The following is a 144,179-nucleotide window of genomic DNA, read 5'->3' as shown; positions in this document are numbered from 1 at the left end:
TAATTTCCTATTTGTCTTTTAGAATTTTTGGTTTTTCTTTTTTATCCTTATGTCTCTGTCTATTGTGAAGTGTAAAGTGAAATGTAAAGCCATATTTTTATAATGCAAACAGTATAGCACAGATTTTTTGCTTTATACAAGAATCCCACTCGATTGAACAAGATTTGTCTCTCTGGAGGTCGCAGTGGGCAGGTGATTTGTGGATGTCCCATGGTTCAGAGCGCTCTGCAGGTGTTTGTATTTTGAAAAATAGATTTAATGGTAAAGTTTTGATTTCTGACTGTGACAAAGATGGTCATTACATTTTTCTGGTACTTGAGGTTGCGCACTCTGTTTATATATTAGTCAATGTGTATGGATTTAACTCTCAAACATAGAATAATCTCTGTATTGACAAATATCCCAACTCTTCTATAATCCTTGGGGGGAGACTTTAATATTGTGTTAGATAATTGCATGGATGGGTGGCCCTCTAGGGGCTCAGACACATCTAACTTAAATGTCAGGCAGTTTGTGCAAAGATTTGATTTAACTGATTCGTGGAGAGACGCTCACCCAGCTCAGAGATCATATCCATGGTGCAACAAGATGCAAACCACTCATTCCCATATTGATTATTGGCTTATTTCAAAAGATTTGAAAGAAGTTAAAACAGACATTTATCCTATGCCGCTTTCAGATCACAGAAAAATTCACTTAACTGTTCCTTTATCCTCCTCCTCTGGTGCTAAAGCATCTTATTGGAAGCTTAACGGTACTTTCCTCGAACATGAAGATGTGATTGCTGAAGTTGACATATTGATAAAGTTTTATTTGAGTAAAGCTCTTGCTGAAAATATGTTTTGCAGCAACTGGGAATTTTTGAAATATGAACTTGGCAAATTCTTTCAAAAGTACAGCATAAATTTAGCACAGAGAAGAAGGGCTGAGGAGAATGAAGCAATACCTAAGATAGCATTTTTGACTTCCAAACCAGTATAAGCTCTTGTTGAGTCAGATAAGGCAGAATTAATAGACTTGCAGCCTAGTTTGGGTGAGATTTCTAAGTGCAAAGCTGAAGGTGCTTTTGTCAGATCGTGCAGAAAGTGGCTTGAAGAAGGAGAGCAGAACTCTGCTTATTTTTTTTAGATTAGAGAAACATCAATCCAACACTAACTCAATTCTACAACTAAATATTAATGGGATAGTTTTAATGATAAAAACACCATTGCTAAATACTGTGCTATCTTTTACTGTAAACTCTATTCCTCCAAATATTGCCCTCAAGCTGCCTCTGATTTTTTCAGTTCTATAGATAATATCACTCAGCTGAATGAGGCAGATAGTGAGTTTTGTGAAAGGCCAATTTCTCTGAATGAGGTCACAGATGCTATTAAACATCCATCCATCCATTTTCTATGCCGCTTATCCCTTTCGGGGTTGCGGGGGGGGCCGGAGCCTATCTTGGCTGCCAATGGGCGGGAGGTGGGGTACACCCTGGACCGGTCGCCAGCTGATCGCAGGGCACATACACACAACCATTCACACTTACACTCACACCTAGGGGCAATTTAGAGTCACCAATCAACCTAATGAGCATGTTTTTGGTCTGTGGGAGAACCCACGCATGCACGGGAAGAACAACTTCACACAGAAAGGCCCGACCCGGGAATTGAACCGGCGACCTTCTTGCTGTGAGGCACGCGCACTAGCTGCTGGTTTTGACTCCTTAGAACATGATTTTATCATTACTGCCCTCAGGAAATTTTGTTTTGGTCAATTTTTTTGCAATGCAGTTCATACCTTATATGCCGATAGTAATAGTTCTATAAAACTTGCTATTGGTACTTTTTTAGATTTTCTCTAAAACGTGGAGTGAGGCAGGGGTCCCCGTCATCTCCTCCCAGCTGGACATGCCTGGAACACCTCCCTGGGGAGGCGCCCTATCTCTAAGGGAGACGCCAGCCACCCTCCTGAGGAAGCCCATTTTGGCCACTTGTACCTACGATCTAGTTCTTTCGGTCATGATCCAGCCCTCATGACCATAGGTGAGGGTCGGAATGAAGATTGACCGGTAGATTGAGAGCTTTGCCTTCTGGCTCAGCTCTCTTTTCGTCACAACAGGGCAGTAGAGCAAACGCAATACCAACCCCGCTGCTCCGATTCTCCGATCAATCTCACGTTCAATTGTCTCCTCACTCATGAACAAGACCCCGAGGTACTTGAACTCCTTCACTTGGGGCAAGGACTCATTCAGTAGTGTGATACCCCTATAACTGGCACGCACTCTCTGGTCCCCTTTTTTAAACAAGGGGACCACCACCCCAATTTGCCACTCCTTAGGCACTGTCCCAGACTTCCATGCAATGTTGAAGAGACGTGTCATCCAAGACAGCCCCTCAACACCCAGAGCCTTTTGCATTTCTGGGCGGATCTCATCTATCCCTGGGGCTTTGCCACTGTGGAGTTGTCTAACTTCCTCAGTGACTTCCACCAGGGTAATTGATGATGATCCCCCATCAGCTTCCAGATCTGCCTCTACAATAGAGGGCGTATTGGTCTGATGCAGGAGTTCCTCAAAGTGCTCCTTCCACCGCCCGACCACCTCCTCCGTTGAGGTCAACAATATCCCATCCTTACTGTACACAGCTTGGATGGTTCCCCGTCTCCCCTTCCTGAGGCTCCGGACGGTTTTCCAGAAACACCTTGGTGCTGACTGAAAGTCCTTCTCCACAGCTGCTCCGAACTCCTCCCACACTCGCTGCCTTGCCTCCCCTACGACGGAAGCTGCTGCCCGTTGGGCCTGTCGATATCTTGCAACTGCCTCTGGAGACCTCCGAGATAACATATCCCGGAAAAACTTCTTCTTCAGTCAGGCAGCTTCCCTGACCACCGGTGTCCACCACGGTGTTCGAGGGTTACCGCCCTTTGAGGCACCTAAGACCTTTAGACCACAGCTCTCCGGCGCAGCTTCAGCAATGGAAGCTTTGAACAACGCCCACTCAGGCTCGATGCCCCCAACCTCCACAGGGATGCCAGAAAAGCTTAGCCGGAGGTTTGAGTTGAGGATCTCTCGGACATGGGCCTCCCCCAGACATTCCCACTTCACCCGCACCACCGCTTGGGTTTACCAGGTCTGTCTAAAGTCTTCCCCCACCCTGGGACCCAACTCACCACCAGATGGTGATCAGTTGACAGCTCCGCCCCTCTCTTCACCCGAGTGTCCAAAACATGTGGCCTCAGGTCAGATGATACGATAATGAAATGGATCATCGACCTTCAACCTAGGGCACTCAGGTACCATGTACACTTATGAACATCCTTATGTTCAAACATGGTGTTCATTATGGACAATCCATGACTAGCACAGAGGTCCAATAACAAACAACCACTCGGGTTCAGATCAGATCTGTTAAATAACTTCTTATGGAAAAACAAAACCCACTACTTAATTCAATTAAATTCAATTCAGTTTTATTTGTATAGCGCCAAATCACAACAGAAGTTGTCTCAGGACACTTTCCATATAGAGCTGGTACAGACCAAGCTCTTTTATCTACAGAGAACCAACAATTCTCCCATGAGCAAGCACTTGGCGACAGTGGCAAGGAAAAGCCTCCTTTTAACAGGCAGAAACCTCGGGCAGAACCAGACTCTGGGTGGGCGGCCATCTGCCTCGACCGGTTGGTTGAGAGAGGGAGAGCAAGAGAGGGAGAGTGAGACAGACACAGACAGACAGACAGACAGACAGACAGACAGACAGACAGACAGAGAGAGACAGACAGACAGACAGAAATGCAGTCAGAGAGAGAGACATAGAGAGAGAGACAGAGAGACAGACATGCAATCACAGTAACAGTGACTGTGGATGTAATAATAGCAGTAGCAGTTGCAGTGGATGTCAAGCAGGGCCAAGGCAGGAGACGCAGCTGTAATCCACAATCCAGATTCAGCCACTGTGTAACCTGCAAGACGACCAAGCACAGAGATTCCGGGGAAGGAGCTGTTAGTAACACGCCGTGGTAGGACATGAAAGCATCCAAATGGAGAGGGACAGAAGGACAGAGGAGCTCGGTGTATCTTTGGAGGTCCCCCAGCAGTCTAATCCTATAGCAGCATAACTAGGGGTTGGTCCAGGACATGCCTGAGCCAGCCCTAACTTTAAGCTTTATCAAAAAGGAAAGTTTTAAGCCTACTCTTAAATGTAGAGACAGTGTCTGCCTCCCGGACAAAGACTGGAAGATGGTTCCACGGGAGAGGAGCTTGATAGCGACTCCTGTTCTGCTTTTTGAGACTTTAGGAACCATAAGTAGACCTGCATTCTGGGAACGCAGTGTTCGAGTGGGGCAATAAGGTACTATGAGCTCTTTAAGATAAGAAGGTGCCTGGCCAAACTTTACAGGGAGCCAGTGCAGAGTGGCTAGTATTGGAGAAATATGATCTCTCTTCCTCATTTTGTCAGAACACGTGCTGCAGCGTTCTGGAGCAACTGGAGAATATTCAGCAACAAATTTGGGCTGCCTGATAGTAAGGAATTGCAATAATCCAGCCTGGAAGTTATGAATGCATGGACTACTTGTTCTGCATCATTTTGAGACAAAATATGCCTGATTTTTGCGATATTACGTAGGTGAAAAAAGGCAGTCCTTGAAATTTTTTTTTACATGGGAGTGAAAGGACATGTCTTGGTCAAAGATGTCTCCCAGATTCATTACAGTGGTGCTGGAGGCCAGCGCAATGCCATCCATAGCTGCTATGTCATCAGAAAGTGGCTTTCTAAGATGTTTAGGGCCTACTACTATAACTTCAGTTTTGTCTGATTTTAGCATCAGAAAATTGCAGGTCATCCAGGTCTTTATGTCATGAAGACATGCTTGTAGTCTAGTTGACTGACTGGTTTCTTCCGGCTTCATTGATAAATATAGCTGGGTATCATCTGCATAGCAATGAAAATTTATTGAGTGCTTCCTGATAATCTTACCTAAAGGAAGCATATATAAGGTGAATAGAATTAGTCCAAGCACAGAACCCTGCGGAACTCCATAGCTGACTTTAGTGAGCACAGAGGAGTTGTCATTAACGCGTACAAACTGAGAGCGATCTGACAAGTAGGATTTAAACCAGCTTAGCGCAGTTGCCTTAATGCCAATGAAATGTTCCAGTGTCTGCAATAGGATGCCATGGTCAATGGTGTCAAATGCAGCACTAAGATCCAATAAGACTAGTACAGAGACAAATCCTTTATCAGATGCAATTAGAGGGTAATTTGTAACTTTAACCAGTGCTGTCTCTGTGCTATGATGTACTCTAAATCCTGACTGGAAATCCTCAAATAAACTATTATTGTTTAGAAAGTCGCACAGCTGCTTGGCAACTGCTTTCTCAAGAGTTTTTGAGAGAAAGGGAAGGTTGGATATCGGTCTATAGTTGGCTAAAACCCCTGGATCAAGAGTAGGCTTTTTAAGTCGCGGTTTTATCACAGCTACTTTAAAGGACTGTGGTACATAGCCTGTTGATAAAGACAGATTGATCATGTGTAACCAATCTCAGCCCTAGCTCAAGGTGGTAGACACTGGGTGGTTCAGAAACGGTATCACTATATTACTTCACTATCACATGGACCAGTTATCAGGTTCTAGGTTCATTACGGGAGGAGGGAGCATTTAGTAATGTGCATGAAGTAGCAAGAGTAAGAGTCACAAACAGGTAAGTTTATAAAAGCACGTGTAACTGTATTAATTATCTGTATAAAGAGGAAGAAAAAAAAATAAAACTTTGTCACACACTCAATGAGTTTTTGGTTTTTTTACAATGTACCTTTTTTAAATTTAAATGAATTTATCAACACACCCTTTAAAGTGCTCATCAAACACCAGTAGAAGTCAAGTATCAATTCCCAAACAACTTCAAAAAACAAATCAAATACAAAGTCAATACCATACATTTACAGAATGCACCTTTAAAGCATGAACAGTTCCTCTTTTAGTGTCTCTAGTGTCCTTTAACAATGAAGTCTGCAAAACGAAATCCTTCAGTGTTATGGCAAAGATCAGTCCTACCAGAATGATGATGGAAACACAGTTCAGATATCTCAGGATCGTCTCATCAGTTAGCTTGGCTCGCCACAACTGCTGAAGTCTACCACCACTATTGCAGCACAGAGGGCAGCAGGAGAAGTCCACTTCAATAAATTTCAACAGGAACAAAGAAAGACCCGGCCTGCAATAGGCCAAAAGTAATCAGGCATTTACTCTTTCAAACTCTGACACACACATTTAGAGTCTTAAATTGCTTAAACTGTGACATTTCTTACTCTGCTTCATTTAATCAACTATATACATGACAACTAATCTGACCCTAATCAGAAATAATCATTTAAACATTTTTCTGACAACACTTCAGTATGATTTAGTTGCTCCGACCACACGTTGCTCTCACTATTTTACTCATCGCCACCGCGAATAAAAAAAAACACAGCGGGGGGGGTGGGTGGGTATAATAAATAGTATAATAAATACTATCGGGTCGGTACCAACTAATTCACTCACAAAATTAACAATTAAATTCACTCACCAGAAAAAGTTCAGTCATATGCGCACACTCCAACTCGTTAAGGAGCACGGCTCACAAACTCCAGGTTTCTGTCCACTTTGCAGAGACAGGTGACATGAGGACAGAGTAAATAGCGTTTTTAGATATCTACTTCACAAGGCAATAGCTCATGCTCGACTTTAGACGGCTAATATAACTGCTGTTAGCAAACATGGCGACGACAATGTTAGCCAACACTCACGTTTTTCCTCAGCTCGACAGCGACACGATATCCCAACTTAATTCGACGAACTGCCAAAAAGGGAAACGTTCTCCACTCAACCTCTTGTATCTTCATCAGAAAAAAACCTCAAATATCAATTTCTCCAATACAAGTTCCAGCGTAATCCTCAGAGCAATCGAAGGTGCGTCTGTGTCCGATCCCGTTTTTTGCGGAAGAGAGAGAGATTCGGAAATGCGAGTGAACTTAATCGACACGGAGCAAGCTGGGCTCTGATTGGCTGATAAAGGATATCAACCCTGTATCATGCGCATGTCACCTGAACTCGCCGAGTTCAGCGCTATCCTCCTCCCATGTCACCTGAATCTTTACAAATGTCATGAACTAAGCACATTAAGCACTTTCACCTCCAATGAAATGAAATTAAACATTTTTAGATCAAAGATTTTAACCCTTTTTTTCAAAATGAATGAATTTATTAATGCACTCATTTGTCTTTTTAAATCACCTTCTAATTTATTTCTGCATGGAAAATATGAATTTTACCATCATCATTTTTAACTCACATCTCTGGATTACAGTGTGATATTTAATGTCTAATAACTTGGGTTACACGTGTCTAATACTGAAGAGTCAATTAGAGGTAATATTTCTTTAAACAGCTTAGTCGGGATAGGATCTAAAATACAGGTTGATGATTTTGATGATGAAATTATTGAAATTAGTTGGTGAAGGTCAACAGGAGTAAAACAGTCTAAAACTGCGACAGTTTCTACGGTTTTTGTGTTTGAAGACAAAACAGTACCTGTTGACGGCAGGAGCCGATGAATTCTGTCTCTAATAGTTAGAATTTTATCATTAAAGAAGCTCATGAAGTCATTACTGTTCAGAGCTAAAGGAATACATGGTTCAATAGAATTATGGCTCTCTGTCAGCGTGGCTACAGTACTGAAGAGAAACCTGGGATTGTTCTTATTTTCCTCTATTAGTGCAGAGTAATAGGCTGCCCTGGCACTACGGAGGGCTTTCCTGTATATTTTAAGACTGTCTTGCCAGGTGGACTGAAATTCTTCCAAATTGGTAGAACGCCATTTCCTTTCTATTTTCCGTGAAGTTTTCTTTAATTTGCGGGTTTGAGGAGTATACCATGGAGCTAACCTCCTCTGTTTAATTTTCTTCTTTTTTAGGGGAGCAACAGAGTCAAGTGTCATACGCAATGAACCTGTAGCACGATCAACCAGGTAGTCAATCTAGGAGGGACTAACGTTAGCATAGGAATCCTTTGTTGTAGTGAAATATAGCATTGAATTAAATACTGATGGGATCATATCCTACAGCACTATCAGACAGGAGTCTGGTATAAGAATTTTTGCCTACTGGCTGGTAGTCTGGTAATATGAATTCGAAAGTTATTAAATGATGGTCTGATAAAAGAGGATTCTGTGAGGAGACTATTAAGTCTTCGATTTCAAAGCCATATGTCAGAACAAGGTCGAGGGTGTGGTTAAAACGGTGAGTCGGTTCATGTACATTCTGACGGAAACCAACTGAGTCTAATACTGAGATAAACACAGTGCTAAGGCTGTCATTATCAACGTCGACATGTACATTAAAGTCACCTACAATAATTACTTTATCTGCTTTAAGGACTAAACCTGATAGAAACTTCGAGAACTCAGCAATAAATTCGGAGTAAGGACCACGAGAGCGGTATACAATAACAAATAAAACTTACGATAATCTGTCTGTGGAAAATCCCCCAAGCCCTGTCTCTCTCTACCTGTTTCCTTCTAACAAAGGAGCATGTGGATGCCTCAGCCTTCCTTTGAGCTGTTTGACTGGGTACATGATATGTGCGTTGCTTCAATTTGAACGCATTTAAATTACCTTAGTTGATTATACTTCAGTTTTCTGTGATGTTTATTTCTTTATTAGGTTTATGGTGTTTATATTTGATGTTAAATGACCTTTTGTATTAATTGTGTAAATTAATTATGCAATTAGAAATTATGCCGAGTTACTATTCTTTATCCCATTCCTTTGTTGTCAGATGAAACCAGATCAAACAACCTCATAATAAAAGATTCAAGTGGAACTTCCTGTATTTGCTCATCTGTCCTAACCGACATCCCATTGAGTTGAATTAAGTCCGGAAACCAGAGCATACCAGTCCTAAATATTCGACAAATATTCTACACTGTCTGTTTGAATACCTATGACAAAGGTGTTTTGAATTTTATTGATTTTGGCTCACTTAATAATAGCTTCAAGATAAATTGGATCAAAAACTATTTTAAAAACCCCACTTCCATCTGGAACTTCATCTCAGATCATGTGTTATTAGGCGGCCTTAATTTCGTGTTGCTCTGTAATTATAGCATCCCAAAATTACCACTGAAACTTTCTCACTTTCATCAGCAGATTCTCTTGGCCTGGATTTTGATTTACAAACACAATTTCTCTCTGCAGAAATGCTTCATCTGGAACAATTGTAATATTGTTTATAAAAACAATTGGTGGCATGGTGGGACAAGTGGTAACACTGTCACCTCGCAGCTAGAAGGTCCTGGTTATAATGTACCAATAACACCTAAAGAATTTTCAGTGCTATTTGATGCTATTCCTTCTGGTTTGTAACTGCTCTCCTCCTTTATCAGCCAATCCTCCTGACGTGTCAAACTCTCCTCTTGGTACCATTTGTTTCTCTTCTGTTAAGCATCTGAACCCCATAATAAGAGCCATGTTTCACGATAGCCTGGTCTCCTTTCCATCTGCAACTACTTGTTGGACTAAATTTGTGAATGATATTGATTGGAAGAAGGTTTGGTCCTTACCGCAAAAATTTATTTTAACAAACAAGGTCAAAGAGATCTCATTTAAAGTGATTCACAGATTTTATCCTGCAAAACAATATCTGTCAAAATAAAATTAAAAAAAAAAAAAAAATTCTTTTATTGAGTTTAAGTGTGGCTGCACGGTGGCGCAGCAGGTAGTGCGCGTGCCTCACAACAAGAAGGTTGCCAGTTCGATCCCCGGGTCAGGCGGGGCCTTTCTGTGTCTGCATGTTCTTCCCGTGCATGCGTGGGTTCTCTCTGGGTACTCCAGCTTCCTCCCACAGACCAAAAACATGCTCATTAGGTTAATTGATGACTCTAAATTGTCCGTAGGTGTGAGTATGAGCGTGAATGGTTGTGTGTATGTGCCCTGCGATCAGCTGGCGACCGGTTCAGGGTGTACCCCGCCTCTCGCCCATTGTAGCTGGGATAGGCTCCAGCCCCCCGCAACCCCGAAAGGGATAGGCGGTATAGATAATGGATGGATGGATGGAGTTTAAGTGCTAGGTTTTATACTGTGATTTTAGTATATATATATAATTTCTATTTTAATATATTCTTAATTCATTTTACATTTTACCAGAGATTGTAGCCTGTTTTAGGGTTGTGAGGCTTGTTTTTGTATAACTACATTTTGAAATTCGCTGATTCATACAGAGGTGGCCTAGTGCTTTACTGTTTAAAAGGTGGCTGTGTGATTTTACTTATATATTAGTGCTGTCAATCGATTAAAATATTTAATCGCGATTAATCTCATGGGTGTCATAGTTAACTCGGGATTAATCGCAAATTAATTGCACATTTTTATCTATTCTAAATGTCCCATTAATTATCATTTTATTACTCTTATCAACATGGAAAAGTGGATAGGCTTGCTTTGTATAAATGTTTTTTATTGACAACAACAACAACGTGTATTATTTATACGTGTAGTATTTCACACTAACATTCTCACTTTGAGCAGTCATTCACATTTGAAGCAAAATCACACACAATTTAACACTGTCAATAAACAGATGACAGAAAAATAAATAAATACTTGGTCACAAAAAAGCTCCTTCAACAACCCTTTCTAAAGGATCAAAACAGGGTGATACAAAATGAAGTTACAAAGTGCACATCATTGTAAACTAGGACTCAGCCTTTTGTGCAGTTAAACCATGGCTTAAACTTTCCTTTCTTAAGTTTCCTTTGAACATACAAGCAGTCAGACTGTACTGCTCTTCTTTTTATTCACCAGAGGCTTATCAACCCAGCATCTTATTTCTCTCCAGAAACAATGAACATTACTTGGCTATGGCTGCAGTAAGCTTGTTTTTAGTTGCGATATCCATATGCCTCTGTTGAAAGCCATCCATTGTCACTTGGTTTTGACAAGGAGGCGGCGGAGAATTCGCATTCACCGTGTGTTTGACCATCAAGTGGTATTTCAGACTGGATGTGCTGCGGTGATAACTCCGTTCACACCAACAATACACACAGATAACTTTGGTCTTGTCAATCAACCCATCTGGCAACTTTTTGAAACTAAACTTGCCATTCAGAATCTTGGAGAAGGAAGGAGAAAAATGAAGAAAAGAAGGTCAGTGGTTCAATCTGGCCTCGGCAGTCCACAAGCCTTAGTATCTTTAGATAAGATACTGAACGCCACCAGTGTGCCATATGCTGTGTGAGTGGATATTGCTCGTAACGAGCAGGTAGCTTAGCTGCCATATGGATGTGTGCATGAACGGGTGAATGCAGACTTGAGTTATAAAAGTGTTTTGAACGGTCTTCAGACTAGAAAAGCACTATACAAATACAGTCCTGGTTTTAAGATAGCATGGATAGCAGCTGACTCCCCAACGGATCCGCCTCCAAACTGGCAGATCCGCGTAACAGGTGCATCCTTGTTACTGCCGCGACACGACACCTTTCGGGGCTCAGGTGTCCGGAAGCGGGAATTGTGGTGGGTGGCAGTCTGTCAGCGGAATGCAGCTGGATACGGCACGGAACCAGAGGGACGAACTCGCGATATTTCTCTCTCTGTTTTTTTCCCTTAATGGAAGCAAAAGCAAACGTCTCTGACTGAAGGAGAGGGGAAAAGGAGTTCCACATTTCTTCTTAAAGGTACGTCACATAATGTGATAATTAACGTTATTTGTGCTAAAGCTCTTAAAATGTTTGAACTTAGCTTCAGGACATTCAATCGATCGCAACTGGACTTTGTCAGTTTGTCTTGGAAAACGTTTCGCCTCTCATCCGAGCAGGCTTCATCAGTTCATGCGCACCAGAGTAGATAGGACAGCTCTAGTCTAATGAAATGGTGCTAGGTTCAAGTATTTATCCTCTGAGTGAGGCCAACCCCCAAAACCAAGGATGGTATTACTCTATTGTGAGGCAAACGATCCCCCATTAAGGCGGGGTAGGGTGCGACCCTTGGGTGTCAACGACAGTCGTCTGCCTCGTTAGTGTCTCATTCTTGTCATTGGGAGGCTCCTTGAGCCATGTGTGAATGGCTTGTTTTTTATTTTCAGAGGCTATATTTTTGAATCTCTTTGGAAGAGATGAAAGGACAGCATTGTATGTGGGAGATAGGTGGTGTCTCAGACCTCCCCCTCTGTTCAGAGATGGTTTTTCAACCTTGACATAGATGGCCTCTCTCACTCCTCTTTCAAACCATCTGTCTTCTCTGTCCAGAATATGCACATTTTTATCCTCAAAGGAGTGTGCTTCCTCCTTGAGGTGCAGGTAAACAGCTGAGTCTGGACCTGAAGAGTTAGCTCTTCTGTGTTGTGCCATCTGCTCAGTGGCTGTTTTGTTTCCCCAATATATAAGTCTGTGCATTCCTCACTGCACTGGACTGCATACACCAGATTGTTCTTCTGAGTATGAGGTATCCGGTCTTTGGGGTGCACCAGCCTTTGTCTGAGAGTGTTCCCAGGTTTGAAATGTACTGGAATGTTGTGTTTGTTAAAGATTTGCCTGAGTTTCTCTGATAGACCAGACACATATGGAATGACAATGTTATGCTGTCTGTCTCTCTTTTCTTCCTCTGTCACCCTGTTCTTTCTGGAAGCGGCTGAACTTTTCACAAAAGACCAGCTGGGATAACCACAAGTTTTGAGAGCATCCCTCAGGTGTTTGTGTTCCTTGTCTCTGGCCTGTTGGCTGGTTGGAACATTATCAGCTCTGTGCTGGAGAGTTCTGATAACACCTAGTTTGTGTTCCAGTGGGTGATGTAAGTCAAAAAGGAGGTACTGGTCTGTGTGAGTAGGTTTTCTGTAAGCCATGTTTGAACTTAGTTATGGTGCTTTTTTTTCTTGCCTGTAACTGCATTGGTAAGGCAAATGACAACTCGTAGCTAGCAAGTGTTAGCTAGCAGGTGAATAGCTGCAGTTATGAGTGAAATTATGAATTTTCGCATATTCATTCTTACTGTTAACATTAACGTTATGTGCTACAATATTAATGCGCTAATGTCAAACCAGCTGTTCCTCAGAGGTCTATTTTAAAAAAGTCATTTGCCATTCCCTGTTTAGAATCACATTTTGGTGAACTAACGTTACAGCGACAGTATTCAAGGCATGTGTCTGTGCAAAATGAGAATATTTAAAAATATATAAGACTATAATTTTCATGAACCCTTCTATAATATTGTCCAACACAACCCAGTGTATCCTCTAAAGCAGGCATTTCTTCTGTCACATACACTGGTATATTTCACGGCTTTTCAGTTTCTTATATTTCTTTGGTCACCAAAATGTTTTACAGGGCAACTGACAGTGGTCTTTTTCATACATTTAAGTGTTTTCTATTTTCAACAAATATCTGTATTCAGTCAGCACTAATTTTTTTTTTTTGTCACAATATCTTTTAGAGAGATGATGAAAAGGAACAAACCTCCAAACAAGCTCTGGTGTCAGACGGAGGGCTCGCATTGCCCTACAGAAATGCCTGCGTCAAATTGCAGAAGACTGTCTGACACAACAAACAAACAAACCTGACCTATGTCCCACCACCAGTGGCAAAGAAAGCATCCATGACTCAAGGCTATCTCAGATAGATGACAATTTTGATGCCCCTTGTCACTCTTCTGATATTTTCTGTGCAGACAGACAAACCATTTCTGACTTTGACTCTGAATCAGAGTTTGTTGACAAGCCAGTGAGCCTTGTTGAAAGTTTAGTCAACTGGGCTGTACAGTTCAGTGTCCCTTTAGTAGCCCTCACAGCCCTCCTTAGTTAGTTGAGAATGTAACACCCAGACCTGCCCAAGGATGCTAGAACAATCCTTCAAACAAATACGGAATATAAAGTCCAAAAAAAATGTGGTGGTTTGTATCACTATAGAGGTATCCTATGGAGTTAGATCAGTCTCATAATTAATAAATGCACGCAGAAGGATTCACAAACGTATATTGGGATTTATATATAAATGTCTCTCAACGTACAAATATTTTTCAATGCACACACAAATATTTCTCATTCTATATAAATGTAAAAATAATCCACATATAAATTAATAAAGTTCACAAATGTATTTTTGATGCACACACAAATATAACTTGTTTTAAATATATATCACGGAAATCCACAAATATCTTTATCTAAAAACATTTGCAATTTTCATCTAAATCATATATGTATATTGTGACATTTATTCACGAACTGTCGAATCTGCATTTGCGAACCGCTCTCCATTTGTGAACTTCGCTGCATTTGTGTGTGAATGTTTTTGAGACTCCCCTGCCGTCTCTCGATCCACAAATGCATTTTTTTTAACAGGGAAGTATCTGTAGCCAATCAGATGTCGCCCTCTTTTCAGCCAATCACAAGAACGTGCCCCACGTGGGGGTGGGATGTACTTTTCAGCCAATCATATGAACGCGTCCGCACAGCACTATAAATGCCTGCCACAGCCAAGGGCAGGTCGTCGTTGACCATGAACATGGCGTCCGGCAGTGGTAAAGAAAGTTGTATGAAATATATAGTTACGTGGTTTAAGTGTGTATCTAGTTTCATGAGCTAGCGAGCTATTTAACCCTTTGTGAGATGCCAACCCTGTTTTGTTCAATGTTCAAGCCTCTGATTGTAAATGAAACATTGTTTAATAATAAAAAAAAAAAAAAGAGCTAGCGAGCTATAATAGCATCAGCTAGCAGCGTATGCTAGCGGGCTATGCTAGCGTTCCTGCATGCTAAAAAGGTTAACATCTTGCAATTAAATTGAAGTTATAGTAAATATAATGACTGTTTGACAGGGTCTGTCGCCTCAAGCCGAGGTAGCAGCCCAGACTTTTGTCCAGTTATTGGCCCGGGAGCTGTCTGCCCCAACCACATCTTCACAGAGCAGCACATCAGTCAGGGCTGGAGGCAGTGCTACAGGGCCTGTAAATTATGGTAGGGTGAGACAGGCCATGACAAGGTGATTAATTGTATTTATGCTGCTATAAGAACTTACGGTGTCCCATACTCTTGTTAGCATTTAGTATTGGTCTCTGTAACACTGCAGTCATTGTGGTTATATCTGTAATGAATAATTTTGGTATATTGTATGCTTCTCGAATCATTTATATTTAAAATGAAGTAAACAATACAATAACAAAAACTTGCTGGTTTCCATTACAAATGTTTGTGTCATTCCCATATCAGGCAGTTTCCCAGTATGTTCGCCAATGACCAGCCAAGAGGGAAAAGAAGGTTCTTGACCCCCCCACCTTGCATCATGAAAACGACAGACTTTCAAATGTATGTCCTTCCAGAACCCAATCAGTTAACACCAAAAGGCTCAGAAGAGCTGCAACTTGCTCATGCTGGCCTCGGGAAGAGGTTGTTAACTCTCCCAGACAACCTGAAACACAACGAGGTATGCATATAGTGTACAATATTGTACAAGGCATACCTATAAAAAAAAAAAAAAAAGGTGTCAGACACTTGCTGAATGCTAATTTTTATTTATTTCATAAAACTAAATTCTGATGGCAAACAAACTGTAACCCTTCTAGGTCAAGAGGCTGCATCTCCAAGATGTGTAGCAGTCGGTTGTGCAATCTCTGAAGGATGTCATGCTTCAGTGATTCCTAGGGGAAATAATAAATAAGTAACTGACTCATAGCAAATAAGGATTGCACAATGACTTTTTGTTAGCTGCCAGCTAAGAAGGCAATTTTAATTACTAATTAATGCTAAGTTTTCAGCTACTAATGTGACATAAGTATATTGGCCAGGTAAGTTGCTATGTTTACTTACTGAAGCGCTAACCTCTAACCTCTCTATATCGTACTTTTGTGTGTATAGTTTTACTGGTGCAAGGAAATAAAAATAACAACAGTCTGTCTTATTTCCGCCTAAATTCATGTATTCTTATCATGTTTGTCTCATAAAGCACTTAACGAGTGTATATGTTTTCAATACCATTTACATAAAACCAACATATGATTTATGAATCATGGTAAAAATGATGAACAACATTCATTTTGGCTATCTCATCATTTATAGATACAGGCTATTGGGAAACTCTTCACAATGATTTGCCATTTTTAAAAGGTGGGTCCCCAGAAAAATAATTTGGGTAATACTGGTCTAATGTTACTTGGATCATATAATGGCTGATGTTAGGCAGTTAATAATTCTTGGTTGTCTGTAAGCATTGTATAGCTTACTTGTTAGCTAGCCATGATGTCACATCTATAATGTCCCAAGTACTCATAACTAAAACATACTTAATCATGCAGCTGGACAAATGTCCGGGCTGCTGCCTGACAGACCCTGTCAAACAGTCATTATATTTACTATAACTTCAGTTTAATTGCAAGATGTTAACTTCACCTTTTTAGCATGCGGGAACGCTAGCATAGCCCGCTAGCATAGCCCGCTAGCATACGCTGCTAGCTGATGCTACGATAGCTCGCTAGCTCATGAAACTAGATACACACTTAAACCACGTAACTATATATTTCATACAATTTTCTAACTATGAGGAAACCTCACAACTTAGGAAAACTAAGTAAACCTGTATAATGTTTCACTTACACTTTCCGCATTACCACTGCCGGACGGCATGTTCATGGTCAACGACGGCCTGCCCTTGGCTGTGGCAGGCATTTATAGTGCTGTGCGGACGCGTTCATATGATTGGCTGAAAAGTACATCCCACCCCCACGTGGGGCACGTTCTTGTGATTGGCTGAAAAGAGGGCGACATCTGATTGGCTACAGATACTTCCCTGTTAAAAAAAATGCATTTGTGGATCGAGAGACGGCAGGGGAGTCTCAAAAACATTCACACACAAATGCAGCGAAGTTCACAAATGGAGAGCGGTTCGCAAATGCAGATTCGACAGTTCGTGAATAAATGTCACAATATACATATATGATTTAGATGAAAATTGCAAATGTTTTTAGATAAAGATATTTGTGGATTTCCGTGATATATATTTAAAACAAGTTATATTTGTGTGTGCATCAAAAATACATTTGTGAACTTTATTAATTTATATGTGGATTATTTTTACATTTATATAGAATGAGAAATATTTGTGTGTGCATTGAAAAATATTTGTGTGTTGAGAGACATTTATATATAAATCCCAATATACATTTGTGAATCCTTCTGCGTGCATTTATTAATTATGAGACTGATCTAACTCCATAGATTCTGTTATTTGTGATACCCCAGCTAGAGCTTTTGTAAAATAATACAAAAGCTCACAATGCATATCACGAATGTGATAAGTGTTGCCAGGCCGGTGTTTATGCTAACAATAGAATGACGTACCCCATTAATGATTAGTCTTACGGAGTGATTTGTCCTTTTTAAACCGAACTGATGAGTCTCATCACCATGAGGGAGCACATGGATTTACTGGTGTAGATGTGGGCATGGTATCCAGATTCCCTCTGAATTACATGCACCTTGCATGTTTAGGTGTCATGCGTAAATTGTTGAATGTGTGACTGAGGGGCCCATTGAAATTTCGTGTGTCCTCTAACGTAGTTGACAGAATTTCTGAAAGTTTGATTAAGATGCGTGCAAATATACCTGCTGAGTTTGCAAGAAAGCCAAGGTCTCTGAGAGAGTTGGCTGCTGGAAAGCTATCGAACTAAGGCAGTTTCTGTTGTATACTGGTTCAGTTGCTCTTGCACCATATTTAGATAGTGATTTATATAACAACTTCATGTTATTTTATACAGGTATGTGTATCTTTGTCAGTCCTCAGTTGTGTTCTTTTTCTTTGTATAGTAATTATGCAAATACACTGCTCACAACATTTGTTAGTCATTTTCGTGAGCTTTATGGCAAAGATGCTTTAGTGTACAATGTGCATGCCTTAGTCCATCTGTCAGCAGATGCACAGCTTTATGGTTGTTTGGACTCTATGTCAGCCTTTCCCTATGAAAATTATCTCCATAAACTGAAGCGGTTGGTAAGAAAGCCAGAATTTCCCCTCTCACAGATCATACGAAGATTGTCAGAAGTTGAAAAAATCAGTACCATTGAGGTGCCCCGTAAGGATTTAAGAATGCAGCACTATGTTGGGCCTGTCCCTGATGGCATTCAAGCAATAGCTCAATACAGGGAACTTAGGACTGAAGGGTGGACCATGAAAGTTTCCACAGGCGATAATGTTTTTTCTATAGATGGAGAGATTTGTGTAACATACAATATCATTAAGTCTGTGGAGGTTACACATCTTGTCTATAAAGTTTTTACACAACTGGAAAATTTCTTTGACTATCCAATGAGTTCAAATTTTCTGAGAGTATTTGTGGTGTTACAGCCAACAGGGCCATTTAGGGTGGCCAAACCATCCCAAATCTCTCATAGGTGTGTGCTCCTGCCTTACAAAGACAAATTTGTTGTCATGCCCCTTTTACATATTGGCCGTAGTGGTGCTCAGACCTTTTAGGTTCTATTACAAACGTTTTAATTTTGACTGTATATTGACTTGACTGACTAAATACTTCCAATACTTGAAGGGGAGCAACTTAACCCCAAGGTGTCTGAAATACATGAAATGACTATTGAAGGAAAATGTTGCTTTTTGTAATAATTAACAATAAAACAATTTCTTTTTCAGATGTTTTTAGTTGTTGAGTTCACCACTTCCAAAACGACTAACATAATACCAGAGACATGGTTTGCGGACGGTTCCACTTGGTGGCCAAACTATAAAAGTGATGAACGAATAAACCGAGCTGTTCAAAAATGTGAGGACCCAGGAACAGACTGGAGACAGTATGATGTCCGTATCCTCTCCAGGTAGTAAGGATCCATTTTGGAGTTAAAATTCAATTTCTTGCATGTAAAGTGGACTTATAATTATTATTATTTTTTAATTCTGATCAGGTGATTATCTAAAGGCAAGAGAGAAATTGAAGGCCTCACTGACGTGTAACACATCAGAGTTACAAACAGATGACGAGGAAGAAGTGATTAGAAAAAGAAAAGTTAAGCCAAGGTTTGATGTGCAAAGATATACAACACACATTCAACATTCAGGCAGAAATGTTTAGCTGTATGTAAGAATCTATGTTAAGTAATCATCATCACTGAATATGTCACCAGTGACACAGGAATTATGTTTATTTTAAATATAACAGTGCAGCCGGGCTGCACGGTGGCGCAGCAGGTAGTGCGTGTGCCTCACAGCAAGAAGGTTGCCGGTTCGATCCCCGGGTCAGACGGGGCCTTTCTGTGTGAAGTTTGCATGTTCTTCCCGTGCATGCGTGGGTTCTCTCCGGGTACTCCGGCTTCCTCCCACAGACCAAAAACATGCTCATTAGGTTAATTGATGACTCTAAAATTGTCTGTAGGTGTGAGTGTGAGTGTGAATCGGCTGGCGACCGGTTCAGGGTGTACCCCGCCTCTCGCCCATTGTAGCTGGGATAGGCTCCAGCCCCCCGCAACCCCGAAAGGGATAGGCGGTATAGATAATGGTGACTCTAAAAAATTGTCCGTAGGTGTGAGTGTGAGTGTGAATGTTTGTCTGTCTTTGCATGTGGCCCTGCAATCGGCTGGCGACCGGTTCAGGGTGTACCCCGCCTCTCGCCCATTGTAGCTGGGATAGGCTCCAGCCCCCCGCAACCCCGAAAGGGATAGGCGGTATAGATAATGGATGGATGGATGGATAACAGTGCAGCCAGAGAATATTGGCATCGAAATATTTTTTTTTACAGCTCACAAATTATGTTTATTTTTTGATTTTGAGAACAAAACTGCGACTGTAAAAACACTCAGCTTCTCACGACGTTTATTCTGTGGTAACACGTTTCATATGTTTGTTCATCTACGGACTGAAGAAAATGCACTAGGCTCCTGTAGATGCAGGGTTACAGTGTGTGTGTTTGTGTGGCAGTGCTACACACACACACACACACACACACACACACACACACACACAGTGTAGCATCAGAGCAGTGACATGAAACACAACCTGCGGATCACCTGAGTGATGTGAACTGTGAGTCAGAGCAATAAAACATTCAAAGTAAAAAGCTAAATATTCATCAACAATTTGCTTAACCTTCAGAAACATGAACATGTAGGTGATATTTTACAATGATAACATATGTAGATATACTGCTGCTTCGTCATCTCACTGCAAGTTATAACTAATGCAGTCTAACAGTAAGTGTGTCTCAGTGTACCATAGCCACAAAGCTGGAGCAGAGCGGAGGTTACCGTGTGGTTATATGGCAACCTCAAGTCTGGGAGCGAGGGCAGGGGAACACCGTGCTGCAGTATTTTGAATTTGACTGCAATAACAGTTTTGGCCACAATCCTACTGTACATAACTCTGAGTGAATCCAAGGAAAAAACTGGAGCACGAATCACTTGATGCCATTTAATTAGGGGCAGAAGACGTCACGTTTGACTCAGTCCTCTGCAACTGATTAAATGGCACCAAGTGATTCGTGCTCCAGTTTTTTCCTTGGATTCATTCAGATCCAGTGAATTTCCATCGTATGTTGCTGGTCCTCTCTGTGAGCACTGACCTCTACCTGTGGAGTGGCTGAAGTGCAAGAGACTCTTCATTTGTACATATAGCTCCTTTAAGACAAGTTCACATACAACGTATTTGGAAACCTGTACATTTTGCTTTTTTTAAAGTCAAATGACTCAGTGATCCCTATTATAGATTCATATTGAAGACTATTTGAATCTTTAGAGTATCTGTTTGAAGGAATTCTTACTCATTTTGAAGTTGTTCATTGATGCAGTTTTGCCCATTACAAAAGTTAAACTAGCCTTGGTTGTGAATTATTTTGTTTATTAGGGTCATCTTTGGGGATATGGACTCAGAGTCTGATGACCGGGAGCCAAAGGGGGCCAAAAAGAGGAGAAACACAAGTTTCTCAATTACTCCATTGCCTCCCATTCCCCCACCTACTCCCAATGTAACCAACAGTGAGCAGAGGCATGATGCGTCATCTTGGTTTGCAGGTATGTTATTGTATCTCACTTGAGTTATTGTGTAAGCATTGCTTTTGTTCATATCCGCTGCAGCTTACTTCTGAGATTGGACTGACACAGGTTAAGTAACCCATGTTACTTGCCAGATGTGAATCGTAAATGTGTTTGATTTGCTGGTATCATAAGAAATAATTCTATATTGGTATTTTTTTTCTTCAAATATTCACTTAAAAGTAAACAAAGACTATTGATCATTTGGGGCGTCTAGTTGAAGCTGATTCGTCAGATTTTGCCCAAAGTCGACTAATCGTTTTTTTCCCTCATTGATTCATGATCTCATTTGCGTCTTTTTGATTCTGGAGTAAAGAGTTACAACACCTTAATAAACATTTTTTTCAGTTGGCATTAGAGAACATGATATTGTCCGTCTTTTGTTTTTCCCTGATCTTGTTCTTTTTCTTCTTTTTTTGTTCCTGATCTCACTCATTAGGCTGCATGCACAACACTGTCTCTCTTTCAGCAAAGATCCAGTGACGGCTGTGTGCTGTGAATTAACAAGTGTGTGTGGCGAATGAAAACAAGAAGTCCCATTATAGTGTGGCCATGATATGTACATGGGTAGACAGTTCAGGGGTCAAGTGTCACAGCACCAGCGCTGTTTTTTGTTGTTTAAATAAAAAATCAAGCCCCAATTTAGAGAGAGAGAGAGACGGTACACTGATGCTCGAGCACTTGCGGTGAGGTATCAAAACAGTCTCACCATTATAAGAAAACAAAGAAATTCTGTGTAAAACCAGGTGTTCAGCGGCAGGTATCACCCCTATATAATCAGAATGGTATGATCCTTTATTCTTCAACAAATTTTGCGACAATTCAACGAAGAGCTTCATAGTCAAATCAGACCTCTCCAAATTGAATCGTCAAATTGTCAACTATGAGGTTACTCCTAATAATCATATTGCCATATTCATTTTCCATAGATGCCCCCCTGGCCCCCATGACTTCTGGGCCTCCCTGTCATATTTTCCTATGATTCTTTATAAATTTGTTCAGTTTGTGATCACTTTTGGGTTAAAACAATGTGTTCAACTTATCTCTCCCTAGCTCCAGTGGCTCCAGTGACTCCACTCAAGAATCGTTCATTTTCTGATAAAAGTGTGAAATTTAATATACTGTATATGTTGGTGGATGTGTGTTGTACAAACCTGGATACTAGGCCATCAAAAAAGCACCCCCTATAACCAATTGATTTACTTCCTGATTGTGAAAGGCTTCATTGAAAACAAATGCATACGACGGGAAAGAGGCTCAGAAAAACAGCAGGGTGAAGTGACCCCCAATGGCAGCTACAGTACTGGCTGGTACGATGTAAATAGGGAGTCGTTGTCGAACCTGTCAAAATTTCTTAAATATTTAATTAATTCAGACTAAATTTTTTTATGGAAAAACAATCCTTCCATTCTCAATATTCAATGTTAAAAATAATAGATATTAAAAAGTTGTATTTAACACTATGATCTTAGTGACAGCTTAATGAAAATGAAACGTTACAATCCTAAAACAAAAGTTTTATTAGGTTTCCCTACTCTTTTTGTAGCTGCACATCCTCACATTGCTTGAACATGTGAGGGAACAGCAGTTGCAGCTAGCCGCTGCAGTGAACAACCTGGCGGCAAGAGTGGGGACTGAATCTTCTGTGGCTGAAATGCCTCCGGATATCAATCTCCCTCTGTCTACCAGCTCTGAGGTTGAGGATCTGGAGCAGTGGCTTAATGACTCAGCTAATGCACACGCTAAACAAAACATGGTGACTATGATTTTTATTTTACCCATCATCATCTGAAGCTACTTTATCTTGGCTCTACAAATCTGATCGATGCTTATATTGTGTTGGTTCTCTGCATATTCACTGCTTTAATCAATAATTGTGTCAAAAGAGTATCACAAATGTATAAATTTTCACTCCGAGAGGTCCCATGGTGGTCCAGCGGAAGGGGTTTTATCTGGTTAGATAAAGGTTAAAGAAAAGGAGACTATATTTAAACATAACGTGTTGGAATAAAAAAAACAAAAAACAAATAGTGCATCTGAGAATTTAGAGCTGCAGTGTCTCTAGGAAAGAGTTTTTAGATTGTTTATTAGCATACTTTTATATGAAATACTTTTGTCTTTGCAGATTTCTGCTTTGGGTGCAATAGGAGGTGAGACAACAAAAAAAATTGGGTGAACAGGAAGAGGGCATTTAAAGATATGCAAATAAGAACTCTGCTGATCATTAAGTATTATGTAATACACTGACTTCTTGCAGGGCTTTTCACTAATCCTTCAGTTGAGAGAGTACAAAAGCAGACTGCTGTGTAATCTCTGATTTGTTTGTTTAATTATCCGCACATGTGCTAATCAAATATACTACATACATATAAAACAACAATAACAAATTCAGATATTGCCAAAGAACAACACTTAACAGTTAAGACAATAAACTAAATCTTTACAAAGTAACGTAAGTATGTGTAGTGGAGAGAACTCTGTTCTGTCTGGAAGGGGCTGGCTCAGTGTTTTATCGCCAGGTTCACACCAGGAGTGCCGGCCAGAGCACTACTTAAGACTGTTCAGAGCATGTAGAATAAAAAACTGAGAGGCGGTAGTGACAATCTCTTCTTCTTTTACTGTTCTTGTAACTTCACAGTGTGTGTGTGTGGTCTTTCTACAAAAAGAATAACAAATATAACTTAGAGAAGGATAAATAAACATATCTATGAATTAACTCAACATAACATAGCATCAGTCTAATATGAACAGAAAACAAACAAATACAGTAGATAATAAACAAACATTTCAACACAGCACACAAATTTCACGTGCCAGATGAAGCCCCGATTCGAGGCTTGTATCGTTCTTGTGGAAATCATGTGACCGATGACAAACGAGGCCTCGGTTTGTGTGGGTTACGTCACTGTCTCATTCCGAGTATCACTTCCGTATAAAGCTGGTTTGAAATTTGCGCTTCTTTGTGGGTGTGTCTGCGTTTAAGGTGGCGTAGAGTGCAGTGTTTCAGTGTCTGTAGCGAGTTGGTAGAGAGTTCAGTAAATTATATAAGTAGATTATTAGCGAGCTCAATATACTATAGATAGATAGATAGATAGATAGATAGATAGATAGATAGATAGATAGATAGATAGATAGATAGATAGATAGATAGATAGATAGAGATCAGTACTAGCACCATTATCACAATTATTAGTATTAGCTTCTATTAGTTAGGGTACAATTATTATGCTGTCCCGCATCTTCTGTGCCATGTGAGAGGGTATTTTCAAAGGCTGGAGAGATCGTTTCCAAGAAGAGGAACCGTCTGAGTCCCAACACTGTGAAAACACTTTTGTTTTTAAATAAAAACCAATGACCATTCTCATCCACTACTCAGATGAAACAGTGTTTGCTGTGTCCCCCTTGCACTAAGCACAAAAACAAAGTGTGTGTGTGTGTGTGTCTGTCTGTCTGTCTGTCTGTCTGTCTGTCTGTCTGTGTTTGTGTGTCTGTCTGTCTGTCTGTCTGTCTGTCTGTCTGTCTGTCTGTCTGTCTGTCTGTCTCTGTGTGTGTTAGGATAAGCAATACAGCGGGGAGAATAAGTATTGAACGCATCAATATTTTTCTCAGAAAACATATTTCTAATGGAGCTATTGACATGAAATTCACCAGATGTTGGCAACAACCTGAGTAACGCACTCATAAAAAGAAATCCAAACATTTCTGTCCATAAAGTAAGTAATGTGTAATATTGTGAAATTACATGGGGAATAAGCATTGAACGCAGGAAGGAAAGGAGGTGCAAAAAGGTTTGGAAAGCCAAGAGAGCAGCTGGAGTCCGTCAATATTTAGAAAGTCATCCTGTCCCCTGTCAGTGCAAAGTAATATCAGCTGATTCAGTCCAAACTGACTCCTATGAAAAGGTTTCTCATCACCAAGGTGTCACACCAGAGGCATCTCATGATGGGTCAAAGCTAAGAGCTTCTCCAGACCTTCAGAAACTGATTTTACAGAACAAACTGATGCATCGGTTACAGACGTGTCTGAATGCACCGCTTTATCCGTGATTGCCGTTATCCAGAACTGAAAAGATCATTATTTCACCATAAACCGGCCACAACTAGGTGCTCCCCGCAAGATTTCTGACACAGTCCAAAGACTGACACAGTCTTCCACTGGAAGCTGCCCTCGTCAGCTCCTATTGACTATTTCATGTTCATATGTTGTTGTGAACTGTTTTTTTTGTCTATAAACGACATCCCTTTCACGTCTGCTCATCCTGGGTGAGGGATCCCTCCTCTGTTGCTCACTCTGAGGTTTCTCCAATTTTTCCCTGTTAAAAGGGTTTCCCAGAGTTTTTCCTCAGTTGATGTGAGGGGTCTAAGGGTAGAGGATGTTGTTATTTTGCTATGTAAAGCCCTTTGTGACAAACTGTAAAAATGGCCTATACAAATAAACTTGCCTTGACATAGAAAACTAAGAAGCGTTGTCCAAGAGCCGAAGACCATTGACCAAGACATTTACAGACACCTGCAACTAGCAGGTACAGTTGTAGAAAAAAAAACAATGAGTAATGCACTCAACCTCCATGGCCTATATGCATGGGAAGCATTCAATACTTATTTTCCCCGCTGTATATAGATGGATGTTGGAGATGCTTATGAGATATGGCACATTTTATTTCAACAGGAGCTGTGAGGAAGAATGCTGCTGCGACCAGCGCAGCAGACACAGAATTGTTGGTTTCTTTGTAGATAAAAGAGCTTGGTCTGTACCAGCTCTATATGGAAAGTGTCCTGAGACAACTTCTGTTGTGATTTGGCGCTATACAAATAAAATTGAATTGAATTGAATTGAAATAAATGCCCACGCAATTATGTGGTTCAACCTGGCCACTGACCGTGGGGGTGGCCAAAGAGACCGGGAACAGCGGGCCAGAGAAACGCTGAGGTAAATTTGAGTGTTTTAAGTTTTAATTTTAAGTGTTTTTGCGGTTTGTGTTTTTGCTTTAATGGAGCTGTGTGGGCAGCTGTGGCTCAGAAGGCAGAGCGGGTCGTCCACTAACCGAAAGGTAGGCAGTTCGATCCCCAGCTCCTTCAAGCAGCATGCCGAAGTGTCCTTGGGCAAGACACTGAACCAACACTTGCCTCTCGATGTGCCCATTAGGAGTGTGAGTGTGTGAATCGTTAGTTAGCGTGTGTGAAAGGGTGAATGTGACAAACAGTGTAAAGCGCTTTGATCTTGGGTCTTGAGTGACTAGAAAAGTGCTATATAAGTCCATTTACCATTTATGAAAGAACATGGCAAAAACTGTTGACAGAGTCAAATTCGAAACACAGCAGCCAGTTGTTCCCCTCCCCTGCCCTCCCCAGACTCGAGGTTGCTGGCCACACACTAACCTCTGCTCTGCTCACTCACACAGTCAATTTCAAAAGAAAGATGATCACGCCTCTCTATGTTAGACGGAATTAGTTAGTCAACATAGCCTTTTGGCACAAAACTCACTGAACCAAGCTGAATCTGTCGACGCTTCCCCCTACTGCATCACCACACCCATTTTTGCGCACCTCAGTCTGCCAAACTACAAAACTGACCGTGCGACATGTTGCACTGCTCGAAACTAGCTCTGCACAGGGTTTGCCACCCTGTGCTACCTTAAGTCAAGTCTGGTGTGCTGCTGCTTGGGTGGAACAAACACCTGCAGTCATACAGGCTTTTCTGGAGTAATTTGTCCATGCCTGATCCTAAGAGACTCCCATGGTTTAAAAGATGAATATGGAAATATGAAAATGAAATCACAAGGTTTAAAATATGTCTTACATGTAACTTAAAAAAAATGTTATACCTGCAGAAACCCTATTTTTTTGCATCCTTATTGATTTAGTAGCCTAATACTGACAAATTACTTAATGGACAAAAGGATAGATTTTGTTGTTGTTTAATTTTTGCGTTACTTTCTCTACTTTGGCGTTACTGACAAATTTTCTCTTGTTCTTTTGTATGCAGGTACCTCCTGGGAATTAAATTGATGTTTTTCTTGTTGATGGTTTTGTTTGTTTTTGTTGCTATTTTTTAGTTAGTTAGTTTTTTTTTTTTTTTTTAAATGTTGTTAAAAGAACAGAAGGGCTAGTTTTAGCCTGATAAAAGAACTTAATTGTGGAAAAAAAAAATAAATGGTTATACCAAAAAGAACTTTATTGTGGAAAAAAATTATTCCAAACAAACAATTCTGAGTTATTTATTTACTGCCATAATCAGACTGATAAAGCATGGATGACTTCATGATAACCAGTAGAAAGTCTCTCACTTTTCCTTCCAGGCTGAATACTGTAGATAATTTATCTCAGATACAGGTGAACAGTCAATATTTTGGCAGCTTTCATGAATTTGGTTCTGATTACTCAAACATTCAGAGAGCCCAGGCATAAGGGAAACCCAGAATAGCAAAATTCAGTCCAGCTCTATCAGTCCTGCCAGAACAAGATGATTCATCACTTTCTTAATTTACAAAGGAGCATGTACCATCCAGAATTACATACATAATGTCTTGTGTAGGTTGCCAAAGGCAGGGAATTCAACATGCTCCTTTGAATGATGTCATATGTTCATATGTTGTTCTCATGCTGTTACAAAGCATCTGCCATTCTATTTCATCAGTCTGTTTCATATGCCTCCCCAAGGTCCTTTTAGTAAATGCATCCTCATAGAAATGTGCCTGCATGCCCTCAAAAGAACACCCGTAACCTCTGCAGGTATGATAAGATGTTTAGGGGTTTTTTGGGTTTTCTTTTTTTTTTGTAAAATCAACAGGAATTTTTTTCTCATAAAAAAATGTTTGGGATTCTACATATTCTTGCATCATTCTCAGAAGGAATAAGTGATAAAATGTGCAATATTATTTTAATGTAACATGACAGTAACCTGCTAGCCACAGAGTTATGGTATTTTCACTTGCACTTAAAAGGTTAATTACAGTAAAGTAGAAATACCCACAAAATGAGCTGGGGATATGGACACCAGCCCAAGTACATTTGAAAGCTGGCTCAGCTGCAGCCCAGATGAAAAAACGGATCCGCAGCAGTATTGCCAGAAGACACCGGCCCAAGTCCATTTGGGAGCTGGCCCAGTTGCGGCCCAGATGAAAAAAACGATCTGCACCAGTACTGGCCTGGTATGCCAAAAGACAGTGGCCCAAGTCCGGTTAGGTGCCAGCCCAGCTGTGGCCCAAATGAAAAAAAAAAAAAAAAAACGTATCCGCACCAGTTTCACCAGAAGAAACTGGTCCAAGTCCGTTTTGGAGCTGGCCCAGCTGTGGCCCAGATGAAAAAATGGATCTGCACCAGTACTGGCCCAGTTGTGCCAAAAGACACTGGCCCAAGTCCGGTTAGGAGCTGGCCCAGATCCGGCCCAGATGAAAAAACGGATCTGAAACGGTATTGGCCCATTGTGCTAAAGGACATTGGTCCGAGTCCGTTATGTGGATCCAGCCCAGAGCTTATGGAGGGTCTGGGCCAGATCCGGGCCAAATAATTTTTGCTATCCAGTCGACTGACTGGTGGCTGTGGCTCTGGCCAGTCTGCCTGGTCATTGGGCACAACTGCAGTTGCCATCTTCCCTGGTCTGCTCTCAAAACAAATTGCACCTTGCTGCCATCTAAATCAGCGTGGTGGCAGCCCAGCCTGTGGATACCCAACATGTCTGCTCTGCCCAGCCCAGAGACACAGCTGTGATAACCGAAGAGGTCAGTTTGTGAACAGCAGAAATGATAGTTTACAATCTGGCTGTTCATTTTAAAAACCAACCGTAAGAAAAACAGAGACACAACCAGTGAGTTGAGTGAGTATACAGCCTCTGTACTCGACTCAAACTATGAACTCATAGTCCTTCAGAATTTACGTTTCTCATTATTCATCACTGATAAACAGTAATGTTGAATTCATCAAATAAACCATGCTTCCTATAATGGCTCCAGGAAGGAGGAGCAACCCATGTGAGTTTCAATGAGGCACCTAGCTGTTAAGGCACTCGTCATATGGAACTAGGCCTGATTTATCTAAAATGGACTGGAAATGTGATAGACACCTCCCAGCACCTGGATCCCTACTGATGTGGCACCCCTGCTGAAAGTCTTTATCTGCTGTCCATCAGCTCACCAACCTGGCAGTACTTGAACCCCAGCTCTACTTCACTCTTTGCCAGATCAACAGATTACTACCCCAGTATGCATTCTTGCATTCCATGCTTTTCCTTCATTTCCTCTGCCCATGCCTGCTCCTCACATTTCCAACTCAATTTCCCTGTTTCTCTTTAATAAATCTTCTTTAACTCACCAGAAGCCTGTGTGTGTCTTGCATTTGAGTCCATTTTGCAAACATGTAACAAAATTATTTTAATCAACCATTTATTGCTGCTACGTCTTGTAACTATGATGACCAACTATGACCATGCATAATCAACTTATTAAAACTGCAGAAGTAGGCACACAGTACTCCCAACCTGTCCAGGTGAACAGTGCAAGTCTTTGGCATTTTTTCTCGACGGGGAGATTTTGTAATCAAGGGGTGATGCCCTGAACAGCAGGAAGACAAATCCCCCCATGGAGTCCAGACACAGTTGGTTTTTGCTGGTGGCTCTGACCAATCAGCTGATGAGGATGATGAAAAGATAAAGCTGAAGATCTGCAAAGACTGGGCCGTGGCGGGAAGGTACAGGGGTACATATAAGAGCATCATGAAAGAACTAAGGCTGAGAGAGAATCACATTTAAAAAGACAGCAGCTCGATGACAGGCTAATGGTAAAAGTGTGTCACTCTGCTACTGGATATATATGACTAGCTAATGAGAACAGCTGATATCTTAATTGACAGGCCCAGACAATGACTGTAAAGAAATTATGAATGAGTATGCTTGCAAGGAGTGAATGCAGGATGGTATGAGAAATAAGGTACAGGCTTAAGCACGCAAAAGAATAGCCTTCCTGAATGAACTTGCTAGAGCTTCATGACCCCAAAGCAATGGAGCTTGTGAATTTATTGGACAGCTCTGAGCTCACCCCGTATCCTGTAGCCACTCATCAGAATGGTAACATTCTGGATTTGTTAATAACAACAGAGTAAATCATTGATAAGGTTTTAATTTTGAATGGCCTATTTCTGACCATCACTGCGTGTTTTTGATGCCAGCCTAATCTAAATTGACTTGGTTCAAAAGAGATTCAGAAATGGCAAGGCTTAATCTTTCTTTCTTATCTTAAAGAGCTCATAGTACCTTATTGCCCCACTCGAACACTGCGTTCCCAGAATGCAGGTCTACTTATGGTTCCTAAAGTCTCAAAAAGCAGAGCAGGAGTAAGAGCATTTAGCTATCAAGCTCCTCTCCTGTGGAACCATCTTCCAGTCTTTGGAGGCAGACACTGTCTCTACATTTAAGAGTAGGCTTAAAGCTTTCCTTTTTGATAAAGCTTAGTTAGGGCTGGCTCAGGCTTGTCCTGGACCAGCCCCTAGTTATGCTGCTATAGGATTAGACTGTCGGGGGACCTCCAAAGATACACTGAGCTCCTCTGTCCTTTGGTCCCTCTCCGTCTGCATGCTTTCATGTCCTACCACGGCGTGTTACTAACTTAGCTCCTTCCCCGGAGTCTCTGTGCTTTGTCGTCTTGCAGGTTCCACAGTGGCTGAATCTGGATTGTGGATTGCAGCTGCGTCTCCCACCTTGGCCCTGCCTGACATCCACTGCAACTGCTACTGCTATTATTACATCCACTGTCACTGTTACTGTGATTGCATGTCTGTCTGTCTGTCTGTCTGTCTGTCTGTCTGTCTGTCTGTCTGTCTGTCTGTCTGTCTGTCTGTCTGTCTCTGATTGCATTTCTGTCTGTCTGTCTGTCTGTCTGTCTGTCTGTCTGTCTGTGTCTGTCTCACTCTCCCTCTCTTGCTCTCCCTCTCTCACCCAACCGGTCGAGGCAGATGGCCGCCCACCCAGAGTCTGGTTCTGCCCGAGGTTTCTGCCTGTTAAAAGGAAGTTTTTCCTTGCCACTGTCGCCTAGCGCTTGCTCATGGGGGAATTGTTGGTTTTCTGTAGATAAAAGAGCTTGGTTTGTACCAGCTCTATATGGAAAGTGTCTTGAGACAACTTCTGTTGTGATTTGGCGCTATACAAATAAAATTGAATTGAATTGAATTGAATTGAATTGAATTGAATTGAATTGAATTGGTCCCCAGACTTTTCCTCTTTTTTTGCCACAAGGCAGTGAGTTTTCAGCTATATGGCTTTCACTGTAATATCTCAACTATTGGATGGATTGTCATGAAATTCAATCCACTGCCATCATCAGGTCAACATTTTAATGTGTGCAATACTTTGGTTGATGACCAAATACCTGTAGAACTAATGCCATTCCCATCAAGCTGTACTTTGTGTTTAATGCTAATTTGCAAATGTTAGCATGCTCACATTGAAGATGTCAATCTTGTTAACATTATATGTGCTAAACATTGGCATATTAGCATGCTTTCCCTACCATTTAGCACCACTGTGCCTTAGTACAATCTCACAAAGTCATAAAGTAGCTGGCAGTAGGCTCCTCCTCCTCCTCTGGTGGCTGGTTTCTGTCTGGGCTCATGATTTCCCATCTTATTTTCTGTATTTGTTTTCATTTTCCTTAAACTTGAAAGTTTTAATTTTTGGCTGAATTGGACACATTTAAAAGTTGTGGATGACCCTTGCGACCTCTGATATTTCACGGATACACTCTGCACTGGCCTACTAACAGAAAAAGCCTGCTTCGGCCGACCAACAGAAAAAGCCTGCTGGCAGCTAAAGCTAATTAGCACCAAGATGCCTCCTTTCTCCACAGATGACCTCTACAAACTTCTGCAGCAGGTTGCACTGTTGGAAACTAAAGTCCAGCATCTGGAAATAAATGCAAAAGTGAACAGACTTTGTGGAAATGACAGCGCTTTGCCACTGACTCAAAACAGCGGACTGGAGAATGCTAACATTCAGGTAATTAGCTCTGATACAGCTCCCTCGAAACTAAAGGGCTGTGTACCGGGCAATAAATCTGCCAGTATTAGTCCTCCCTGGAATGCTCTCGGGGCAAAGTCCAAGAGTAAATCAGCTGATATGGGGAGACGTCCAACAGGTAGAACCCAGCGCCCAGAGATCTGTGATGCGACAGGCTGGCCTGCGTTATCATCCTCCTCACCTGTGCACCTGTGCAGAGTAAGACACAGCCGTGGATAAAAGCTAAAGGGAAGATGAGCAACAAAGCTCCCAAACCAGCTAGTGTGCAGTTATAAAATCGGTTTGCCCCACTACTGTAGGACCCTGGATCTCCAACTGAAAACCTGGATAACTTCTCGGACTCACAGAGAAGGGTAAGGCCTGACAGGAAGTCAGAAGCTAGAAAGCTACACGGAAAGCTACTGACTGCTCCTGAGACTCTGGTTGTTGGTGATTCTGCTAAAGATGTGGGAAGAATGTACAGCAGAAACACAAAAGTGTTGCGCTTTCCTGATGATACAGTCTCCAACATGACCGACAAAATCCTCAGTATTGCTGCAGAAATTCCAACTCTGAAATACCTTGTACTGCACACAGGTGCAAATGATGTTGCGAAATGACAATCTGAAGTGCTCAAACGAGATTTAGGTAAACTGCTAAATGCAGTGAACTCTCTGAATGCTGAAGTCTTCTTCAGTGGGCCTTTACCACCAGTAAGAGGAGGAGGAGAGAGATTCAGCAGATTGTTGGCAGTAAACAGATGGCTTTCAACTGCATGTGATGTCCACTCAGTGCGTTTTATTGACAATTTCAACTTTTTCTGGGTGTAGAGACAGAAGTACAGTTCATGGTTATAAATGCAGTTCATATGATTAAAATGTGTTAAGAAAATGCATAATTCAATAATATAAGTACAGAGGGGTTTAATAATTCAGAATCCAGCCACTTCCTGTGATTTTGTGGAAATAAACCTGGAGATTTTTTATATTTTTTCTTCACAACAAAATGTTTCCTGAGTGGATTTTGTGGAACTGCACAGCTGAGCTACAGACACTGCCTGTGGAATGCAACTTCTTGCTAGCAATAGACTGATGAGTAAGCCACTGCAAAATCTCAAGCTAATCAACCTCTACATTAGTAAGAAAACCTGCTTGACATTGGACAAGGAACCTGTGGAGAGGTTGTGGATTGATGTTTTCATGATTCAACGAGGGACCTGGAAAAACGTTCTCATTTAGCCTAATGTGGCTGCAAGTGACTCGTGAGTAATGAGCTAATGTGCTAGCTAGCAAGAGGCTCGTATTTGCTGCTTTGTGACTGTTGGTTAGCAAATGGGACCTGTGTAATTACTGGAAGTGCCGACTTCAAAGCAATCATGGCAGGGACAGAAACAGAGAACTCAGTAGGACTAACTGAGGAAAAAGAAAAGAGAGTTGTTAAACCAACACTTAGAGCATTGGAACATAATCTGCAAATGAAAATATCCTCAAGAAGAGCTATATTGGGCCAACTTACACAGAAAAAGAACGAACTGTATGCTTTAATGGATGATGATGTGAATGCAGAAAACACTGAAAAAGAACTGTTGACCAAATATGAAGAACTGCTAAAGGATTTCAGTGAAATAAATGAGCAGGTTAAAGACTTATTTTGCCAGTTAGGATGTGAAGAGAATATGAACACAGATCAAAGGGACTGGTTCGAGCCAAAAAACAGTGAGCACACAGACTTTGTACAAGAAGTGAATTCATGGTCACAAGCGGCGAAGCTATGCCAACTGGAAGCTAACAGGCTTAATGATGAGATAAAACCTGAAAATAGTGTGTCCTTCACATCCAAGAAATCTAAAAGAGCCAAGTCTGTCAGTGCTGCTTCAGTAATATCGTCAGCTCATTCAGAACGCTTAAAGTTGGAGCTAGAAAGAGCTGCTCTGTTAGCCAAGTCAGCTACATTGAAAAAGAGACAGGCTTTAGAACAACAAGCTTTAGAGCTCAAGGCTGAAAAAGAAGAGTTAGATCTACAAGCCGGGCTTGCCACAGCTGATGCTCAACTGGCCGTGTTAAAAAAATATGAAGGCTCAGAAGCGTCTGGCAGAACCAAAGGAAGTAAAGTGAATATTCTTACCTCTACTCCAGCAAAGTGTGATGTCAACTACAGTAAAAGTGGTAACAGTGACGGTCAGCATAGCCACACAACAAGAAGAGATGCATGTGACCATGTCATACAAGCTCCTGTATACCCAGTGGACAATTCTGTGAGTACAGATAATCTGGTTACTGTCATGTAATGCCAAAACGACATCACTGAAAGCCTAATAAAGCAACAGAAGCTCTCTACATTGCCACCACAGAATATTCCTGTTTTCAAGGGAGATCCAATAGAATATCGTCTCTTCATGAGTGCATTTGAACATAGCATAGAGAGTAAGACTGAAAATAGCAAAGATTGTCTTTACTATTTAGAACAACACATCATTGGACAGCCTAATGACTTAGTGCGCAGTTGCTTTCACATGGACCCAGAAAAGGGCTATCCTGAAGCCAAGAGACTTTTGAAAGAACGCTTTGGGGATAAATGCAAGATATCCATGGCTTATCTAGACAAAGCTTTAAACTGGCCCTTCATAAAAACAGATGACAGCAAGGCACTCGAGTCATACGCCCTCTTTCTCACAAGCTGCAGTAATGCAATGGCAGACCTTGAGTACTTAGATGAGATGGAAAATGCTGCCAACATGCGCACAATCATTGCAAAACTCCCCTACAGACTGAGAGAGAGATTCAGGAGTGTTGCCATCGACATTCAGAAAAGACAAGGTCGACGGACAAGGTTCGAAGATGTGGTAGTGTTCATCAACACGCAAGCAGAAATGGCATTACACCCCGTGTTTGGTGAAATTCCAGGACAAACAAAACACCAGACAGAGAGTAAGACTGGAAGGACAGGTGGAAAGAAAAACATCACAACACTGGCCACCCAGGTAAAACCACAGAAAACTGAGAAAAATGTTGGAGATGGAAACAATAAAACACAGGAGAAAGGAACACGTGTGGATAAAGCCTTTAATAAACCTTGTATTTTCTGTCTGGGAGATCATACAATGGAACAATGCAAAAAACTTCAAAAAATGTTGCACAAGGAAAAATTGGAGTTCCTCAAAGGCAAAGGACTCCACTTCAGTTGTCTTACAGCAGGCCACATGAGTAAGGCCTGTGAAGAAAAGAAAAGCTGTCAGATATGTTCAGCAACACACCCTACACTCCTACACATAAAACAGAAACCCAAAGACTCACCAAGGGAAGAGGTTTGGAACATGGAGCATAAAGACGATTCTCCTAAAATGGTCAACGGATTTGTGGATGCAGGGGACACAGGCCCCCAGACTGGGGCCGGGGGTGCTGACAGCATCCTCTCCATCGTTCCTGTGAAAGTAAAGACAAAGAAGGGAAACAAAATGCTGACTTGTTATGCATTCCTGAACCCAGGAAGTAATGCTTCCTTCTGCACTAACAAGCTGGCAAATGACCTTCACCAGCAAGGAAAAAATGTGAACATCCTACTCACCACCATGGGAGAACAAAAGGTAGTCTCCTGCAAAGCTGTACCAGACCTGGAGGTGAGCAGCCTTGAAGGCGACGACTTCATTGAGCTCACAGAAGTTTTTGCACAAAAGGTTATCCCCGTGAGTGAAGAGAACATTCCAACGCAAGAAGATGTGGATAAATGGCCACATCTGCAGGGTGTATGAATTCCTTCAATCAACGCAGATGTTGGTCTTCTGATTGGGACTAATGTGGCGAAAGCCCTTGAACCAGAGGAAGTAATCCGCAGCGTCAAAGATGGACCGTACGCAGTACGTACAGCACTAGGATGGACTATAAACGGACCGCTGCGTGAGAACATCAGAAGTCGGACAAAACATGGATGCCCACAGATCAAGACAAATCGCATCTCAGTGGCTCGACTGGAAGAATTATGGGCTCAGCAATTCAAGTGTGATTTTCCTGAGAACACTCAGAGCATTTGGAAATGTCCAAGGAAGATCAACGGTTTATGGATCGAGTCAACCAAGCTGGTCAATGGCCACTACTCAATTGGGTTGCCGTTGAAAAACAAAGATGTGAAAATGCCCAATAATTGAGCAATTGCAGAGCAACGAGCGCTCAACAAGAAGCTTCAGAGAAACCAGATGTTCAAAGATGACTACGTCAGCTTCATGAACGACATGATCAACAAGGGCTACGCTGTAAAAGTACCAAATGAAGACCTAAAACGGAGTGATGGAAAGATGTGGTTTATCCCGCATCACGTTGTTTACCACCCTAAGAAGCAGAAAATACGTGTGGTATTCAACTGTGGCGCTTCTTACCAAGGAACCACAATCAACGAACAACTACTTCAAGGGCCTGACATGACAAGCAGTCTCATCGGCGTCTTAACAAGGTTCCGTCAAGACCAAGTCGCAGTAATGGCAGATGTGGAATCAATGTTCCATCAAGTTAAAGTACCACCAGAAGACGCTGACTTTCTCAGGTTCCTGTGGTGGCCGGACGACGATGTCTCACAAGAGCTGCAAGAATACAGAATGGAGGTCCACTTGTTTGGCGCTACCTCTTCACCAAGCTGCGCGTGTTATGCTTTGAGAAAATGCGCTGAAGACAACATGAGCAGTTTTGATCCAGCAGTTGTGAATACAGTTTTGTGTAACTTCTATGTCGACGACTGTTTGACATCAGTTGCATCCGAACAAGAAGCAGTCAAATTATATCAAGACCTGAAAGCCATCTGTCAAACAGGAGGATTCAAACTAACAAAATGGATGACCAACAACCGGAATGTGTTGTCAAGCTTTTTACAAGAGGACCGGGCAACAGAAGTCAAAACCCTTGACTTTGACCAGAAATCACTTACCATCAAGAGAGCTTTAGGTGTACTGTGGTGTATCCGGTCAGATCAGTTTAAGTTCCATGTCAACATCCAGCAGAGGCCTCTCACCCGAAGGGGAATCTTGGCAATGATGAGTTCAGTCTACGACCCACTTGGGATATTGTCTCCAGTCGTACTGCCTGCCAAAAACATCCTCCAGGAACTGTGCAGACTGAGAACAGGATGGGATGATGCTGTGCCAGATCATCTCGCACAACAATGGTCAAGGTGGATGGAAGAGCTTCAGCAGCTCACCAACTTTGGAATGGACCGGTGCTTCAAACCACCAGAGTTTGGAGAAACAGTGGAGGCTCAACTACATCATTTCAGTGACGCGAGCAAAACAGGCTACGGTGTTGTCACTTACCTGGTCCAGAAGAACAGCAGCAACCAGATACACTGCTCATTCATCTTAGGGAAGGCAAGGGTTGCCCCTCTTAAACCCACAACTATCCCGCGGCTGGAGCTGACAGCAGCTACCCTAGCTGTTAAGGTGGACACCACACTGAAGAAAGAACTGCAGATTCCACTGTCAGATTCCAAGTTCTGGACAGACAGCACCGCCGTACTCAAGTACATAGCGAATGAGAAGAACAGATTTAAGACATTTGTGGTGAACAGGGTCGCTACAATCTTACAAGCATCAAGAGTGGAGCAATGGAGCTACATCAACTCACGGTTTAATCCAGCTGATTACGCTTCCAGGGGTCAAAGGGTGAGTGTGTTCACACAGAACGAAGTATGGATCTCAGGGCCTGCCTTCCTCAGCAAGCCAGAATCAGAATGGCCAGACCAGTGTGTTCACTTGGAGGAGCTTACAGTGGCAGATCCTGAGGTCAAGAAAGGCATACTCGGTAACGCTACTGCAGTGGAAGAAAACACTGATGTAATGCAACATCTAACAGAACACTTCTCTTCCTGGATGCGGCTAAAAAAGGCGGTGGCATGGCTCACTCGAGTCAAAGGAACACTGGTGAACCTGTCAAAGAAGAGAAAAGAAATGAATGAATCATACAAAAACCAAGAACAAGTGAACAAAGAAATGACAAGCTACAAGAGGAGTCTCAAACAGACTTACCTGACTCTGGACGATCTGCGACAAGCTGAGCTGGATATCATCCGCCATTGTCAGCAAAGGAAGTTCCAAGAGGAAATGTCTGCTCTTCAAAGAAAAGAGCCTGTCAAAAAAGGTAGTCGAATCTTCAGACTGAATCCGCAACTTCAGGAGGGAATCCTTCCTGTTGGAGGAAGGCTAAGTCGAGCATCCATGCCAGCTGAAGCCAAGCACCCGATGCTCTTGCCTAAAGATCATCATGTGGCTGATCTGATTCTCCAGGATGCACATGAGCGACTGGGACACAGCCGACGCAATCATGTCTTGTCTCATGTACGTCAAAGATACTGGATCATCAACGCCCCCTCAACAATCCGGAAAATGCTGTCTCGCTGTACTACCTGCCAAAGGCAACATGGTGCATCAGGCACACAAATGATGGCGGATTTACCAAGAAACAGACTTGTACCGGACGAACCACCTTTTACCAGAAGTGGAGTGGATCTGTTTGGACCATTCAGTGTAAAGCGAGGAAGATCCTACGTAAAAAGATACGGGGTAATTTTTACCTGTCTTGCAAGTCGTGCGGTCCACATCGAAATGGTGACATCACTGGAAACAGACTCCTTTATTCATGCTCTGCATCGCTTCATAGCAAGGAGGGGTCAAGTTAAAGAAATGAGATCCGATAATGGGACTAACTTTGTCGGAGCTGACCGCGAGCTCAGAAAGGCAATAAAGGAGTGGAATACTTCACAAATTGAGAACTGCTTGCTCCAGCGTGACATCAAATGGATATTCAATCCTCTGTCCGGATCACACCACGGAGGGGTGTGGGAGAGAATTATCTGCTCCATCAGAAAGATCGTGGCTGCTACGCTGAGAGAACAAAGCTTGGATGAAGAAGCTCTTCAAACTTTCTTCTGTGAATGTGAGGCCATTCTGAACAGCAGGCCTATTACCATGCCTTCAAATGACATGAACGATCTGGAAGCTCTCACCCCACAGCACTTGTTGCTGCTGAAGACTCAACCAAACTTACCACCGGGACTCTTCCAGACAGGTGACAATTATGCACGCAGAAGATGGAGGCAGGTCCAATACATGAGTGACTTATTCTGGAAGCGCTGGACCCGAGAGTACTTGCCTCTACTCCAGAAAAGACAGAAATGGAACCACCCATCACGGAACTTCATCCCAGGAGATGTAGTCTTGATCGTCGACGAGTCAGCACCTAGGGGATCCTGGCTGATGGGTAGGATCATCAAGACTACAGGATGGAGGAGGATGAGCATGGAATGGTCCGCAAGGTTCGAGTCAAGACAAAGACTAATGAGCTTGAGAGGCCAATAACAAAGCTCTGCTTACTGCAAGAAGCAGCATGAGAAGGACTGTTACATACCTGGTTGAGTGATATTTGCTTTGTGTTACTAGAAAGAAAGACTTTCTTCTTATAAGTTGTTTCTGCCCTGGAAAGCAATTAGGGGCCGGGTATGTAGAGACAGAAGTACAGTTCATGGTTATAAATGCAGTTCATATGATTAAAATGTGTTAAGAAAATGCATAATTCAATAATATAAGTACAGAGGGGTTTAATAATTAAGAATTTCATTTATAACTTTATATAATGGTTAAAAAGGTTAAAAAGTCTATTGGAATTCATGTTTTCATGTGATTTCATATGTGTTGATAAAAAGAGTACTTCCCCTTTAAGACCGCATTGAGTGGCTAGAGCTTTTGGTTTTTATCGTGTGCGGGCAGTCAGTGCTTGGTAACTGGAGAAACAAACGGTTTTCTTACCTTGTCTTTAAGTAATTAGTTGCAACAAGTGTGGTAGCCAGCCACTTCCTGTGATTTTGTGGAAATAAACCTGGAGATTTTTTATATTTTTTCTTCACAACAAAAAACGTTTCCAGAGTGGATTTTGTGGAACTGCACAGCTGAGCTACAGACACTGCCTGTGGAATGCAACTTCTTGCTAGCAATAGACTGATGAGTAAGCCACTGCAAAATCTCAAGCTAATCAACCTCTACACTGGGACCGCAGACATTTTTTCAAAGGAGGCAGACTTCCCCTAAACAAGTCAGAAGTAAAACTTTTTGCCTGCAACCTATCTTTCTTCCTGCGTCACACTGTTCCCACTCCCAAGGACAAGAGACAAAAGGAATCCAAACAAAAGCAGCAAACACCAAAACATGAAGGAGAACCAACTCCCCCTGCCTGTATGCTCTAACCATGAGGGACGCCAGAGCAAAAAAGGGGATGCCTCATGTCCTCCACCAGAGGCCACTGCTCGTGAGGATTCACTGACTCCAACCACTAAAACTCCACCTAGGTCACCATCTCCAACCACTAAAACTCCACCTAGGTCACCATCTCCAACTGCCCAAACTCCATCTAGCTCATCATCTTCACTGGGTATCCCATCACCCTCCTCCCCCCTGCTGGAGTTTACTGACCAAATGAACAAACTTGTCAGCGCTGGTATCTTACTCCTCGCCCATCTGGGATCCTGTCCCCCCAAATTCCACCTCGCCCCCTACAACCACCCTGTCCCCCTCCACCACCTCCACCCCCTCCATGGCTTGATCTGAACCTACTCCAGTCCCCTTGTAAGAGCCCAGCACAGCCATCTATTTGTGTTGGTAACTGATGTGTTCTGGGTCCAGCTTTTAAGGCAAATTATATGCCTGACTTTTCCAAGGAAAAGCCAGGGCCCATTGTGCCGGAAGCTTCATTAATTCATGTCTCAATAGGTAGGAGGAGAAGATCGGTCCATCTCTCCAGAAACATCACATCATCGAATTTAACAGGTATTCCATGTCAGCCACATTCTAAAACATGGGGATGTTGGACTTTTTAGCACATTTAAGTTAGCTCTTTTAAATGCTAGGTCTTTGGCAGGCAAATCATTCTTAATCAATGACTTTATCATCAAGCACAAGCTTGATTTTATGTTTTTAACTGAAACTTGGTTAGGACAAGATAACAGCACGGCAGTTCTCAATGAGTCAGCCCCTCTGAATTTCAGTTTCATAAGTGAAGTAAGAATGCATAAGAGAGGAGGTGGAGTCACCATTTTGTTTAATGATAGCATTCAATGCAAGAGAGTCTCTTACAGTCAGTTTGAATCTTTTGAATATGTTGCCATTCAATCAAAGTCTCCCTGTTGATCAGTCTTCGTAACCATCTATAAGCCCCCAAAATACAATGCAAAGTTTTCTGATGAGTTTACCAATCTACTGTTTTTGTTATTTGTATTGTTTTTGACTGTGTTGTGTTAGTGGGTGACTTCAACATTCATGTTGATAATCTCAGAGATGGATGTGCTAAAGAACTGGATCATTTTGGCCTATCTCAGCATGTAACACATTCAACACATAACAAAGGGCATATATTAGATTTGGTTATCTCCAAAGGGCTTAATATCTCTGAGGTCGTGGTGACGGATGTTGCTCTTTCTGATCATTACTGTGTGTCATTTAAAATGGCTACACCTACTATTCGTAACAAAAGTGGAACAGAGGTAATCATAAAGCGTTTTATTAATGATAACACCTGTGCAGTCTTCACTCAGTCTTTTACACCATCACTAACACTGCCCTCAGCTTCAACTGATGACCTTGTAAATCATTTCAGTTCCAAAGTTATGACTATTGTTCACTCCATCGCCCAAAGAGTCTGCAGACAGGCAGAGCGCGGGTAGCAAAAAAACAGTCTCCACACCTATAACCATGAACTAAAGAAGGCAAGGCAAGCATTCTTCTCAGACATTATCAACAGAAACTGTAATAATGCCCGCACTTTATTTTCTGATGTGGATAGACTGACAAACCCCACAGAATCAGTTCCTCCTGAGCTGCTGTCTCTCTCTCTCTCTCTCTCTCTCTCTGACTGCTTTTCTGTCTGTCTGTCTGTCTGTCTGTCTGTCTGTCTGTCTGTCTGTCTGTCTGTCTGTCTGTCTGTCTGTCTGTCTGTCTCACTCTCCCTCTCTTGCTCTTCCTCTCTCACCCAACCGGTCGAGGCAGATGGCCACCCACCCAGAGTCTGGTTCTGCTCGAGGTTTCTGCCTGTTAAAAGGAAGTTTTTCCTCGCCACTGTCGCCAAGTGCTTGCTCATGGGGGAATTGTTGGTTTCTTTGTAGATAAAAGAGCTTGGTCTGTACCAGCTCTATATGGAAAGTGTCCTGAGACAACTTCTGTTGTGATTTGGCGCTATACAAATAAAATTGAATTGAATTGAATTGAATTGCTGTCCAACAAGTCATGCAATGATTTTGCAGCCTTTTTTACAGATAAAATTTCAAGGATAAGACAAACAGTGTGCAGCTCCAGCTCAGGCAAAATGATAGGTCCATCTGTGCCTTCTTGTTCTCCAGTTAATCTAGCACATTTTAACCTTCTAGATCATACAAGGCTGACAGAAACTGTATCACAGTTAAAATCTACAACATGCTACCTTGATAACCCTAAAAAAAAAAAAAGTTTTTAATTGCATAGCTTCAGATGTGTTGTAGATAATAAATAATTCTCTTCAGTCCGGTCAGTTTCCCCAGGCCTTGAAAACTGCAGTAATAAAACCTCTCCTAAAAAAGACTAATCTGAATGCTTCAGTAATAAGTAACTACAGGCCAATATCAAATCTTCCCTTTCTAGGAAAAATTATTGAAAGGGTTGTTTTTCAACAAACGCATGCTTTCATGATGCAGAACAATCTTTTTAATGCATTTCAGTCTGGATTTCGTCCACACCACAGCACTGAGACTGTACTTATCAAAGTTTTAAATGACATACATCTGAATAATGATGCTTCCAAAACCTCAGTCTTAGTATTATTAGATCTCAGTGCTGCCTTTGATACGGTTGATCATGACATACTTCTTGACAGACTGGAAAAGTGGGTGGGACTAACTGGCACTGTACTACACTGGTTCAAATCCTATTTACAAGATAGAAACTACTTTGTGTCAATTGGTGAGCATGTGTCTGAATGAAAAAAGATGATGTGTGGGGTGCCATAAGGGTCCATTCTCGGACCACTTCTTTTCAATATCTACATGTTGCCCCTAGCTCAGATTATGGAGCATCATAATATTTCTTATTATACTTACGCAGATGATACACAACTTATATTTCTGTGTCATCACATGACTACAGTCCCTTACTTTCACTGAGTGAGTGTATTCATCAAATCAATGAGTGGATGTGCCAGAATTTTCTTCAGCTTAATGCAGATAAGACAGAAGTTTTTGGCCCCAAAAATGAAAGGTCAAAGATCAGTGCTCAACTTAACTGCATGTCACTGACAACAACAGAGAGAGCCAGAAATCTTGGTGTAATTATTGATTCTGACCTGAATTTTAACAACCATTTAAAGCTCATTACCAAATCAGCCTACTACCACCTGAAGCATATAACCAGAACTAAGGGATGTCTGTCCAAAGAAGACATGGAAAAACTTGTTCATGCATTTATCTTCAGTAGCTTGGACTATTGCAATGGAGTCTTTACTGGCCTAAACTAAAAAAAAAAAAAAAAAAAAAAAAAATCAATTAGGCAACTACAGCTGATCCAAAATGCTGCTGCACGAGTCCTTACAAACACCAGAAAAATGGACCATATCACACCAGTCCTCAGATTACTACATTGACTTCCTGTGAGTCAAAGAATAGACTTTAAAATCTTACTGTTGGTCTACAAAGCATTAAATGGTCTAGGACCAAAGTATATTCTAGATTTATTAACCCCATAAGTATCCAGACCTCTCAGGTCATCAGGGACAGGTCTATTGTGTGTTCCCAGAATCAGAACCAAACAAAGTGAAGCAGCTTTCAGTTATTATGCTCCTCACCTGTGGAACATTCTCCCTGCACACCTGAGGTCTGCACCAACTGTCAGCTCATTTAAATCAGGGTTGAAAACATTATTATTTGCCACAACTTTTACTTAAAGTAAATGTACTTGCTCAATGATTTTAATCATTCTACATGCTAAATTATTGTCTTTTACTGGCTTCTGTTTTTAATTTTCCTGTATTGTATTTTATTTTTATATTCTCTTCTAATCTCTTTCTTTCTTTTTTTGAAATGTATGATTTTAATGTATTTTTATGCTTCTGTAAAGCACTTTGAATCGCCTAGTGTATGAATTGTGCTATACAAATAAATTTGCCTTTGCCTTTGCTTGCATGGCTTGTTTATAGAAAGTACAAGGTACAGTTAATTATCATTCTACAACACAGGGAACAACACAGTTGTAGAATGTATTACAACTTCAATGTAGTTGTAGTCCCTTATTCTACTCACAAAGCAAAAATCACATAAATGGATGATTAAATAAGTCATTAATGTAGTCTATGGTGGTATGGCAGGGGATACTTCAGAGTCATTCCTATGTTCCCAGGTTCTTAAGTTCCCCAGATTTAACATGGCACATAATGGGAACATACCAAAGGGTCAGGTCAGGGTTTGACCCAAACACAATGGGAGGACTGAATTGTACTAACAGAATACTGAACTGGGGGAACAAAGAACACTGGAAACATAGGATCCTGGTAACATAGATAGCTACATCTGTAGCACTTGCCAGGCGGCAGCAAGATAAACACGCCGTGGCTACAGTAGATATTATATTCTAATATTGACTGGGCTCTGGCCAGGCACCCCACCTCACCAATATCAATGAAACTTGGTAAATGGGTACCAGTGATGTTCTGGGTAGTTTTACTCACCTGTTGCAGAGCTCTCCTGTCCTGGGCCATACACATCCCGTACCAATATGTTCCCAGTCAGGATGTTTTCTATTGCTCCTTATTGTGTTTTTTAATGGCATACTTGAACTTAGAAAAATTTCTGCAATAATTGTTCAGGTACTGTTATATATGACGTTGCCCATAGGGTTGTACGTCTATGTGGCAAAGGTAAGTCCTGTCTGTCTGATGTTGGTGACATGCCTGACAGCCTCAGGTTAAAGTAAGGCTGCCAGTGTGTGTCGTGGTTAGACTTATCGCCACCACCTCTTTCATTGTTCTGTGGTAAGGATTTGTTGTTACCAGGTTAGTCAATATGTGGAAAATCCCTACCTGTGTCATGCACTGTCTTAGGGCCTGGACTTATGTAATGGTGGTACTTCAGCCTGAACACCTAATAATATGATTATAGCTATAGCTCTTTTCCACATTCATGAATAATAAATAAAGGTGCTGGATGCTCTTCACTTTATGACTTGGTAACACACACTTACCAGGTTACTCGTTACAGATGAACTATTCACTGAGCTTTAGAAAGCAGGCAGAACAAACAAATATGATGCACACTTAAAACATGTTATGGCAGTAGGTAGATAGTATAGCTGTGGTCTGTGGTACAATAGTCATCAATAGCTCACACATCCAACTAACTTGTCATAGCATCATGAGATTAAAAAAGAGTTTATACATGTCTCTATCAGTAGACATCATTAAAAATCACTTTAAAATCTAATTCAAATATCATATTTGAAATATTTCTGTGAAAATAAAAACATTTTCTGAAAACACTTTAAAAGTATATAGCATGTTCACAACTAATTTTCCTTGTTTTTTTCAGTGACATCTGTCCATAGGGAAACTCTTAGAGACAAGGTGACTGAACCCAAAACCTGTATGAGAACAAGCATAATTTAGAAGCTGGGAGTGCTCCAGAGGATGAAGCTACTCATCATGGAGGTAAAAAAGAGGTCAAAGATGTTTTGTACAAAGCTCTGGATCTTGCTTAGGTGAGAAAATAGTTTCATTTTCCAACATATTTTCCATTCACTCCAAAAAAAAAAGCTAAATTAAAATTAAAATTAAAAAAGTATAAAAAGTCTCTTTTTAGACTTTTTAGACTGTCTCTTTTTAGACAGTGCATAAAATACCAACAGTTCCACTTTCTTCCCCTAAAAATTCTTTCATTCAGGGACTGCTCCAATGTTGAGTGGCACTGGAGGTGCATCGAGTAGCTCAAACATATCATCAATGACCTGCCACAGACAGTTGTCCAAAGGAAAGTCATTGTCTACCAGATTGACCAGAAAGTAGTTGTCATGGATATATTTGATAATCATCCGTGAAGGAGACTCGTCTTCATAGAGTTTGGCCCACTGCTCGATCCACAAGGCAAAGGCTTCATCCTGAGGAAAACATGGGGGCAGGTTTGGTGAGAACATCTAGTAAGCAAACACAATGTGCTTCTGATAACATTTTGTTGCTTGAGTTTTTTTTATTTATCACATCAACCACATATCCCTGTTATCTCTCAAGACACCAACCTTTTCATAATACAGGCAAAATACACAAAGGTATGAGCAGGGAGCAGGACCCATCCAGAGTGACATAATTGGTCCTTGTGTTAGGACTCGGACTAAAAGCATTTCTCAACTTTCTTAACCAAGAAAATCCCTCACATCAGTGCTTATCCACTGACTGGCCAGTTTTGATCCAACAATGCAGGGTTTTTAACATGTACAGCCATTACTCACTGTCACTATCAACATAAATCCCTGCAATCCCAATATTGTTTATTCCCTAACCATTCTTTGTATATCTTGTTTATTTGATATGTTTGCCCTTCTTAACTTAACTTGTTCAGTCTTTCTACCTTTTTGTCTTTCTGTCCTTGTTGAGCCGTATGTCCTTTTTCCCAAGAAAGTGCATTGAGTGCAATGTTAAAACCAGAGTCAAATACTTTGTGTGTGTACACATACTTGATCAAGAAAGCTGATTCTGATTCTCACATGGTACTTCAAAGGTGAGGAGATGGTGTTCAGACAAATATTTTGAAACACTTAACAAAAATGACTTTTGACTAAAACTGTTAAAACTGACTTTTGCAACATCAACACTTTCTGAAGTAATAAACTCTTAAGAGAGATATGTTGCCCTTGTTATGGTACATATTGTAAGTTCAGAAGGGGCATAATAGTGGGGAGTAGACAAGGGAGTTGGACAGGCTTCTCCACGGAGAGCTGCTCTACAGCTCAGAGGCTTTTTAATGCCATCACTGCTTGGATATGTGGCGCAATATATGCTATTATACTGTAGAATGTAAAAAGATGTGATTGGATAGAAATGACCAAATGATGTCAGACAGCTATGTGTCAAGTAACCAGACATTTTATTTAGTAAAAACATTTCTTTTAAACAACACCTGTGTTTATTTAGAGTCTGACAGAGATGTCTTACCAATAACACATCTGTCAGATATGTGTTTTATATATATATATATATATGTGTGTGTGTGTGTGTGTGTGTGTGTGTGTGTGATATATGAAGTTTTCCATCATATTGTTGCATATATAAAATATTTACCGATGCCTGCTGATCCAATGCAATGTAAACAAGAGATGAACAAAAAGGATGAATTGCTTCATCACTACTCTCTTTTTCGAAGTCACACAGTGCAAGTCATTTTATATCATCTACAGTATTTATGCATGCAATGTATAGTATCTCCACTCAGTACCACAAATGCACACCGTTATCACTCATTAGGATGGAAAGATGACATTTTTGAGTGATGAAGTTACTTTCATCAGTTGGGGGGTAAACAATCACTACTACATTCTCATACAAATGAATTTTTAAAGTCACTAATTTTTGCTAAATGTTCATGGCCCCCCTTCAACTTTGGAGCCTTTGTTCCTGCAAAAACAAGCAACCTGAACAAGGCTGAATATTCCTGAATTTAAGCACATTAGCTGGTTTATCTTACCTTCCAATACATAAAGCTGACTGGGTCCGCTACTGTAGGCTGAACAATCTCCCTGCCAGGAAAGATCCCCCATGTCACAGCGTTAGGCTGCATGTCAGGAGCGTTTGTCAGGTTACGGCCCTGTACACAATATTGTTTGTTACATATTGATCATATATATTGCATACTCAGACACTAACACAGAATGACACAGAAGTGCTTTCTGTTCAAACTTACATGCACATTAACAATGTGGTAGTTGACGCGGGGCTCATACTTTTTCAGTACTTTGAGGAGAGCAGTCACATTTTCATTGGAGGTGAAGAACTCCAGGTAGGCCTGTTTGATTTAACACAAGAGGATTGTGGCAACATATCAGACAAAAACACCCCACTCCAAAACCACTCGAGCCAAGGGCACAAACAACACAAAATGTTCCTACCTTCTGAAACACGTAGCCTCCTGCAGGTCCCCAGCCTACAATAGGGTCTGTGGAAGGTTTGCCGTTGATGTTAGGCTGGGAGTTGATGGTGAGGACTCCTCGTCTGTTGACCTTCTCCAGCTCATCTTTCAACAAGTTGGTCTCTGGCGCCAGAGACTCATCGTTCCATGGCAAACACATCACCTAGGAGTAGGGGGAACCTTAGCCTGTGATCAACATGGTATATTGTCTTATATTTGATTAGAGTCTTCCTGAGAGTGAGATGTTCAGATGGATATCAGTCTCATGTCTGTGCATTATGTTATGATGTGGTTAACCTAACAGGTTAACCTGGCTCTATCCAAAGTTCAAAAATACACCCACCAGCACTTTTCAAACTGCTGAACTGTTCCTTTAAGTAAGACTGACAACTGAACTGAAATGTGTCAGAAAATGTACAGCTAAAACTCCTTAACCAATCGTAGTGCTGGTCACAGTTTCAGATCTCTACTCATACTGCCTTTATTCTAAGGTAAGAGCACACTAAGCAACTTTATCTGAGATTAGGAAACTATACTGTGTTCCAAGAACCAAACAGAAAACATCAGAAGGCAAACACATTTCAACAGTTTCATGTGAGGAAAGTTATCAGTCATCACAACTGTAGAAACAATATTCACTGTTCCACCTTGTCTACCTTGTGTCCACTGCAGTTTGGTTGGCCTGTGATGTAGCAGGTGAAGACCTCATAGACACTCTCTTCATTCATCAGCTCCTGACCCCACATCTGCAGCAATGCATCTTTGGATGACTTGCTCTTCAAGTAGAACAGGTAGTAGTCATTTAACTCACCAAAAGCTGGTGATGAGGAGTTCCCCCTGAAGACATCAACACTGTTTAATCTTTTGACAGTATGCTTCACACCAATTTACAAAACTTTGTCTCATCCAAATTAACTATGTAAACCTGTTGATAATAATTTGACAATTATTCGCTAAATAAAATGCACTAATGAGGAAACTGACATTCAAATTTTGTCATGTAAAATCTGTTCATGTGTAACTGAGCTGACCATCTGCCGTTGGGGAACTCGTCCCAGTCTTGGGTTCTGTAGATGTAACTCTTGGGCCTGGATGCCCAGAAGATGGGTCGAACATCTTCTACCTTCCTTTTGGGATGGGCACTAACTGCCCAGGGAAGAGGCCGCCTGGTAAAGAAAACAAGCTCTGAAACGCTGCCTGCCATTGTAATTCAAAATCATAAGTCTGGTCCAAACAAAGAGCATGGGGCCTGGTCCACAAAACACGCTGAATCTGCTCAGGCTGTCTTTGAGATCCTGGATAATTAATTATGAGATTGTACACATCGGAGGTGGGGCTTGTAACAAACAACCGATCATATGCAACATTCAGGATGGAGAGCAGCATATCTAACATGATTTGATGAAATAATTGCAAAACAGTAAAAGTTACAAAAACAAAACACAACTGTATAATACAAAAAAACAAAACAAAAAAAGCAATAATACAAACATATACAAATGCATTAATAAACAAAAGCTATGTTTTAAATCAGTGTGTGCTGTGTTTTTTTATAATAAATAATCTCAAAAACATATAACCTTTAACATTAATGCTGTTGATGTCCAGAGGAGTGCTGTGAAAATGTGTTTTCTAGCAGCAGTAAATGTCATGTTTTATAACCACAGATTGAATTGTAAACATTTACTGTATTCCCAGTAGGGGTGCACAAAGAAATTGATACACATTTTTCAGTCTGGGGACGATGCTGTTTTCCATTTTTTCTGACATATGTTTACTCACTAAATCTCATAGGTGGTGTGACTATGCCGCGCTGGTTTACACCCAAGCCCACTTCCTTGACATGAGCAAGAAGGAAGCGAAGTGCTTGCCTAGGAGTACTTTAGAGAAAAGCATACACAACCCATCGCCAATGAAGGCAATCATTTGGATTTTATGGTCTCGAAGGCAATTGAGCCTAGATGTATTATATATTTACTGAGAAAGTGGTCCCTCAGCTTTACTAAGAAACAAAAGAAAATATCAAAGAGGCCTTGAAGAAAGCAGTCACAGTGACACTAACGTCGCACTGGAATAGGGGCTCACAACCACCAATATGGTACTAGATACTGATAACACTAACATGGTAACTGCTACGCAGTTGGGCAACTTAAAATATGTTAAGTGTTTTACACACACCATCAACCTCATTGCACTGCGAGCTCTAAAACTGCTGCCCGTGTCACAACTGTTATTGTTTTCCCCAAATCCTTGTTGCAACTTGCCTGTTATATTATTTGGCTACTTCTGATGTTAGGAAGTATAATGTGCCCAGTTTGTGTTACTGTGTGTTCCTGACTTATTGCATGTGAAAGTCCGGGAAAAGAAAGAAGTGTTTCAGATGGAGTCCTGTGGCTAAAATTGTTATTCTTTATTCTATTTGAATATTTGAGTCCATAGATAAGTTTAGTTTACAGCTAAATGTAGCACACAGCTATTGTTTGTTTAATTTTGTTATTTGAGGCATCAATTTAAATAAAGACATGAATTTGCACTTTGCAATGTGAAGTTTGAAATGTAGTTTTTAATTGAAGGTTTGCATTTTGCAGTTCATCTTTGCAATAATTTTTCTTTTTGAACTGAGTATTCATTTACCTTTTGGACTAAAGGAAAATAAATCTTACTCAGGGTTGACACTGAGTAGTAAACATTTACATTTGATTCAATATGACTTTTTTTTCCTTGAGATGTGTCAAAGTGTCTACCACAGTCAAATGACAAATCTAGAACCAAATCTGTGAATGCACTGAACCAAGAATTGATTTTGAATCAAGAAACAAATTGATTTTAAAATGGAATTGTTTTGAATCGTGATTTGATTTTGAATTGAATCGTGATCCCAAGAATCAAAATCAAATTGAATTGTGAGATTTCCTAAATCGTGTGCCCCTGATTTCCAGTGTGACAGATCAGCAAGTCATTCTACTTGTTTTAAATGACATCACTCGGCTCTGTTGCACTTGTACAATTTTATCCACCAAAATCTTACAGGAAATGCATTTTTCCTACATAGCTGACTGGTCTGGAAGTGGTTCTTTCATGTTTTGTTCAGTAAGCCTGAAAGAATCCTGCTTGTTGCAGATTTAAGCTGCAGCATTAGTTAGGACTGGCAACTGAACTGAATACAAATTGGAGCTGTGTATGTGGGACTTAAAAGCCAAGGTTAATGATGTTATTGTTTACTGAATGGAACTGAATTGTGAAAGTATGATCAAATTATTCTTTCACAAAATGTTGTCTAAATTAATGATCCAAAACAGCTTAAATTAAAAAAGAACATCTTTAAACATGATGGTTTTGTCTAAAGTGGGAAAGAGCACTGAATATCAATTTGATATTCAACATAGATTTGGGATTTAGCATACACTAGCCATACTGTGATATACATACATGTGCAATGTGAAAAACAATATATCTATTGTGTGTAAATATTAGGTTTATCTTGGAAATACTGTGGAAGTATGTCTATCCTCTACTAGAATATCTGAAGCATATTTGAACAGGACACAATTAACTGAGAGGGAACTGATGTTCCACAGTATTAAGCAGGCTTAGAGATAACTGACCTGGGGTCTTCTATCCACAGGCCTAGCTGTCGGAGCACTTCCATGGTGGCTACTTCTCGATTCAGCGTGTAGAAATGGAGGCCTGGTACCTTGCCACTGTCCAGCAGCACACGGCACATCTCCACAGCCTGATGAATTCCATAGTTACGGATAGCAGCATCATTGTCTTTGATGGGCTCAATGACTTTGGTTATCTCCTCTGGTATCTCAAGCTTTGACAGCTTGACAAGCTGACGCAGAGACTGGTACCCCTGGAAACAAAGTAGTTAAAGTTCGGCTTTAGCCCAGTGGATGGTTTGTTTGAAATTTTATCCTAACAAACATATGTTGGCTGCAGATTCAACTTTGGCTTCAGTCCATTTTCAATCTATGAAGCCTTTCAAGCATGCAAACTATGGGGGAGCCAGGGGAAGCTTGGCTTCCCTTAATGAGACATGAACACGAGGAGATGTGAGGGTTGGAGTGTGCGTTTTTGTTTGTATGTGGGACAGCAGTCTGAGTGTATAGTCTTGTGCACACTAGTGTGTGCATGTATGTAATGAGCGAAGCTGGTGCATACATAGGTGTGGAGTGAAAAGAGAAAAAAAGAATCAAACAAAATAAATACAACACAGGGTAAGGGAGAGGTTTACAGGTACATTATGTTGATCGTTATGCCTATGGTGTGTTTAATTTTGTGAATTTTGTGTTTCAAAGGAGTTGGCTGTCAATGTTGTTTATCCAAGGCCAGGGACACTCACTTGCTGTTTCTCCTGCAGTCGTTCAGGATTGGGTACTTGGCAGCGTTCACTTAAATCATGTGGAAACTGGTCATTCAGACCAAATATAGTTCCTTTCAGTTATTTCCCTTTCCTTTTTATCAGTTCTTTCTGTTCGTGAGTGCTCTCACCTCTGACATCACATTTCTGCAAGTTTGTGTTTTGCTTGTGTAAAAGGGGTTTGATGAATTGATCATACAGTCTTCCATTTGTTGCACTTATGGATAATGTGCACTGTTGACTCCAGTAAAGTATATCCTGTGATCATGTGTCATTCCCTGTAGGCTTTGCTCTGAAGTGACACTGCTATCCACAATCATGAATGTAATTTTAATCGTGATCCCCTATCAAGATAGATTCATCAACCAGCCTTATCTTGTGCACACAGGAAATTATGTGGTGCTCACCAGAATCTGGTTATCGATATTTCAGTTTGATTTCCTGTGATTGATCAGCCAACAACCAATACTGACAAAGCTAATATAGCTAATATCGGTCAATTATATCAGCCCAGCAAATTTATCAGTTGACCTGCCTTCTGGATCAAACCCTGGTGAGTCCAATGAAACATAGCAGGGCAAAGTAACAGTAAAGGGCGACTAAAATAAAATCCTACAGCAGGAGCAGAGTGAACTCCTTAAAATCAGACTACTGGCAAAACTTTTCAACAATGTTGAACTGCATTCTCAAAAACAAAGAACCCTGTTTAGCCTTTCCTCAATCAGTGGATATTCACATGAAAAGCTGCTCTGGGGGTCTTAATGGATGTAAATATCTTACTCTTACCCTACTAATACATAATTTCTTAGCATTATTTTCTGTATTTAGTATGTTCTTTTAAGTACTCTTTATTTCACTTTATTAGTGAAGTAGAGCTACTTGTCTTTAATAAAACATGTGATCCCTACTGTACTGTAGTGTGGGTGTGTATGTGTGTGTGTGTGTGTGTGTGTGTGTGTGTGTGTGTGTGTGTGTGTGTGTGTGTGTGTGTGTGTGTGTGAAAAGGCCAATGCAAAATTAAGACTGGACCTACTGCTTCATGAAGTTGTAGGACTGGTTTCCTAGCATGACCTCATCAAAAATCAGCCTGTGATATGTTCATGATAATAACAACAGTATTCCTGTTCTTGGAAGCCACAGTGAGTTACCTGAATTGGGAAGATTCCAGGTAGGATGGGACATGTAATGCCAATTGCCTTACAGTCATCCAGAAACTTGAGGAAAGTCTCTGCCCTGAAGAACAGCTGGGTGATGACAAAATCTCCTCCAGCATCCACCTTCTCCTTAAGGTGTCTGAGATCCTCCTCATAACTCTCTGCCTCAGGATGGCCTGTGGGGTATCCTGTACACACAAACTTATTCAAATCACTGACTGAAACTGCAAAAGGAATTCCATTTAAACTGACTACTACCGATATGGAGGCACAAAACATACCAGCAACACAAATGTCAAAGTAATCATCAAACTCTGATCGGATATGTTTAACAAGGTCGATGGCGTAGTTGAAGCCTCCCTCCTCTTCCTCCCAGTCTGCTCCCACTGGGTCTGTGGAGATATGAGAATATCACACATTAACTGGCAGCCATATGTTATGATTTCTGAGGCTATACTCAAAGGTTCTATTCAGTCTGCCAGCAAAACAGATTTGTTTCTTAAATCAGATCTGTAAGGAAGAGGCCTTGCTCATACTGCTAGGCCAAATCCATGTTTTATGTCAAGATTGTATCTACGTTGATTTCAGAAAGTCTGGACAGCAAAATGAAATTAAACAGCATGTAAGAGATTCAATGTATGAAATGCAAGCAGTAAGACAGGTTAAGGCCACTGTGATGGAAAAACATATCCAACACTGTAGAATAAAGTTGAAATTTTATGACTTTCTTGTCAAAGCTTTATTTTCACAGTATGACTTTTATATAAACATTAGTGCTGTCAAAAATATTGCGTTATTAACGCGGTGACGCAAATCAATTTTAACGCATCATTAAAGCGTCATTTTTTTTAGCGCGAGATTAATGTTCTTTGTAACCTAGAAAACTTGTAGTTTTTTATAAGCTGTGGCCACTGCTAGTAACATAAGAAAAACTACAGGATCAGATTGTAAACTGGAAACAAAACAATAGGCACAACCCACGCACGTGTTTGGTCTTGCCTGCTCGCTAGCTGTAAAAGCTAAGTAGGCTACTGGTTTGTGTGGATGTCAAGTGCGAAACGCCGAAATGGATGTGAACAAGATTCTGAATGGAAGGTTTAGTTTCAAAATGTTGCCAGATGGGTCGACTGACAAGACCAAAGTTATCTGTGTGTATTGACTGAATTATCACCGTAGCACATCCAGTCTGAAATACCACTTGATGGCCAAACACACGGCGGATGCAAATTCTCCGCTGCCTCCTTGTCAAAACCAGGCGATAAGGGATGGCTTTCAACAGAAGCATATGGACGCTATTATGTTCAAAGGAAACTTAAGAAAGGAAAGTTTAAGCCATGGTTTAACTGCACAATAACCTCAGTCCTAGTTTACAATGATGTGCAACTTTATTTTGGATCACCCTGTTTTGATCCCTTAGAAAGGGTTGTTGAGGCGGGTTTTTTGTAACCAAGTATTTATTTATTTATTTTGTCATCAGTTTATTGACAGTGTTAAATTGTGTGAGATTTGATTCATTCAAATGTGAATGACTGCTCAAAGTGAAAATGTTAGTGTGAAATATAACACTACACATTGTTGTTTTCAATAAAAAACATTTGCACAAAGCAAGCCTATCCACTTTTCCATGTTGACAACAGTATTAAAATGATAATTCAAGGGACAATTAGAGTAGATAAAAATGTGCTATTAATTTGCAATTAATCGCAAGTTAACTATGACATTCATGAGATTAATCGCGATTAAATATTTTCATTGATTGACAGCACTAATAAACATACATTATCCACAGATCAGGTACATGCCTTCCCTCTTATGTGCCATTTCAATGCAGTTCTCTTAATATCTAACCTGCCTTTAAACATAAGGTTAAATAGTCCACACACTGAACAAGCTACTGGATAAACAATGGAGCACACATTTACTTCATTATTCATAATAATTTCAACCACTCAGAATCACAGTGTTACATGGTACCACCACTCCTGTAATTTTGAATGTAAACAAATGCTACCTTTCTTACCTCCCCTTAGTGCCATGATGTTCTTGAGACCCAAGTGCTTTGCTTTACCCAGATAACCGGTAATCGTCTCTTTGGTCTGGTTGCAGCAGGTCAGGTGGAGAACGCTCTCCAGGCCACAATAGTTGACTGCTGTGCTGGCAATCATCATGGATGATGTTTCCTTGTCTGAGCCTGGGTCCCCTGCCGGATGCCAGGTAATGTCAATGAACAAGGGCCCTCCAGAGCCCATACGGTCAAATCTGAGGAAAAATTAGGTCAAATATAAATTGTCCAGCTATTGTTTGGTATCAGTGTTTACAATGCTTGAGTTACTACAGATACTGCTATGTTGATGAACCATGACACTGATCTTCCACCTTCTTTTCTAGAACACCAGCCAAGTCAAAAATGGGTCACTGACACAAGCAAACTATGAATTAATACTATTGATACTAATCATTATATCAAAAATTATTTGACCATGTCCTTGTGTACAGCCTTTGTACTGTATGGGCTTGGTAGCTCAATTCTAAGTACACTGTATTTCCTGTATTTTCCAGTCTGATTTCACATGCCTTGAGATGAGGTTGACAGCCCCACTGGCTGTGCGGGGAGGAAAGAATTCCAGTGAGAACCAGCGGTCTCCGGACTCCATCCTCCTCCGCATCTTGTCCCGTAGCCTGTCCGACCGGTCTGCGTCTAGCACTGGTGTGGAACACCGAGAGCTCTCCTTGGAGCTCTCCCCACTGCTGTTGCTGGCCCCACTGGAGTCGCTCTTGCATGACTGCCAACTACTGTCCCCTGGCTGAACCTGGTTCACCATGATGGTAGATTAAACTGAAAGAAAACAATATACAAAACAAATGTGTCCAACTCTGTTCAGTGATTGGAAATATTTAGCTATAGGCCTACTTTGATAGCATGGGGAAAAGTCACACCAAACCCAGTTCAACATCTTATTACATACCATTGCTTTTTTGGCAAGACACAACTTCAGACTCCATGAATAAAATACCAAACAATAATCAGTATAAATCCATAGTACTACGGGATAGGGAAGTTACACTTTTAAAGTTTAAAGTTTTAAAGCTTATGCATACAATCCACCAGGGACCCACAAAAGGGCCCCCCACACCAAAACGTACTCGCCCCCTCTACAGCAAGGATTTAAGTAGCAAAACATGAGTATCTTGTTTGCGATAACGTCCCAAACACAGTGACACGAGCTGCTCGTTTTATACTAGGTATCACTCATACGTCCGTACTTCCGGGTGAAAAGTATGGTTGTAGGAAGAATCTATTTAGAGCCTGCTAGCTTGACAGCTACATGACTCACGAGCAATGTTAGCCTTTTGAGTATTAACGTTACATTAAAAACAGAAGTTCCACAACAGGAACGTTCTCTTTACGTAAGGTAAAGTAAGCAGCTACTGCTTCTCCCACCTCCCCCAGCCGTTCGTCTTTGTGTTACACTGTCTCCCATCCAAGTCGTCACACTAACTGATAAGGCAAAGGACAATGTACAGGGATAGTCCTCTGCTATCCAACGCGGTGTGGGTTATGTCAACGAGACTGTGCTGCATTTACATCACAAGGGAAAATATGCCGTTTACGCTCAACCGATGAAAGCAACGAGTGGTTGACTCCTCGGTTTGCAAAATTGTTCTAATATTGCTTTGATATTATTTTTCATGAACCTAACCCTTGGTCTAATTTGTAATAAACTTTTTTATAACGTTACTTAACACATGATACATTTAAGTTTTTATTATTTGCTTAGAATTTTTTGTTGAATTTAGTTAAAATCAATATATAATCCTGTCAAGAGAGACCGAGAGATCACATTCTATATAACAATAATACACAAATGTTTATTATCTGACAGTTAAAAGTGAATGGTCGTCTCAGTAGATGGCGTTTTCGCCGGTTTCCCCGCGGGCTACAAATGCAGCATGAAATATCTCTTTATTTGGGGGAAATATAATCGCGCAATTTTGCATGCACATTTTTAAAATCGGCCCCCTACCCAATCAAGTAGCTTTCCTTGGAATATCACAATAATATAACTGTGGGATGTGTCACTGTTTTCATGCGTGGTTTTAAAGACTCAGGATGCGCTTAGTTAATACGCTAGTGCGTAATTTACACGTAATTTTGACATTTTGGAACAACTTCCGACCTTCGTCGTCACACGACACTATGGAAAAGACGGTCATGCTAGATTTAAATGTCGTGGTAAATATAAAAACTTTTTAACGATGGTGAAAATATTATGAAGGTACATTTGAAAGTCCAACTTTAGGACACGGATATGGCAAAGTTATTTTATTTGATGTCGACAAGCCACCCTATGTACTACCATTAAATGTGTTTTTCAAGATCCATCCTCGATTTCGATCTTGCCCGTTTTACTATTAGCCCTGAACACCGCATGACACAACAACCAAGATGGCGTGCTGTGGAAACTGTTTTTATTGCCAATGTTGCTGCAGAGAAGAAGGGACGAGGACACCCGAAGAACTGGTAAAGAAAGATACAGTACTTTGGCCAAACTTGAATCTCTTGATTATTTCATAATAAGATATTTTTCCTGAGAATTTCTCTGAACTCCCTGAGTGCCATATTCTGGCTTGCTTGCGCCACCCTGCTGCTCAGTGACTGTTTACTTTTATCATGTAACTCGCTTTTGCAAGCAAACCACTATTGTCTTACAGCCATTCTCAATGCATAACCAATTACGAGGCTAAAGCAGGCAGTGTTCCTCCTGGTAATGTAATTTCGCCGCAGGGAGATGTTGTTTGCGCTTATGTAGGGGAAGCCCTTTGAGCAAACTCCGTTTTTCAAATCGTGCAAATTAGGGCTTCCTTTCTTTGAGAGATACCGAGATCCTGCTTGCGGCGTTGACAGGTAGTAGCACCGCAGTTTCTGTTTTTTATTTTTATTTCTTTTATTTTGTAGCTCTAGGAATATACACTTAAAATATGGAAGCCCACAGTGGACTTTATTGGAATGAAAATGCAAACTTGAAAATGTAATTCCTTTTTTTACATAAGCATATGGGTGTTCAATAATCATACTAAAATGAAAGTGGAAAAGCTATATGACATTTCATTTTCAAAGATTTAACCTGCTCTAAAATGGATAATATTCAAATACAGTAAGGGAAAGAGTGCCATTATGTTTACATATCAACATGTTGTAAAGTGAACAAAATGAAAATGTAAAGGCGGGCCTTCAGTGAGAATGTCACTTCCCCTGTGTGACATTGGAGACTGAAGACTTTTCGTAGAGTCTTCACTTGTTCCTTCTGGTTGTTTCTACCAACAATGGCATATTTTTCATGATGCCTGCAAGATTTACCACAAAGAAATGTCACCTTCACCTGCACCCACCAGCAAATGGGAGAGTGGCCCCAAGTTGTACATATCCAGTTACATCCACAATAACAAGGGTGAGTAGTTAAGCCAATAACACTACACCTTTGCCTTAGGGTTATATTTTCCATAAAATGTTGTCTGTTTATTTTTAATCTAATTGTATTAATTGTAATTGTTATACTTGTTATACACACACACACACACACACACACACACACACACACACACACACACACACACACACACACACACACACGTGTGTGTGTGTGTGTGTGTGTGTGTGTGTATATATATATATATATATAATATAAATATTAAATATTGTAATATCTAAGTTCTCAGCACACAAAGGCAAAACAGCAAATGATAGTTTCTAAATAAAGGACAGTTACAGGAAAAGGAGAGAAGTCGAATTAACCATTTGAACCTGGGTAATGTGTAGCTCTCAGTCAATATATCCAACCCTTTTAATCTCTCTCTACCCCTTATTGACTTTTCTTATATAGCCTATGCCTGATATCTTTAGTGTATTGCAACTGCCACCCCATGGCTCTACATAATATAGAGCCGTGGCTTATTGAGGGTTGCCAGTTCTTGTAGCAGGCTTATGTTTGGCCACAATAAGGGCTCATAATAAACATGGTTATCAACCTAACCATGATGGATCCTATTTTCCCATTATTTGTGTTCCAAGTGACTAATGGTGAAAAAATATTAAAAAGCTTTTCAAGTATTTAGTGGGAGCGCTGCAGCCATGAAACAGTCTGCAATGTAATTTGTTCGGGTGTTTGTGCATCATTAATGTACATCCTCTCAAAGTGCTTGTTTTGGCCACTGACAGGCTCAAGTTATTATCCTAAGTGTCTGACAACATTATTGAAATGACCCACAAGGAGGTAGACCTTTTTGTTAAAGAGTAAGATCCTTTTTCTATAACCAGAAGCAGTCATTTTATCACTCTCATCAAAACCACTCTCTTTATCACTCTCCATCCACAGAAACATTATTTTCTAATGTAAAATACATTTCATTCAAATGTAACAGAAACACAATAAAACTGACCAAAACTTTCTTGGTTCATCTTTCCACTGTTTCAACGTGCACTACAAACTCTGGCTCGGTTGAAATAAACCCTTGATTCATAGAGTTCGGACAGGGGTGAGTGTCGACATCAGAGAAGCAGCGGGGGAAAACAGCCTGTAGAGCTGGAATAATTTCACATTTAATTTAGGAATTTAGGAATATTTTTCACCTGCTATAATGACAAACAGATTTTCCTGCTTAAAATTAATTATTTAAAAATTTCTCGAGTTAACTGTTGTTCGGTGACTCCTTTCCATCATGCAGTACTTTGGTGCATCTGCTGTGTCGGTGCTGCTTTTCAAATGTATGTATTTTTTAAAATTCAAATATATATTTGAATTTAGAATATTTGTCGACAGCCCTACTGCAGACGCAACATGCGCATGCCCTCATTATTTCTGGTGACTTTAATAATGCCTCTCTGTCCTCCACTCAGCCCACATTGACTCAGTATGTTACATGCTACACTAGAGACAATAAAATATTGGATTTATTTCATGCCAACACCAAGGAGGCATGCAATTCATCACTTGCTACACTGGGTAGAGCTGTTACTCACACTCTGTATAGCACATGATATCAGTTTATATGTGAAGAATGCCGTACCCATCAGGCAAGGCATCTTCTCAAGGAAAAACGGGGTTTTTATGTCAGGAAACAAAGAGGACTTTGAAGAATGTGCAGACGGGGCAAAGGAGGAGAATCAGGAAGGGAAAACCAGCTATAGGAAGAAGATGGAGAATCCAACTTTTCCATCAGTTAGTTTAATCAGTCACCTGCCCCAACATCTGTCCAGTCCTCCCTACTGCTGCTACCACTACCGTTTACAGCCCCTGTGGACTGCCCCTGCCCCACTACCTCACAGCATGGATAGTGACTACCTCACCAACCAACCACAGTATATGAGGAGACAGGACTCTGATTCGAAGTTAGTTGTCTGCAAAACTGGGGCTATGCAGGGAACAGTCCTGGCTTCCTTCCTCTTCATCTTCTATACTGCAGCCTTCATGCAGAAGTCAGCTAAATGCTAAATAATATGGATTATATTATGTAACACAAACAACTGGATGAAGAAACTATGGCAAAATAATAAAAGAATGAGTTTGGCAATAGTGAGAAGTAGTTTTGAGGAAAAATGAGGACACGAATGTATTGTTAATTTCATGGATGAATGACTAAGCGAATCTGATGAAAATTGAGACAGTTATAGCCTAGGACACCAACTCTTTGTTCAAAGCTTCATGGAAAATGCCTACTTCTGTGTCAGCGCCGCTCCGGTGAAGGCCTGTCTCAAACTGACGCAAAGGGGTCCCCAGGCTGTCACTTGTGTCTCTGGTCTGCTCTGCGGTCCAATGGGGGGAGCCAGTTGAACCACGGTGCTGCAGCCAGTATTGGACAGAGACGCTTCAGGGGTGGCCCTCCGGTGTCGATAACAGATGAGGAGTGGCTGTTTCGATGGTTATTTGACCCAGACAGAGAGAGCACACTGGAGAAAGACGTTTTTCTGAAGAGACGAGTAAAACAACTAGACGTGAAGTAAACAAAGAATAACTGGACTGAGAGAGACGAAAAAACAACTGGAACAACTGAGACGAAATACAACTGAGTGAGCGCTGAGGTCTGCGGAGCGTGTCTCTTTGGCGCTCCGGGACATGTCTGTGATGAACAGACCCTCGCACACAGGGGGACGCTGTGATTTCATCCTATGGAGATGAAACATCATCTAATGATTGTGTGCGATAGATCCATCTGCTTCTCACTATGGTCAGTTACATAGTTTAAATGATCAATTTTTCAATCATATTTCAACCTTGTTCACAACATGTATGTTGACACTGATCTACATATCTCAGACACATACACGTTAGTGTTGAAGAATGACATCATTCTTCAACACAAACGTATATGATAACTAATAGTATAACTAACTAATAGAACAAAGAAACAATGAAAGGCAGATAATATTTGCTGAATTAAGCACTACTAATTATAACTTTCCTAAACCTAACCACTACTAGTCTCTAGATGGCAGTATGGCTCCATGGTAGAAATTCAGACCCAGATGTTTATGAGAATTAAGATCATAGTTTTGTCATTTTACAAGCTAGAAACATGGGAAAAACATTGATGCCGTACAAATTATGAGTTTAGTGCTGTGGGAACATCCAAAGTTGAATCAAACATATTGTTTGCATTTTCCTGATGAGGAAGAAACGAAAACACCCAGACACACAAAACAGTTTGCTACAGGAATGTTTGATTTACAAGTTGTCAATACTTTCTGATCCTTGAGGTCTCTATGAGGTCTGAAAACTGACATTTTTAACTAGGGATCAACCAATTATCGGCCTGGCCGATAATATCGGTCGATATTCGGCATTTTTTTCGATGATCGGCGTCGGCCGTTTTTTTCACCGATAACAGATAAAATTAAATAACGTATTTTAAAACGTGCTTCTTTGGCTCTGATGCAGCCGTCTCTCCACCCAAAGTCACCACTCTTGGCTGTGTAACAATGTCCCACCCATAGCCCTCACTGATTGGCTACATGGCAATCAGTGAGTCAGTGACAGCCAATTGACACTGAAGCCTCTACATGCAGCACCACAGACACTGCTCCGGTTATCCAGCAGAGATAAGGCGACAGAGTCAGTTGAAGTTGCAATAAAAACCCTCTATGATGAAGTTTTAAAAACACCACGACCTTATGATTAATTTCAGTGATAACATGCAAGCCCAGAGTTGAAATTTCACCGACCTACTTGTCTAATCACATCAAGCATACGACTTTGCAAGATAAATAGTGTCACCCCCCCCCCCCCCCCCCCCCCCAAAAAAAAGGACGTAACCAATTGAACATGACCTGAAGCTCCTTACTTAACAATAATAAAAAAAAGACATAACGACATACCAGTAGGTAGACTATAGCAAGTATAAGGGAGGAAAACCGGAATTCCGCTGTTTGGCTCTGGAGATGAAACTGTTCACAACTTCAACAACTGTTCACAACTTCAACAAGGCATATTTCATGATATCACACTGCTACGTTATAACTGCCGCAACTGCTTTATAGCTGTGGCCAGACGCACAATAATGATATAGGCCCTTTCGGTTACCGTTACTTCGTGGGAATAATAAATCTCCTAACATGTCTCAGTCCGTGGGGCAGCTCCTGGTTTATCAATAAACAACACCGGAGGTGATTATAGCCGATAAGTTTAACAGTACTACACGCTAACATGTCCTTGTTGTGTTTACAATCCCCTCTCCCTCAGCGCTCGTGCTCTCACTACACTATGGTGCAGCAATGTAACTACTGGTGTTAAATGATCGTCTTTTTGACTGTCGCATCTACAACTCACGTGTGTAATGAAGCCTTTATTGTTTGCATTTACAGTTGCGAAGTGCCTTATTCTTATTTATGTAATACGACATACAGTATAAGCACAAGAGTTTACATCTAGCCTACTGTTCTGAGATTCAGAATATGCCTTAATTACTCTAGATATATAATAATAAATAAGGAACTATAGGTGAAAAACTCTGGGAATCTCTGAAAGTTTAATCTTTATTTACTATTACGCTGTTTTATGTAAAAAATTTAATCTGAAAAGTAACTACTAAAGCTATCAAATGTAGTAAGCCAAGGTTCCTGCCACCCTCTTTATTGGTTTGCTCTTAATCATTAAGGGAAAGGAAAGGAATCTTTAATCATCACTTTTTGTTTTAAAATAATTAAACTTTTTTTTTCAGTGCAAACAAAACAAACAAACAGTATTCTGTATTCATTCTAGTCCCAGGTGTGTTAATCTAAATTTTGACACCAAAATGTTCATTTTTACTGCAAACGAATATCGGTTCTAAATATCGGCTATCGGTTTCGCTTGATTATTAATAATCGGCATCGGCCCTGAACACCTTCATCTGGTGTGGAGCTGTAAAGAAAGAATTAGCATCTCCATGAGAACAGTTTAAGTGATAGGCAATCCTTTGACAGTGTTTCCTGACAGTGTGTGTGTGTGTGTGTGTGTGTGTGTGTGTGTGTGTGTGTGTGCATGCGTGCGTGTGTGCTGTGTCTGTAAGCCCCGCTCCTCCCCCTCCTGCTCAGTGTGTACACACTGAAGCAACTGCACATCATGTAGTTGACCAATCACGTGCGGCTTCAAGGGAAAAAATTTCGAGAAAAAAACAAAAAAAAAACCCCCAAAGCGGCTCCCGCTCCCGATTGTTCACTTCAAAGAGCAGCTCTAAGAGCCATTTCGTTCGTGACCGACACATTGCTACTGACTAGCGTCATCTTCATCAGCTGTCTTTCTCTTCTTAGAGAAATATTTTGAACAAGCTCATCTGAAAATGCAGTCTGCAGTTACATCATGGCATGTAGATATTAGCTTAGTGCTATCAATTAGTTTACTCACGTTAGCAAAGTGAGTTGGCAAAGGGCCCGATTAACTTAAGCTACCAATATGTTACATAACGTTAGCTGGTCATTATTTTGCGAATGTCTATTTAACTTAAAATCTGTTAGGAGTTATCTTAAGCTAATAAGTCAACCTTTTCTCCAGTCAGTTGCTGTCCTATTTTCCAAGATGACACTCCTCTGACTCTCTGACCTCGTGCCTGGGTGCTTGACGTGATGTCACTTTCAAGGCCACGGTCTCGCGAGTAATTAATGTCGGACTCTGCTGTGAAGGTGGAGACATGTAGCGGAAAAAAAGAAATATGAGGAGCAGCGACTAGGATTTAGGAATGGAGGCCCACCACTCCTAAATGAATGTAGAGGAAACACTGTTTGAAGTTGACTTTCCCCTCCAATCCTCCTGAAGGAATGGGGAGGAAGAAAGCTTTAGGCCAGACATCCCATCTATATGCATTAGCACCTTTCTGAAAACAGATTGAATGATACAACTCTGTGCAGCTGGAACAGTTCTCTTGAAAGAATGCAAGGGTGAAGGGTCAGTTGTTCATCCTACAACAGCTAGAAGGACTTAGTAGATAATTCAATTCAGTTTAATTTAAAGTAGATAAAAAAATTACCATAAATCTGCTTACGTATACAGTATCTTGAAAATGAACTCCTGTCCTTTATGGATCGTGTATGCCCAAAGTGCTGCTTTGACGAAGTTGATTTTGCTGAGACTGACTGCACTGAGGTTTCTTGGGAACAATGGGAGCGAGTAACTTCAACAAATGGAGAGAAAGTCTTTGCAAATGTTTCAAAACAAACACATACAGGGACAGTCCAGGACTTAAAAGTGCTGTTCCACAAAAAGCTAGAATCTTTAGCCATACATCAGTTCAACTGGATCCACCAAACAGAACAGTTTCGTGGCTTAAAACAAAATCTCACAGAGGCTGAAGCTGTGCCTCACATTGATTTTTCGGAAAACTACGCCTGCAGGATGAGTACAGAAATACAAGCTTGTCATTTTGGAGGCAGCAGAAAGCAGGCCACAATACACACTGCTGTTCTTTACACCGTCCATGGAACTAAATCCTATGCAACACTATCAGACAGCCTCCGCCATGATGCGCGGGCAGTAAGGGCACACCTGGAGCAGATACTGAAAGAGCTTTGGGCAACCTACCCGCAGATTACAGCCCTACATGTACAGCGGTCCCTCGTTACTCGCGGAAGTTACGTTCTAAAAATAACCTGCAATAGGCGAAATCCGCGAAGTAGTCAGCTTTATTATTTACAATTATTATAGATGTTTTAAGGCTGTAAAACCGTCACTACACACTTTATACACTTTTCTGAAACAGGCATTAACATTTTCTCACATTTCTCTCTTGTTTAAACACTCTCAAAGTTCAAACCTTCGTTGAAAAATAAGTCTTAAATAAGTATTATAGAATGAGACCAAAGATCAAAACCTGTTCAGGCCCTGTTTTATTTGAGAAATAAAAATATAGATGTTTTCCCATAAATAATTATGATGGCTTTTAGAACTAACAAATTAAATTTTAACGATCAACTTACGAGCTTGGAAACATAAGAAATTATTAATAGTGACTCACGCATATTTCACAGGTCCTCTGACTGTGCCTCTTTGTCCTGGCGCCACTCTGCTGTAGCGTCTTTTTCCACTGAAGACCTCGGTGCAAGTGTCTTGTTTCGAGTGAAGAACATCGTTATGGGTAGTTGTTGGTGCTCTTTTTTCTTCTGGGCGAGAAGATTTTTATACACAGACATGCCACCTTCGATGATGTTTGAGAACTGTAATGAACGAAACATCAAAGGGTCCCATTCTTGCGCAGCTCGCTGAAGTTCATTGGCCATCCTCACCATGGTTGCCAAGCGCTCAAGTGTTAGTCCATCCTCCGCATCTTTATCAACACTTGCATCCTCTTCATCCTCTTCTCCCTCGTCCTCGCTTGGTGGCTTTGTAATCTCTGCCAGGTCTTCATCGGTCAGCGGTTGTGAGTGGGCATCAATCAGGGCATTAATGTCATTTGGAGTCATATCATTAAAGCCATCTCCCCCGAGCTGTTTAGCCAGATTCACAGCTGTATCTACCGCAGAGTGGTGGATCTCATCAAGAGAGCATCCGGTAGGGTTGTGCACTACTTCTGGCCACAGTTTTTTCCAGCAGGCATTTAAAATTTCAGTTTTCATCTCCTGAATGGCTCTCTGAATGTTTTGGAGACATGATGCAGTGGTGTATTCATGCCAGTAGGCCTTTAGTGAGAAATCTGGATCCGAGTCCATAGCCTCAACAAGATGTTGCAGGGTGTTGCGCGTATAGCGAGCCTTGAACGCGCGGATGATGCCTTGGTCCATGGGCTGAATCAGCGATGTAGTGTTTGGCGGCAGAAATTCGATTTGCACACCATCATGCAGCAGATCATCAGCGTGGCCTCCAGTGTTGTCTATGAGCAGAAGCACTTTAAAGTCTAGTCCTTTTCCTCTCAAATAACACTTGACCTCCGGGATGAAACACTGTTTGAATGGTGTGTGATAAAACTGAACATTTCAGAGTGGCCTTTTATTGTGGCCAGTCTAAGGCACACCTGTGCAATAATCATGCTGTCTAATCAGCATCTTGATATGCCACACCTGTGAGGTGGGATGGATTATCTCAGCAAAGGAGAAGTTCTCACTAACACAGTTTCAGACAGAATTGTGAACAATATTTGAGAGAAATGTTTTTTTTGTGTGTGTGTGTATAGAGAATGTTTTAGATCTGTGTGTGCGGGATTTAATAAATTCTTATCTAGACCAAGTCGTTGTCCTGTATATTCCTTTGAGTAGAGACTGAGATCAGTTTAATTGAGAAATCCTGACTTGTAACATTAGACTTAATAAGTGGATTCACTGAGTGAATTTGGTTATTAACTTTCCTCTTTGGAGGTGGTGCCCCAAACAAGTGTAAAACAAATAAATTATCATTTCCCTACATGGCAAAGATATTGTCCTTGATGAAGGACATGTATCACCCCATGCAGGACCCTCTGATAGCACCGGGACCTCCTTTAGTGCCAGCTGATGTGTGCAGGAACCAAAGCAAAAAGTGACCTGTAGATCAACCAACAGTTTTGCAACTCTTATTTTAACATCTCATTAAAACATTTTGCCAAATTTGCCTACTCACTTTTTACATTGTATCAGTGGAAGTTGCAGGATGCTACAGTATTTCTCCATTTAATGCTGCAGTGTTTACCCAGTGTTGCATGAAGGGAATGTCAGACTTGAAGTTGTGGTGACGGCAATGGTCTACTCACTGAAGTAGGACTTACCATACAACTACATCACATCAGATTTTCTAATAGCAGGGGTAGCTGCACAGTTTCTTTCCTTTTATGCTAAGCGTATATGCTGTTTGCACAGTGGCATCACATGCCAAAACAAACAATCAAAATGACTGTGTGCCACTTACATTCACTAATTAAGCATTGTCCCATGGAACTGTAGTCCATCATAATGTCGGGTACACTAAGGGGTCCTGCCCACCTCTGTGCCTTCCTGAGGCAATGACTATCACCTGGTCCTCTGCCCCTGCTCAGCTGGCTGAATACTTGCCAGTGTCCTCTTGTGGGCCAGTTTTAAATGATGTTAAATTGCTTCGTTCAATGTGTAATCTTTCTTGAAAAACGATTTTTTTCTCACAGAAGCATCATTTATTGACCTTGCCATGTCAAATAAGGGTGACTCTGCATCATTTCGTGATCTTAAGAGAAAATGTTTTATTCTGCTTTTGCTACTTCTGTCTGGCAGTGTTCAGCCTATCCCAGGCCCCACTCTGAATTGTATTGCTGCCCCTGATGACTTCAGTGCCAGATGTGGCCTTGGTATTCTCCATCTAAACATACGAAGTTTGCTCCCAAAAATAGACTTTGTAAAAATTTGGACACTGACATTCTTGTCCTGTCTGAAACCTGGCTGACAAAATCAATTTCAGACAATGGCATTTCAATAAAAGGCTATCGTGTCTTCCGCTGTGTTCGCCCAGGAAAGGCAGGGGTATAGCCATCTATGTTAAAAATATGTACCACGTGTCTATCCTATCCTCTGTGTCCTTGAGCAAGCAATCTGAGCTTCTTGCCCTAAAACTTGATTTTGCACAGGGTCAGTCTATAACAGTTATGGGTTGCTATAGACCACCCTCAGCATGTAATGAAGCCCTTTCGTCACTGTCAGATATTATCTCCAGGTTTAACATGAGTGAACTTGTTTTGGTTAGAGATCAAAATCTTGATTGGCTGACATCCGCATCAAATAGCTTGAAATCTGTTTGTGACTCATTTAATCTTGCCCAGCTAATTCATAGTCCAACCTGCCCTAATGCAAAACAGCCTACCAGATCATCATTAATTGATTTAATCATAACTAATGCCACAAGTACACTGGAGTAGGTATTTTTGCGAATGATTTAAGTGACCACTGTGCTATTGCTACTGTGAGAAATGCCAAGCTCCCAAAAACTAAGCCACAACTTCTGCTGAAAAGAGATTTTAAACACTTTTATGAGCAAGCTTTTTACCATGATTTGTCAGTTTTTGATTGGAGCAGAGTTTCGCTCTTTGATGACGTTGAACTTGCTTGGAAATACTTCTATGATGAATTTCTGAGATTAATTGATAAACATGCATACCTACGCAAATTTCGTGTTAAGGGATGAAATAACTCCTGGTTCTGTCCAGAAATTGGTCAATTGCTTAAGACAAGAGATGCTGCCTGGGCCTAGCAAGAAAAATTAAAAATGAGGCCGACTGGCTCTCCTTCAGGCAGCTTCGCAATAAATGTACATCCTTTATTAAGAAGGCCAAGTCAGAGTTTTACCTCTCTGAAACAACCAAAAACCTAAATGACCCCAAGAAATTTTGGAAAGTTGTGAAGAGTTCTGGTCTTGGATCAACAACTGAACTTCCAAATTTTTTGATGAAAGGTTCATGTACTCTGACTGAAAAATCTGACATGTTGAACTGGTTTAACGAACACTTAATTTCTGCTGGTTATTTATTTGACACTGTAAACCCCGAGCTCGTTAAGCCTGTCTCAATTATGGATGCTCAGGTTGCAAATAGTAGTGCAAATTGTTTTTATTTTACTCCTGTGTCTGCCTCGGATGTGCAGAGAGTTTTGTCCAAACTGGACGCTAAAAAAGCAGCGGGTCCTGACAAACTGGACCCGTTCTTTCTCAAATTGTCTGCAGATTTCATTGCTGAGCCTCTTTCACACATTTTTAATTTGAGCTTTACCACTAGTAATATTCCAAAAATCTGGAAGTCAGCTTTTGTTCTTCCCCTGTTAAAAGGGGGGGAACCTTCGGATGTTACCGTCCGATATCCAAACTTTGTGTGCTCTCCAAAGTGTTTGAACGACTGGTCAGTGATCAGCTCAAAGATTTTCTTGAAGCAAATAATATTTTATCAACTTTCCAATCTGGTTTCAGAAAGCAACACAGCACAGTCACAGCCACTCTTAAGGTTCTGAATGATTGTAACTATGCTTTGGACTGTGAGAAATACTGTGTTGCACTTTTTATTGACTTGTCAAAGGCATTTGACACAGTAGATCACGATTTACTGATAAACATGCTACATCAGATTGGCCTGTCTAAAAATACAGCCTTGTGGTTTGCCAATTATTTGTCTGATAGAACCCAGTGTGTTCAGATGGCTGGTTCCACCTCGTCATTTTCTGAGGTCTCCAAAGGTGTGCCCCAAGGTTCAGTCTTGGGGCCTATTTTATTTTCTATTTATATAAACAAAATATGTGATAACCTGTCAAATGCCTCTTACCATTTTTATGCAGATGACACTGTCATCTATTGTTGGTCGTCATCTATTGTTGGTCACCCTCAATTGTGCAGGCCCTTGAGTTTTTACAATCTGCTTTTAATGTTGTTCAATCCCGATTGCAAAATCTTAAATTAGTTTTAAATGCACAAAAAACCAAACTGATGGTGTTTTCTAGATCTGGTGAATTACCAGGGAACATCCTCTTAATCTTAACCTCACGAGGTGTTCCAATTGAACTTGTCTCAAATTACAAGTACTTTGGTTTTCTAATTGATCATGAGCTATCATTCAAAGTGCATATTGTTAGTTTAGTCACCAAGCTCAGGATTAAAATTGGTTTCTATTATAGAAACAAATCCTGCTTCTCTCTCCGAGCTTGCAAATATCTTGTTCTGCAACTCTTTTACCTCTGCTTGATTATGGTGATGTTCTGTACATGACAGCTTCAGCTAAATGTCTACAGTCCTTGAACACCGTCTATCACTGTGCGCTGAGATTTGTCACTGGCTGTAGCAGACTCACCCATCACTGTGAACTCTATGCCAGTCTAGATGGCCATCTCTGAGTGTCCGCCGGTACATACACTGGTTGACTCTCATTTATTAAGCTCTTCTTGGCCTAGTTCCAACGTACTTGTGTACACTTCTGCAAAGATCTAAAAGCCGCTACGCCTTACACTTTGGTGATATCCTTCACCTGATTGTCCCCTGTGTCAGGACTGAACAGGGGAGAAGAGCTTTCAGATTTGCTGCCCCATCAGCATGGAATACCCTCCAGTCAGATTTAAAAATGTCGGAGCTTATTCCATTGGAGAACTTTCGCTCTCTCTTGACTGACAGACATAGAGACCTTGGAACAGTGCTTGTGTTTTTAAAATTGTTATTGTGACTTCCACTGCTGCACTTTAAATGTCAACCTTTGACCTTAGTTACTGGCTGCTCTATCATATTGTTTATTGTCTGTCTGTTATTTATTGTGACGTGTGCTGCTGACCTCTTGGCCAGGTCCCCCTTGTAAAAGAGATCTTGATCTCAATGGGTCTTTTACCTGGTTAAATAAAGGTAAAAAAAAAAAAGTGTATCCAACTATATTGCGAGTGCGAGTGCAAGTGTGAGATGAATGAAGTTCAGATTCATTTTTAAGTTGTCATTACATTCATAATCCCTCAAATGAAAAAAACGGAAGCCTATTTATACAAAAGCACCTTGACACAAGTATGGCTACCATGTGTCAGCAAACAATAGGAGCAATGCAATATACACCACAGCATCACAGTGCAAGACAGCAGGGCTTGGTCTTCAACAGTGAAATCATTTCAGCATTTCAACACAAGTCTTTGTCAGCTCCTTTTCAGATGATAAAACCGATAAACTGTTCAGTCAGCCTGTGAACATAGTTGCCCTGTTGCTTGTTTTGATCTGAAAAAAAGTTCTCAAGTGTGCGGCTTGTTATTGTAAGAGTAATGCATACCCAAAGTAAACATTTAATGTTTGAAAAAATGTCTTGGGGACAGGAGAACCTCCATCAGTAAAAAACAAGAATGCCCCCCACTTTCCTTTTTATCTGGTGTACAAATAGATTTGGTTCAGGGCCTTCAGCAGAGAGTCCTCATTTCCATAACTTATTTGTCTAGAATACTCCAGATCATCCAGATGTGATATGAAGGTCAGTAAACCTTGAAGGCGGGGTTTTTCAATGGCAGGTTGCAATATCCCAGTTCCAAACATTCTTTCTCAGCTGAAGCTGAAGATCCCAGGGCCCATGCCTGGAGCAGTTGATATTGGGTTAGGGGAGCCCAAATTGGGTCCCGGGGCCATTGCTGAAGCAGTTGGTTTTGGGTTAGGGGAACTGGAGGAGGAGTATCCCTGGCATCAGCATCTAATTTTTCCCTAGTTGACTTTTTGACTTTGTGACAGTATTCACAGGATTCTCCAGTATTTTAACCTTCTCTCCTGCTGTCCTCCTGTTTAAAAATATTCCAGTAAATTGCCCATATTTTTAAACTTTTGAAAAAAAAAAAGAAGAAAGGTTGGCTATCACGGCAATGGGTGGCATCACCGGCTATTTGACGTGTTTGCTACAGTCTCCTTCAGTACAGCAGGTGGCAGTATGTAAAACATTAACTGTAACCTGACACTTAAAGGTCACCCAACATTAAAACAAGAAGAATAAGAAGGATGAATATGAGAAATGGAGTACCTTCCAGAAAGGCTTAAAGTTTGTAGTATTTCACCAAATGGGTGGAGATTTACTCGTATGTTGGTCAAAGTCATGCTTTTTGTAAAATATGCCACATGGATTTTAGTGTATCAGATGGAGAGAAAAGCAACCATTAATCTGATATTGCCGTTTTGTTGTTGTTCCTACAGCATCATAAATAATGTTGCTCCAGGACTATAACTGCATTGCAGCTGACCAAAGAGTGACTAAGTCCACATAGGGAGCAACTCATGGTGGATAAATGGGTCAACCATAGGATTTTTATCTGGGAGACTGGAGGTTCATGTCCTGTGTGGAACTTGCTGTTATATTATTGACTTCTTATTTTTTTCGGTTTCTTTTCTTATTTTCAGTTATCTGTCACATTTAGGCAGCAAAGCTACTTGGTTAGGCTCAGGCAAAGAAACTGCTTGGTTAGGTTTCGGAAAGGATCATGGTTTGATGTAAAATAGACCCTTTCACAACGTTAGAAAGGCTTACTTCTCCCAGATTTTTCCAAGTTGCAGAGCTTTGACATCACAACAATGTGATGGTCAAGGAGCAATGATCTGTTGCAATGGCGGTCCTGGAGCAACATAATTATGATGTTGTAACACCAACACTGTGATATTATGCCTCTGAAATCAATTTTCTCACTTACCAGTAGTCTCTCTCAAGTAAGTTAAGTATAATGTGCAAGTGATGTCTACATATCTTTCAAATAATGCATAAATTAACCTTGTAGCCTTGTCTACATGTAAGGGGTATATGAATATTGGTAAGGGTGGTGGCATGGCCCAGGGTGGGGAGCTGAAAAATTTCCCTTATTTTCAAATACCATAATTGACCAGTATGTTCTGACTTCTCAGTTGTTGTATAGATTTAGATGGCATGGGCACATCCGAACACACCCATAACTACATGTGTGTTAACAACATTCTCATGTTTTATGGTTGAACAGTGTTCCTTCTTCAATCTAACGTGCATGTTACACACCATTTAGCTTTTTACTCTATACACCAACAACTTTTATGTTTAAGTTACCTTGTTTTACCAACAGTTGTCTACTATCCAACTCAATTTTGATTTTATTTTGATTTTACTTAGGAAATTATCAGAATGTTGAATCTCTATTTCTATGTGAGCTCACTCTGTCAGGTGCTTAGACTTGCAAAATACCTCATAATTTTCTGCAAAATTTTCTTGCAAAATTACTTGTAATCAAAGTATAGCAGGGCTCTCAACAGTCTCCATCTTTTGAATTAACAGGCATTCAGCAAACAAGGTAGTTTGTAACTGGTTTAACTTCTGCTAAACTGTCCCTGCTCTGTATTTTAATTATAGACTACTGTGTTCAAAGTATTCCTCTTTTTCCCAAAGACAATCCTTGGGGAAATCAGAGATGAAGAAGATGAGATTCTACCCAGGAAAGACTATGAGGTGAGAATCTCTGGGGGGAAAAAATCATCAGCCATTATTAATCAGTTCATGCTGTGCCTTGTACACATCAGTCAATGGATGTCTGACCCTGGTAATACTTACAAAATATTTGTTTTGACTTTTACAGAGCTTGGATTATGACCGCTGCATCAATGAGCCCCATGTGGAGATTCTGGAGGGGATGGACAACAAGGTAAGACAAGCTAAAAGTGTGTCAGTTGTGGACAACATATTTGCAGAGTATGCAGATAGGATTTGATTTTCTACGCAGCAGACAGCTAGCCGACCATGAGGAGATATTCACTGCCCTTGAGAGTATATTTGTTTAGAATCGCTTACCCCACCTTTGATTCTCAATTTTAGATATTTTATATAAAATGTTTTCTAAACATTTTTTCATCTGCCAATAGAAAGCCAAAAAGTATGAAGCAGTAAGTTGGATGATGATGTTTGCTATTGGAGTCACTGTGGGACTGGTAAGTGCATTTCAGATATCTTGGTTTTATTTGCTAGATTCCAAAATGCTACTGATGACCAGGGACAATTGCCTTCATGTCTCTTTCAGGTGGGCCTGTTTGTGCATTTCTTTGTACACCTCTTCACCAAAATCAAATTTACTCTGGTTGGTGATTGTATCCTTTAACCTGCTTCTGCAAATGTCTAAATATGAAACAGCCCAATTTACTCTCACATCAGTTATCATGACCCACAGAAGTATTTATGAAAATCAATACTGTGAAGGTAATACAGTTTGTAATGTGCTGGTTGCAGCAGAGCATCACAGCCACTGTAAATTCCTAATGTTTGGTGAGGACTTATGTTATGTTTTGACAATAATGTGTTTGGCCCTGCGACTATCATAGTAATATGATAAAAAATAAGCTATGAGTTGGGATAAATGTCCAAGTTCCTTAGTTAAGTTGAGGAATCTTGTCCGCTCATGCTCAGCACCAGCCTGCCTTTTCCAGCTTGATGATGTTGTAGCTGGCCGCCCATGTCTCAACATTTCTCGATGTTCCCTTGAGACCAGGTCCGTCTTTCTCCAGCTGATTATCTCAGACAGTGACCTGGATGCCAGGCAGCTGTCTTGCGGCCTCCCCCCACGGGCTGTCCGTGAAGCATGGTGCCCATTCTCAAAATGTTGAAATCTTATCTAATTATATTATGACATTAAGACTAGATTCTTCAAAATGATGCTTGATTCCTGTAACATTATAACTTTTATAACTTTTTTCTGGAGATGTTTTCAACTTTATTCTGGAAATCTCTTTTTTTCCCCTCTCACAGTAATTATCTGTACATTACCAGGACAGTAAGGCATGTCTGGTATACATCTTGTTTCCTTTTGTTATGGGGTCTGCAGTCACTGCAGTGAATTCAGTGTACAGAATGTGCAAATTATTAGTTGTCTCCTTCCACAATAATTTGCAATCTTTATACTATAGTGCCTAATGAATATAGAGATGCATAAAAAGAGCATAAGAGCAGTTCTCCATGTTTGCTTGTCATTTACAATAATTCTAGTAATTAATAATGTTTCCCAAAACCAGGCAGCCACCATTCTCCACTCGTTCCAGTATGTTTTAACATCAAACCTGTAAAAAGATGGATCAGTTATTATCAATATCGGTGGTTATTCTACCTTATCTTAATGCTTCCAGCAGTTGAGAAGTGCAGTGACAAAGGCTGTCTCTCTCTGTCTCTGCTGGAGCTCCTGGCATTCAACATGACCTTTATCTTTATCGCCAGTGTGCTCGTCCTCATTGAGGTAAGACCGCTCAGATACATTTCAATTTTCCAACTAAAGTTATTTGCTGCTGATATTTAATATCTACAGCAGGACAAGGGTTCCCAACCCCTGTCAAGGGCTATTCAAATTTTTATAACATTTCATTTTTATCCTTCAAGGAACATACTCAGCGGCACCCCCCAAAATTTTCCATGGGGGTGGCACATATGGTCAATGGTGATTGGGCAGTGAATGTTATTATGCATATGTGATGGGAGGATAATTTACTTAAGACATATATCACACTAACCTCAGCATTGACTGGAGGTGCTTCTCTTTGGTGAGTCAGATGGTAGAGTTGAAGATGCTGCTCCCAGCTGGTTTTTCAGGGTTTGGTCAGTCAGTCACCTATTGCTCACAATAATAGGTTGTTGCTTTGCAGTTCAATGCAGTGGCAGCTCCTGACAAATTTCTCGGGGGGGGGGGGGGGGCAACTGTTGCGATGATGGCTAAGATGACCCATTCAATGAGCAAAATAATATTAAATAAAAGTCAGATAGCTAGATACAGTGTTACATTGTATTGTTTAATTTGGTTTTCCTGTTCAACCAAAAGATGGCAACACCAGACATGAATTGTACATACTTTACAGTATTTTTGTATAGCTATATCAAGTTAAATGTCTCAAATACAATAAATTAGGTTCCACAATAAAACACTTCCACCATGGCCATCAACAGATACATCGTCATCTACTAGTTTGCCCATGAAATCACTGTTTAGCAAAGTCTACAAATTATAGGCACCATGGATGCCATAGCAATAATCAAATCAAATCAAATTATACTATAATCAAAATTGTAAATAATCATAACTATTTACAATTCAACTCACCATTTAATAACACAATCACTCATCATTTGTACTGAAATTTTGCTCGCCTTTCTTTCAAGCAGGCAAAGTGATCAATTACCCTCCATCCATTGTCTATACCCGACTATCCCTTTTCGGGGTTGCGGGGGGCTGAAGCCTATCCCAGCTGTCAATGGGCGAGAGGCGGGGTACACCCTGAACCGGTCGCCAGCCGATCGCAGGGCAGTGAAAAAAAAAAGATTCTCAACATATAAGCCTATGAGAGCACCTAGGGCTTTTTTCAATCTGACTGAAATCGCCCCGAGGGGACAGTGCTTCTGGTTAGTTCTATTCAGGCTGCTGAATGTCACAGCAATATGTAGGCTGCTGATTGGACTATAATATTGAGACAGACCGGCAAAATAAACTCTTTTGTCTCTCTCTTTCTTGTGTGGCTTAAGGAGAGCGGTGCACTGTCGCCCACTATGGGCCAGCCGCCCCTGGTCCAATGATTTGAATGATCAGAGTCCTCTGTGAGCGCTCTGCTCATTCATGAGTAAATGAGATGGAGCGGTGAACAATAGCAAGCAGAAAAAAGGCTGAAAAAGTGTTTTCAACATAGGAGTTATTCCATATGCTTGGACGAGATAACAGTACTCTGCCCAGATGGGCCTAAATGAGCGCCTGGACATACCTGTGTAAAAAAAACATCTGTAAAACTGCTCAGGTTCATTTTTTTTAGCATGTACTTTTGCACAGTCACTTTTTACTCAAGTAAAAATTCAACCAGATACTTTGAACGTAGTGGACTTCATTTTTGTACAATTATGTTAGCCCCCTAAAGATCTATATGCACAGCATTTTTTTTATGACGGTAATGGAACTGATACTGTTGCTATTTTCAGATACTGTGGGATACCTTATTACCGGATTACCATCCAACCCTACCTGAAAACTCTCGCCAACTGCCAGAAGGAGTATTGAACACTCACAGCATATTCAGATGTCGTAGCATATAGGCAGAATGTAAAATGTGTGTTATCCCTTTCCAGTTGCACATATCACAGCTTCATTATTTTGATTCCAATGATTTCACGTTTGAAAGCAGAGAGCCGAGAAGCTGTCTGGAGATTGAGGTTGTGTTCTGAGAGGTGCATGATAATGTCCACCATGAAGGCTGTTAAGAATTCTTCAAGCCAGAAATGTTTTGTATGCGTGCCTTTATTTTGAAGTGAGCATCTTATTTTGAAGATAGTTCATGTGGTTCCTCTTCCTGCCTCACGTTCAGCGTTTGGCATGTTACAGTGGTATGGCAGTCACTGACGATAAACTGCATTATATCAGCATGCATCGCTGCACAGTTGCATAGTAAACAGCGTGAATTCCACTGTAGTCTCGTGTGCTTTCTGACCGAAGCCCTGAAGTGGTCAATTAGACTAAAATCAGCATCAGAGGTCATAATCCTCAACAAAGGCCAAATTACACAGACAATTGATGTCACTGAGTTTCCATGACAGGTTTTCCCTTCATCTCTGTGAATCATTACAGACAAACAGACACTGGAAAATATATGACATTGTCCAGTTGCTCTGCAGCAACAAGTCAGTCCTTCACAAATTCTCCTGAATGAGGTTTCACCTTCTTAGGTATTAGCCCTATCACTACAAAACTTCATAACACTGTCTCTCCTACAATGTTCTTTTGAGAAAGGTGCTCGATGATCATGCAAAGTCTGCCCAAAAGTATTAACTTACAAGTATGGTTGTCCTTGCAGCTCATCCAGTCTGGCACATTTTAGCTGTAATGACTCTGAGATTGGCCTTTTTCAGCTCATCCCCACAAACTAACTTAGGCACTCTGACTGGGCTTTTACTTAAACAAAAAAATAATTGTTTCTCCATTTCTCTTGGGGCATGCGACATTCTGCATCTACTTTTATTTTGTGTCAAACTGCATCAATCATCAAATCAAATCAAATCAAATCAACTTTATTTATATGGCACTTTTCATACGTTACAGTAATACAAAGTGCCTCACAGGGGGTAAAAACAAAAAACAGAACAATACAGAACACTTTGACCCGAAACCTCCCACCCCCCCCCCCCCAAATATACACACAGATACACAATTACATACACACTCACGCACATACAAAGATATACGGACAGACATACATACCCACACACACAAACATACACACACCCACATGCATACACTAACTGTCACTGAGGAGACATGGCTGGGCACCGAGAACCGAGGTGAGGAAGAAGCTGCCTTTGGGGGCCATGCACACCGAGAGGAATCATGGTCCATGACTGCGGGGGCACTGACACAGGGACCACCCCAGCCCAGGCAGGCAGGAGGCTCCACACCAAGGTGTAAAGCTCTCTAGCTCTAGCCTGGGCCATCCATGGAACAGCACCCCCATCAAATCCCGGTGTGGTAGAATGAGGGGCTAGAACAGTAAAATAAGATAAAAGGTATAGAAGCTAAAACTGAGGATAAAACAATAGAATGTATAAAGTAGACCATAAATAATGACTAAAACAATTGAAATAAAACATTGAAGTAACACAATAAAAAATAAAAATAAAAAATAAAAATATATATAATATAATATTAAAAAATGTAAGAATAAAAGTCAGCTTAAGAAATTCTAAATAGTTAAATGAGTCAGTTAAAAGCCTGATTAAAAAGATGGGTCTTGAGCTTCTTTTTAAAAACATCAACATTCTCTGCGGCCCTGAGGCTCTCTGGGAGGCTGTTCCGCAATCGGGGGCCATAATAACTGAATGCCGCCTCCCCGTGTCTTCTAGTTCTAATTTGTGGTATCGTTAAAAGGCCAGCACCATCGATCCTGAAGCGCACGGGGAGCCAATGCAGCGATTTTAAAACAGGTGTAATATGCTCCCGCCCTCTGGTCCTCGTCAGCACTCGTGCGGCTGAGTTTTGTTATAAATGTAAGTTATACATGCTCTTTTTGGGAAGACCAGAGAGCAGGGCATTACAGTAATCTAAACGACAAGAGATAAAAGCATGCATCAGCACCTCCGTACTGGCCTGAGAGAGGAACGGGCGGACTCTGGCTATATTCTTGAGATCGTAAAAACCTATCTTTGTTATGTTTTTGATGTGTGGAATAAAAGTGAGCTCAGAGTCAAAAATCACGCCCAGATTTTTTACTGATTTTGAGGGTTTAAAATCCTGTAACTTGGGTAAAAGTTTCTCTCTCTGGCCTTCAGGACCAATGACTAAAACCTCTGTTTTGTCCTGGTCGAGCTGCAGGAAGTTTGCTGCCATCCATGACTTGATGTCTAAAATACAGTTAAAAAGGGCATCAATTGGCCCTGTGTCATCAGGAGACACGGCGATGTACAGTTGCGTATCATCAGCATAACTATGGAAGTTGATGCCGTGCCTCCTGATGACGTCCCCAAGGGGCAGCATGTAAAGATTAAAAAGAGTTGGACCTAAAATTGAACCTTGGGGAACCCCACACTTTATCTTATGGGTTCCTGAGGAACATGTATCCATACTTACAAAGAAACTTTGATCAGTGAGGTAGGACGTGAACCAGTTAAAAACAGTACCAGAGAGGCCGACCAAGTTCCTCAGTCTACTTAATAAAATGTGATGGTCTACTGTATCGAAGGCGGCGGTTAGATCCAGTAGAACCAAGACTGTGAGTTTATGATTATCTAAATTACACCTGATGTCATTTAAAATCTTTATAAGTGCTGTCTCTGTACTGTGGTTCATCCTAAAACCAGACTGGTGAGTCTCTAAAATATGTTTCGAGTGTAAAAATTCATTTACTTGATTAAAAAAAAACAAGTTTTTCTAAAATTTTACTTAAAAATGGTAGGTTGGATAAAGGCCGGTAGTTATTTAAAGCAGTGGGGTCTAAATCACTCTTCTTCAGAAGGAGCTTCACCACCGCCATTTTAAAGGAGGTGGGGAAGACACCCGTCTGGAGATAGCAATTGACCAAATACAGCAGCTGTTCCTCAAAGAATCCATAGAGTGTTTAAAAAATGGTGTGGGAATTGGGTCTAAAAGGCAGGTTGTGGGCTTTACCTGGGAGAAAACTCGACTCAGTGTCCTTGCATCAACCAGGGCAAAACTCTCCAGTGTTTCCACAGGTCCAAGCAATGATCCAGGTGTTAAAAGCTGTTGAGATAAAAGACTGGATCAGTCAATGCGCTCATGATTCATTGACATTGATATAATATATTATTATATTATTACCAGTATGTTGCACTCAGTGACCACTCAGAAGAACATTTAAAAAATCATTCATTTTATGTAGTTATGAATTTCCTTGTGGGCCGGGTCAAACAGCCAGAGGTTCCCCACCCCTGAACTATAATTTGAACCTGTTGATTCAATGCTCCCTTTAGGAACTTTAAAAAACATCTGAAAATTTCAATCAAAAGGTCCTGAAGACTTCAGGAAAAAGCATATTTGTTATAATCAAATTCTCTCTGGAGATTTGGACACCTGGTGAATAATATCCACTCATAAAAGATGAAAGAGTCAACCACAAACTGCCTGCTGGACAGCTGTTTATTATCCTTTAGGATAAAATTGTACAGACTGGAAGTAAGGTGGTAAACATAGTTACATTATGTTGTGTGCAGTCTATTGTTGCACTTTACAGGATATCTAAGTTTGGAGTCTTTTACATGACCCCATTTCTACAAGGTATCAGTAGATTATGGTACAATGCGCTTGTTATACTAGAGAATACACTACACATTTGTTGAATCATGTGATGATGTGCTATGTTTTGGTGTCCTCTATCAGCCAGTAGCTGCAGGTTCGGGGATCCCTGAAATCAAAAGTTACTTGAACGGAGTTAAAATTCCTGGAATTGTCCGGCTACGAACTTTTCTCTGCAAGGCCACTGGAGTCCTGTTCAGTGTGGCTGGAGGTAAAGTATGGCAGAGGGCTTTGTACAGTAAAAATACTTTGGGATTACAGTGTTGACAGCTGACAATTTTACCTCAAGTCTGGGTTGTTTAGCATTTCCATTATTTTCCACTTTGTACTTCTACTTCACTACATTTCAGAGGGAAATATTACACTTTTTACTGCACTTTATTTATCTGACAGCTATTGTTACAAGTTACTTAGATTAGAACCACTAAGATTAGTGGTTCTCAAGCACCCTGGCTTGTGACCTCTAATTTAAAATTACTGGCTGGGCCCCCTGTCATGTTGCTTGTAAGCAGTTCTGCCAAAGAGACATTTCCCCTCCAAACTCAAATGGTTTCATTTAATATTTTGAGGCCCATTGAGATAAAATTGCTCAATATTCTACAACAAAGCAAAGACAACAGATTTCTGTATCTGAACTTTGAACACATGAAACAATGACATTATACTGTATGGATGAGGCATCATGTCAGCTGTCACCTTCAGCTAACAATAAAGCAAAGTGTCATTGATTCATTAATCAAACAGTCATCTTTTATTTCCGGTGCTGTTGATGGGTCAGGGATGAGCAGGTGGGTGGACAGTGCCTCTGACTCTGGTGTGTGTCCACTCAGGTCTGTTTGTGGGGAAGGAAGGTCCAATGATACACTGTGGAGCCATTGTGGGAGCTGGCCTTCCTCAGGTACACTGCTAAACATTATAAACACAATTTAAACTCATCTAACGTGTGTCTGAAATTACCATGTATATATGCATATATGTGTGTATATATGTATATTTGTATGTATGTATATATATATGTGTGTGTGTGTGTGTGTGTGTGTGTGTGTAATAATATAGTGTATGATATACAGTATATACAGTGAGGTCAATAAGTATTTGATCACCCTGTGATTTTGCAAGTTCTCTCACTTAGAAATCATGGAGGGGTCTAAAATTTTCATCGTAGGTGCATTTCCACTGTGAGAGACAGAATCTAAAAAAAAAAAATCCAGAAATCACATAAATCACAGAAATATATAATATTATATAATATTATAATATATATATTATAACAATACTTATTGACCTCACTGTATATATATCAGATAATATGTGCACATATAATTATGTATGTGATATATGGACATAGTAGTAACAGTGTATATGTACGTAATAACAATACTACACTATCACTAATATGAAAGAAATACAATCTCTTTTCCTTGCTTTTTGTCTGAACACGCGCTGCAGAATTCTGGATCAGCTGTAGAGTATTTTGCACTGTATTGGGACATCCTGATAGTAAGGAGTTGCAGTAATCCAGCCTGGAATGAACAAATGTGTGGACTAGTTTTTCTGCATTATTTTGAGACAAGATTTGCCTGATTTTTACAATGTTATGTTGGTCTTTGAAATTTGATTCCTTACAGTGGTGCTGGAGGCAAGCACAATGCCATCCAGAGGTGCTATATCAACAGATAATGAGTTTCTAAAGTCTTTAGGACCAAGTACTATAACTTCAGTTTCGTCCAGTTCAGTCATCCGGGTCTTTATGTCCTGAAGACACACTTGGAGTTTAGTTAACTGATTGGTTTCATTTGTCTTCACTGATAGATATAGGTAGGTATCATCTGCATAGCAATGAAAGTGTTTTCTGATAATCAAGTATGCATAGGGTGAATAATATCGGTCTTAACAAAGAACCTTGTGGAACTCCTTGACTGGCTTTAGCGTGGACAGATGAATCATTATTAATTAATTGATCTGAAAACAATTTAAACCATCTTTGTGCATTTCCTTTACTACTTTACATTTACCTTTTAGTCTTCCAGACTTCCAGTCTTCTGTATCAGTATCTGTATCTGTATCATAATCATATATACACACACACACACACACACACACACACACACACACACACACACACACACACACACACACACAGAGTCCTTTGTCTAATGAAAGCAGCAGATCATTTGTTACTATATGAATGAAGAAAGTCAAATCAAATCAAATGATTAGAGACTGCTTTCTCAAGAATTTTAGAGAGATGGTTAGATAGGGGAGGTTAGATACAAGTCTATAGTTGGCTAAAAATCCAGGATCAAGCTACTTTAAACGACTGTGGTATGTAGCCTGTTGATGGACAGGTTGATCATAACCTGACATTACGTAGGAAATAATCCTCTAATCTTGGTACACCATTCCTTCAGCAGTTTCTCCCATTCATCTCAACAAAATACTTCAAGCTCAGTCAGGTTGGATGGAGAGCATCTGTGCACAGCTGTTTTGAGATCTCTCAAGACATGATTTCTTGGGTTCAGGTCTGGACTTTGGTGGGGCAACTCCAGGACTCTCACAAAGCTACTGTGAAAGCTACTCCTGTGTTTTCTTGGTGGTATGCTTTGGGACCTTATCCTGTTGAAATGTAATTCTTCGCCCCAGCCTGAGATCCTCTGTAGGAATGGAATTACAGAGGTTATGCTCAGTGCCCTGTTTGCTCCACACACTCTGTTGGGAATTGTAGCCACATAGTTCAATCTTTGTTTCATCAGATCAGATGATTTTACATGTCACGGTCCAAGAGTCAGTTCTAGTGCCCTTTGGCAAGCTCTCAGCAAGCTGGGCCTTTTAGTGAAGAATGGCTTCCGTCTGTTCACTCTACCATAAAGGCCTGATTGATAGAGTGCTGCACTTTGTCCTTCTCCAAGGTTCTCCACAAATGAACTATGGCTCACATTCATAATGACCACTGGCATTTTGGTTACCTGTCTTACCAAGGGTCTTCATCCCTGGTTGCTCTGTTTGACTGGTTGGCCAGATTTAGGAAGACTGTTGGTGGTTCCAAACTTCCTCCAATTGAGAATGATGGCAGCTACCACTGGGCATTTTCAATGTTGCTGAAAATCTTTTGTATCCTTCTCCAGATCTGCGCCTTGACACAATACTGTCTTGTGAGTCTATGGACAACTCTCTCTCCCTCATGTAAAATGAATGCGCTGAATCCATTTTGAATGTGGAAAACTGAAATGGCATAAAATTGCCTCTTTGAGGTACTATCCTATTCTTAGTATTTTTGCTCAGCACAGAAACACATGAAGAAGGAATTTGTAGTAACATAATGGAGCTCCATATTGACTTCAAATAAACTTTTGAAGGCATCTTTGCACAGGACTTAAAGATTTACTCATTTGTTTTTACTTAACTTATTAAATACTTCAGTAATCCCCATGGGAGGCAATCACTTAACTTCAGAACATACCCAAACCCATAGATTGGGGCCATAAAGATACAAAACTAAGATGGAGACAAGCCCATGACAACCTTTATTATTACAAGTCAGTTGATTCACATATTTAGAAAGATGACCATTTGATCCCAGTGCAACTAAAAACCTGTAGTATTGAGCATGTTCCTGACAACAACACTGTCAATGTCAGGGTTACTACACTTGGGAATGAATATTAAGCACTTGTTCAATTGTGTGAGGCACCACCTCAATTAATTAATTAATTTATTAATTTAATAACTAAGTAACTAATTAGGAAGAAAATTAATTACATCAAGTGAATCACCCCTATATCTGAAAGTTAACTAAGTAAAACCAGTGAAAACAAAAATCATTGTCTAGAATAAGGCCTGCGTCAACTGCCAGACAGAATGCATGGAAGATGGTTAGATCCTACTATTTCTGTGATGAAGGGCTGATGATAAGGCAAACTTCCCAGAAAGCCAACGGCACGTAATGGTCAATGGTACTTGGCTTGTGGCTTTTAAGCATCTTTGCAGTGTTTCTGCTTAATTTAGAGTTCCTTTCTGCAAGAGTGGAAATGACAATGCCCGAAACTAAATGAATGGGCCAATGGCTAGCAAGGCCAACAGGAACACAGAAAAACAGGAAGCCAGAAAAAAGTCGAAAAGCAGAAAGGGCACCCAGTAAGCCAATTTTAAGGTGGAAAAGTAAAGTTTTGTTACCTTATTTATGTGAGACTTAAAGCTTAGATCTGAGTCTAGGAAAGACTTTCAATTTTATTTGTATAGCGCCAAATCACAACAGAAGTTGTCTCAGGACACTTTCCATATAGAGCTGGTACAGACCAAGCTCTTTTATCTACAAAGAAACCAACAGTTCCCCCATGAGCAAGCACTTGGCGACAGTGGTGAGGAAAAACTTCCTTTTAACAGGCAGAAACCTCGAGCAGAACCAGACTCTGGGTGGGCGGCCATCTGCCTCGACCGGTTGGGTGAGAGAGGGAGAGTGAGACAGACAGACAGACAGACAGACAGACAGACAGACAGACAGTCACAGTAACAGTGACAGTGGATGTAATAATAGCAGTAGCAGTTGCAGTGGATGTCAGGCAGGGCCAAGGCAGGAGACGCATCTGAAATCCACAATCCAGATTCAGCCACTGTCCATGGGAACCTGCAAGACGACAAAGCACAGAGACTCCAGGGAAGGAGCTAAGTTAGTAACACGCCGTGGTAGGACATGAGAGCGTGCGGATGGAGAGGGACAGAAGGACAGAGGAGCTCGGTGTATCTTTGGATGTCCCCCGACAGTCTAATCCTATAGCCGCATAACTAGGGGCTGGTCCAGGACAAGCCTGAGCCAGCCCTAACTATAAGCTTTATCAAAAAGGAAAGTTTTAAGCCTACTCTTAAATGTAGAGACAGTGTCTGCCTCCCGGACAAAGACTGGAAGATGGTTCCACAGGAGAGGAGCTTGATAGCTAAATGCTCTGACTCCTGTTCTGCTTTTTGAGACTTTAGGAACCATAAGTAGACCTGCATTCTGGGAACGCAGTGTTCGAGTAGGGCAATAAGGTACTATGAGCTCTTTAAGATAAGAAGGTGCCTGGCCATTTATGGCTTTGTAAGTAAGGAGGAGAATTTTAAACTCTATTCTAAACTTTACAGGGAGCCAGTACAAAGTGGCGAGTATTGGAGAAATATGATCTTGCTTCCTGGTTTTTGTCAGAACACGTGCTGCAGCATTCTGGAGCAACTGGAGAAAATTCAGCAACGAATTTGGGCAGCCTGATAGTAAGGAATTGCAATAATCCAGCCTGGAAGTTACGAATGCATGGACTAGTTTTTCTGCATCATTTTGAGACAAAATATGCCTGATTTTTGCGATATTACGTAGGTGAAAAAAGGCAGTCCTTGAAATTTGTTTTACATGGGAGTGAAAGGACATGTCTTGGTCAAAGATGACTCCCAGATTCTTTACAGTGGTGCTGGAGGCCAGCGCAATGCCATCCATAACTGCTATGTCATCAGAAAGTGACTTTCTAAGATGTTTAGGGCCGAATACTATAACTTCAGTTTTGTCCGAGTTTAGCATCAGAAAATTGCAGGTCATCCAGGTCTTTATGTCATGAAGACATGCTTGTAGTCTAGTTAACTGACTGGTTTCTTCCGGCTTCATTGATAAATATAGCTGGGTATCATCTGCATAGCAATGAAAATTTATTGAGTGCTTCCTGATAATCTTACCTAAAGGAAGCATATATAAAGTGAATAGAATTGGTCCAAGCACAGAACCCTGCGGAACTCCATAGCTGACATTAGTGAGCACAGAGGAGTCATCATTAACGCGTACAAACTGAGAGCGATCTGACAAGTAGGATTTAAACCATCTTAGCGCAGTTCCCTTAATGCCAATGAATGAATGACTTGCAACCTCAGATTTAATCCAGGAAGTTAATTTCCCCAGGTTATTAAACAGCATATCTTTTTGTTTTAGGGCCGACTAGTAGGGTCTTGGTTTTGTTCTCATTTAACTTCAAGAAATTATTGCTCATTAAGTTTTTTTTTTAAGTTTTTATGTTATGTTTATGTTGTTTTTTATGTCATTACTAGATGTCTCGTAAAAAGACATCTAGTAATGAAGTCAAAAGCTACAGCATCATTTGATTCCACAGAGATGAACAGTTGTGTGTCATCTGCATAACTACGGAAACGTACATTATGCTCTCTCGTGCAGTTCTTCCAGAGTATTATTTTCTTTAAGAAAGGTGTTAATTTGCACTGAAACTATTGTTTCATTATCTTTCTGATAAATGGAAGGTTGGATATCAGCCTAGAGTAAGTGAGTGCATTACCATCTAGGTTGGGTGTCTTCAGTAATGGTTTTATAACTGTTGTTTTAAATGCATCTGGGAAGATGCCTGTTTGCAGAGATGTATTTCTAATCTTCAGGACATGACTTGAAACATTGTCAAACACCTGCTTTAAAAATGCTGCAGGTACAGGGTAAACACAGGAGGTGGCCGAGTTAGACTCAGTGACAGTCTTGCTGAGCCCAGCTATTGTATTACAGGAGAATTTTTCCATGGTTTCATCTTTTTTACAGGGTTTGCTGAGCTCATCTGTGTGCACATCAGCAGCAGTGCTGGCTCTGATTTAGATTGTTTTGTTATTGAAGAGCAATACAAGTTCTCCATAGTTTGATGTAGAGGACTGTGGATGGGTGGAGGTGGTGCTGAGTAACTGGTCAATAATGGAGAATAATATTGTAGAGTTTTCCAGTATTGTCTGTAATTTTCTTGGAAAAGTAATCCTTTCTTGCCACATGTACTGCTTTGTTATAGACAGTCATGGCTTATGTTATATATACTGTGTATATTACAGTGACTATGAGCCCAGTTTTCCTCCATTTTCTTTCAGCTGCTCAACAGACACTGCTATTGTTTAACCATGGGGAGATTTTGTCGGTCAGACTCTTTTTTAACCCTTAGTAGAGCAAGAGTAGTTAAAGCAGATCACATGGTATTGCTGTTCCCTTTTATTCTTTGTTATGATTAGTGTGGCATCAAAATCACAGTGATGGTCAGAAATAGGTAATTCTGCTACTGAAACATTGTCAGTGTTCAACCCTTTTGTTATTACCAAGTTCAGAAAGTTACCATGCTAATGAGTGACTTCATTTACATGTTCTGTAAATTCAAAGCTGTCCAGTAAATTCACAAGCTCCATAGCTTTGGCTAGTCGTTCTTTTTGTTGATATGAATATTCAGGTCTCTACTTAGGATTGATCACCCCTAGTGATACCAAGTGTAGTCAGCTCTGAGAATTCCTGCGCAAACAGGGATGAATATCTTGGTGGCTGATACAGTGTAATGGTGAGCACTGATAATTCTGGTTTGAGCTCACAAGCCAGATATTCAAATGATGTAAATTCACCCAGGTCAATATCATTATACACAAACTGTTTTGAAAAAATGCATGCAGTGCCTCCTTCTTTCCTATTTTTTCTGACTGACAATCATTGCTTAGTCATCACCCTCCTTTCTTCCACCACCTCCACTCAGTTGAGGGGCTTAACCAGTCTTCAACAGTCTGTTTCAAGATGTTGCTGCCCCAGCAGATCACTTTGTCAAAGATAGTTAGTGCTATCTTAGTCTACCTTTATTTTATTCATATTAATTTTTATGTGTCTACATTTTATTCTTGAATATTGCACCGTGAAGCGATTATTGCGCCGTGAAGTTGAGTTGGCACCAAGCACAAAAAATTTCATCACTAGTGACGATGTTACATTGTTACAAGTATATAACAATAAAGAATCTTGAATAAAAGGTCCTCAGCAGTGCCCCCTACACTGCAAATGATCTGAGTCTCCTCAGCAGATACAGTCAGTTGTGGTCTTTTTTATATAGTGCATTTGTATTGTCTAGTTCAGTGTCCATTCCCTGGTGAAGGAGGCAAGTGTTTACTCTTATGGAAGTCCACCACCAGCTCTTTGGTTTTCCCTGTATTGATCTGGAGGTGGTTCTGCTGGCATCAGTCCACAAATTCCTTGGCCAGTTCTCTGTACTCCCTGTTGTTGTGATGAGGGCAGTAATGGCAGAGTCATCTGAGAACTTTTGCATGTTCTGACATTTAGCTGATTTGTGCAAGAAGGCTGCACTGTAGAGGGTAGGGATGTAACAAGACCAAAAAGTCATGGTATGAGAATACTTCAATAAAAAGTTCTTGATTCAATATTTATTGCAATATTTTTAAAAAAGACAGAAAGAAAGAGAAAACACTTGAAAGCATCTTTATTAGTAAATCAATGTATACAGCATTTTTTATACATAAAAAAAAAAATTGACTTAAAGTGCTTCTGCTCTCCTTCTTCAATCAAATAAAATGAAAGTAGCCAGCAATTTGTCATGAACAATATTTTTTCACTGCAGTTCAACTGCCACAGCTGTGCTGACCACCAAACAGAGACTATTAAACCTGCCAGTACATAAACAGATCATGGATGTGGTCACCCGATGGAATACCTCATTTGACATGCTTGAGTGTTACATTTCTATTTTATTTTATAAAAGGACTGCTATTGACTGCTGCATTTTGTTTTTGTTTTAAAGTGTGTGCAAAGAGCAATATTGTGATGATTTTTGTTATTTTCCATGTCCCTGAGCTCCCACCTTAAAACAGCATATTTCGAAATCTCAGCTATGTTGAGTCCTTTTGTTGAGGCTTGTGAAGTCCACCCATCTGTGGTTATTCAGATGCACTCTGCTTCTTTGAGGTTCTGTGTCACTTTCTCTTTTGTTTCTTGGTACAGAGCTGGTATCTCTGTGCAACTAAAGTGTGACCTTGACGGACCCGTATACTTTGGCTCCAGTGCGTTTACTGAAATCCATCAATGTCAACCACAGAACACTGTCTCAAGTTTTGGGCTACATCCTTCTGACTGCCAGGAAAAAATATTTTCCAATCACATATTTTTTTTTTTAAATTCCCCAATCTTTGTAAGTTAATTAGAATACTGAAAACATTTTTTTTTTCTGGCCATTTTTTAAATACTTAAATACTATGCTAAAATGCAGTAAAGACGGCGCTCCAAATGCTTCTTTCAGGCTCCTTTGACCTGTCTGAAGCTTTTTCTAACAGTATGTTGTTGTGATTTTCTGGTTGGTGATGTGCCAGATGGCTTCTCATGTTTGATGTGTTGTGTAGTGCGTAGTGTAGTGTGTAGTGTAGTTGACTGTCGTTCGGCAGTATTTGCAAATTTTTTTGCATTTGTTAGTTTCCTTTTTGCCATTGTCAGTTCTTGAAAAGGGAAAACCAAAATGCTGTGATACATCAGCTCTAAAAGTCCATGTTGTCGGCACACTCATCTGGTGAGTTTATTTTTAGCAATGCTTGGCTTACACCAAGGTGTGACAGCAGTCTGTCCTGTTGACTAGTATGAGTACACCCTCTGCTGTTCAAACAAAAATGATACAATTTTTGACAATTAGAGAGAGTAAATAGATAGCGTCAGTCCCATGATGGCATCAAGTCCTATTTTTATCGCAATATTGCAAGATTCGATATATTGTTACATCCCTAGCACAAGGTGAAGAGAAAGGCAATCTTGTTGAAATGTTCAGAAATGCAGAAATGTTCCCTGTGAGGCCAACATTCTGCAAAGAACCATGTTGAACTCATCATCCTGTGTCCTCTCATACTGTGGTCTGTTGGTGAGGTAATCCATGATCCATGCTGTGAGGTGGTGGTCCACCCCTGTGCACTCCAACTTGTCTCTCAGATTTGTGGCCTGCATAGTATAAAGGCGCTGGAGAAATCAATGGTCTCACCAGGGGCCAGAGATCAACACTAGAACTGGATGATATGCTTATCTCCTGATTTGACACCAGTAAGATACTTGGGTGCCCATTCGATATGTATTGCGATTCCTAAGTACTGCGATTATACAAGTATTTTTGTTTACTTTTTTAACACTAGATCACAAGAAGAAGTTGTCTACTGCACATGAAAGTGGCAAATACCAAAGCTGGCCTTGATGAGTCAAAAAAACAAAAACACCCACAAACACCAACATCAAACCAACACAACAGCTAAAATAATCTTGTCTAATTATGCTAATGTTCATAATGTTGTTAATGTTCTTTGCCATGTCTTTGACACAACCACTACTTCATTTGACACTTAATGGCTTAAGTGTGCTCATCAAATTTTTTCCCTCCATCAGTTTCAGAGCATAACTTTCAAGAGGATCAAATTCGATTTTCCCTACTTCCGCAGTGACAGGTATGGCTGTGGTCCACACTCTTATTAGCAAAACACTGCACACTGTTGACTGTCTCCCTGAAAGTCAATAAATGGTCCAAATATTGTCAAACATACCCATCATATTGTCTTTGCTGTTCTTCAGGGACAAGCGAGACTTTGTGTCAGCGGGTGCTGCTGCAGGAGTAGCTGCTGCTTTTGGTGCTCCTATAGGTGGCACACTCTTCAGTCTGGAGGAGGGCTCATCTTTCTGGAACCAGTCCCTCACTTGGAAAGTGGTACATCACCTTATTCAGTCAACACTAAGAGTGTCGAGACATTTCTGTTCCTTCTGCTGACTGTAGTTTTTAGCCAAGCTTGCAGCGTGGCTATAGGAATGGCAGTGTCAGTCTGTCACTTTGGTCCAGATAGAAATATCTCAACAACTCTTAGATAGATGCATGTATTTTTGTACAGACATTCATGTTCCCCAAAAGATGAATCCTAATCATTTTTGTGATTCTCTGACTTTTCTGCCAAACCTACCACAACATTGGTTCGGACAGAGACTGTTGAATGTTATCATGAAATGTGATTAACATATTCAGAGGATGACCGGTCCAGGGTGTACCCTGCTTCTCGCCCGTTGACAGCCGAGATAGGCTCCGGCCCCCCCGCGACCCCAAAAGGGATAAGCGGCATAGAAAATGGATGGATGGATGGATATTCAGAGGATGATTCCCAATGACTCTAGTTTTTCTGAACCCTGATTGTTTTCATCAGTTGTCCAGTTTCTGACCAAATATCTGCAAAACTAATGCCATTCAGCCTCAATTGTACTTTGTGCTTGATGCTACATTGCAAAGGCTAAAACCCTTAGGCTAAGATGTTGACTGTGGAAAATATTAGAATATTAAATAAACAACAGCATTTTGACTGTGTCATTGTGAGCATGTTAGCTCAAAGCACTCCTTTATTTGCTTCTGTGAGTACTAATGAGGCTAGTTTTATTGTTTTCACCTTTTTTGATTTCAAACCTGCTTCTCTGTCTTCATTTTATTATAGCTGTGTTTTCTTTTATACCCCCATAGGCCTTGTGTTCTTTGTAGGTATAGCATGGTGGCCCAGGATGGATACATAGTGGAGCAATGAAACTTTCATGTCAATGTAATGTTCAGAGCTAATGATGTTGGTGTTGTTACTAGAATATACAGTGTGTAGACTAAAGTTTATTTTAGCTAAACAACCTATTCATAAAGAGAAAACTCATAATGGGTGTCACTGTTGCACTGAAAACAATGCAAGTTCAAGGGTAAATATGAACTGTATGGAGAGAAGACTGAAGGCCCATGAATTGAGCACTGTGGCACACGATATCAAGAACTGTGAGTGGCCGTTAGAGAATATCATTCAGACATGAAACGAACAAACCTGGTTTCACCTCACTGCTTTAGTCTGTCAGTGAGAAAGCTTTGCAATACAGTTACACATACGTAGCATGGGGCACTAACCATCAACTATGATTAACTGTTTCCCATCTTCAGTTCTTCTGTTTTATGTTCTTACAGCTCTTCTGTTCCATGTCAGCCACTTTCACCCTCAACTTCTTCCGTTCAGGAATCAATTTCAACAAGTGGGGCTCCTTTCAGGAGCCTGGGCTGCTCAACTTTGGAGAGTTCAAGGTAAAGAGTGTATCATTGAAGTTGCCCCTTCATTTGCCACAAAGTATGTGTTTACATGTATGTTTCGTATTCACATATTCTTAAATCCATCATACAAGTAATCCTACTGGTATTAAATATTTCATCTTGATTTCAAAAACTTTAACCTCTAAAAACTAAAAAATCAAAAATCCTGGAAAATGTTCTCACCTCTTAACTCAAAGCCTAGCTCATCTCCAATGATCTCTGAACCATTTCAATCTGGATTTCACACAAAATACAGCACAGAAACAACCCTCTCCAAAGTCAGAATCAGAATCAGCTTCATTGGCCAAGTATTTGTGCACATACAAGGAATTGGACTTGAAGATTGCACTCAGTGTATTTTCCCTCAACATCACTGGTATTGCCCTCCCCTGGCTGAAGTAATAACTCACAGACAGAAAACAGGTCATCAGCATCAACAACTGCATCTCATCCACCACTCTTCTATCCCAAGGTGTAGCCCAGGGCTCAGTACTTGGTCCTCTCCTCTTCATCTTCTACATGCTCCTCCTTGGTAATATCATCTGTTTTCACTATCTCCACTTCCACTGCTACACCAATGATATCCAGCTCTACATCTACATTAAATCCACCATCACTGAAAAGTAATCGGTCTCTCTGTCTCCATCTCCAAATATCTGCAACCTTCCTCAAACTCCTCTGTCACTGCTCTGATCTGTCTGTTCAAGCAGTTACTCAGAACTTTAAAAATTGCTCTTCATGTTTGATTTAATGGCCTGTACTTCCTTGTATCTTAAGTGTATTTTAGTCCTCTAGACTCCTTTATTTAAGGGTTAGGAGTTTTGCAATGTGTTAATTCATTAATTGATTAATAAATTATTGTGAATGAATTGCAATAAATAAAAGTGTTACTATTTTTCATTGTCAGCCTTATATAACATGATACAGTCATGTATCAGATTAACCCTTCTGCAAATCTCCTTGCTCTTCAGTGTCAAGATGGAGACAAGAAGTGCCACCTATGGACTGCAGTAGACCTGGCCTTTTTTGTCATGATGGGGGTGGCGGGTGGCCTGCTGGGGGCACTCTTCAACTGCATGAACAAGAGCCTGGCCAAGTACCGCATCAGACAAATTCACCCCAAGGCCAAGTTTATCAGGTGATTACTGCATAACCTGTCACATAGGGAACAGTCCATCTTCATACAAATCATCACGCCTTCACGTCATTCAACTTAACTGTCTTAAGTATCAGTCGTGTTTTTGAAAGCAACTATTTGAAAATGTGACACAAATTCCCTTTGAAGCTTGTAATTACAGAAGCTGATCTGATTGTTGCACCTAACAGAATTCTAGAGAGTCTGCTGGTTGCCATGGTGACAACAGTGGTGATATTTGCAGCTTCAATGCTGTTGGGTGAATGTCGTGACCTGTCCTCACCCACAACACATAACACCACAGTGAGTATCAGCTCTTTCCTCCATCGTGACAGTGCTTAGCACAAGTTTCACAAGTCTACTCTCACATGGTTGACTGAATTAATCTTTCAAAGTTCAGTGTTCATGACAGCAGAGGCTAATTCGGTGTATCTGCAGGTCTTGAAAAAGCACTGAATTCACTTTCATCAGAAAAAAGCCTGCAGTGGGCAATAAAGTTAGTTCTAAAATGTTTCTTCAGGTCAGGTTTAAATCTTAAAACTCTTAAATTGAACACTGCAGAAACCCTGCTAACTGAAGCAATGCAGCACACTGCACACTCCTCTCACCACTCTCTCTACATGTAGCATAATGTGTTTATTATCTCATATTAAGATCTGAGTTTTGTCTTTAGCTGTCCAGCAGTGACGACATTAACTCAACCAACCGCCAGTTCTTCTGCACCAACAAGACCTACAATGACATGGCCACGTTGTTCTTCAACCCACAGGAGGCTGCCATTCATCAGCTCTTCCACCAGGAAGGTGAGATGAGCATGCAGATACATTCTAACAGCTCTATGTTAGTTAAATCAGTTAATATTTAAATTTGCTCTTGAATTTCCTGGCACTTAAAGACATAATTTAATTTTCATTTATGTAATTCTTATTGTAAATGAAGCACGAGCAGTGATGGAACCCAACTTTAAGGTCACATATCATATCTTGCAAATTGTGCATGGCACATTCAAATGCTTTATATTCACATGTTTTTCTATATAAAGCTGCATCTAGTGTTATAGCCCAATCACATTTCTGCCAAAAGAAATTTGGCTTAGTTAAGTGAGTGCATACTTCATGAAACTGTTAAACTCACTTTTGCATCTGCTCTAAAACCAGTTATGAATTTTTAATATTGTCAGTTTGTAAGCCACACCAATAGAATCCCAAAATGCCAAAAATGTGGGACACATATCCAGTATGTTGTCCACTATTACATTTTGAGCAAATATTTTTTCAGTTTCAAGTGTCTTATTTGTTTTATACTTAATATACACATTGAATTAATTGAATAAATGACATAGCCAGAAGCGACAATGATCAGGGTCCAGACTGATAGCAAGCACTGAAATGCTCCTTTTTTATTTAACTGACATGAGGCAAAACTCATGATTTTCGTTCAAAAAATTAATTGTGGTCATCCTTATATGCTAATGCTCTGTTGAGGTAAAACCTAAAACCAAACCTTTGTCACAATTCAGTGGATGTGCTAAAAATTGAAATTCTGTGATTTCTGTCAATTTTTTTTGAAGATTTCTATTATGAAATTTGGATTTCATGCCCACTTCAGTCAGTCAGTACTGAATTATTTGCACTAATGTAGTCATTGCCCTATACCATGCAAACCAAGTTTCATTCAAATCCATGTAACCAATTACAAGATAGGAACTTTTGCATTTGTTGGGCCCCTAGTGACTGATTGGCAGCAAATTCTGCACAGAGCCTGACTCCAGTGTGGGAAACTATTGACCAGAGTTTCATGTTAATTGAAGTGATCGTTTCCAAGATGTGTAACAATTTCTATTTTCACTGCAACCGACAGGAAGCTGTTCCTTTATAACTTGCACATTTTTGCATAATCAAAAGTCTTTTATCAAATTTCTACAATCAGAGTCCATAGATTCTTTGTTAAAAGTTTTGTGCAGATTGGAGTCAGAGCCCAGGTTGAGTTTGAAAAAGTGGGTTCCGTGTATTCCTCAATTTTGTGGAAGAAAACAAAAAAAGGTAGAAATGGGCATAGCCTACAGGTGCAGCTCAAAAAATTAGAATATATAGAAGAAGTACCTTTTCCTACCACCCTTTTTGCTTCCACTTAACTTCCTATTCATATGCTTGGATACAGCACTCTGTGAACAACCAGCTTGTTTAGCAATGACCTTTTGTGGTTTACCGTCCTTGTGGAGGGTGTCAATGACTATCTTCTGGACATCTGTCAAGTCAGCAGTCTTCACCATGATTGTGAACCAGACTGAGAGACAATTTAAAGGCTAAGGAAACCTTTGCAGATGTTTTGAGTTAATTAGCTGATTAGAGTGTGACACCATGAGTTTCCAATATTGAACTTTTTCACAATATTCAAATTTTCTGAGACATTGGATTTTGGGTTTTCATAGGCTGTAAGCCATAACTGTCAAAATTACAAGAAATAAAGGCTTGCAATATTTCGCTCTATGTGTAATGAATCTATATAATACATGCGTTTCACTTTCTGAAATGACTGACAAAAAATACTGAACTTTTTCATGATATTCAAATTCTTTGAGCTGTACCTGTATATCATGAGATTCAGCTCAATTCAGGGAATGCATCCATGCAAGGTTTTTTAACATGCAACGTACAATATTGGAGTTACTGGCCAAAATGCACTTACCTTGATTAAGAGCACCACATATTGGTGGACATGTCATTTTTTGCGTATTATGTGTGTGCACCAGATGCTACCCCTGAAATCTTTGCTTGCACAACTTTTACAGTATATGCTGCAGTATCACTTTTCCTAGTGGAAAAATAAAAGAAAAACCATGAACTATGAACTACTGTACATACAGCACCTGTGGGCCCCCAGCCCACTTGGCCGTGGACCAAACTTTGTTGCTTGGACTCCTCCCTTCTCTTCTCCATTCCAAAAATGCTGGGACGCTGTAAATAAAACCTTTTCACATGTACTCAATTGAAAACACTACTGTATATATATATATATATATATATATATATATATATATATATATATATATATATATATATATATATATATATATATATTTGATGTTTTACTTCAACTTTATTGATTTTCATAAATATATGCTTTTTCTAAATTTGATGCCAACAGCACATTTCAAACAAGTTGGGACAGGTGTAGTAAAAGATTGGGAAAGTTGGAACATTCCAAAGGTAAACAGGTTCATTGGTAACAGGTGATAGTATCATGATTGGTTCTGAAAGGGGCATCATCAAAAAGCTCAGTCATTCACAAGCATCACCTCTAGAACAGATCATAAAACTGTTGTCAGTAAACAGTTTGTTTGCAAATGGTCGCATTCTGTTTTATTCACATTTTACACAGCATCACAACTTGGAATCAGGGTTGTACAAGAGCGATAGAAATCAGCATGAGACCAGTGAATTGTCCTGTAATGACTAATCCTTGCAGCTTCCTATTGCTCAGTTTCAGGTATATTATTCACTGACTGCTCATAATGAACACCTGTCTCCCATTCTTCCAATCAGGTACCTTCAGCCCTGTAACTCTATCAGTGTTCTTCCTGCTGTACTTCCTCTTGGCCTGTTGGACCTATGGTGTGTCTGTACCTAGCGGTCTCTTTGTCCCCTCACTGCTCTGTGGGGCAGCTTTTGGACGTCTGGTTGCCAACATCCTCAAAGTGTAACAATGTTCTCCTAATGTTCCATTGACCAAGGTTTGGCTGTCCCCTCTTCCCTACCAATGGCCATGAAATATCAGAAATGTCAAAATGTGTCAGAACTGTTTTCAGTATAGCAAATTATCTCACAAATTTATAAACAAACCTTTTAAGAGTTCAGTAGAATGTTTTGTTTTTTCTTTTCAACAATATTTCACACATATGTTCCATTAAATGCTCCCAGTTAGTCCAGCTGGAATAAAGACAAATCAGTAAATGTTTGAAGTCATGAAAATAAATAATTCAGAATTTTAGGAAATAAGCTTATAGAGGTGTTGTTGTTTTTCAGCTGTTTCCCTAGTTTCTAGTTTCATGCTAAAGTAAGCTAATCACATCCCGACTCGAGTCCCACACTTAACACACAGACAAGCTTATAGATGTGTTGTCATTAGGCACTTAGTCCTCACACACTCACTGCTGTTTCTCACCCTCCTCTACTACTATACTGGTTTATATTATGTGTATGTCTGTTAGGAAACTGGGAATGGACCTCTACTCTGGGACCTTTGCTCTCATTGGAGCGGCCGCCTTTCTTGGAGGCGTGGTCAGAATGACCATCAGTCTGACTGTCATCCTCATTGAATCTACCAATGAAATCACATATGGGTTGCCCATCATGATAACTCTTATGGTATGATATAAATAGGGGTGTTGATGTGTTTAGTATGATACAGTGATGTATTTCCTATTTATTTATTTCCATGTGGTTTATGTGGTAACTAGTTCTGTGTTGACTATTAGGTTGCCAAGTGGACTGGAGATTTCTTCAACAAGGGCATCTATGACATCCACATCCAGCTGAGAGGAGTGCCTCTGCTGGAGTGGGAGACTGAAATTGAGATGGACAAGTAAGAGTTGTTAAACAAATTTAAACACATGTTTTATCTGTGCCAGTTTGGTAGTTTGGTGACTTGCGCCATGCAGCAGAGGGTGTATTACTGGCAATCCAGGCATGTACTGCTATTTTGGTGCTAAAAATGACTGCATCTCACATGGTCCACCGCCCACCTGCTCAGAACAAGTCAAGTATGTAGCACGCCCCGCAAACCTGCTCTCTGTAATATTCTAGTTGCTTTTTTTGGTGAAGGTATGTACCCCAGCATAAACCTCTCTAAAACATCAAGTCATTTACTACTACCATTACTTTGCTCCATTGTTTTATTCTACATTGTTCAACCAGTTGATCCCATTATATGTTAGTCTCATGATGAAATTAATACTAGAGAGACAGAATAAAGATAAATGAGTAATTCTTACTGGCAACTGTCAACCACACTTAAGTCTTTTCCTTTATCACCACAGAGTCAGCAGGTATCAGCTTCATCTGATGATGTTACTGTCAAACCACAGTGATGTGTGGCAGATCTGCTGGTTACTGCCAGATCTTCATCATGTGGGGAAAAGTAAATTTAGCTTGAAAAGAGTCATCATCTGCTCTGGGCAGTATATTTGAGGTGTTGCAGTCTATATATTTGAATCTATATTTGAAATTGTGTACATCCTGAACAATAATTACTTACTTAATGATCCGAACTGTGTGAGCCTTGCCAGAGTTGCCAACAAATTACTGAAAGCATAAGTGCCAGGTTTGTCACTCAAGTTCTGATCCCTCTCCAAGTCTGACAGTGGATATCATCTTTCATCAGCTTCAGGTCAAACATTCCCTCTTTAAAGGTTCATATGGAATGAACTCTAAGAACAGTGCTTATCCTGTGGGTTTATGTTATCTGTGAGTATTCTTTCTCTCATCTTTCCAAGGCTGACAGCCAGTGATATCATGGAGCCCAACTTGACCTATGTCTACCCCCACACCCGGGTACAGTCTTTAGTCAGCATCCTACGCACCACTGTCTATCACGCCTTCCCTGTGGTCACTGAAAACCGGCAGAATGAACAGGACTTCATGAAGGGAAACATCCTTATCAGCAATAACATACGCTTCAAGGTACATCCTGTGCCATTTAACATTTTTAGTTTAGTATCCAGAGGCAGTTGGACAGAGAGAGGTGGGGGTTGAGGATATTTCAGCAGATAGGAATGACCCTGTGGATTTGAACCATCTCACTAACGATGCTGCCACCCTGCCAGCAATGTAGACTGTGCAGTTAAAGTATAAAAAGAAATATTCTGCTTGTATATGTTGTGGCTACATACTACATTTTATCTCAGTATTATCTTTTGTTCAAATCATTTCTCCTTGTCTTCTAAGTGCTTCTTTTGTGTGACTTTGAATCTTTCTTTTTTCTCTTTTTCATGAAATCTACAATTTTCCTGTTTATAGTGCTGCAATAATAATTAGTATGTAGAACCAGAAGGTGTCAGTAGAGGTTTCTGTGTAGTGTCAGCAGCAGTAGACCATGTGGCCTCAAATATAGAATTAAGCCAGATTTATGTTTTAATAGCTCTAGTTGCGTTAAGCCAGCATGGAAATATACTATATTCTAATGTATATATTGATGTTGCAATGCAAAGTTGCATATATTGTGATAAAGATTTTATTCCATTCTGAATCAAATAGTCAGTGTGAACCTTCACTGTCACATGTAGAAATCCAGTGTGATGTCCCGTGCGGGGGAACAGAGACGGCGCTGCCAGTCCATGAAGTCGTACCCATCAAGTGAGCTGAGGAATGTTTGTGATGAGCAGAACGCTGTGGTAGAGCCGGCAGAAGAGGGAGAGGACCTGCTGCAGCAGATGTTAGAGAGAAGGTAGGACAGACACACAGGCACACCAGTATACTGTCAGTGTTCTACCTGTTCAGGTAAGTAACATTTAGATAGGGTGGAGTGTAAGTTACTGACAACTAAACATCAATGTTTACTGAAATACCGATTATACTGAAATTAAAAGTGACTTTAGATTATTGTACTGCTTGTAGTGGCCATTTGTCCATAAAAAACAAATTAAACTTTAAACCAAACATAATCAAAAGGCCACTGATGCACCATGGGGATTTGGTTTAATGCAGGTAAAAAAAAAAAAAAAGGATAAATGTCTAAGCCAGATTCTTGCATTTTGTGATGATTTATTTCAAAATAATAAAACAAATAAAAGAACAAAGAAAATCATAGCTGCTGGTGCCTCCTTTGCACTGGTAAAAAACCATAGGCCCACCCTGGTGCATGCTGGTACTCAAGGTGCCTACCTACACAAATAACCTCAGGTGCCCAGTGTTACCCAATTACCCAAAAAATCAACCAAAATATTAGCTATTCAGATCTAAATATCCTAAACAAATAACTAACAAAGAATCTAAATCTAAATAAAGCAAACACTTAAGTTAATCAAACAAACAAAGTTACTCATAATTAGCAAATTAAATTTACAACTAAAACTACAACCAAAAACTAAACTTACAAATAGCTCCTACACTCCGGCCCCTAATTGTGCATAATTCAATTCAATTCAATTCAATATTCCTTTATTAGTCCCACGAGGGGAAATTCCAATATACAGCAGCATCAATAAAGTGTATAAAGTATTAGAACAAGTGCAATGCAAATTCAAAACAAGTATATATTCAAGAGTGGGATAAAAGAATAACGTCATCCTAAGAAATTGTAGATAGTATTTACAGATTGTTATGCACTGATTATTGCACATTATTGCATTATTGCACAGGTTATTGCACAGATTGTAAACATATTATTGTACTGATTACTTGGAGCAGTTTCTGTTGTACAGTCTGACGGCTGCAGGAAGGAATGACCTGCGATACCGCTCCTTCACACACTTTGGATGTAGCTTCCTGTCACTGATGGAGCTCCTCAAGTGCAGTGAGTGTGTGTTGGAGGGGGAGGGAGTCATTGTCTGTCATGGAGGACAGCTTGGCTGTCATCCTCCTCTCCCCCACCTCCTCCACCTGTTCCAGAGGGCATCCCAGGACAGAGCTGGCCTTTCTGATGAGTTTCTCCAGCCTCTCCCTGTCAGCTGCTGTGATGCTGCTCCCCCAGTAGACTACTCTGTATAATAGGGCAGAGGCCACAACAGAGTCATAGAAGGTCTTCAGGAGTGGCCCCCGCACCCCAAAAGACCTCAGCCTCCTGAGCAGATAGAGTCTGCTCTGTCCTTTTTTTATAAAGTGCAGTGGTGTTATGAGTCCAGTCTAGTTTGTTGTTCAGATGAACACCCAGGTACTTATAAGATGTCACCATTTCAATGCCCCTTCCCTGGATGTTCACTGGTGATGGGGCAGAGTCATCAGAGAACTTCTGCAGGTGGCAGGTGGGTGACAGGTGGGAAAAGTCAGCTGTGTAGAGGGTGAAGAGGAACGCTGCCAGCACCGTTCCCTGGGGGGCCCCCACACTGCAGAGGACAGTCCCTGACACACACTCCCGTGTCCTCACATACTGTGGGCGGTTTGAAAGGTAGTCCACTATCCAGCATCTGAGGTGTTGGTCCACTCCTGAAAGCTCCAGCTTGTTCCTCAGGATGGCTGGCCTGATGGTGTTGAAAGAACTGCTGAGATCCAGGAAGGACCCGAACAGAGCTCCCCGGCAACTCCAGGTGAGACAGGGCTCGATGGAGGAGGAAGATGAGGGCATCGTCCACTCCAATGCCAGGCTGGTACGTGAACTGCAGCAGGTCCATGGACGAGCTCATCAGGGGACGCAGGTGGGTAAGGACCAGCCGCTCCAGGGCCTTCATAAGGTGTGATGTTAGTGCCACCGGCCTGTAGCAGCTAGGGTCCTTGGGATGTGGGGTCTTTGGCACAGGTACCACGCAGGACGTCTTCCAGAGTCGCGGCACCTTTCCCAGTCTCAGACTCAGGTTGAACAGATGTCCAATGATCCCGCTCAGCTGATCAGAGCAGGATCTGAGGAGTCTGGGACTGAGGCCATCCGGTCCTGCAGCCTTCTTGGTCTTTAACCTCCTCAGCTGATTTCTCACCTGGAGAGGTGTGAGAGACAAGTTGGAGCATGGGGGCTGAGTATCTTGTGAAGTGGATGGGGGGCTGGGAGGAACAGTGGGGGGTGGCGTTGGAGGTGGTGAGCTGAATAGCGGGGGGGTACTTGGGCAGAGTGCTGGCAGAACAAAGGAGGGCTGCTGCAGTGCTGGTACAGCTGGGGGAGGGAGGGGCAGATGTTTCCTCAAACCTGCAGAAGTAGCTGTTCAGCTCATCTGCCCACTTTGAATCCCCAGCTGCCTGAGAGTTTGGCTTCTGGTGGCCTGAAATGGTTTTCAGGCCTCTCCAGACTCCCCTGGTGTTGTTCTCCTGCAGCTGTTCCTCCATTCTCCTCCTGTATCTGTCCTTCCCCTCCCTGATTTTCCTTCTGAGCTCCCTCTGAACAGTTTTCAGCTCCTCTTTGTTTCCTGACTTGAAGGCCCTCTTCTTCTCCTTTAAAAGAGCCTTAATGTCAGGATTAATCCAGGGTTTGTTGTTGGAGTGACACCGTACAGTCCTGGTGGGTACAGTGATCTCCACACAAAAGTTTATGTAGTCCATGATGCTGTCTGTCAAACTGTTGATGTCCTCCTCATGAGAGTCACTGAATATATCCCACACGGTTGTCTCGAAGCAGTCCTTCAGAGCCTCTTCAAAAACACAATTACACTTATCTACAAAAAGGAGCTACTACTGGAACTACAACTATGACTTCTATATCTTCCTGATGAATCTGCAAAATAAAACACAGGTTAACTGGAGAAAAAGAAAGAAAAAAAATAGAGGCAGAGAGAGAAAGAGTCATGATGTTAGACCGCTGCTTCCAGTAGTAGACAGAGCTTTGTCACAGATCTCTCCAGAATACTGGTCCTTGTTTGAAGATGCACAGTGTGTACCAGACCCTCTGCATCTGGTCTGATGTCCAAAACTTTCCCCATGATCCAAGATCGTCTTGGAGATGAGGCATCTGCGACAAGAACAATGTCTCCAGGAATGAGGCTTTTCCTTGGCCTTGTCCATTTTTGTCTCTCCTGCATCATGGGTAGATACTCAGAAGTCCATCTTTTCCAAAACAGCTCAGCAATATATTGTGCTTGCTTTCACCTTTTCCTTATTTACAGATCATTTCGGTCAAACAGTCCTGGTGGCATGATTCCTATTTTCCTTTCAACATTAAAATATGATTTGGTGTGAGAGCTTCTAAGTCATCTGGATCATCTGAAACTTTTGTGATGGGTCTGTCGTTCAACCTCGTTTGCCTCAACCTCACACCTCATCCAGAGGTTGTTGTTTCAGTGGTGAGGTGAGAACACTCTTCACCAATCAAATCAGCCGTTCCCGGACACCACCTTGATGAGAAGCCGCTGGTCTGTTGAAGCTCCATTTTATGCCATCTTGAACAAAAGCCCTTTGAATTTTGCTATGGTTCAGAGCAGCCAGACATTCCTTCAGCTCTCGATTGACTTCAACAATATTTGTGCCATTATCAGATCTGATAGCTGAGACTGGACCTCGTCTACAGATGAAACTCCGAATTGCATTTATACAGGAATCTGTATCCAGTGTATAAGCCACTTCCAGATGCACAGCACGACTAGTCAGACATGTAAACAGCACTCCATATCTTTTAAGAAGGCTTCTGCCTCTTTTAACATCGATGGGAACAAAATAATTAATTCCCACACACAATACAGTCAGATATTACCTTCCTGGCAGCAGAGTTTGCATTAGTAATCCAGTATTTTTGCTGTAACCTGGACAGCATATGATTCCTCCCTGCATGCCCCAGTTGATTATGAATATGGCGCAAAATGAGTGTGGATACATGCATGTCTTTAAAAAGAATTACCGGATGTTTAGATTCTGCTGGCAATACTGCTTTATTCAACCAAACTCTTTCCTCTTCTGCACCAATGTCATCAGAACTGCTTTGATTTTTAAAAACCAAGCCACAGATGTTCTTAACTTAATTAAGATTTAGATTAAGATTAAGATTTACTTTTATTGATCACTGCACACATGTTACAGGGAGGAGACTGCACACATGCCATGCATTGTGAAATTCTTTTCTCCGCTTTTGACCCATCTTGGTCCGTCGTTCCTCCGCGGCAGACCAGGAGCAGTGGGCCGCCAGCCGCCACCAACGCCGGTGCCCGCGCCCGGGGACCCATCCTCTTTCGTCACCATTGGTCAGGCTGGCTGGCTGGCTGCTGGCCTGTTCCACATCCTTGACAACAGCATTCACTGTGAAGTCCCTTTTGACCTACTGGTCATCAAAAGAAATCACATCACAGTCCCCTTTCAGATAGGCCATTCCTCCTCTGGTTTGGAGAGAAACTCAGGTCCATTTAACCATCTCCTGCCTGTCAGCAAATCCTCTTGATGCTTCATCTGCTGGATTCTCTTTTGAACCCACATCTCCACTGATCAATATCTGAAGCTTCTCTGATGACAGAAGTTTTGTTTGCCACAAAACTGTGGAATCATCTGGTTTCATTTGCAATGTATTTAAGAACTGTTATACTGTTTGTCCAGAAAACTGATTTCTCCAACATAAGTTGCAACTCCTTCCGCAGCATTTTATCCACTCGAACAGCAAGAACTGCCGCTGTGAGTTCCAATCTTGGGATTATAGTCTGCTTGAGAGGAGCAACTCTAGCCTCTCCCAAGAGAAATGCTACATGCATCTTGTGATCATTTTCCAGTCTCAAGTAAGACACAGTTCCATGTCCAACTTGATTGGCATCAGACAAGTGGTGAAGCTGTGCTGAAACAGGTGCTCCAAAGTCTCTGGGTTTAATATAGCGTTCCACTTTGAACTCATCCATTTTTTTGAAGATCCTGGAGTCATTCAGACGATTGTTTGGAGAAGGCATGGGGAATAACTTCATCCCACTTCAGGTTTATCCTACAGAGCTCTTGCAGCAACGATTTGGCTGGCATACTGAATGGGGCCACTGAAAGAATGCCTCTCCTGGTCTGGTTGTTCTTGAACTGAAGTCCTGAACTGAAACATGTCAGTTCCAATACACCACTGTAGCCCAAGTGCTCGCTCTGTTGGAAATTGATCTGCATCCAAATCCAGCTCCATCATTTTATTTGCTCTTCTTTCCTCTGTGACTGACAGCAGCACAGTACAGTTGTTGCTGATCCATTCTGAAAGGGTAAATCCTCCTCTCTCACAGAGAGCAGTCAAATTGTTGATCATGTGTACAGCTTCTTCTTCTGAAGCCATGGCTTTCAGGCAATCATCCACATAAAGTTATGTTTCACTGTATTGATCACTTCAAATGGGAAGTGCTGTGCATTGTCTTCTGCTGTTCTTAGAGTATAATTTGCACAACTTGGAGAGGATACAGCACCAAACAGATTAACTCTCATGCAATGTTCTTGTGGAGCCTGTCCAGTATCACCACCTGGCCACCATAGGAAGCGAAGAAAGTTGATGTGTTTATCTGGGACATGTACTTGGTGAAACACGGCTTTGATGTCTGCCTTTAGTGCTACAGGTTCTTGCCTAAATCAAATGAGAGTGTTGGTCAGATCAGGTCCCTGCAAGAGTCAGCAGTTCAGTCAAAAACAACTCTCAGCTTGCCTTTTGTGGGATGATAAACTCTGATGTGACTCTGATGAACTGAGGAATATACCACACCTTTCCACCACTTTGTTTTAGTTGGTCAGGAGGCACCACTTCAGCATGTCCTTGAGCAATCATATCATTTAAGAATGCAATGTATTCCTCCTTAAATGTGTTGTTCCTGTCAAATTTTCTTTTCAGGCTTTGGAACCACTGTTCTGCAACACAGCGATTGTTTGGCAGGACACAATCCTGTCGGAAAGGTAAGTCAATACAATAATGACCTTCAGTCATTTTTGCTGTGCTGCTTACAACATTCATGAACTTGACATCTTCTCTGGACATTTCAGTCTGCTCCTCAGCTGATCTCTCATTAAAATCGTGGTTATATTGTTGAACCAACATTTCTTGAAGATGCTCAACAGAGATTCGGTTGACTGTTACAGCAGGGCAGCCACTCTTACTCCTGCTGCTTGTGCCATGAAGTGAACCATTTATGACCCACCCGACCCTGGTTCATACTGCATAGGGCCCTTCATCTTGGCTCCATTACTTTGGGGGCATCAGTTCCAATCAGGAGGTCTACATCTGCATCAATATCATGGACCTTTACATCCTTCAGATAAGACCACTGAACAAAATCCTCTTGTCAAGGGACATTGAGTGAGGAGACAGGCATGGATCTCTAATGTTAAAACATCAGGTAACTGGATGAAATCGTTCATGTCCACACCAGACACCTCAAGACCTGATAGAATATAAGCATTTACAATTTTCTTTTGCCCCATTGTTCTCATCAAAAAACTTGTCTTTTTGCCACTCACATTTAACTTTCTTGCCAGGCTCTCAAAATGTTCCTGAGCTTCCTGGGTCCAGAAAAGCATATGTCTGTACAGTTTTGTTACTTTTGTGGCTCTTAACCTTAACTGCAACAACAGAAAAGATAGAATCATCTTCAACACTGGCCCCAATATGGCCACAGGTCTGTGATGTTACAGTAGAAACATTTGGAGGGCTCACAGACTGTTGTGATTGTGTGGAGGATGTGCCTTTATCCTGCCGCTCGATATGAAGGATTCCTGGGTGCCTTTGGTTACAAATGTTGCACTCCAAACGACTCCTACAGTCTTTGCTCATGTGGCCTACTTTCGGGCACTCTACTCTGAGCTCCTCCCAGGTGACAGAGCTCCTCACCCTATCTCTAAGGGAGCGCTCCGCCACCCTGCGGAGGAAACTCATTTCAGCCGCTTGTATCCGGGACCTCGTTCTTTCGGTCATGACCCAAAGTTCATGACCAGAGGTGAGGCTAGGAATGTAGATTGACCGGTAAATTGAGAGCTTCACCTTTCGGCTCAGCTCCTTCTTCACCACGACAGACTGGTACAGCGATCGCATTACTGCAGCCGCTGCACCGATCCGCCTGTCAATCTCACGCTCCATCCTTCCTTCACTCGTGAACAGGATCCCAAGATACTTAAACTCCTCCACTTGAGACAGGAACTCTCCCCCAACCTGAAGGGAGCAAGCCACCTTTTTCCAGTCGAGAACCATGGCCTCTGACTTGGAGGTGCTGACTCTCATCCCAGCTGCTTCACACTCGGCTGCGAACCGCTCCAGTGCATGCTGAAGGTCCTGGCTTGAACTACTACTCCTTGAACCGACACCTTATCGTGGTGGAGGAGTTTGAGCACCCGAATGATCCTAGAGGCTATGTTGTCTGGGGCTTAATGCCCCTGGTAGGGTCTCCCAAGGCAAACAGGTTCTAGGTGACGGGTCAGACTAAGAGCAGTACAAAAGCCCCTTATGAAAGAGATAAAATCAAGGAAGCGTACGTCGCCTGGATTGGCGTCACCGGGGCCCCACCCTGGAGCCAGGCCTGGGGTTGGGGCTCGCTGGCGAGCGCCTGGTGGCCGGGTCTTTGCCCACGGGACCCGGCCGGGCACAGCCCGAAGGAGCGACGTGGGCCCGCCTTCCCGTAGGAAGTATGAAAGAGAGTAGTGAAGAGGGTCTCCATCAAACACAGGGATACTTCTTGATGGAAGGACAGAGCTTAGATTTTGTTCAACCAGCAGAGCAGCAATGTCATTTTCTCTCTGCATAATGTTTACAATTTCTTCCTGAGAGCCATTTATGAGCGCATGATATTGAGGGTTTACCAGTCCTCCTTGATTTTGATCAGCAGCTGATGCAAATTGAACTGGTTCACCTTCACCAACACTCATAAACATCTAATCCCTTTGTGTTTTCGGCTTTGTTTAGGCCTAACAACTTGTGGTTGAAGTATCAGAGGCACATCAGTCACCTTTTCATCCAGAGTTACTGGTACAAACATGTCAGCCTCAGGACATTACATACATTTGCTCTTTGAGAAGTGTTCCTTTCAAAATAAGAGTTCATGCTGTCTGATCGTTTGAGCCAAACAGATGAATTAACCTCCAGAACATTAAGCTTTGCATGTGTTGCAGCCAGTTCAGTTTCAAGTTCCAGTTGTTCCTTTTCTTTCCTTAGCTTTTCCTCTTTAGCTTCAATTGAATGTTTCTTTTTTTAGCGCAGCAACACGCTGCATCAGCGCTGCCTTTTCGGCCTGGGCTTTCATGCACACAGATGCAGTCGAGGAGGTCCGTGGTAAATGGGAGGGTAGTTTGCCTTTGCACTTGACACATTGGAAGCACTATCGTCAGGATTTATTACATCAGCGACACCTTGATCATCAGGAGATTCAGTATTTGAATACACATATGGATGACCCAGTTTGGAAAGCCAGTGTTTTACCGTTTCAGTGAAATCATTCAACTTTATCATCTTTGCCTCCAAATATTCATTGTCTTTTAATTTCATCTTGTGCCAAAGGTAAGTTTATCAAAGTTCATTTGCGTCTTGACAACACTGGATAAGCTTTGCAAGCTCAAAGTTCACTAAATTGACATTTTCATTTGATTCCATTAATGCAGTGATTTTTTTCCACAGGCTTTTTTGCTTGTTTGCATTTTACACTCCTTTTTTCCTGGCTCATTTCTATATAGAAGCACAATTCTTTAGAAGTGAGTTTAAAATTTCTTTTAGTTGGCAACATTTCAGGGCTGCACGGTGGCGCAGCAGGTAGTGCGCGTGCCTCACAGCAAGAAGGTTGCCGGTTCGATCCCCGGGTCAGACGGGGCCTTTCTGTGTGAAGTTTGCATGTTCTTCCCGTGCATGCATTGGTTCTCTCCGGGTACTCCGGCTTCCTCCCACAGACCAAAAACATGCTCATTAGGTTAACTGATGACTCTAAATTGTCCGTAGGTGTGAGTGTGAGTGTGAATGTTTGTTTGTCCTTTCATGTGGCCCTGCAATCGGTTCAGGGTGTACCCCTGCCTCTCGCCCATTGTAGCTGGGATAGGCTCCAGCCCCCCGCAACCCCGAAAGGGATAGGCGGTATAGATAATGGATGGATGGCAACATTTCAGCCTCTTTCACCGTATCGTCAGACATTTTATTGATTCCTCCAAAACTGCTTGTTGAGCAGCAATCAAAATCCACAATGGACAAACGTGCAGACAAAAATAGCAAAAAATATCTAATTATTGGCTGATCAGATCCAATTCATCACACAACACCACACACTGAGCTCGAGTTATTTTATGAATGAAAGCCGCTGACAGCTATTCGTATAGTGTGCGTAATGTTGATGTGCCGCAATTCAGTGCCATTCAAACCTTTCCGATTTGATATGAAATACTGACTTTCAAACTCCACTCATTTGGCTGTTGTCTAATACAGCAGTAGCATTACATAGCAGTTTCTTGAGAGAAGGCTGAGTGCTTTTGTTCATCTGTGTCCCGCTGATTGTCAATGATGTTACAAAAGGTGTTGAATAAAACAATCCATGCTGAGCATCAGTCCATAATCCAAGAAGAAAGAATATTTCTAAATAAGAATATTATCAAAATAAAATCTAATCTAAATAAAGCAAACACTTAAGTTAATCAAACAAAGTTACTCATAATTAGCAAATTAAATTTACAACTAAATCTACAACCAAAAACTAAACTTACAACTGCTTATATGGCTCGCAAGATTTTAAATGCCTTAATTAAAACAAACCAATAATAGAAATTAAGTGAAACACAGTACATGCTGTTATTTGCTTCACTGTTGTATGTTTGCATTTACTCACTCAGTAAATGCACTGAGTATATTTTATTTTTTAGTCAAAACAAAGTGAAGAGGTGTATTACATTTCAGTGTTCTCCAGCAGAGAGCAGACCTATCAGTAAGCTAAAGTGCAAATAGTCTAATATATGTATAATAATACAATAAATTACATTATAAGTTGATACTATATCAAGCTGAATATGACCATACTTTTGTTATTTTTTGAAACATGAGGAACTGCTTGGAAAATCTTCCTTGTATCGGTGTTATGGCACTGAACCAGTCCTCTGGTAATTGTTGTATTGTTGCTGTCCACATGCAGGTATGCTCCTTACCCCAACCTGTACCCAGATCAGTCTCCCAGTGAGGAGTGGACCATGGAAGAACGTTTCAGACCGCTAACATTCCACGGTCTCATCCTGCGCTCCCAGCTGGTCAACCTGCTTATCAGAGGGGTCTGCTACGCTGAGAACCAGTCGGTCTGTCACATGCAAACAAAAACAAAGAGTCATTTATGTGACAATTTTTTTTTTTTATGTACATCTAACTGAAAATCTATCCATACCATCCATCCATCACAGAGCGCCACACAGCCAAGGCTGTCCTATGTGGAGATGACTGAAGATTACCCACGCTACCCTGACATCCATGACTTGGACCTCGCCCTTCTGAATCCCCGCATGATAGTGGTACAACCAATTCAAACACTTACTTAGGGGAATACTTTTCCGAGTGGAAAGTTTTCTCAATATTTAAAGAAAAATTTTGAGTTGATAAAAACCATGACATTCCCTGTGTTCCCAGGATGTCACCCCCTACATGAACCCATGTCCATATACAGTGTCACCCAACACCCGCATCTCTCAGGTGTTCAACCTGTTCAGGACCATGGGACTGCGACACTTACCAGTGGTCAATGCTGTCGGAGAAGTAAGTAGTCATGGAAAAGAGTTGTCAAAAAGGTTGTAGTTCCTCCAGTATAAGCTTTTATTAAAGGCTGATACAAAGTTTTTAAGTCAATGTTTAGATAATGTTGTTGCATTTCAGTCCAACATGCAGTGACTTATGTTGTGTCTGACTAAACTTTTGTTTGTTATCTGCCATGTGTTTCAGATTGTTGGGATAATCACAAGACATAATTTAACCCACGAGTTCCTTGCGGCCAAACTGCGACAGCACTACATCACTATTTAATTCGACTCTGGGCGTCCTGCTGACTTTCCAACCCCCAGGCCCTGTTCAGCCTGGTCCTGAGCTTTTGTTTCTGTCCATTTCTACTTGCATGTTGGGATTTCCAAATACATAAAGGGCAATCACATCCATACACACATTTCCTAAGGTACAATAGGAACACAGTTCTTCAGTAAGTGAAGTGTTCAGGAATTGTTAGCTTTCCTCCAGCCTCAGATCCACTGGGCTGGACAGCTATAGTGTATGTGTAATAGAACATTATTTGACTTTAACATGCTGATCTATATAGAAGTTTAAAAAGTCACAAATGTCCCATAAATGATCCATAAAGATGGCTGGTAATTAATTCACTTGTGCATTCAGTGTGAGGAACATGACTGTCAGGTTTATTCGGGGAAATTGATAATAGAACAGGCTTCTTTTTTAAAATCAGCTGAGTAAGATTGCTTTGTGGGCAGGAGCACACTGTAGTTTATTGATTGCACAACCTGAACCCTATTCATTTAACGTAAGTTCCACTCCTCAATGTTGTCCTTAGTCATCCTCACAGATGAAGGTAAAAGGTCTGATAATGAGCTCATTGACTGCAGTTTCTGCTGGTTGGAGACACAATTGACAAATCAGAGCTTTGTAGGGGGGATTTAGAATTAAGAAGTCATTGTCCTACATAGCTACCTAGCTACAGTACCTACATCTGTGAAAACATGCAACAGGAAAATAGCTACAAAACGGCAACAAGTTTGGTGTAGCTGTACAAATTATTGTAAGAAAACAGTAACTCTTAAATGTGGATCACCCTTCTAAGATCATCATGAAAAATGTAAACTGGTCCTTGCAACCACAATCACAGCTTGTGAGTCCACTGACAATGACAGTAAACAAGTCTTAGACATGGCATGCCTTGTTCACCTGTCAGTAAACTCTTTGCTAACACAACATGGAGAAGACTAGCAAGCTTTGTTGAACAAACACTGTCTCATGAACCATCATGAGAAGAATCATTAGTAATGTGAAGAGTCATTTTAGTTTCCTCACTATGAATGGAAAAATCCTGAAATCTATAAAGGTTTTTGCTGCTGCAGTTGTTATTATGTTAGGTTAAGTTTGTTTAAACTTAGTAGTTTGAAAAAGTGACAGCTACTCACATTTTGAAGTCTGGCATATAACAAACTACCAAAGTGAAATACCACTGGCAAAGGGTTCCTTACTAACCTTCATATCGTCATTACCTTAATTATGCTTTATCTTTGTTATCACTGGAGCACTTTTATTTTTCACTTTTCTCTGTCCATTTTCATTGACTGTTTAAGTAATTGGAATACACTCCTGATCAAAATTTTAAGACCAGTTGAAAAATTGCAAGAATTTACATTTTGCACTGTTGGATCTCAAGAAGGTTCTAAGTAGAGCTTCAAAATGCAAAAAGAAGAAAAGGGAGTGAGACAAAAAAAAAATTGAGTTAGCAATTTATTGCAAACAAGTATTAAACTGAAATAGGCTTTTTATCAGCTGATCAAAAGTTTAAGACCATATCTCAAAAAACCCAAAACCCCCCTAAAATAGAAATCAAATTTTCAAAAAAGGACTCAGTAATGAGTAGCTGCGCCATTGTTGTTAATCACCTCAAAAATTTGTTTCGGCATGCTTGATGCTAGTGTTTCCAGGAGGCTAGTGGTAATGTTGCTCCAAGTGGTGAAGATGGCTTCATGGAGAGCATCCACTGTCTGGAACTGGTGTCCATTTTTGTAAACTTCCCTTGCCATCCAACCCCAAATGTTCTTAATTGGATTTAGATCAGGGGAACACGCAGGATGGTCCAAAAGAGTGATGTTATTTCTCTGGAAGAAGTCCTTTGTCAGGCGGGCACTGTGAACTGCAGCCTTGTCCTGTTGAAAAACCCAGTCATTACCACACAGACGATGGCCTTCAGTCATGAGGGATGCCCCCCTGCAACATCTCCACATAGCCAGCTGCCGTTTGACGCCTCTGCACAACCTGAAGCTCCATTGTTCCATTGAAGGAAAAAGCCCCCCAGATCATGATGGCGCCCCCTTCACTGTGCCGTGTAGAAAATATCTCAGATGGGATCTCCTTGTCATGCCAGTAACGTTGGAAGCCATCAGGACCGTCAAGGTTAAATTTTTTCTCATCATAGAATAAAACTTTCTTCCACCTTTCAATGTCCCATGTTTGGTGCTCTCGTGCAAACGGGCAATTTTGTGCCGTTGAAGGAGACAGGCCTTTGATCTTAAAACCCTTCTCTCGCAAATGCCGTCTGATGGTTATGGGACTGCAGTTGGCACCAGTGACAAGCTTAATTTGGGCCGAGGGTTGTCCCGTGTCTTGACGGAAAGCAAATTGGATCCTCCGGCTCAGGGCCATTCCATAACTTTCTTTTGAGAAATTTAAAATGACTGTCTTACTGTGTCCAACCTCAGCAGCAAGAGAGGCCTTGCTTATGCAGCTCAACAGTCCGACAGCATTCAAAGAGAGAAAGCATTTTTGCCTTTGCCATCAGGAGGTCATGACAGTGTGGATACCTGACAGAAAATGACACTGAATCCACATTTTTGCAAAGATTTGGGCTTTTAAATGCTGTGGTCTTAAACTTTTGATCAGCTGATGAACAGCCTATTTCAGTTTAATACTTGTTTGCAATAAATTACTTACTCAAATTTTTTTTTGTCTCACTCCCACTTCTTTTTGCATTTTGAAGCTCTGCTTAGAACCTTCTTAAGATCCAACAGTGCAAAATGTAAATTCTTGCAATTTTTCAACTGGTCTTAAAATTTCGATCAGGAGTGTATATATATTAACAGCAGGGCAACATTCCTTCACAGCCTGTGACTAAAGTAAACCTCAGTAGTTCTTGGAGGAGTTTGCTTAGTGACCATGTTGGTACATTCCATGTTGGACATACAGTACAATAACTTTTCTAACCTCCTCAGTAGTTTGTAAATACACAAGCATTATTTTGCACTTATGACATGATGTAATGTCGCTTTCTTTGAGTCAGTTCAGTGTTAGTGTCAGGGCTAAGAGGACTGTATGATTGATGATGATGATTTATGTCTCGTATTAAATTGACCAAGTTTTTGTTATGTAAAAGGGAATTAAAGGACTGGATTTTTGAAAGACAAACTGCAAAAATATTTTTTTTAAGCTAATGTCTAAAATATACACATTAGTCTTCTGCTATTACTTTTTCAGCAGTATAGTATCTTTCTGGCCCACTGTCCTACTACATCATTTCATTGTCATTCCTGAAAGCGATTACAAATTTTAAAGCAGCAAAGGCAAGTAAAGCAAGTGGATCTGCATGTTAAGTTGATAAATTGTGAACAACCACAATGGCACATAGTAGTATGTACATCAGACATTCCTTATTTGTTCCTTGTCTCTGCTTTATATTTATTTTTATACAATTTTATTTTTATGATTTGCTGCCTGTGATGTGACAATTATGTCATGTGAACTGCATTTCTAAATGCACTGAGGCTGTCCTGGATAATATTGTTCACAATCTAGGCATTGATCACTTGATTTAAAAAAAAAAAAAAAAAAAAAAAAAAGATAGCACCCTGTACTTGTTAAGGAATTTGTAGTTTCTATAAATGTAGATATCTGGCACATAGCAAAAAAGCTACTGCCATGTAACAAAAGAAGCAGGGAGACATTTGTCTTGTGCATTTACATAATAAAGGTCCTTCTGTTTTGTCAGTCATATAAAGTGTGTCTGCATGTTTGTTTGTTTTTTCAAAAACCCAAACTGATTAACTGATTGTTTTCACAATGACAGAAAAATAATTTGCGTCTATTTTGGCAGTTGATAAACTGGTTAATAGAGAAAATAATCAGCAGATAAGAAGAAGAAACATCCTCTATTGTCACAATGAACACAACATGCAGAGTTGGGGGGGGGGGGGGATGCACACGCCATGCATATATGAAATTCTTTCTCTGCATTTGACCCATCCTTGGTCAGTCCTTCCTTCGCGGCAGACCAGGAGCAGTGGGCTGCCAGTCAACCGGTGCCCGGGGACCAGTTCCTTTGCTGTCACCATTGGTCAGGTGGTGATCTTCTTGCATGTTTTTAGTGGGGGTAATTTTATGGAGGATACCCCAGGTGAGCACGGGGAGAACATGCAAACTCCACACAGAAAGGCCCTTTTTTCCTCGAGCAGCAGGCACCGAAGGCATGGTGGAGGACACGCCACCAGCGCCCACAGCGGGATTCGAACCAGGACTTTCTAGCTGTGAGGTGACAGTGTTACCACTTGTTCCACTGTGCCACTAAAAATGACAATAATTGTCCAAGTGGAAAAATAAGGTACACTGAAATTGGATAATAAGCTTATTAGGGCCACGGGGCAATCACACTGAGCACTGGTCAAAGCTGCAGTGAACAGGGCTCGGGGCGAAGAAAAAAATGAAAAATTTCCCATGAAGAATGAATGGGAGGAGGTCAAAAAAACTAAAAATTACTGGACTTTTCCTACTGCCCACTGCTCTGGCATACTTTCACCTAGAGAGTCCATTTAAATTTGTAGACAAATTTGTTCTGTCCCTCACAATGTGCTCAACAAAATCAGAGAGACTTACAGAATTTGAATTAGCAGCCTCTATGTGTGGTCATGTCTGTCTCTGCTCCTCATTGACTCCAATACAAAGATTTTCTGAGAAAAGCAGAATGGACCCCTGTTTTAAACTCGCAACCTCTGCAAAATATTTTCTGTAGAAACACCGAAATCACACCAAATCGTTCAGAAAGTCCTTACAGTGATGACAGTCTGTGTTTTTTTGTGATAAGCGTTATCGTTTTGTCAGCATAAGCCCAAATGTCAGACCAGTGCAGAGGCAGAAAATCGCTCTTTTTCTCCGTCTGAATGCGTGTGTGTCTGCTGCGCTAAGAGCACGTGTGTGCGTGCATGTGCACCTGTGTCTGTGTGTGTGTGTGTGTGTGTGTGTGTGTGTGTGTGTGTGTGTGTGTGTGTGTGTGTAATTGTGCTGGGGACCTGTAATCTTGTCTGTGCCTTGTGATTCTACTGAACTTGTGAGTTTGAAATGTTAGTCATGCAATGAGTAACGTTGGCCTGTTAGCATTAGTCACAATGCTAACAGTGGCTAATGCTAACATGAGGTCCTATGAACTTGTTGGTGCATACAGGTTTGACTTTTGATATCAGGTTGTTGTGCTAATATGCTAATGGTTAGCATGCTAATACTAACATGATAACCTATGGTAAAATGATTCTTAAATGCATTCTGATGGTGTTTGAGATCTTTTCAATGTGTTATTTGACATGCTAATGTTAGCTTTGCATTAGCCGCTGTTAGCATTGTGGATAATGCTAACATGAGGTCCTATGACCGTGTTGGTGCATACAGGTTTGACTTTTGATATCAGGTTGTTGTGCTAATATGCTAGATCTTTTTAATGTGTTATTTGACATGCTAATGTTAGCTTAGCATTAATTGTTTGAAATTGTTAAATAGAGTCATTTTTTTATGTGTTCAGTAGATAGTATCAATGCATTGCACAAAGAAAATAGAGGAGCTGCTCACAGTTGTAGGTAATGGTGACAGCAGAAGAAAGATCTTGGAAAATGAAAAGTAAGTGGTGAAGATATTTTGTTTTCTCTGTAATTTTCTACTGATGTTCAGTGGAGCACATTACAGTAAAAAATGTTATGTGTTGATATGTGTGTGTTTTTGTGTGTGCTTTTTGTCATGCTTGCAGCAATTTCAGTTCATCTTTCAGACTGAAATAGCTCAATAACTATTTGGATGACTTATGATGAATGTAGTTCAAACATTCATGTTGCCCTCATGATTAATTGGAAAAACTGATGATCCCCTACTCTTCATCATCAGGCCAACATTAAAATTTGTCTAGCACTTTGAATTATCACCCAATACCTGCAGCACTACAGCTGTCAGTGACAGTACAAAATGATGAGAATTAGTATGTGTCTTAAATGTGAATTAATGTGAACTCACTGTTAAATAGTGTTTAACTTCTAAGTGTCCAACCTTGGTAAGCATGACACAAAAACTGTGTGTGTAAACAGCAAACTGCACTGACAGAGCTGATGGAGCGCCAGAGTCCAAACTAGTACAAACTTTAAATTAGCTGTGTTGTTTCGTCTAGTTTTATACAACCCCCCTCTGCCAGAGTATAACCCCTCCACTAAAGAGACTTGGTTTGCAGATAGGAGTCCTTTTACATCACTTGAACAGCTAACTTACTGTCTGGTTAGCAACCAAGCTAGTTTAAGATATTTAACATTTATCCAGAAAACTAAGTACAGTTTTACAATAACATGACAACAAACCCAAGTTTGATACGCTGCAGTTTTCCTTGAAGCTTGATAATTCATGTATTATGTGATGAGTTCTATCGATCCAGACAGTGATGCATGACAGACCTGGGAATCTCATTATTTCATGGACAGGAACATAAGCATCAACCCTTAAGTGGCCATTGACAGACCTGAGATCAACAGATACACCTAACAGCTCAGGTGCAGTTCAGCATTAACTATTTCTGACACAACTAACCGAGAGCTGTAAAGCAAAGAAATGAGGCCTGAAAATATATCAGTAACAAGAAAAAAAAAAATACTGTCAGCCTTAACTTTTATCAATACCTTCATTTGTTTTTCTTTACAATAAATATAACACTAATACACTACGAGCATGGCTGACTCTTGGGCTTCTTCAAATGCAGTGTGGGACAATGGTGTGTGCTGGCAGAAAGAGCGGGGCTCAGTTTCTCAAAGATAGTTTCAAGTGATCTGTACTGATGTACTGTACAGACTCATTTTGAACAGTTTGGTACTCTTCCCCCAGGCTAACTCTGAACTAAGCATCATGTTTTCATGGTAATAGTGAATAACGCCTGTCCAAGATTATTTTTTGGGCTTTTTGCCTTTATTGTGACAGAGACAGCTGAAGACATGACAGGAAGGAGGGCAGAGAGAGGGGACAGCACGCAGCAAATGAGCCATAGGGGCACCCCATCATTAACGCCTGTTGACTGGTGGCACCAAATGACAGGAACCATGTCTCCTGCTTTGAGGTTTTAACAATGTTCTGTAGCAAGTGATGAAAAGAATTTTTAAAGAGCAGTAACTTGTTGGAAATATACAACAGTGAGGACATAGTCTGTCCTTTTTATTTTACCAAGGAAACTATCCTGAGGAGACAACTGTGTGAACCTTTTGTAGATTGTAATTAAAAATGCTCATAATTCATAAAAAGTATTAAAAAATAATAAAACCTTAGATAAAGTTCAGGAATTTGGCTTTTGACTTTTATCATTCTCTACCATGTTCTAACTATTTAGCATGGTGGCAGCAAATGTGCTCACACACACACACACACACACACACACACACACACACACACACACACACACACACACACACACACACACACACACTCAAAGCGGAATAAAACAATAGTGTGTGTTTTTACTCCAGCCCCAGACCTGACAGGCTAAATGTGGCCCTGATCTGAAGACCCCCTACAGCACATCTTCAACCTGAGCCTAGAGGGTCCCTCAGCTGTGGAAAACATCCTGCATCATCCCAGTCCCAAAGAGACCAAAACCTGAGGAGTTGAATGACTTCAGGCCTGTCGCCCTGACATCACACGTGATGAAGACCATGGAGAGGCCGCTGCTACACCACCTGAGGTCACAGGTGTGCCATGCCCTCGACCCTCTGCAGTTTGCTTACCAGGAGAAGGTGGGAGTGGAGGATGCCATTGTTTACTTGCTACACTGATCCCTCTCTCACCTGGACTGGGGCAGCTGTGCGGTGAGGATTACATTTTTGGACTTCTCCAGCACCTTCAACAACATCCAGCCCCTGCTCCTCAGAGATAAACTGACAGAGATGGGAGTAGGCTCACACCTGGTGGACTGGTTTACAGACTATCTGACAGGCAGACCTCAGTATGTGAGACTGGGGGACTCCAGGTCTGACACCGTGATTTTGCAGCACAGGAGCACCGCAGGGGACCGTGCTCTCTCCAGTCCTGTTCACCCTGTACACATCGGACTTCTAATACAACTCAAAGTCCTGCCACGTGCAAAAGTTCACAACCACCTGGCCTCATACAGAGCCTGTGACCATCAAAGGGGACTGTGTGTGGATTTTGCATGGACCTATAAATACCTGGGAGTGCCGCTGGATGATAAAATGGACTAGACTGCCAACACAGATGCTCTGTGCAGGAGAGGACAGAGCCGACTGTACTTCCTCAGAAGGCTGGCGTCCTTCAACATCTGCAAAATGATACTGCAGATGTTCTACCAGACTGTGGTGGCAAGTGCCCTCTTCTACGCAGCAGTGTGCTGGGGAGGCAGCATCAAAAAGAGGGACGCTACACGTCTGGACAAACTGGTGAGGAAGGCGGGCTCTGTCGTTGGCACAGAGCTGGACAGCCTGAGATCTGTGGCAGAGTGACAGGCGTTGAGCAGGCTTCTGTCAGTCATGGACAATCCACTGAATCCACTGCACAGCCTCATCTCCAGGCAGAGGAGCAGCTTCAGAGACAGGCTGCTGTCACTGTCTTGCTCCACCGACAGACTGAGGAAGTCATTCCTCCCCCACGCCATGCGGCTCTTTAACTCCACTCGGGGGGGGGGGGGGACGTTAAACATTAATGTCAACATTCCTCAATGTTCTGAATGGAATGTGTACAACACTCTGTTCGACATGCACCATAACCCTCTACTGCATGACTTTTTAATTTTGGGGGGAAAAAATATTACACCCTATTTTGGGGGAGCTTTGGGGTCCCTGATCATACATCAATCATAAAATTTGACCCTCTTCCTCCTGTCTCTCATTGTAAGTGGAGGGATTTCTTGATGGCTTCCCATCTGTTGAGGGTCATTGTGTCTGCTACTTGGGACACTCGGGTGGCTTTGTTCCAAAACATCCAGGTTGCTGGTAGACCAAAGAGGGACATGTAGACCAGAGTGCCCAGGAACTGCTCTAATTTGTTGGTGGTTAGGTTGAGGGGCTTGTTGGGGTAACACTGAATTACATACAAATTGGATTCCTCTACAATAACTTCAAGAATCTCCAAGAAGTATTGGAGGGGGGAACATGATGTCATCAGCTGTTGGAAGCTGGCCCTGCCATTCTGGGTAGGCATCAGTGTTGGTGCTGTGGAGTTTTCTCCATCTTGGGAGGTGAGACACTTCAGCCAGCTCTTCATTTTCATCTCCTTGCTCTTCTTCTGTCTCAGACTCACTGTCTTGAGGCTGGTTTTCTCCTGAACAGAAGAAAAACAAAGCACATCTTAGAAATAAATAAATGCAACAGGAACACTTGCACGCGCGTGCGCACACACACACACACACACACACACACACACACACACACACACACACACACACACACACACAGAATTACTTTACCAACTGACCCCTAACTGACCCCTGAGCTACCAAGCGTCCTTCAAATCTGATTCAGGGATCCATTCCTCCTGGTCCACTTCCTCACTGTCACTGTCATCAAGTTCACTGTCCTCACTGTCTGTGGGAATGGCCCTAACCTCAGATTCCTGCTGCTTCCATCCTTAAAATATCTTCATATCCATGTCCTGTATCAGTAGATTGTAAACCAAAACAAAATAAGTATTTTGTATTATAGTAATCAAACATGCTTCCTTGCACACTCATGTGCATGCACATATTTTTTGGTATAAAGTTATTTCAATTTAAACATGTTAAGTGACCTTTATCTTACCAATTGGTGGCAATGTGTCCCATGTGGCATGACTCCCTGAAAGTACTGTTCCACCCCCAAACTAAAGGCCACACCAACTTCAAATCGTCATTTCATTGGACAGACATGTGTCTGGTAGTATTATTTGAAAATAAAATAAAATAAAATAAAATAAAATAAAATAAAATAAAATAAAATAAAATAAAATAAATCTTTTTTCTTTTAAAGGGCAGGTGTGGGATCTGAAAATGTGGTTCATTGCCTGAGGGCAACGGTATGCAGTACTGCATTGTGTTTGCACTGCACATTTAAACTCTGGACATCTCATTTAAACTCATGTAAACACTGGACATTTAAACTTGCATTCTGGTTGCACTGGACATTTCCACTTTTAATTCTGTTTGCACTGGACATTTGGACATTTTTATTTTTAACTTTTAATTCTTTGCTTGTTGTGCTTTTAGATTGTTTATTGCATGCCTTTTACTTAAAATTTGTGGAATATGCTAGAACTTGTGAATTTCCCTTGGGGATGAATAAAGTATCTATCTATCTATCTATCTATCTATCTATCTATCTATCTATCTATCTATCTATCTATCTATCTATCTATCTATCTATCTATCTATCTATCTACACCCTTTTACTGCCATGTTTTATTAAGTGCCTCATTTAACCAGTTGCAGTTCTCAATGCCTAAAATTAATGAATCCTATTAATGAAGTAAAATGTGACATTTGTTTTTGATTATGTATATTTCTTGAAGGCAGCAGGAGATGTGTTACATACAGTCATGGAAAAAATTATTGGACCACCCTTGTTTTCTTCAATTTCTTTTTCATTTTAATGCCTGGTACAACTAAAGGTACTTTTGTTTGGACAAACATAATGATAACAACAAAAATAGCTCATAAGAGTTTAAGAGCTGATATCTAGCCATTTTCCATGGTTTTCTTGATAATAACCAAAATCACTTAAGTTCTTACATCAATAGCTATCGCATTGTACTGCCAAAACCAGTGCTTTTAGGCATTCCATGTTTTCTTTCTTTCTGTTAGTCACATGATACACACAGGAGTTAGTACTTGATTGCATAACCATTGTTTTTGATGACTGCAGCCATGTGTCTTGGCATGCTCTCCACCAGCCTCTGACATTGTTCTGCTGTTGAAAAAGTTCAAACAAATTTGCTTTGTTTTTGGGCTTCTGGTTCTCCATTTTGAGTTTGATGATGTTCCACAGGTTTTCAATTGGATTTAGATCTGGTGATTGAGCAGGCCAAGTCATGGTTCGAATGTTCTGGTTCTCCATCCAGGCTTTAACTGACCTTGCTGTGTGGCAAGGGACATTGTGTTGGAAAATCCAGTCATTCGAGGCAGGAAAGAGTTTATCATGTGATGGAAGAAGACTGGTTTCAAGAGTAGCCCTGTACGTGACCTGGTTCATTTGCCCTTCATACTATTGCATTTTCCCTGTTCCACCCATACTGAAACAACGCCAGATCATCACCAATCCATCCCCATGTTTTACTGTAGGGGCAAGACAGTCTGGTTTGTAGGCTTCTCCAGGCTTCCACCTAACCAGTAAGTTGGCTGGAGTAGGCATCAACTCAAAATTGGATTCATCACTGAAGAGAACTTTAGCCCAATCATCAACAGTCTAATCCTTGTGATCCCTAGAAGGTGAGGGGCTTCTTCTGTGCCCTGAGTGACTTCAGACCAGCTTCAAGAAGTTGGTTTCGAACTGTCCTTGCTAAACAAGTTACATTTCTCGACAGTGCCCACTCATTTTTAAGGTTCCTGGAGGTCTGACGACGATTCCTGACACAGGAATGGATGAGTGCACGGTCCTGTTGTGGGGTAGAATCAATCAATCAAACTTTATTTATAAGAGCACTTTTCATACATAGGAGCAGCCCAAAATGCTTTACATAAAAACAATACAACAAGTAATATACACAAGAGATACACATACGTATGCACGCATGCACACACACACACACACACACATACGCGCACACACACAAATTTAAAAACACAGGTAATTAAGAAAAACTGAAAACTGAGGAAATCTGAGTTAAACGCTATCCCACACTCGCCACTTTGAAGTGAGGAAACACCAGAGAGATAAATCATAAAAAATCAGTTAACAACCAGTCTAAAAAGATAAAATAAATAAAAGACGTTTCCTGCCTCAACCAGCCAGCAATTTGGTAGTACTATGTTCGGCTTGCTTTTTCTTGGTGTAATGAATAACTGTCTTGGAGATCTTCAGTTTTTTGGCTACCTGTCTCTCACTCATGCCAATTTCCAGTAGCGCCAAGATGGCTGCCTTTGTGGCTTCACATAATTCTTTTGTTTTAGGCATTATGTGAGAGCTGACAACTTTAGAGTTGTGCTACGGCTTGAATGTAAGCAGGAAACCACTCCAGGCCTTTGCATGTGCAGTGCTGCTTATGACATGAAATGGCCTCTTATATACCCTGGGAATACAATTAAGCTTAAACATGTCAAATAGGACATAAAGTATTATGGAATCGGTCGCATTTTCTTTGTCGTGTTCATTGTATTTTTCAGGTAATATACCTTTCGTGTTATCAGGCATTAAAATGAACAAGAAATTGAAGAAAACAAGGGTGGTCTAATAATTACTAATTTCTTTCCATGACTGTATGTTCCTCAGCACAAATGCATGAAAAATGAAAGTGCAGGGACATAAACAAAAAGATAATCCAGAGAAATTCACCTGTGGTGTAACATCCACATTTGAACTTTATTCAGACTTTACTGTGAGCTTAACATATTTTACAGTTGACCCTTTTTATTATTTCATTGCTAACATCACTATATTTTCAAATACTTCAAGTACTTTTCCTTGTGGCTTTGTTCACACATAGTTTTAATTTGTCATCGTGCAACAATATGATCCATTCTAGCAGCATAGTGAGTGTATTGTAATTTTCAGTATAATATTATAGGGACTGTGACTATACAGGGGAGAGGAGACAGAATGTAACACACTCACATCAGAATCAAAACACTGAGCACAAACACTGCTGTGGTGTCATTGACTATTACTGCTATTTACTGCTGTGATTATCTATCTTTACCACTTCTGAAGATAGTTTCTGGATATTGCAGTTACTGATAATTTTGCATTGTCACAAAAGCTAAAATGTTTCTTTGAATCCAGAAGTCAAAGTGTTTGCCGGTCACTTTAAATTCAATTTATTTTCAGCCAAAGGATTCATCTACTCAACAGCAGTGAGCATATAGATGCATTTGTGGCACTTTGTATTCCATCTGCTGTAAGTGACCTTAAACACTCAAACATCATGATGAGAGATGATGATATTTATGAGAGGCTCTCCTGAGATGATTGACTGACATGCAGACATTTACCTCAATTTAATCCAGCCAATAACAAACTTCACCTATAACCTGTGGGCTAATTGAACCATGTCCTGTTTAACAGACTTCATGATGGGTGAGTTGATGTGTATAGAGGTGAAAAGCTGGTCTATATCATTATACTGGACTAGCAAGATAAGAGTTGAAAAAACACAATGTATATAATTGTAGGGAATCTCTTATTAGTCATGACAAGTATCCACACAGTCTGATGTTATAAGAGAAGAAATCTGGTACCAGTACAATTTAGTCCCATATGATGGTAATGCAATTTCCATGTGTTATAATTACACACAGAAGTGACCTAATGGCTCGTGGGTAAGTAAGTGAGATCTAATGGGATGAGCTATGAGAGTTCAAATGAGTCACTGGTACACCACCTTGACCCTCCCTCACAGACGCTCAGCAATTCACTTCATCGTCTCCTCTCTAGTTTCAATTCACAGCTATAGCTTGATTGCAGGTGAGTCACATCTTTGTTGTAGCGCAAACTGCAGATGGAGGGCCAGAAGTGATATCTGCATAGGAAGCACTATGACACAAACTCAAAATGTCTATGTTTTGTGTCCTTTATGGTTGCTCAGATTGATCAAACCAAGAAAAACCAAGAAACCATGAGGAGCTCTCAGTGAGAACCAAATGGCGTTGTTCATAATGGTGAAAAAATGGCTTATCAACTGTCTGCTGTCAGGAGGAGCCAAGTCAGCTAATAGTGGAAAGGGGGTAACATGCGCTATTGTTTTAATTCTATGATGATAGATTTAAAGTAGTAGCTACAAGCAACACAACTAAAACTTGTTAAATCAGCACTAACAAGTTTCATACAAGGCAGCTCAACATAAATAACGTACCCTGCCTTGTTTCGAGACAATCCATGTTCTTTTAAAAAGGCAACTCTGTCCCTAAAATGATCACAGCATGAATATGGGTAAATTAGATCTTCCTTTACTGACAATACATTGATGAACCGAATTCACTCAGAAAGACCACACCTCTACTAACATGGCACAATCCTCTAAATGTGGTAGTTTAATTGATAAAAGGTTCATATAGATCCAGACATCAGGCACATCCTGTCTCAAAACAGTGGAGAAATACTAGTTCACGTGTGTTAGTTCAAGGCTAAATTATTGCAATTCCTTATTATCAGATACCCCGGTAAGTCTCTTAAGACTCTCTCAAACTGACCCAAAATACTTAGGCTCATGTACAAAGAAGAGCAAGGAAAATAGATCATATTTCTCCTATATTAACTTCTCTGCCCAGGCTCTCTGTATATTTAAAGTCTGCTCAGTGCTGTTGATTAGCCTTCAATTTCAATTTCAAATTTCAATTTTATTTGTATAGTGCCAAATCACAACAAAAGTTGTCTCAGGACACTTTCCATATAGAGCTGGTAAAGGCCGAGCTCTTTTATCTACAGAGACCCAACAATTCCCTCATGAGCAAGCACTGGGCAACAGTGGCGAGGAAAAACTTCCTTTTAACAGGCAGAAACCTCAGGTTGAACCAGGCTGTGGGTGGGCGGCCATCTGTCTCGACCGGTTGGGTGAGAGAGGGAGAGCAAGAGGGAGAGAGTAAGACAGATAGAGAGAGACAGGCAGACAGAAATGCAGTCAGAGAGATAGAGCCAGACAGAGAGAGACAGACAGAAATGCAATCACAGTAGCAATGACAGAGGATGTAATAACAATAGTAGCAGTTGCAGTGGATGTCAGGCAGGGCCATGGCAGGAGACGCAGCTGTAATCCACAATCCAGATTCAGCCACTATCCATGGGAACCTGTGAGAGAACAAAGCACAGAGATTCCGGGGAAGGAGCTAAATTAGTAATACGCCGTGGTAGGACATGAAAACATGCAGATGGAGAGGGAGAGAAGGACAGAGGAGCTTGGTGTATCTTTGGAGGTCCTCCGACAGTCTAATGCTATAGCAGCATAACTAAGAGTTGGTCCAGGACAAAGCGGAGCCAGCCCTAACTATAAGCTTTATCAAAAAGGAAAGTTTTAAGCCTACTCTTAAATGTAGAGACAGTGTCTGCCTCCTGGACAAAGACTGGAAGATGGTTCCACAGGAGAGAAGCTTGATAGCTAAATGCTCTGACTCCTGTTCTGCTTTTTGAGACTTTAGGAACCACAAGTAGGCCAACATTCTGGGAACACAGTGTTCGAGTGGGGTAATAAGGTACTATGAGCTCTTTAAGATAAGAAGGTGCCTGGCCATTTATGGCTTTGTAAGTAAGGAGGAGAATTTTAAGTTCTATTCTAAACTTTACAGGGAGCCAGTGCAGAGTAGCTAATATTGGAGAACACGTGCTGCAGCGTTCTGGAGCAACTGGAGAATATTCAGCAACGAATTTGGGCAGCCTGATAGTAAGGAATTGCAATAATCCAGCCTGGAAGTTACGAATACATGGACTACTTTTTCTGCATCATTTTGAGACAAAATATGCCGGATTTTTGCAATGTTACGTAGGTGAAAAAAGGCAGTCCTTGAAATTTGTTTTACATGGGAGTGAAAGGACATGTCCTGATCAAAGATAAGTCCCAGATTCTTTACAGTGATGCTGGAGGCCAGTGCAATGCCATCCATAACTGCTATGTCATCAGAAAGTGACTTTCTAAGATGTTTAGGGCCTATTACTATACAGTATCTTCAATTTTGGCCGAGTTTAGCATCAGAAAATTACAGGTTATAGCGGCTAAGCCTAAAACTTAAAGCCACTGAGGGGATGCATAGACGGGCTAAACATGATTGATGCACCGCTTCGTTGTGTCTTGTGAAATAAAAACATCCGGCGTCGTCTTCTATTTTTTATGGATTATTTTATTGCTCACCATTCTGGTCCTCAATGTGTTACATGCAAGAAGCCAACAACTAGTGTCCATCAAAATCCATAAATCCAGCAATCACAAATACACCAACAAACCTCACTTGACGTGGCGTGCCGGCGTTGCGGTCAAAAAACTATTTGTGCTCCCACCGACTAGTAACACCCATTACGTGATGAAAGGTTCCTACCTAAGTAGGCATGTGACCCAAAACACAAAGTGACACCTAGCGGACAACTTAGTGTCACACACACACACACACACACACACACACACACACACACACACACACACACACACACACACACGTTAACCCCTTGAAAATGGCCCTTACACAGGTCATCCAGGCCTTTATGTCCTGAAGACATGCTTGTAGTCTAGTTAAGTGACTGGTTTCTTCTGGCTTCATTGATAAATATAGCTGGGTATCATCTGTATAGCAATGAAAATTTATTGAGGGCTTCCTGATAACCATTCCTAAAGGAAGCATATATAAGGTGAATAGAATTGGTCCAAGCACAGAACCCTGCGGAACTCCATAGCTGACTTTAGCGAGCACAGAGGAGTCGTCATTAACATGTACAAACTGAGAGCGATTTGACAAGTAGGATTTAAACCAGCTTAGCGCAGTGCCCTTAATACGAATGAAGTGTTCCAGTTTCTGCAAGAGGATACCATGGTCAATGGTGTCAAATGCAGCACTAAGATCCAATAAGACTAATACAGAGACAAATCCTTTATCAGCTGCAATTAGAAAGTCATTTGTAACTTTAACCAGTGCTGTCTATGCTATGATGCACTCTAAATCCTGACTGGAAATCCTCAAATAAACTATTATTGTTCAGAAAGTCACACAGTTGATTGGCAACTGCTTTCCCAAGAGTTTTTGAGAGAAAGGGAAGGTTGGATATCGGTCTATAGTTGACTAAAACCCCTGGATCAAGAGTAGGCTTTTTAAGTCACGGTTTTATCACAGCTACTTTAAAGGACTGTGGTATGTAGCCTGTTGATAAAGACAGATTGATCATGTCTAATACTGAAGAGTTAATTAAAGGTAAATATATCTCCCGATGCCCTTGGCCTTCAGCTTCCGACAACTTCAACTTCATTGGTCCCTTGCCTGCCAGAAACTCCAGAGTAACATCCCGTTCTTGGCTCTAAATGACTGTCCAACCCACTTGAAGTCCACTATCCCCAGCTACAGGCGAAACCACTGTGATGTCTATTCATTGCACACAATCGGACCGCCATCCAACTTCAAACATATCAGAGTGGAGAGTAATTCGCCTGAAGAACAATCTCCAACAGTGCACTCATCCCTTCATCCACTGATCCCTCATCCCTCACACCTCAGCCCTCACTCCTCTTCACCACTCCAAAAAGAAAATCAAACTTTTTAAACTGCTGAAGAGCAAAACACAAGCATCTGGAGCACTTTTAGGTTCCCAATGCTGAGTCCATGCCGATGCTGATGATGTCATGGCTCAGCCCATGTTTGAAAAAGCCCAATCTTTCACATCAACCCTGTCTGGGGGCCAGGTTTCAAAGCTGTCTCATCCTCTCCCTCTTTTCCCCAAATTTCACAAACAACCTGAGTACAAGCATCCCTCTATCCCAGCACCGTTCCCTCTTCTCACCCCTCTAACTTTCATATCCCACCTTCCTTGGTCACTTCACCTCCTCCTACTTCTATACCAGTCAGTACAACTGCTCAGACCCCTCCTTCAATAGCAATACACAGTAATGCCTTCAACCAAACCTTGTAACATTCTGATAGCTCGCTGTCTTTACTTCTCATCTATAAAAACAAATGCTACGTTCACCTCCTCTCACTATACTACTCTGTAGTCTATAGAGTACTGTGCAACAATACAAAACATTGTACTTAATTATCCATACCTCACCATGTGCAATTTTAAATTTTTTATGCCCCCTTTTCATACAGAATGTACATATATAGTTGATATTTTATTTTGTATCTTGTATTTTTATTCTCTTCTACATCTCCTTTTTTTTATTCCTGCTACTATTGATGCTGTCTGTAACACCCTAATTTCCGGAGGGTTAACAATCTCATCTCATACAACATTACAAAGCTTCCATTCCTGTGAATTGATTGACGCAAACATCTTCAAGATACAATCACAAGAGGAGGCACAATAAATGGCAACAGCAGACTAACAATCGTGTTTAAAATTGACACCACATTGAGGCTACTCACAAATTATGCCACTAGGTATCAGACAGATTGATAACTCTGACAGTCTGGCAACATCCACAAAGGTTCAGACAATCCACCGTAATTAAGATACATGGTCCAAACAAGATGGTAATCCACGCAAAGATGTTTTCTCCTTTTCAGAACATCTAAAGAGGCAGCTCCCCCACCCTGAGCTTCAACTCCCCTAATTCCGTCTCTACGCCGGCAGCTCACACTAGTTCATCATCACACTCCATCCATCAATCCATGGCTTGGATCTCTCCATTCATCCCTACATCCCTTACCCTTCCTACCCGACTCCGTCATCCCTCCACAGTCATCCCTCCATCCCTCACCCCTTCATCCCTTGCTCTTCATCCATTCATCCCTCGACCCTTATCCCTCCTCCCTTTCATCCCACAACCCTCTTCCCTTCATCCCTTACCTCATCCCTTCATCCCCCTCTCCCCTTATCCCTCTTTCCCTACACCCTGTATTCTCTTCATCCCTTGACCCTCATCTTAATGTATTATCATTCATCAGCTATGCTCTCTTCCATCTATAATACACATTAAACCATTATGAACCTATAATCTTATCAGAGTGGTCTTTGTTAGTGAACCACCCACATGTATCTTTTGTTCGTCAGTAGTGTGAGTGGCAGCTTGTTACAGGAGCTCTGGCCATTTTTCTTTGTATTCTTTGTATTTTAAACTTTTTTTGTCTTTCTCGTGTTTTTTCCATCACTAGTCTGGGTGGATTTTGTGTACATATGGATGTACAACTGATGAGACTAGTGATTTGTATTTTTCTATTTTGTGGATTACTTTCAACAACTTGAGGAGATCCACTGAACTTAGGGTCCAGTGTTTACACACGGGAACAACTGATTGCACTAAACAACACAAGCATACTCCCAGTGGAAAGAGTGGAGATACCCAATGGAATAAGGAGAAGGGGATGCAGAGCTGGGGCAAAGTGCCAGGACAAGAAAAGATGGTACAAACCATCCATACCATCTCTTATGATGGGGAACGTGAGATCTCTCCTAAATAAGATGAAAGAGCTAATGTCGCTAACCAGACTGCACAGGGAGTCACTGGAATTTGGCTAATTGAGATCACATTAGACTTGCATGTTATGCTGGGCAACTTTCAACTACTGAGAGCAGACAGGATAGCGACAGAGAGCGGTAAGAGGAAAGGTGGGGGCATATCCGGGTAAAAGAGCAGTGCTACACCAGAGACACTGACCTGTTAGCTGTTAGCATGTGGCCATATTGCCTGCCGATGGAGTTTTCACACATTATTACGATTACTGAGTACATCCCCCAGTCGGCCATTGCTGCAGCGGCATGCGAGCTTCTGCACATACTCTCACAGCTGCAGACATTGCAACCCCAGGCACTCCTCCTTTTATCTGGAGACTTCAATCATGCTTCCCTGTCCTCCACTCTCCCCACTTTCACACAGTGTGTAAAATGCCCCACCAGAGACAATAGATCACTGGACTTACTGCAAACACTAAGGATGCTTAAAACTCATCACCTCTCCCCCCGCTGAGCTGTTCAGATCACAATCTGCGGTGTGGTGTGGTTCCAGTCCCAAAGACAGCACATCCCAGGGAGCCAAACAACTTCAGGCCAATATCCTTAACTTCCCACCTCCTGACCTCACCACCCCCTACAGTTTGCATATTGTCCAGGCATTGGTGTGGACGATGCAGTCATGTACCTGCTCCATTGATTTCTCTCTTCTCTCATCTGGTACACACTGAAAGCATGGTGAGCATGGCTTCCCTAGTGCTTTCAACAAAATCCAACCATCACTGCTCAGGTGAAAACTGGAAGGACCTGACGTAGACTGCCACCGGGCTGCATGGACCATTGACTACCTCACCAACAGACCACAGTATGTGAGGCTATGCAACTCTGTGTCCGATGTGGTAGTTTGCAGCATGGGGGCTCCACAGGGGATAGTGTGGTCCCCTTTCCTCTTCACCCTCTATACATTGGACATAACACCGACAATGTTTTTACATTCTGTATCCTGTATAATTTTTATTTTGACCCCTTTATGGCACTGTGCTTGCTCTTTGTAATACTTGCTGGCTGTAACGACTGAATTTGTGCGATCAATAAAGTCTTATTTTATCTTCTGGACTTTTCAGGTCATATAGTTTTTGATCAATCACTGTTCAATGACCATGATCGTTTTGGGAGAAATTTTGAGATTATAATGGGTGTGTATTGCACGGAATGTTCATGTCAGAGTGGGTGATGTCATCGGTCAGAATGGGGGAGAGACGAAAAAAAATCCAGATTTTCTCTTTCCACACTCCTCCCAGCCACAATTTACACTCTAAAAGCATGTTTTTTTCCACATTTGTAGACAAATTTGTTCTGTCTCTCACAATGTGCTCAAAAAATCAGAGAGTTTTACAGAATTTGAATTAGCAGCCTCTAAGTGCAGCCACCTCTGTCTCTGCTCCTCATTGACTCCAATACAAAGATTTTTATGAGAGAAGCAGAACAGACCCCTGTTTTAAACTCACAAGTGTCTGCAAAATATTGACTGTAGAAACACCGAAATCACACCGAATCTTTCAGGAAGTCCTTACAGTGATGACAGTCTGTGTTTTTTTCTGATAGGAGCTACCGTTCTCTTAGTATTAGCCTAAATGTGAGACCAGCGCAGAGGCCGAAAATCGCTTTTTCTCCATCTGAATGTGTGTGCGTCTGTTGTGCTGAAAGCACACACACACGTGCACCTGTGTGTGTGTGTAATTGTGCTGGAGACCTGTAATCTTGTGTGTGCCTTGTGATTCTACTGAACTGGTGAGTTTGAAATGTTAGTAATGAGTGATGTTGGCCTGTTAGCATTATATACAATGCTAATAGCGGCTAATGCTAACACGAGGTCCTATGAACTTGTTGGTGCATACAGGCTTGACTTTTTCAGGTTGTTGTGCTAATATGCTAATGGTTAGCATGCTAATGTTAACATGCTAACTTACGGTAAAATGATTCTTAAATGCATTCTAATGGTGTTTGAGATCTTTTTAATGTGTTATTTGACATGCTAATGTTAGCTTAGCATTAATTGTTTGAAATCTCAGTATAATGTACACACTCTGGCAGTAGCCCCCGTGGCCCTTTTAAAATTTCCCCAGGGGAAATTGTCTAGTTGTGTTTAAAGTACCAAGTTGTGGTACTTTGTGTCATGTACAATACAAATGTTTATTTTTGGAGTAAAAAAAAAAAAAGAAGTTAACACCTACGGAATGTCACCTCAGTCTTCATTGGTTTGGCTCTGCACTCTCTCTTCCTGTGCATTACAACATTAGTCCTTGCAGGACACAGTAGCCTGGACAGCGGCAACAAAAGTATATTGTTATAATAGGGCATACTTTGGAGTAAAATGTGACAGCACTGTTACAGTATAGATTCAACCACTAAGGGCCTATATAAAAAAAGAAGAGGTTTATCTTACATGTACAGCTATGCCAACAGCTACATACAGCGTAACAAAGGATCACCAATAAATAAACTACAAGAGAAGAAACTCATTGCACAGAATGGTTGGCTTGGAGTGTAAATTGTGCTGTGATGTAGCAGTCAACCATGCACTCATTTTGCCCTGGGCTATGCCAGCATATTCCAGTTTAGAAAACATTTCTAAATGCATTATTTTGACAAATTCCTGAAGCTTAGATCCGGAAGGGGGTCTGTGTATGTATCGCTTGATCGACTGGGTCACTGGGCTTGCATGTGGAGACCATGCTGATTGCTAACTAGAAGCTAGTGGTTAGCGTTAGCTTGTGCTATATGGCAAATCACACACTACGACATGCAAGAGTTTGCGCTAATCTACAAAAGAAACACACAGCTAATTTTTTGTATAATTACATGTCCCTGGTCTGCAGGTATTCCATGCATTCCCTCCTTTCGAAAAAGTCTCCCGTCTCCCGGCTAATTCTGCCTTGTACTGACCGAGGTCGGAGAAACAGTCAGTCTTGAAGTGGATAGCACACACCAACAGTTTTTTGCCAACTGTAGCTAAGAAGCTGCCTTCAAAAATGATTTCAATCCATGCCTCTCTTCTGTCCTCTGGGGCTGTTAGCCGATTTGTGCTCGTCTTTACAGCCAACAACAGAACACTTCGCGTGCTGCCTCAACATCATGCTTTCAATAATGGAATGGCGGAGTGCTGTATCTGGTGAATAGAGAGACACCGTGCTTATGCCTTGATGGGAGGCAAGATGGGGAGGGGGGTGGTGGCTGGTGGGTGGGAATATGCAAATGTTCCTGCTGGTTATGTCAGTGTAGGTGCCAAATTTGATTGGCTCGTTTGGTAGCTTTAGGCAGGGTACTTTCAGAAATCCGTATCTTACTCAAAAAAACATGGACGGTCTTATTTTACACTTTGTATGCATGTTGCAGCACCAGAGACCCAAAATAACACCTCAAATTTCAGAAAAAGTTTTTCATAATATGGGACCTTTAAAATATCTGTTTCATCTGTCTCTGCTATCTGTCTCTCATCTCTAGAAATCTGACCGATTTTATTTATGAACCTAACCCCTGACAACTCAGAGTTGAGACCAGGAGGCAGAGCTGCAGTCCTACACGCTTCTCTGCGCCTCCATTAGAGCAGTTACCCACCCAACACTCCATAGAGACTGTGTCTGCCCCCCGACCACGTAAACTAAGTAAACCAAAAGTACAGAGAAGAGGAGTTAAACATAAGAATCTAATTAAAATTAGAACAACCTCTGCAATAGTACAACAAGATAGGAGAATTAAATGTGGACTCCTTAACATCAGATCTCTGTCCTCTAAAGCTGTTCTAGTAAATGAGTTAATATCAGACCATAATGTTGATTTATTTTGTCTGACTGAAACCTGGCTGTGTCCTGAAGAGTATGTGAGCCTAAATGAAGCTCTCCTCCGAGCCATATTAATACTCACATTCCTCGAGGCAGCGGCAGAGGAGGTGGAGTTGCAGCCATTTTTGACTCAAGCCTTTTGATCAACCCTAAACCTAAACTTGACTATAACTCATTTGAAAGCCTTGTTCTCACTCTTTCTCATGAGAAATGGAAAACAGTGCAGCCACTTTTATTTGTTGTAGTATACCGCTCTCCTGGTCCTTACTCTGAATTTATAGCTGAGTTCTCGGAGTTTCTATCAAGCTTAGTTCTTGAAGCAGATAAAGTAATTATTGTAGGTGACTTTAATGTACATGTCGACGTTGATAATGACAGCCTTAGCACTGCGTTTATCTCAGTATTAGACTCTGTTGGCTTCCGCCAGAATGTACATGAACCGACTCACTGTTTTAACCACACCCTCGACCTTGTTCTGACATATGGCATTGAAATCGAAGACTTAATAGTCTCCTCACAGAATCCTCTTTTATCAGACCATCATTTAATAACTTTCGAATTCATATTACCAGACTACCAGCCAGTAGGCAAAAATTCTTATACCAGACTCCTGTCTGATAGTGCTGTAGCTAAATTTAAGGATATGATCTCATCAGTATTTAATTCAATGCCATGTCTCAATACAACAGAGGAGTCTTATGCTAACGTTCGTCCCTCCCAGATTGACTTCCTGGTTGATAGTGCTACAGGATCGTTGCGTATGACACTTGACTCTGTTGCTCCCCTAAAAAAGAAGAAAATTAAACATAGGAGGTTAGCTCCATGGTATACTCCTCAAACCCGCAAATTAAAGCAAACTTCACGGAAAATAGAAAGGAAATGGCGTTCTACCAATTTGGAAGAATTTCGGTCTGCCTGGCAAGACAGTCTTAAAATATACAGGAAAGCCCTCCGCAGTGCCAGGGCAGCCTATTACTCTGCACTAATAGAGGAAAATAAGAACAATCCCAGGTTTCTCTTCAGCACTGTAGCCAGGCTGACAGAGAGCCATAATTCTGTTGAACCATGTATTCCTTTAGCTCTGAACAGTAATGACTTCATGAGCTTCTTTAATGATAAAATTCTAACTATTAGAGACAGAATTCATCGACTCCTGCCGTTAACAGGTACTGTTTTGTCTTCAAACGCAGAAATCGTAGAAACTGTTACTCAGTCTGTCGCAGTTTTAGACTGTTTTACTCCTGTTGACCTTCACCAACTAATTTCAATAATTTCATCATCAAAATCATCTACCTGTATTTTAGATCCTATCCCGACTAAGCTGTTTAAAGAAGTATTACCTCTAATTGACTCTTCAGTTTTAGACATGATCAATCTCTCTTTATCAACAGGCTACGTACTACAGTCCTTTAAAGTAGCTGTGATAAAATCTACTGAAAAAGCCTACTCTTGATCCAGGGGTTTTAGCCAACTATAGACCGATATCCAACCTTCCCTTTCTCTCAAAAACTCTTGAGAAAGCAGTTGCCAATCAGCTGTGCGACTTTCTAAACAATAATAGTTTATTCGAGGATTTCCAGTCAGGATTTAGAGTGCATCATAGCACAGAGACAGCACTGGTTAAAGTTACAAATGACCTTCTAATTGCATCTGATAAAGGATTTGTCTCTGTACTAGTCTTACTGGATCTTAGTGCTGCATTTGACACCATTGACCATGGCATCCTATTGCAGACACTGGAACATTTCATTGGCATTAAGGGAACTGCGCTAAGCTGGTTTAAATCCTACTTGTCAGATCGCTCTCAGTTTGTACGCATTAATGACGACTCCTCTGTGCTCACTAAAGTCAGCTATGGAGTTCCGCAGGGTTCTGTGCTTGGACCAATTCTATTCACCTTATATATGCTTCCTTTAGGTAAGATTATCAGGAAGCACTCAATAAATTTTCATTGCTATGCAGATGATACCCAGCTATATTTATCAATGAAACCAGAAGAAACCAGTCAGTTAACTAGACTACAAGCATGTCTTCATGACATAAAGACCTGGATGACCTGCAATTTTCTGATGCTAAACTCGGACAAAACTGAAGTTATAGCAGTAGGCCCTAAACATCTTAGAAAGTCACTTTCTGATGACATAGCAGTTATGGATGGCATTGCGCTGGCCTCCAGCACCACTGTAAAGAATCTGGGAGTTATCTTTGACCAAGACATGTCCTTTCACTCCCATGTAAAACAAATTTCAAGGACTGCCTTTTTTCACCTACGTAGTATCGCAAAAATCAGGCATATTTTGTCTCAAAATGATGCAGAAAAACTAGTCCATGCATTCGTAACTTCCAGGCTGGATTATTGCAATTCTTTACTATCAGGCTGCCCAAATTCGCTGCTGAATATTCTCCAGTTGCTCCAGAACGCTGCAGCACGTGTTCTGACAAAAACCAGGAAGCAAGATCATATTTCTCCAATACTCGCCACTTTGCACTGGCTCCCTGTAAAGTTTAGAATAGAGTTTAAAATTCTCCTCCTTACTTACAAAGCCATAAATGGCCAGGCACCTTCTTATCTTAAAGAGCTCATAGTACCTTATTGCCCTACTCGAACACTGCGTTCCCAGAATGCAGGTCTACTTATGGTTCCTAAAGTCTCAAAAAGCAGAACAGGAGTCAGAGCATTTAGCTATCAAGCTCCTCTCCTGTGGAACCATCTTCCAGTCTTTGTCCGGGAGGCAGACACTGTCTCTACATTTAAGAGTAGGCTTAAAACTTTCCTTTTTGATAAAGCTTATAGTTAGGGCTGGCTCAGGCTTGTCCTGGACCAGCCCCTAGTTATGCTGCTATAGGATTAGACTGTCGGGGGACATCCAAAGATACACCGAGCTCCTCCGTCCTTCTGTCCCTCTCCATCCGCACGCTCTCATGTCCTACCACGGCGTGTTACTAACTTAGCTCCTTCCCCGGAGTCTCTGTGCTTTGTCGTCTTGCAGGTTCCCATGGACAGTGGCTGAATCTGGATTGTGGATTTCAGCTGCATCTCCTGCCTTGGCCCTGCCTGACATCCACTGAAACTGCTACTGCTGTTATTACATCCACTGTCACTGTTACTGTGACTGCATGTCTGTCTCTCTGTCTCTGTCTCTCTCTGTCTCTCTCTCTCTCTCTCTCTGACTGCTTTTCTGTCTGTCTGTCTGTCTGTCTGTCTGTCTGTCTGTCTGTCTGTCTGTCTGTCTGTCTCACTCTCCCTCTCTTGCTCTTCCTCTCTCACCCAACTGGTCGAGGCAGATGGCCGCCCACCCAGAGTCTGGTTCTGCTCGAGGTTTCTGCCTGTTAAAAGGAAGTTTTTCCTCGCCACTGTCACCAAGTGCTTGCTCATGGGGGAATTGTTGGTTTCTTTGTAGATAAAAGAGCTTGGTCTGTACCAGCTCTATATGGAAAGTGTCCTGAGACAACTTCTGTTGTGATTTGGCGCTATACAAATAAAATTGAATTGAATTGAATTATTGCCTACTTGATAATTTTGTTTAATAAATCAGACTGGGTACATGCTTGTGTTGTCCTTCAGCTAATTCTTGAACCTCTTGCATCTGGGGAAATGTAATCTACAATGTACACCTTGTCTTTGCTTTTATATGATGACAATTGATAGCACGAGTGGTATCTCCTACTATGTGGACACCTTGTAGTTTTCAGTAATGGTTCACACCTTCTCATATGTTTTCTCACATGGTCCAAATGACGTCCCTATATTACATGAAACATTTTCTCTGTAGCTTCTCCTCCAAGAATTTCCCAAATAGTACATCTCCTTATAAAAATTTTCATCTCCTCTATAGATTTATTTACCTCACTCCTGCATTGTCTCCAACACTTGAAATCTTCTTCAAAAGTTCCTCTCACAGTCTTGCTAAATTTTCTCTGATTTATTGCTCCAAATTTGAGGCAGCACTTTCCCCCACTAAATTTTTTCCAACTGATTCAACACCTATCACTCACACTCCATTCCCACATCTGCTAGAACATTCATACTTCTGGATGCTGCTCTGTGAATAGCAGCCTCTTAATCTCTTTTGGATTCTGCCATATTGCCACAGTGTCTCAGTTGCTGTCCCATAGGCCCCTGAGTCTTATTTCATGTTGCTTTAGCCTGGGTGGATGTACAGTGCCCTCAGATATGACCAACATATGCAGACTGCTTACCTTGTTTGGGTGGCCATCTGTTGCTGGGGGACAGAGTTCAGCAACTGTCTCTGCTGATGCTGTGTGCCCTTAGACACCGCTTGTGCTAGAGGTCCTTGATGGCAGTTAGCTGGGCACCGGTGATGTACTGGGTGGTTTTCACCACCATTGCAGGGCTTTCTGCATGGAGGTTGTGCAGCTGCCGTACCATACTGAGATGCAATTGGTCCGGATGCTCTTGATGGTGCAGCGGTAGAAGTTAACTAGGATTTGGGGAGCCAGGTTAACTTTCTTCAGTCTCCTCAGGAAATAGAGGTGCTTTTGAGCCTTCTTTATCAGGACAGAGGAGTTCAGGAGAGGTCCTCGGAGATGTGGACACCCAGAAACTTGAAGCTGGAGACAAGTTCAACCTCAGCCCTGTCCATGTGAATGGGGGTGTGACTGCAGCTTATATTTTTCCTGTAGTCCACAATGAGCTCCTTGGTCTTTTTGGTGTTGAGGGTCAGGTTGTCGGCGCACCACATCACCAGCTGCTGCATCTCATTCCTGTAGGCTGACTCATCATTGTTGTTAATCATGTCTATCGCCATGGTGTTGTCTGCATACTTGATGTTGGAGTGGGAGCCATGCACAGGCACGCAGTCATAGCTGAAGAGGAAGTAGACGAGAGGGCTCAGCACACAGCCCTGTAGGACACTGGTGTTCAGGGTCAGGGTGGCAGAGGTGTGGTTGTCTAACCTAACAGACTAGGGTCTGTTGGTCAGGAAGTCCAGGGTCCAGTTGCAGAAGGAGATGCTGATGCCAAGGTCACTGAGTTTTATGACCAGTTTAGAGGGGATGACTGTGTTGGATACTGAGCTGAAGTTGATGAACAGCATCCTTGTGTAGGTGTTGTTGTTGTCCAGGTGCATCAGGGTGGTGTGCACTGCCATGGAGATGGCATCCTCTGTCGACCTGTTTGGGCAGTAGGCAAACTGATGGAGGTCTAATGTGGGGGGAAGACAGTATTTGAGATAGGCCAAGACCAGTCTCTCGAAGACGGGGCAGAAGTCATTAATGCCCACTGCAGCTGACTGCTTTTGGTACCCGCAGGATGGTGGTGGTCTTGAGGCACGTGGGAACTGCTGCCTCAGCCAGTGACAAGTGGAAGATGTCAGTGAAGACCCCAGCCAGCTGTTCTGCACAGGCCTTGAGCACGCAGCTGGGTATGCCATCAGGGCCAGCAGCCTTACGGACGTTCACCCTGCTGAGTTCAGAACACACATCATATGTGCAGAGTGTGAGGGGCTGTTCATCTGGATGGGGAGCAGTTTTGATGGCTGGTTGTGTGTAGTCTTGGTCGAAGCGAGCATAGAAGTTGTTGAGCTCAGGGAGGTAGGGAGGCATTGCTGGTTGGTGGGGCTGTCTTGTTTGGCTGACAGTCTTTAATGTCCTGGATGCCCTGCCACATGTGGCTGGGGTTGGTGTTGTGGAAGTGCTCCTCAATCTGTAGCTTGTGAGCTTGTTTAGCTTCCCTGATGCCCCTCTTCAGGTTGGCTCTGGATGAGCTGTAGGCCGTTGCATCGCCAGATCTGAAGGCAGCGTCATGTTCCTTCAGTAGAAGGCGGACCCTTCTGTTCATCCAAGGCTTCTGGTTGGGGAAAGTTCTTATCTGTTTGTGGGTGGTGACGTTGTCAACACGTGTTAATGTAAGCCAGAACAGAGAAGGCACATGAGTCAGTGTCTATGGATCCTGAGTTCAGCGTGGCCCAGGTGGACCAACAACGTCCAGTCTATGTGTTGGAACTGATGCTGGAGTGTGGCATCCGCTCCCTCTGGCCATACTTTAGCAGTCCTCACTGGTGGCTTTACACGTCTGATAAGTGATGTGTACTTGGGTAGTAGGACGATGAGGGGTCAGACTGTCCCAGGTGGGGGAGGGGGTGGCTTTGTAAGCCTCAGGAATGTTTGTATAAACATAGTCCAGGGTTTTGTCTCCTCTAGTGGGGCAAGGAAACATTCTGGTGAAATTTGGGGAGAATAGTCCTCAGGTTGGAGTGGTTGAAGTCTCCAGCAGCAATAAAGGCTCCATCAGAGTATGGAGTTTGTTGTTTGTAGATAGCAGCTGTTCTTTCATTGCTAGTTTAGCATTGGCATCCAGGGGGATATAAACTGCAGGTGTCACAGTGTAGGTGAACTCTCTAGGCAGATAAAAAGGCCTGCACTTGATCATCAGATCTTCTAGATTAGCAGAACAGTGGCTCCCAGTGTTAACAGAATCTGTACACCAAGTTTTGCTCACGTAGATACACAGTCCTCCACCCCTGATCTTACCAGAGTGCTATGCCGTTCTGTCCACTCTGAAGACGCGGCATCCCTGCAGCCCTATCACATTGTCTGGGATGCTGTTGTAAAGCCACGTTTCAAAGAAAATCATGACATTGCAGTCCATAAACATTCTCTGTGATGTGATTTGAAGTCGTAGCTCATCCATTTTGTTCACCAAAAACCGAACATTGGCGAGGAAGATACTGGGTAGTGGTAGCCGGTGCGGAGTTAGCCGTAGCTTAATCTGTAGACCTCTGCACTTCCCTCTTCTTTGTTTACGATCTTGACTCCACCGACAGTCGCTTCCAGTCGGTGTAGCTGAGTCGCTCGGTCTCGCTGTCCTGATGATCTCTTGGGGGAGCTGAAGTTTGTTGAATACACTGCTTGTGCATCAAAATTGTAAATCCAACCAGTAGGAACATAACAACTATTAACGAGAGGCAGATGCCACATGGACAGAAGAGCAGCGAGCAGGAAGAGACAGAATAAGGCAGTGCATGCAGACGAGAGGCAGACACCATGAGGATGGCGAAAATAGCGACAGAGTATTACAATGTGACACGCAGCAGCAGAGTGAGAAGCTCTGTCTCCAGTGTGAGTATCCCTAAGGATAAATAGTAACACTGGTAAAGTGCTGGTTTGGTTGATGTGGGCACCATACTGCCGAGTTTTTTGTGTGGCAGGTGGATGGCCCCCAGCGTGTGAGGGTGCAGAGAAGGAGCCAACACAGCCAAGGAAGACACATGGACCACTGAGTGGCTTTTAGCCTTTTTAGTTCCCTTAGTTTCAGTGATTTGGACTTTTGAACTTATTATTGTGGCTTGCTCATTTTATTATTCCCCATTTTTTTAAATCATTTAAACTTTTTTTTTAGTTTTTGGACTGGACTTCTGTATGTTAATTATTTAGCTGAGACCACAATAAATTAATGTATCGGGGTCTGTTGTTTTGTGGTCCTTGATCATGGTCACTCCAATAAAACCTCATAAGAATCTGCTAAATTCTAATAAATAAATTATCTCATTTGCATAACCATCATTTCACACAAAGCCTTTTACATATTTTTGGCGTTTTCAGCAGGACCTGGTTTTTAAGAGCACCTGCAGTAATCAAGGAACACCACAAAAATGATGATGCCTGTAGATCCTGGTGCACCGTGGCTGAAGTTTAAAGGGCCCAATGATGACTTGAAATATAATGACTGGAAAGACCAAAAAGGTTGCTAGGCTCAGAAGAGTTGATGGAGGTCAGGAAAGTAGATATCATGTTGGTAGGTGTTTAGCTAGGTGTTTGTCTTAGTGTTTTAGTGCTGTACCAGGTGGATGAAGCTGACGTACACATTTGCATCTGCCAGTAATTTGGCAGACGCTTTTATCCAAAGTGATGTACATATGAATTCACACTGTGATGGCACAGCAACAGGGGCAGTTCTGTGGTTCAGTATCTTGCCCAAGGATAGTTCGGCATGTGGACTGCCAAGACCAGGGATCGAACCACTGACTTCCTGATTGACAGAAGACCACTCTACCTCCTCAGCCACAGCTGCCCCTATGTATACAGACCTCATGATCTGAACCTGTTGCATGCAGACAACTGTGTGGTTAAAGTGGTATTGGTGGATGCAACAGCTGACCAGGGAAGATAGGAGCTGCCAATAGAGGTGAGCGATCCCACTAATCGATCTTATCTGTCTGAGAAGCAGCAGGAGGAGCTACGCGCCCTGCTGCTGAAGTGGAGTCAGGTGTTTGCAAAACATGAAGAAGACTTTGGACGTATAGACCTGGTACAGCACTGCATCCACACTGGCAATGCACCACCAGTGATGTGCAATGAGGTTCATGACTGGTGAGGCACTGACTACTCTGGAGTCGGATGTAAAAACATATGAACCCAAAATAGAAGCTTATATTTCAATTTTGACCTTAATTGAAACATTTAGTTGTTTTATTCCAGACTGTTCAACAACACGATAGCAAGAAAAACAAAAAATACTTAATATTAGGTCAAATTTGTTGTTTTAAATTCAAATGTTTGTTTTTTTTTTATTGGCTAATCTCTTTTTTTTAATTAAAATTGAAAATTGTGTATGGTCTTCCCTTTATTCTATCTCTGAATGTGAGTAGACGATCTTTCATGTTTGCTGAGACTCCTTGGTAAATTTCACAATATCCTGCATTAGTCCAGACATTGTCACAATTTGAAAATAAAAGGCATGGAAAGCAGAAAAGGCGGCTTCTTGTAGCACAACCATATAGCCAGTCTTTTCGGGTGTTTCACTGTTGTTGAAATGAGCAGGTTACTTTTCTCCCGCTCTGTGTGAACCAAATCTTTTAGCTCCGGAGTTGGTCTTCCTCTCTCTAATACCTCCTGTTTTGACTGAAAATCCAGTTTAGAAAAGTCCTTTAGTTTTAAGATGCAATCTTGAATTTTGTTGGAACAAATTGAAATGGGTGTACCTAGACACTTTTTGACGGCACACTCGCTATTGCCCTCTGCATAGGAGAGCACACAGCAATGTGCATTGCACCGATGGAGCTTAGCACTGCCACCTATCAATGCGGCACGGTACTTTCTGCCTCAGCCGGAGCATTTCCACTGCGCATTTATGGCCGATATAAAGAGAGACAACAATGGGCATGCACCGTCGGAATGGAGGCACAGCTCATTGCTGCCTCACCTCGTCCTTCTCCCACGTATTTAAACAGGAAATGCGTAAATTCAGCAATTTTGACTATAGAAATGTTGAAATC

At 41.2% G+C, this 144,179-nt stretch overlaps 2 protein-coding genes across 5 annotated transcripts; one reads left to right on the top strand and one right to left on the bottom strand.

Moving 5' to 3' along the window:
• Positions 1–31,230: 31,230 nt before the first annotated feature.
• mthfr (methylenetetrahydrofolate reductase (NAD(P)H)) lies at positions 31,231–57,247 on the bottom strand. Of its 3 annotated transcripts, none has more exons than XR_011602440.1 (13): positions 57,126–57,247; positions 56,258–56,519; positions 55,704–55,942; positions 53,965–54,075; positions 53,678–53,871; positions 51,772–52,022; positions 49,198–49,332; positions 48,823–49,003; positions 48,147–48,329; positions 47,942–48,043; positions 47,726–47,845; positions 44,204–46,145; positions 31,231–31,595 (listed from the first exon to the last, which is right to left on the bottom strand). XR_011602440.1 is itself a non-coding variant. In XM_070969547.1 (12 exons), exons 2-12 carry the CDS (start codon positions 56,503–56,505, stop codon positions 45,924–45,926), a joined length of 1,986 nt encoding a protein of 661 aa, XP_070825648.1. In that variant the 5' UTR covers positions 56,506–56,519; positions 57,126–57,247; the 3' UTR covers positions 44,078–45,923. The 3 variants fall into 3 exon arrangements, 1 of the variants encoding a protein (XP_070825648.1); XR_011602441.1 differs by having other exon boundaries at positions 53,678–53,859; positions 57,126–57,216; XM_070969547.1 differs by lacking the exon at positions 31,231–31,595 and having other exon boundaries at positions 44,078–46,145.
• Positions 57,248–58,067: 820 nt separating this feature from the next.
• On the top strand, positions 58,068–115,593 carry clcn6 (chloride channel 6). 2 transcript variants are annotated; one of them, XM_070968071.1, is made up of 23 exons: positions 58,068–58,205; positions 73,967–74,026; positions 74,154–74,219; positions 74,437–74,502; positions 74,592–74,658; positions 75,691–75,794; positions 81,414–81,540; positions 82,160–82,227; positions 91,507–91,565; positions 91,690–91,822; positions 93,092–93,205; positions 94,183–94,349; positions 94,538–94,649; positions 95,020–95,149; positions 97,892–98,045; positions 98,557–98,713; positions 98,824–98,930; positions 99,841–100,027; positions 100,630–100,790; positions 111,001–111,157; positions 111,260–111,367; positions 111,483–111,608; positions 111,792–115,593. In XM_070968071.1, exons 1-23 carry the CDS (start codon positions 58,131–58,133, stop codon positions 111,870–111,872), a joined length of 2,586 nt encoding a protein of 861 aa, XP_070824172.1. In that variant the 5' UTR covers positions 58,068–58,130; the 3' UTR covers positions 111,873–115,593. The 2 variants fall into 2 exon arrangements, with proteins under 2 accessions (XP_070824172.1, XP_070824171.1); XM_070968070.1 differs by having other exon boundaries at positions 75,688–75,794.
• The last annotated feature ends 28,586 nt before the right edge of the window (positions 115,594–144,179 follow it).

The sequence above is a fragment of the Chaetodon trifascialis genome, chromosome 8 (genome assembly GCF_039877785.1).
Source record: "Chaetodon trifascialis isolate fChaTrf1 chromosome 8, fChaTrf1.hap1, whole genome shotgun sequence".
Taxonomy (NCBI): Eukaryota; Metazoa; Chordata; class Actinopteri; order Chaetodontiformes; family Chaetodontidae; genus Chaetodon; species Chaetodon trifascialis.
The sequence above is the reverse complement of the archived record's forward strand: the minus strand, read 5'-3'. Positions and strand labels throughout refer to the sequence as shown.

Excerpts from the sequence above, each read along its gene's own strand:
- mthfr (XM_070969547.1), bottom strand. The coding sequence starts at position 56,505 with ATGGTGAACCAGGTTCAGCCAGGGGACAGTAGTTGGCAGTCATGCAAG. Across the intron at positions 48,044-48,146 it reads GAGGCTACGTGTTTCAGAAG|GCCTACCTGGAGTTCTTCAC; the intron begins GTAGGAACATTT and ends TAAATCAAACAG. Across the intron at positions 47,846-47,941 it reads ACCACATTGTTAATGTGCAT|GGCCGTAACCTGACAAACGC; the intron begins GTAAGTTTGAAC and ends TATTGTGTACAG.
- clcn6 (XM_070968070.1), top strand. The coding sequence starts at position 58,131 with ATGGCGTGCTGTGGAAACTGTTTTTATTGCCAATGTTGCTGCAGAGAA. Across the intron at positions 91,566-91,689 it reads CCCTACTTCCGCAGTGACAG|GGACAAGCGAGACTTTGTGT; the intron begins GTATGGCTGTGG and ends GCTGTTCTTCAG. Across the intron at positions 100,791-111,000 it reads CAGCAGATGTTAGAGAGAAG|GTATGCTCCTTACCCCAACC; the intron begins GTAGGACAGACA and ends GTCCACATGCAG.